The sequence below is a fragment of the Dipodomys spectabilis genome, unplaced genomic scaffold (assembly GCF_019054845.1).
Source record: "Dipodomys spectabilis isolate Male_0828 unplaced genomic scaffold, ASM1905484v1 ptg000032l, whole genome shotgun sequence".
Classification (NCBI taxonomy): Eukaryota; Metazoa; Chordata; class Mammalia; order Rodentia; family Heteromyidae; genus Dipodomys; species Dipodomys spectabilis.
The window spans coordinates 25,587,138-25,731,316 of NW_024870709.1; the positions used below are offsets into that span (position 1 = coordinate 25,587,138).

The following is a 144,179-nucleotide window of genomic DNA, read 5'->3' on the forward strand; positions in this document are numbered from 1 at the left end:
TTGAAAATACCATACAGAGGAGTTACAATTACACGGGCAAGATAATGAGCACATTTCTAATCAAGCATTGTTGCCTCCTCCTTTGTTTCTCCTTTCCATCTCCCACCTCCCAATACCCCCCTCCCCCCCACCAAAGTTGTAAAGTTCGTTTTTTTACATAACAACTTATACATCTGATTGTTGCAATGGTATTTCAACTTTCTTTATAGTCATTATAAATATCTAAAGAAATTATTATATGAATAAATCAAATATTACATTTGTTAGTAGTTACATTTCCTAGTAGTCGATGGTATATATTTAAATACTAATAGGCACCATTGGAAAATGCTGGATTATACTTGAATACTGGAATATTCTGAATTCAGGCAAAGTGAACAGCACTACACACAGCTATGTGACCAAATTGATGCCTAAACATGTTATTTCTTCAGGGAATCATGGTATTTGCTTGCATTTTACTGTGCTTATAAATTTATTTTTGTCAGCCATGGGGCTTGAACTCTGGGCTTGGGTCTGTCCCTGAGTTCTTCAGCTCAAGGCCAGTGCTCTACCACTTGAACTACAGCATCACTTCCATTTTTCTTGTGGTTTATTGGAGATAAGAGTCTCATGGACTTTCCTCCCTGGGCTGGCTTTGAGCCATGATCCTCAGATCTCAGCCTCCTGCATAGCTAGGATTGCAGGCATGAGCCACTGGTTCTTGGCTATTAATAATTATTTTATTTACAATCATTATTCACTCAATAGTAGGCAAGACCACATACTTATACATACTTATAAGGCAATAGCATTATAGAATCATCTTTTATAAAAAATTGTATTATAAGATGATATATAGAGGAGTTACAGTTACATGAGACAGTTAATGAGTACATTTCCTTTATCCCTCCCCCATTCTCTCCCAGTTTTTCCCCTCCCAATTTCCCTCTTCCCAAAATTGTATAGTTCATTTCCAACCAGTGTTTTTCACTGCTGAGTTGGCTTACCCCTTGTCCCATCATTTCTGTGCTTCCCCTTCCCCTTCTCAAATCATATAAAGGGTACAGACATAAAAAACCCCTCAACAGAAGGGAATAAACGAAAGGGGGAAAAAGAAACCACAAACAGCATAATAAAAAAATCTCTAATTTCCATTTCTTAGAGTTTATTTTGATAAGCATCATTTTATATGATCATATGCTCATAGCTATTGAGTCCTTGTGATCCTCTCCTAAGAATATCCTTCTTTGTTCTCACTGTGTGAATGTTTAGATCAGCAGAACTGTTCTTGCAGCAACCTTTCTGGTCTGCTTCCATCTCACTTTAAACCCAAAGGGTATCTATGTTTATTGTTACATTTAATATTTGCAAGAGAATTATTATAATTTTTCTCAGTTTTGCTCTTTTTGGACTGATTTCTTTTTGTATTTTGCCTTGTAGTTTCCTTGTAAAATCCTCTTATACATTTTACAAATGCCAATCAGACATTTGTTCACTAAAATGCTTTCTTCCTATGACCTCAGTATTTTCTTTGCATCCTGTCCTAATGCATAAAATTATTTATATTAGATATTCTTAGGGATTGTCTCCCTAATAGATCTTTTTGTTTCTCTAACAATATAGATGGGCTTTCACCTCAAACCTGTGACCACAAGGCATTCTCTGTTAAGAATAATCCCCCTGGGGCTGGGAAGGTGGCTCTACCAGTGGTAGAGAGCCCTGGGTTTGATTCCTCAGCACCACATAAGCAGAAGAAGCCCAAAGTGGGGCTGAGGCTCAAGTGGTAGAGTGCTAGGCTTCAGCTGAAGAGCTGAGGGACAGCGCCCAGGCCCAGATTTCAGGTCCCATGGCTGACAGAAAAAAAAAAATCCTCCCCCACCACTATTTTGAAGGTGTTACTGTATCATATATAGTGTAGAATTTACTACAGATGATTAAGTGTTTTGTTGTGTTTCCCTTCATTAGTAGGTACACTGTAATCTCCTCAGAAGCTTCTTGTGTTATATTTTATCTTTGACACTTCAAAGTTTTACAACAAAGTGTCTCTCTTTTTGTTTTCTATTCATTATGCTGAACACTCAGCCCACCATTTAGATTCTGAAGTTTGTGTCTGTCAGTTCTGACAAATCCCATCTTAGTTTTCCTTCTGATCTCTGTGGACACACTTTGATGATCTCAACTGCAGTGAGTTAGAGCTTGGACCTCAAGATGATCCACCTGAACATTCTATACATAACTTTTGCTCCTTTTGTTTGGTGGTTTTTCTGTCCTTTTTTCCTACTTCCTGGCGGTGATTTAAATATTTTTTAGATCTGTGTGGCTTTATTCACTTTTCATTTCAGCTATCACTTTCTTTAATTCAAAGACTTACTATTTTCTTTTTCTGACAGGCTCTTTTTCTCTGATTTCTCTGTTTTCATTAGTCTATGTATCTATGTATCTGTGTATATGTATTTATCTATTATCTACCAATAATCAATCCATCAATCATCTGTCTATATATCTATTATTTATCTGTTACATCTAATGATGTTCTTTTCAACATTTTAAAGTTTTCTTTACCTATATAACTTGTATATCTTTCCCTGAGAAAAATATTTTTCTATTTGACAGCAGTGTCTCTATTCCTTGCTCTGTTCCTGGTAGCCTTGCTATGTCTCCTTTACTTTACTGCGTATCCCTACTTGAAATATAATACCAAAGTAAGAGAAGTCTCATTTGTAAAGGTGGATATAAGCTTAAAAAAGCTAATCTCAAGCCGGGTGGTGGTGGCTCATGCCTGTAATCCTAACTACTCAGGAGGCTGAGATCTGAGGATCTCGGTTCAAAACCAGCTGGGCAAGAAAAGTCCAAGAGACTGTAATCTCCAACAAACAGCCTGAAAACCAGAAGGGGAGCTGTGGCTCAAGTGGTAGAGTGCTTGCCTAGAGCTGAAGAGCTGAGATACAACACCCAGACCCAGAGTTCAAGCCCCAAGACTGACAAAAAAAAAAAAGCTAATCTATAGAAGTAGAGCATAGTAGATGAAAATGGTCCAAGTATCTTACATTGAAATACGAAAATGTCATTATAAAATCCATTATTTTGTGCAATTAATGTATTAAAAAAGCAGTATAGAACAGTGGTCACCAGAGATAAAAAGGGCCGTGATAAAAGAGGTGATAAAAGAAAATTGCATAATTGGGGCAAGAATACAATTATGGAGGGGGAATAAGTGCTAGGATTCTATAGCCCAGTATGGTGACCATATTTTAAAATAGTTTATTAAGTATTTAAAAAAGAATTAGAAGCCAGCTAATGGTGGCTTGTCTGTAATCCTAGGTACTCAGGAAGCTGAGATCTGCAGAGATTCAAAGCCAGCCTGGGCAGGAAAGTCTGAGACTTATCTCCAATTACCCACCAGGAAAGCAGAAGTGGAGTTGTTGCTCAAAAGGGTAGGGCACTAACCTTGAGCAAAAGAGCTCAGGGACAGCTAGTTCCTGAGTTCAGGTCCCATGACTGACAACAAAAGAATTAGAGAATCTTGAAACTTCCAACATAAATAAAAATACATATTTGAAGAAATGATAATTTTCCTAATCAGATCTCTGGGCATTGTAATAGATGCACTGAAATATCACATTACATCTCATCAATAGGAACAACTATTATAGAGCAATGAAAAACAAAGAGATAAAAACAGAAATGAAAAAAATAATGTAAGTACATCAGTAGTTCTGTATATAGTGAGGCTTTTGATGACTTCATTTTAGATCAAGAACAGGTTTGTATGTGAATGTTACAACTATTACAAACATCAAAACCAACTAGATATTTTCCCTAGGCACCAGAAAATTGTTTGGATCTCTTTCTCTCTCTTCCCCCTCTCTTTTTCTCTTCCTTTGTCTCTTCTGACGCTGTTTGTCATCTTACCTAAAGGCTGTTACAGTCCAAGTTGGCCTAAGCATACATGTGAAACTCTAATAAAAAATAAAGACAGAACAATGATATAACAAATAACAAAGGTCTGGGAGCAAGGATAAAGAGGTATGTTGCCTCAAGACCCTGAGTTCAACACCCATTATGCCCAAAGGGAGGAAAAAAGAGGAATGTTTTTCTTGGTAGGGTCTTTAAGTCTTATGGCTTGCGGTTTATTACTTGCTGTTTCCAGTTACCTGAAATATATAAATATAAGCTTTAGGTTAAACCATGTCCTTGCTATGCACAAACAACTTCACAAAAAGAAAACATTGTCTTTCTTAGGGAACAAAAAAGCTCTAATGAACGAGGCTCTAAAATCCAAAAGACAATATTCATACCTGGATTTTATAGTACCAGGGCAGCGTGCTTCACCTTTCTTTCTTACTTCAACCCTAGACATAAATTTAAGGGTGGATATTGAGACATAACTCAGTGAAAGTGATTCTGTATGATGTAGGTTAATGTGGTTCATTTATATAGCTTTCTGGTCCTATAACTTCATCCAAAGATGAGTTTGAGTTATAATATATAACCCAAGGATCAGATGAATAGCATATTCTTAGATGGTCACGTTTAATACCATTTTTCTTGCCAAGCCATTAGATATTGCAATGGATTTAATGATTATGTTCTCAGGTAAGTTTCTAGGTGTCATGATTTTCTGATGCTGATTGAAGGAGTAATTACTGAGAGTTATTTGCTTTGGACAGGTAGTGATGGCAGGATATTGAAAAGTGTGCAGAAGGAAAGGCTCTGAAGGTATGCCTTGCAAGCCAGTCAAAAGAATATTTAATTTGTCACATTGTCCTCATGATTTTGGCAAGCTAATCAGATTTATGAGTTAAGAGCAAAGTAGGATTTGGTGGAAGCAGGGAATTAGGTTTCAGGAAGTCCATGGGTCTTCCTCAAAGTACTCCAAATAAATATACAATCTACATTAAAACGATGTGCCTTGTACAGATAGGTTACGTTAAGCCTTAGCAAATAAAAGAATATAGGGGCTGGACATGTTGGCATTTGCTTATAATCTCTGCTGTTTGAGAGGCAGAGGTCAGGTGAGCTTAGGTTAAAATATTTTTTTTAGTGAAACCTATCTCAAAAATCAAGCTGGGCATGATGATTCTTGGTTTAATCCCATGGACTTGGGAGGAAGAAGGAGGATGTGCACAATCAAGGATGACTTGGGCAAGAGCACTAAAATGTACCAAAAACTAAACTAAAACATTAAGGACTATAGCATGTGCCTCAAGTGATAGAGCACTTACCTAGTAAGTGCCAGGCTTTGAGTTCAAACTCCAGTACTAGCAAAATGTGTGTGTGTGTGTGTGTGTGTGTGTGTGTGTGTGGTGTGAGAGAGAGAGGGAGGGGGGAGAAGAAACAAAGAAGAAAGAAACAAAGGAGAGAGAAAAGAGACAAGAGAGAAAGAGGAAAGAAAAGAGGGAGGAGTAAGCGAGCAAGTGAATGAGAGAGAATTTTTATTTTAAGCAGCCTCACAGCACTTTCTCAGCTTCAGTGAGCCACCCCAGTTGAGTTCTACCTCTAACTTTCCCCCAAACATTAGAAAAAATATCATATTATCAATGAATGTATGAAAACAGCATGGAGACACAATTTTCACCCATTCTGCATCAATCTGATGGGGAATAGGACCCAAAGTATCTGGATATTTTGAGCAAAGGGTAAGTTTTAATGTTTGTATCACCCTCATAATTCCTGATGGCATACTCAACCTGTAGCTCCTCCCTTGAGTAACAGAAAATCTGACCAATCAAACTTAACTAAAGAAGTGAAGGACCTCTATGATGAAAACTTTAAAATCTTGAAAAAGGAAATCAACACAGAACTTAAAAAATGGCAAAACCTCCCATGCTCCTGGATTGGAAAGATTAACATCGTGAAAATGGCAATACTTCCCAAGGCTATCTACAAATTCAACGCAATACCTATCCAAATTCCAACCTCATTCTTCAAGGAAATAGAAGAGGCAATCCAAAAATTCATATGGAACAATAAAAGACCCCGAATAGCAAAAACACTCCTCAACGGAAAGAAAACTGCTGGAGGAATAACAATACCAAATTTCAAACTCTACTATAAAGCCATAGTAATCAAAACAGCGTGGTATTGGCATAAGAACAGACCTCAGGACCAATGGAATAGAATTGAAAACCCAGAAATGAACCTACAGACCTATAGCCATCTAATCTTCGATAAAGGACCTAAAAAAATAGAATGGAAGAAAGACAGCCTCTTCAGTAAATGGTGCTGGCAAAATTGGTTAACTACTTGTAGAAAACTAAAGCTAGATCCTTATATATCACCCTGCACCAGAATCAACTCCAAATGGATCAAAGACCTTGAACTCAAAACAGACACTCTGAAAACATTACAGGATGGAATAGGAGAAACCCTAGGTCTCCTTGGCTCAGGCTGAAATTTTCTGAATAGAGACTTGGAAACACAACAAATCAAAGAAAGGTTGGACAAATGGGATTGCATAAAGTTGCAGAGCTTCTGCAGGGCAAATGACGTAGCTAGCAAGATCAATAGAAAGCCCACGGATTGGGAGAAGATCTTTACTAGCCATACAACGGACAAGGGTCTCATATCTAAAATATACTTGGAACTCAAAAAATTAAACCCCCCAACAACAAATCCTCAAAGAAACAACTGCCCAATAAATAAGTGGGCGAAAGACTTAAAGAGAAACTTCTCTGAAGAAGAAAGAAGGATGGCCAATAGACACATGAAGAAATGTTCAACATCCCTAGCCATAAAAGAAATGCAAATCAAAACAACATTGAGATATCACCTCACTCCAGTTAGAACGGCAAAAATCAAGAACTCTAACAACAACAGATGCTGGAGGGGATGTGGACAGAAAGGAACCTTACTTCATTGTTGGTGGGAATGTAAACTTGTTCAACCACTTTGGAAAGCAGTATGGAGGTTCCTCAAAAGACTTCACATAGAACTCCCCTATGACCCAGCAATCCCACTTTTGAGCATTTACCCAAATGTCCACAAACAAGACCACACCAAAGCTACCAGCAAAACTATGTTTATTGCAGCATTATTTACCATAGCTAAGATATGGAACCAACTCAGATGCCCCTCAGTAGATGAATAGATCAAGAAAATGTGGTATATATACACAATGGAATTCTATGCCTCCATCAGAAAGAATGACATTTTCCCATTTGTTAGGAAATGGAAAGGCTTGGAAAAAATTATATTAAGTGAAGTAAGCCAGGCCCAAAGAAACATAGGTCCCATGGTTTCCCTTATTTGCAATATCTAGTATAGGTATGAGTCAAGCGGAAAAGGTCAGATAATGGGATGTTAGGAAAACGAACCCTTAAATATGTATTTTAATCTTTTTGTTTCTTTCATGCATGTGTTTCTAACGCATTTATAAGATTATTTCTTTGTTGCTTTGTATGTCCCTCCCCCACAGTGTAATCCCCGCTTTCACTATATTTGATGTCATTATAACATGTGGAGGAGATGGGGACAAACAAGTCGTTTAAGGATTCAGGTGGACCTGTTGCAACAATGAGAAGTACAAAATGTCATGTCAAAACCAGCTTTACAATGTCGGTGGGGGGGGGAGCGGGGGGGGGGTATGATTGGGTGGGGGGGAGCGGGGAGGCTGGGAAAGGAGGTGAAGGGTAAACAAAGGAGGAGGCTGCAATGCTTGGTAAGAAATGTATGCATTATCCTGCCCATGTAATTGTAACCCCTCTGTACAGTATGTTCTCAAATAAAATAAAATAAAATTAAAAAAAAAAAAAAGAAAATCTGACCAACCAAATCTCAGCACACATGAAGTGTGCAGTTGATTGCTGTGGGTTTTCATGATGGATATAGATCTTTACACATTGATAAAAGTTACATCCTCTGATCGCCAAGATGGGCAGTGCTGCACACCACAGCCAAGCTTTTCCTTGCCACACAGTGCTTAACTGGCCACTCCTAGCCTTGTGGATCGATATCCCCAAATGCAAGAGATTATTGGAATGTTGCAAACTGAAGCAACTTAAAGTAAGGTTTAAGCTGCTGAAATTGCAAAGCCCCTGAACTAAGACATATGTGAGCCCGGAGATAGACTTGACTCTAAAGAAAAAAAATGTCCCAAAGAAATTCCATGGCCTTTTAAAGTTACAGACTAAGCACATTTTTAGTTTCCATTGGAAATCATTTGAAAGATTTCATCATGATTTTTCTTTTGGTAGCTGGTGTCTCTTGCCTTCCGTAACTCATTCTATTTATCCAAACAGCTGAAGGTTTATTTATTTATTTATTTATTTTTTGGTGCCAGAAAATGCAAGTCTAGTTTCCAAACTTATCCTGCATCTAAAACATTAGACCAACAGAAAGTTTAATGAAGTGTTATGATGAATTCTCTAAGGCTAGACTGTAGAGGTTTCTTTTATCTGTTTAACCTTGTGCAACCTTCCTTATTCCAAAAGGGCAGAGAAAATGATTGATCTCCAGGTGCCAAGGGACAAGTATTCCATTTGATTTTTTCCCTTGGGTAACAGATTTTGTTGTCCCCAACAGCCACAAGAGTGTCTTCTGTGTTTATGCTCCTTCTCTGATCTGGGATGTTTGCATTCCCGGGCTTTGCATCCAATGATGGCTGAAACTACAGCAAAAATGCAGTCTGGCTTCTGAGGATGAGCTGTAAAAATGGGGATCTATTTCTGCTTGATTTACTCTTAGAATATAGCCATGTTCAGAATGACTAGTTCTGAGGAAACCTAAGGAAACTCATGATGGAACCACCTGAAAGCAGCCCACTGCCAGAGCCTCTCACCAGCCCCAGGGGCTAGCCAAATTGGAAGCTGATCTAGATAAATGAAATAGTCCAGTTCATGATAGTGTGATCTAGCTGTTAAGATCTGTGAGCAACATGCATGATTGCTCTTTGAAATATTCATAATTGCTCTTTGAGACTTGTGTGTTTGTCAGGCTGCAAAGGTTAATGGTATTAGGGAATCAAACTTGGCTTTGTGAAAATTAAAGTTGGTAGTATCTTCCATCCTTCTGCAATTGGCATAGGTTGAGCAAATTATGGACTATCACAACCATGAGACCTGCTTTCTAGCATTCACATAGATAATACATTTTACCTTTCTAATGATCTATAGAAAAGGAAGAGTCCAAACAAAAAAAGCAAACAATTGTGACCTGTAAAGACTGAAGTATTATTGCCAGACTCTTTTTTAAATAAGTTTTTTATACTGTACAGAGGGGTTACAGTCACATGAGCAAGGTAATGAGTACATTTCTTATCAAGCATTGTTTGTCGGTCATGGGGCTTGAACTCTGGGCCTGTGAGCTGTCCCTCAGCTCTTCAGATCAAGGCAAGCATGCTACCACTTGAACTACAGTGCCACTTCCACTGCAGACTCTTTATAGATAGTGCCAACAGGTAAACTTTACAGCAAATGTTTTCTGATTCCTGTTCTATGCTGCTCTACAAATCCATCTTCTCGTAGGTACTTGGTATGAATTAGTGCCACCAGTTCTGTACTGGAAGAAAAGTTCAACCACAGTGAAAGCTCTAAAGCTTTCTCCCCAGGGTCTCAATGGCAGCTGCCTTTCTATAAACAATCCCAGCTTCAAAATCAAATCCACACTTTTTATTGAGTACTGTCATCTACAAATATGATCATATTCATGTCTCAATTTTAAAGATAATAGACCATAGGTCAAGAAAGTGTATTTGGGGGTGTTTTGTCTTAGGAGCACAAATAGTAGCAGGATTTATTTTGGGTGGAGCATCTATTTGATTTGGGAATATGAGTATTATCTTTTCCTACCTGGTACACATATCTGGTACCATTATAACTTATCTGAGGATGAAAGAACATGAACTAATGGAGCATTTTCTCTCTATGGATACATCTCTTTCTATCTGTATCTATATGTCTCTCTCTCTCTATAATTCAGAATATTGTGATTATGTATAAGACTGAAAAAGAACTAGAGAATGTGAACATGTGACACCAAAATTTTTAGCACTTTTCCCACCTTAAGTAACCGAATTAAATTTAGATTGTGCTGTGAATTCAATAAGTAAAATCAAAATTATATTTTAAGATGCCATGCAAAAGTCAACTACCGGTACAAAAGGGTGTTTTGCAGCTGTTCTGTTCATGGGTTTGCTAGACCAGTAAGATCAGAGGATTATTTTTTAAAAACTCATCTTTCAAGCTTGTCTTTCCATGATGCAGATATTTCCCTCATGTCTGTCTTATCTCTAATTTTATGTCCAATAATTGCTGATACCTAATTTTATTGGCATTATCAATAAGAACAAAGAATAAGAAGTTTTGGCTTTAGACAGGGAAATAATAGGAGTTAGGGGTCTTGAATACTGATTCCTCTTTCCCATTGGATAAGGAGGTGAAGGTGAAGGTGGAGGTAGAGGTGGCTTTCAAGAGGAGTGAGTATAGCAGGAATCTCCTTACCTGTAATGAGACTGGTGCATGCTCATATACTGCCGCCATTTGGTGGATTGTTTTCCATATTTGATAACACTCCTACTTTTGAAAGCTAGACATTTGTGCTTGTAACAATTTCAATTACAAATGTGTTTGGCTCTTAATCTACTATTGCTTTGCTATTTGGCAGTGAAATGTAACAATGGGAAGTCATAAATACCAAGAAAGGAAAGTCTTTGACAATTAGCATGCCTTTAAGTAGTAACTTATTCTCTCCTATACCTGAGGTCTTGATGATTTTTAGAGCAAACAGCATGTTGTAGGCTTGATAGGGATACATTTAAGTCTTTGATATGTTGGAAATTGCTGTGAAGCTTTAATTTTTGAAATAGGTTTTAGCACAAGGTAAAATTGATGTAATGACATGAAGCAAAACAAGTAACAACCTTTCAAAGAGATTCAACGTAATTGTTACAAAGTGAAAAACCTTTTAGAGCTCCCATACATTTCAGTAAGAATCGTGTTGTTTTCCATTAAGGATTTTTATAGAGCTTCTGTAATATTGGTTCATAAAAATGTGTGTCTGCTGAAATTATCTGCGGAAGTTAGAGGTAAGAAAGACCGGCTAGGGCATCCATTTCATTCACAAGCCATCAATAACTAATGTAAGATGCAAAAATAATGTAGCATTCGGGGTACACATTTAAACACAGAAGTCAGGAAATGTGAAAATCCAGGATCACATAATAACATCAAACACACAAAGAACACAGATAAAAATATTTTTGATTGCTAATTACACAGTTAAGTTTATACCTGAAAATGAAACCCATGAAATATGAACAAGTTAATGTTCCCTTGAGATACTTACATTTCCTGGCTTTCATGTTTAAATTGGAAACTTTAATAAGAGTTTCATTGATATAGATTTTCATTTCCTTCCTTTATTTCTGAAGAAAATGAAGAAAAAGTTGTCCATTGATCATTGAAGTTGTTAAGTGATAAGGGTTACCTTTAGCCTCCGTATAACATAATTGCATGGGTAAAATTAGCTAGAATCATATCTCACTATGCTCATCATGCGACTCTCCTAGTCTCTGAATATTGATTAGTGTTGAAGGCTGACCCCTTTACTTTAGTACAGAGATACCTTTTTTTTAAAAAATTGAATTGATTCTCTGACACATTTGTGGATTTCTAAATTTTCCAAGGCTAAATTGAAAGGGAATCTGGAATAATACATACTCACAATGGATGAATTTTTAATTTGAGGAAAGATTTTTCCAAGGATGGATTCTTCCTTTCAAAAGATTCCTCTCAATAAGGATAATTGAAAGGAAGGAAAAACATGCTAGATTCAGAGCACAGAACCACAAAATTCCTGAGCTGTGAGATTAGACACCAAATATATAAATTTATGTTCAAGAATTGAAAATGATAACTATACCAATGGGGTAGAGGCAGGAGAGGCTTAGGCAGTAAATGACAACTTTAATGGACACTTCACTGCTTAAGATAGATATGTCTGATATGGTGGACAAAATCATCTCCACAGCCACCAGTTTAATCACTTGTGGTGAGCAGAACAACAGATCTGCAAAGATGTCCATTTCCTCATTTCTGCAGTTGGTGCCTGTGGTACTTGACAAAAAATATTTTGCTGGTGTGATTAAGGGTTTTGCAAAGGAAAGACTGTCCTACAATATTACAGAGGACCCAATGTAATCACACACTTACAAGGGGGAAGAAAACGGTGAGGCAGAAGAACCAGCATACACTGATATCATCACATATACTGATGGAAGCAGAGATCACAATTGTGTGACTGTAAGACCTGAATATAAGAGACCATCAGCCAAGGAATGCAAATGTCTAGAGTCTGAAAAAGGCTAAGGATAATATTGCTCTTTGGCAATAGTCCATTGTACATATATCTATATCTACCTCTCTCTATCTATATTCCCTCCCTTCCTCCCTTCATTCTTCTCAACCTTCCTCCCTCCCTTCTTTTCTTCCCTTTCTCTCTCTCCTTCCCTCCTTTTTTCCTTCTTTTCCCTTCCTCTATTCCTCTTTCTTTTCCTCCGTTTCCCTTCTTTGGTGTCCCTAACCCCTCCCTAGAGGTAGAACATCTAGCACAAAATTAATTATAGAAAACACTAAAAGTGGGTTCAGCGCACAAATGTTTGTTTTATGAACAGCGTAACAATAGCTTAGGTTGATCAATGCAATAAAATATTTACCTCTCTTTTGAAATTGAAATCAAATTTGAAGTCCAAGTTTCTTTGTCAGAGTCTGATGTCTGATTCTTCTGATATTTTTTAGGGTACTGGAATTTGAAGTTTTACCTTGATACACTTTGTTTTAATAACACATGCTCTTGTGTTGTTTAGGTTTAGACATTTGTAGCTGCTTTGTTTGCATTTTCTACTTTTGTTTGTTGATAGTTCTCTTCTTTCTTTAATTGGAGTACAGGTTGATGGAAGTTTAATATCATCTCTTGAAAACCTAGTGGTAGCATTTGTCAAGCAGATGCCGGTGCCCTGTGATAGCCCTTCACAATGCATGAATCAGCCATGCGATGCTTCACTACCTTTAAAAGTCTTATGATTTATTCTGCAACATTGGCAATGTCTTCTACCTCTAATTGCATTACCTTAATGCTGTAGTCTTCTGTGTATGAAATCTGTCTCATAAGCCTCTCACTGTAATCTTTTTTGAAGTCATTTAAGTGACAATTAGAGATACATATTTCACTGAAAATTAAATTGCATGGGATGCTACCAATGCAAAGAAGTCAAATGAGTTTATGAACAGGAGTCTTCTATGCAGACCAGTTTTCTACATCCTGGAAACAAACAAAAGGGCTGCATCTCACTCTTCTGCCTTTTGGTGGAAAAGATCGTTTGATATTGATGATATAACACATGCTAATTTTTAGGGACACTAAACTGCACACAAATCTTACTGATGAGTATGAAGAGAATATGGTAATATTATGAGCATTAGCTGACTTAGCAGAGTATAGATCAGGACACTGTGATTGGGAAAAGATAAATAACCCCCTGACATCACAGGGTTGAGAATGGCTTTCAGCTGCTGTGGTGCTGGGAACAGCCTGGGCTTCTACTTCTATCCCTGCCCCCTCTTTCTGTTTATAAGACTGAACTACTTGGTGGCATAACATTCTCTTTCCAGCTTCCACATCTAGACCTGGAGATTTCTGGGTGAAGAGTAAGAGAATGGTGCTCTACAGCCAAGTAATCCCGGTCCCATTCCTACTTGACATCTTCACTTTTATGAAGCACATTACTTACTTCTGATCTCATAGGTCCTCAGAGAGGATTATATAAGAAAATAGAGACAAAGAGCAACAATGGGAAGTACACAATGAATTTTTCAGAAGCATCTATCACTCCTTCCAGGAAATTGTCATGCCTTTGAATTTGATGCAGTCAAAAACACTTTCTTGACCATCTTCTTCATGCACATTGAATACTGGCTATACTACCATCAGGGGAATGAATGGAATACAAGATGGAAGAACATTTTCTTGAGGGGAGTTCAAACTGGGGAATCAAGGACAGACTGCCAGTTGGAAGGTTCTTCTTCCTTTCTAAGCCCTCTCTCTCTCCCCCTCACTCTCTCTCCTCTTGCTTTTAAATTTTGAACTAATGTATATTAGTAACACAAGGGAATTCATTGTGATCTTCCCAACATGCCAACAATGTACTTTAAACAAACTCTTATACTTCCTTCCTCCTTCTTCTCCACTTTCCCACACTTTTCTATACACACGCACACACACACACACACACACACATATAAACATAAATGTATATATAATTTCAGTCCTATTCATACCTCATCCTCTCCCTCCTTTCCATTGGACCCATCTAGATAGTCTATCCTCTACACTCATAGTCCATTATTACTATTATTACTATTTGTTGTTTTTGTTGTTGTCATTGTTATCATTATTGATGAGTGAGATCCTGATATCTAGCTTGTGCTAGTGACATTTCATTTTTCTTTATGGCTGGGAAATTTGCCATGGTATATATGTACCATATTTTCCTGATGAACTCATGAACATTTGGGTAACTTGGCTGATTGCACAATTTGCATATTGTGAACAGAGATGCTATAGAGCTTTGACCATATATGTGGGAATTTTTCCTGTATATTGATTTAGCTTCCTTCTTGTCTCAACAGTGGTGAGGTGAAGTCATCCATTCTCTCAGCCATTTAATCTGGTCTCTCCTTACTGTGAATGCGTTAGTTAATATAATATTTGATAAATACTTTCATGGGGGTAGACCTATGTAAGATCCCTTCTTTGTCACTATTTTTTTTCTTTTTTTGGCAAAAATCCTGACTGAAGACTCTCCAATCAATGAATCAGTCTTGTCCTGCAGCTCACAAACAATCCAGGGACCAAACCCAGCTACCAATTGCAATTGAGTAGGAGATTTCTAATGAAGCATTTGAAGAGTTACACTTTCAAAGTTTTTTTGGGGGTCAGTTGTGGGGCTTGAACTCTGGATCTGGGTGCTGTCCTTCAGCTCTTCAGCTCAAGGCGAACACTCTACTACTTGAGCCAAAGTGCCACTTCCAGTTTTCTGGTCATTTATTGGAGATAAGAGTCTCACGGACTTTCCAGCTCAGGCTGCCTTTGAACCGTGACCCTCAGATCTCAGCCTCCTGGGTACCTAGGATTACAGGTGTGAGCCACCTACGCCCAGCCCACTCTCAAGTTTTGAGAGCAGAATTCAGTGATTGTGATAGAGGTCCCTGGTTTTCTCTACCTAAGCATACCCATCCCCCGGGGAGTTTTGTGTATTGCTACTCTTGAGTAAAGTAGAGATGACATTATCTATCTACTGTCTGTTGCACAGTACCACCTCCCCAATAGGAATGCAGACTAGATCTTTAAGAAAGCTCAGCAGACCCTTATGGAAGGATCCTAAGTGTCTGACTTTGTTTTGTTTACATAAGGCAAGCTGATCTCTCTCTTCACTCATTGCCAGGGCTTTTGAATGCTGGCATCACATTTACCGAGGATAATATTTTCTTAAGGAATAAGTGAAAAAAGAAATCTGTACTTGTTCTAAAGATGTAGTATATTAAGTGTTTTGTCTGTAGAAGTGTGTGGTGCACAGTTATGGGAGACATCACACTCATATGAGATAAAGGTGTATTCGAATGTCACCATGTATGTTTCATACACACAGACATGCATGAACTCAGAAGTCTTTTAAATCACAGCTTGATTCTTAGAAAAGTTGGAAAATAGTAGGGACAATTCTCAAAGAAGAGGGAAAAAAATCTTTGAACTTAGGAGAACCACTATTTTCTCTCTTTCCTGACCTTTGGTATATTATTTATCTAGTGGGTTGCAGCAAGTTTAATATTTGAAAAAGGTCATATGAATACCCAGATTCGGGTGCTTTATTTGAATAATGTAGTCAGCAGAGGTCTCGAGAATTAGCGTACTTACACTAGTAAGTGTGATTTCCAGACCAGACTCATTTCTGCTCTTGATTTGTTTTTGACCTGAGGTGAGTCATTCCCTTCTCTGTCTGTCAATAGTGATAATGAGAGCTCTTCTTTCCCTTTCTAATATAGATGTTGTGAAGGATGCAATAATCCCTTATCTGGCCTTTTGCCTTAATATGATGCCTCTAGATACGTAGCTTATTTTATTTATTTTATCTTATTTATTTTATTTTTGAATTGCTAAGCACAGAGTGCCTGTGTATTAAGGCAAGCTCTCTACTATTGAACTGTTCTTTCAGGCCTAGATAATACCTTCCTAAATCATGGCTTTGCACTCTATCCCATAGGGCAAAAATCTCAGGACCATCCAAAGTCCTCCTCATTTTAATCTTGAGGAATTACTGACTTTTTAAATATACTACGCTGACTGTGCACTTTGAATAGTAAATGTTAATCCTCATATTGCCATGAACATACTAACAGTCAAACTCTCTTAAATAAAAAGCAAAATCAAATCCTTAAATTCACAGGTTTGAAGGAAGACCTGCTGAATTCTTGGGTCTTTGCTTCCATATGCATATTTATACTATTGCTATTGAACATGCCTTTATCCATATGCGCACATGCACATACATACATATACACTTTGAAGTATCTATATTTATGCCTTGGTTTAAAGCATACATGATGGCACAACAAAACTCAAAGGGATTTTAATGTTATCCCATTAGAGACAAAGACAAGAGCTAGAGGAAGGAAGAATGCATTTTAGCTCCATACCATTTACTATATAACATTTACACAACCATCACTGGAGACTTGCCTGGCTTGATGCAGGGCATGGCTCTCCAACTCCATGGTGCCTCCCCTGGAGCTAATATTCCACACAAAGGTTTAAAGCACAAATGATCAAATCTGCTCAAAAGACTTGCTTGGCCCCATCGTATTTAGGATATGGGAGCACAGGAATTTGAGGGCTAGGAGATCTGCTCTATCTATGTCCACTTTCCTATTGGTATTTCCTCCCACCATCATCCACTTCACTTCTCTATTGGAAGCTTCCTTCATGTTCCTCCATACATACTGAGGGACACACTGTAAAACCGGATCTAGATTTTGCTCAGTGCTTTTGTTGGTACTCAAGCCTAGTGCGATTTAAGCCTAGGTCTTCATATAGCTGGCCCTGGACCATCATTTCGGTACCAGCTGCTCGTTTGCTAGCTCTAAGTTAGCAATGTAGATCTAGCCCATTGTTTTTTTCATGTTCATATGGCATTTCTTACATGAATGTACCTGATTTCAGTTAACCTGCCCTCTGTCAGTAGGCCTTTAGTTTCTGCTCTTGCAATTACAAAATAGAAAAAAAATACCTTGTGACATAAATGATTATATATACACATTAGTATACTCAAAGGAGATTATTTATAGAAGTAATTTATTGAATAGGCATTACAGGATCAAAAGATGTGGGCTGATTACTTTTGATAGACTTTGCGAAGTCAAAGAATTCAAATGGAAAGAATAATTCAGTGAAGAAAGTTTTTAGAGTCTAAATGAAAGTGGTCATGATACATAATTTAATGGAACTCCTTGATCCAAGGACAGAGCCTAGATATCTCTGAGAAATAGATACTTAAATGACTTTCCTTATTGCACACATTTTGCAGCAAGCTTTTAGGTAGGAACTTTTATTCTGAGTATCGTCTCTCACATTTCCTGTTGCTAACTAAAGGATGAGTCATGAGCTTAGTAGCATTGGAACAAATACAAGATTTGGCTTTTGCTCTGCGCACTGAAAAACCTGATCTAGATTTTGCCTGGATGTAGTGTCCTTCATATCTCATATCTCATAGTGTGCTTCACTATGAGATAAGACAGGGGGCTTTCTTTACAGAATAGCCAGCCTTACCTTCTCCTTGAGCTGAAGGCTGAGCACAAGGACACCTCCTTTGGAAGTTTCTCTTGACTACCCTCAAAAGATGTCATTTTCTTTCCTTTAGTTCTTCCATAATTATTGGCTGTAATATTTATTCAGCTTTATCATTTATGATTTGTCTCTTTTGTTACTGTAAAAGTGATGTACATAGGGGTTATAGTTAGTAAGGAAATGAGTACAATTCTTGTCAATCATTGTTACCTCCTTCCTCGTTTTCTCCCGCTTTCCCTTCCTCTCACTCTCTTCCCTCCTAAATTGTAAAATTTATTTCCAGTGAGTGTCCTGTGAGTATCACTGTTGCATTGGTTCACCCTTTGTCCTTTGTCCCACCGTTTCTGTGATTTCCTGTCCCATCCCCCACATAAGACAAAGGGTACTTAAATAAAAAAAGTGACAACAGAGGGTAAACCAAAGCAACAAATGAAAGAAAAATGAAACAACTGCATACAGTAAACTAAAAAACCCCACAAAACACAGAACCCTATCATTTCCATATCTTGTAGTTCCTTTTGATTAGCTTCATTTTATGTGGTCATATGTACATAGGTATTAAGCTATTGAGACCCTCTACAAGAACTATACTTGGTATAAGATATATTTTTATATAATATATAACCTATAATATATAATATACTTGTTGTAATAACTAGTTACTAGTTGCCACAAATGAGCAAACCCATGCAGGCAATATTTCTTTGGGTCTGGCTTACTTCATTTAATTTTTTCCAAGTCTTTCCATGATTTATCTCTTTCTATGTCTTAATTCTCTTCCTGGGACTGGATGGTGCTCACAAGAGAGCCCTCCTACCTTTTCTTCTTATTTCCAGAAACATACACATATTAATTCAATAAGAGTGTTCATGCTACTGACTGTCCATTCCTGCTGACTGAAGCTATCCTTCTTGTTTCTCGTCAAACCAATCCCTCTTTTGCTCAAGATATTCCAGTATGAAGTGAGTGACCCAAACTTTAGGCGGATGTTAGATGTGGGATATTTTCATTCTGTATGAATTTCATACTCCTCTGAGTCTGTGACCTTGCTTTTATTAGATGTTTTCTAACCAACTGAACTCAAGACTAGAACATTTTCAGGGCAAAATTTCCACTACCATTCATTGTTAAGCTGACTCCTAGAAGAAAACAAACTATAGCCTTGGAGGAAAAGACATCAAAATAGTCAGTGAGAGAAAATTGGGGTTATGTGGTCAGTCTGCATGTTTCCTCTGTAATGAACTGTATGGTGAGATGTAGATGGTTATATAGACAAAGACTGCTGAAATCAAATTCCTAGATACACTATTATTGATGTCTTCCTGCCTTGGCATAGTGACATTTGACAAGCCTGCACAAACTGTATGAAGTCCATACAATGTGGGGAAGCTTTTGCTCTGATAACCTTCTGACTCTTTTGCATATTACAGGCAATCATTCCATTTGATTGACATGTTGCCTACCCAAGACATCTTAGAAGTCTGTGTGGACTTCTTTTCTGTTTCTAGGAAGTGAACATTGAGAGTGTCTAATGATCTCTGCAGTAGGGATTAGAAACAAGGAGTGTCAGGACAGGAGTGAAATCTGCTGATTTTGCCTGAATTTTAATTGGAGTCTGGCTCTGATGTTCATAATTATTGACTTGCTGTTCTTTGTTATGAAAAGCTAGCTGCCATGTCGAGTGCTTAGCACAGATCTGGCAAAACCCCTTGTTGATGAGTGGTGAGGACTGTTTGAGTTCTCATGCTGTTACTATTAAGTAGTAACACAAGCTGTAGAGAGGGGAGCTAAAGAGTAAAGGGGAGATAAAAATAAGGATGAAGCTACTTTAAGATTCACAGTCCCATCTCTTTTTATTTTTGTCTCATTTTACTTTGGAAAGATAGATCTTTTGGAACCATTATTTTATCACAGTTAAAATTAACAAACGAAGGTTATCCCTGCAATAAGTGTGTTGTAAGCCAAGGCAATTTTTTTTACATAGGGATTCAGTTGTGTTTCTTAATGGCTTCTGCTCTTAAGCTAATTGCTCTTTTTCAAGAATATGATATAAAAGTAGTATATGTAATTTTTAAAACCTTCTGAGAGTATTGTGTTTCGTGATCTACAATGACTACAAATGCATTTGCAGTACCAATTTTCTTTGCAGATAATATTTATTGCTTACCCATTTTATTGTCTTTCTTTGAAGTCCATTTGAAAATGAGTGTGTGTGTGTGTATGTGTGTGTGTGTGTGTGTGTGTGTGTGCATGTGTGCACCCAGGTACTGGGGCTTGAATCTCACCTTGCAACATTGTTGCCTTTTTTGTTTAAAGCTAGTACTCTACCAGTTGAGCCACACCCCCACTCTGGCTTTTTGATGGTTAATTAGAGATAAGAGTCTCTGGAATTTTTCTGCTCAGAGTTGATTTTGAGTTGTGATACTCAAGACCCAGACTCCTGAGTAGTTAGTATTACAGCTGTGAGCTACTGGCTCTGGGCTTAGAACATTCTTTTAATGAAGCAATTTTCTATTATTTAACACTGATTCACTGAATATTTGTTGAGCACTGATACTTTCTTATGTAATATGGAAACTAATTATGAAGTAATTTTGTCTTCACTTGGTTCAGTATTATTAAACTTGATCACTATGAAGTGGTTTTAGAAGGACTTCAGCATGGGATTCTGTGTAATAGTAAACTAAGAATGCTTGACCTGGGAATGCTGGAAATAGTAGATTAAACAAAGGCTAAGTCAGCAGTGAAAGAGACATTTATAGATCCAGGTAGGTGCAGCTTATTGAAGGTAGTATAAAAAAGAAATACACACAGCACTGCAGGCTTAAACCAAGAACCTAACTATGGAGTTGCTCATTTGGTATAGCTGGTTATCTAATCAACTGAATAATATTTGAAGACAATGAGCAAGTTTTTTAATGTCTTTCTTTATTCAAGCAAAGACTGAGAGGTTAGAAACGTCAAGCCATTTTCTTCAGGTAGTTCTGTGGAGGGCAATGTCTTCCATCTGCACAATTAGATGTCAAAGACATGAGTGGATTTTAATCCTGATCCTTACATTAAGAGAAATGTGGTTGTATGGGATGACAATAAAAGTACATAACTGGCTCTTTTCTTTTGTACTTTTTTCTCATGGAAAATTTCTAGCCTAGGAGAAATAAATAAAATAGTATAATGAATGTCCCTTACATGTGCCTCATCCAGTTTAAAAATGACCAGCACTCATCCATTTTGGTTTTATCTTTCCTTCCACCTCTTCACCTCTCCTGCTTTTAAAAAATTATTAACTTTTTACATTTATATTTTAAAGCTGCAGTTTAGAGAAAAGCACTAATTTTACCTGTTCAGTTTTCACCTATACATGGGTGATGGGATTTGTATTTGCTGTTTTGTCTGCTGGAATTTCTAGAGTTCCTATTTGCGAGAAAGAAAATTTTCTCAGATGCTCAGGCATCTGGGCCTTATATGTGGTTTTGAAGGGCATTAGATGGATTCATTCTTGCTTGTTTAGTCAATATTAAGCTGAATTATAGGCTCTGAAATATTCCCCAGGTGTCTTTTTAAAGAAAAAGGAAGAGAAAAGAGGTATCAAGAATTGGAGGAAAGGGGAGCAGAGGAAGGATCTTCGAATTCCAAAGCTGGTTCAAATTAAAGTGGGACGATCTAGTTCAGCTTTTACTTAAGGGGGAAAATATTTGTTTAGCCTTTGATTCCAAAAACCCTGCTATTTGAATTTTACTTAGGACCATTTACTAATACCATTTGATTCCTATAACTTCCTAATGAATCAGGAGGAGAAAATTCTAGTTTATCACGCTGTATCTTAGCTTGTGTGTTGGACTGCAGAATCTCTGGTAGCTGTGAGGAGCATATGATGTACTTATACAATAAATGCTCTTCCTATGTTTCCTTCTCCTGTTTTTTTTTTTTTAAATTAAGTTTTTTAGTGTGAAAGTACTGTACAAAGGGGTTGCAGTTACATGAGCAAGGTAATGAGTACATTTCTTATCCAGCATTTTTGCCTCTTCCTTTGCTTTTCCCCTACCATCCCTTCCCTCCCACCTCCTCAGCTACACCCCTCTCCTAGATTGTAAAGTCCTGTTTTTTTTTTTTTTTGCTTTTGTTGGATATATAACATAGATCAGTAATGACAATCAAGACTTTGATTCTATATATAAGATATTCACACTATTTCATTCCAGTGATGGCATGGCAAATTGCAAACCAATGCGCAAGCATTTTAAATATGCACTCAGAAAATTTCACTTATTGTCAGGATAATATTACTGATTCAGAGTCAATGGTAATTTGTGAGGCTGCATTATAATTCTGTAGAAAACTGCCTATATTCTTGTCACTCTTAAATAAGCAAAATTCAGGGCTTCACTAAGGATGTTCCTCATATGAAAGGTTAATTCCTCCAATAACAATGTCAATACACACACACACACACACACACACACACACACACACACACATACACACACATCTTAGATCTGAGAATTTATTGCATAAGGCACAATCTCAGTAGCTCTGAAGTATAAATGCTTATCTAGACTGCCTGAGAGGTGTAAGCATTTCTCTTCTGTTGGGTCAGAAGGGTTAACACAAGAAAATGTAGCATTTGTACTAAGTAGTTAAGCAAAATTGCTTACTTGTGCCTGTTTCATTTGGCATCTTTTAAAGGGTGTACTGCTTGAGTACTACATATTCATTTAGACATTGCAAATTCTGGCCAGGGGACATTGCCAGTGAATATGTGTTAATCTGTTACAGCTCAGGTAAATGTTTCAGGTAAAGGTAAATTGATAGCAAATCTGCTTTTGAATGCCAGGGCTTTGGTTAAGATTCCATGCAACTTGTGATAGAGAATTTCTGCCTGCCAGTATGAATAAAACTCAGTTGATCTAGATCTAAGCCATGATAGCTGTAAGTAGAGGCCAGAGCCAAGACTGGGCAGAACAGAGCAATAACTACTGCTCTTTTGTAGATGGCATATGTTTATGATTATGTACATTATGCTCTGCTAGACGGATGTTGGTCTCTACTTCTTTTCTGCCAAGAGATGGCATTCAGAACTGTAGGGAACCTGGGCTGAATGGAGACACTTGATGCATTTAATGTAACAGAAAAAATACATATCAAAGCTGCTATACCCTGCGGGCTATTTTCCCAAGGGCTGCTTCACTGAGTGCTACATGCATTTCTTAAAATATGAGCAATGAAATTTGTTGTTTGTTCACTTTGGCAGTAGTGAGGTTTGGCCTCAGCGCTTTCTGCTTGCTAATCAAGCATACTGGAATCCTTGGGCCATAGATCTATTGTTCAAGTGATTGAGCAATGAAAATTCTAGATTTAAACTCTGGAAAAAAGCAAATATATTGTTAGATAGATGCTTTTTTCCAAGGGCTAGAGGCTTTGACCTCTTGCCAGTTTATGGAATGTTCTAGAAACACAAGAGCAAATTATGTAATTCTCAACTCAAGATATAATCATAACATGGGATTCTTCATTTTCATTTACCTGGCATCCAGTTCTTCAGAAGGCATTAGTTTCACAGCTTTAAAATAGATGTAGTTTGTTTTGTTTGAATTATATTTAGTTAGGCCTCTTACTACAGGATGCCAGTGTGCATAGTCTTATCTTCAATAGCAATGTATTGGTATATAATTTTTTTAGGATGGACACATCTCTGGATGGTTGATCAAATCTTTTGACAATTGTTAGTTCTGCTTTTTATAAATATGTATTTTGCTTACATTGTCTTCAAATTCCAGGATATTTTTGCTTTTTATGGTAGAATTTAAAAAGTATCTGCTTCATTCAGTGGTTCTTAAACAATAAATGATTTCTTTGCTATCAACATAAAGACATTTATGATTTAAAGGCATGGATATAGAATTCTACCCATTTTCTCATCTACCACTAGAATTTACAGTCCTTCAGAATCGCATTTACCAAATATTGATGGTGTCAACATGTTATCTTTAGTTCTATAATAATCAGCTAGAACACAGTGTACAAATATTGTCATATGTAAGAGCTCAATTCCACGAAAATAAAAAGGCTCAATTTTGAAGATAATTTTCAGTATTCCGGGGGATGGTGCTTAGTACATCCACTCTGAAAGTTGGATGAAGTGCACTTGGGAGTGATGCATCTTTAAAAGACCATTAAGATATGGTCCACCTCAGTATTGTTCCCAGTATTCATATGATAGAGATGGAGAATTACTAAATTATGTTCTTCAAGTTTTCCAGTTAATGTATGAAGCAGAACTCTTGAGAATTTAATTACATTTGTATACGGGTATCAGGGAAGATATAAATATACTCTTTAAAAACTGTTATCATTCTTGCCTGACTCAATTGCTCTGAACCTAGGTAGGCATACCCATAGATTATTCAATATTAACATAAAAATAATTTCAAATTTTACCCACTCCATAGGAAATAACTAGATGATGAAAGAAATTATTTCAGTGAAAGAAGTATTCAGGCCAGTTGTGGTAGCTTCACTTGTAATCCCAGCTACTTAGGAGATGGAGATTGGGAGGATTGTAGTTTGAGACCAGCCTGGGCAAATAGTGAGCAGAAGCCCCATATCAATCAATCAATCAATCAAGTGTATATTTGTGGTGTATATTTGTGGTCCCAGTTATGTGGGAAGCTATAGTTGGGGAAGATTGACACTTGAGGCTTTGCCCCAAGGAAAAATTGAGATCCTCTTTGAAAAATAACTAAAGCAAAATAAAGAGTGAGGGCAGAAGCCTGGGAGCATGGATTAGTGACCAAGGATCTCCTTTAAGCATGTGGCTCTGAGTTCAAACCCCAGCACTGACAAAAAAAGGAAGAGTTATTCATTTTCAGTTATGTATAACAGCTTTAATTTTCAAATATATATTACACCATGCCATTCCTTCAGAATCCATCCGAGAATAAGTAATCATTTTTCTACGGTTTATAATCTTCTTTCTTCTTCAAGCAAAAACTGTTGGAAGCACAAAATTCAGTTGCCCCAAATTAATTTTAAGCATTGATTTATTCATCCAACTTGTATTTATTGATCTATTAGATAAACACTAGGCACTTTTTTTAGACACTAATTATAAATGATTCTGCCTGCCCGGACTGTTATACCTAGTATGAACGGATAATAAGAACTATGAAAAATAAAAAGGTGTTAGCTTTGTAGCGCTATATTACTATCCTAAATGTCATCACATTCTGGAGCAGAGCTGATTTACTAAATACTCTCAGCCAATAGTGCTATGAGGGTTTCCCTGTGCTTCTATGTCTACCTTCTGGAGCGAAGGAGTGAGTCTCAGGTGTGGCCCTGGTGCTGGGTCTGTACGACAGGCTACAGGAAACAAAGAGCATGAGAACCAGACAGGGCCTAAGGAACATGAAGGAGTCTCAGAGTTAAGGTCCTGCTTGGCTTCATGTCACAAAAACAAAGTCATTTTAAAAAATGTACTATATATTGGCTTGTCCTCTGTGTAACTAAACCTGGAGAACAAAGAGTCTGGTACTGTCACAATGATACCTTGACTTTGAGGTCTCAGATTCCTTCTGGTATTCAGTATTGCCATGTTTGGTGCAAAGCTGCTCTTAGTATACTTGTCAAAAAGCTCTTGCTTGAAGGGATTGGTGGGGTTGGGCCAGTTAGAGGAGAAAGTCAGAAGGGATGACATTGATCAAGACACATTATACTCATGAACTGATATCTTAAATTGAAACCTCTTATAAATCTACTTAAAGATAATAATAATAATAATAAAGCTGTTCTTCTATTATATCCTGCTTCTAGGAAGAAGGCATAAGAAAACATAACAATGAAAGACCCCTTGAATAAGGGTGCCCCACTTGTCTGGAAGACAGAAATCTCTAGAAAGCCTCCCCCATAGAATTGCTTTTTATACCTCTTTGCCCAGATCACACATGTGATCATAGGAGTGTGGGACACTAATATATTAAACAGAAGCATTGACTATCCACTTAATTTCTGTCCTATGAAACATGAAAATAAAATGAATAGGTATTTGAAGAGCAATTAAAAATACCTGGTGCAGGGATGACTTGTATAGAAACTGAGAGCCAATATTTGAAAGAAAGAAAAATTCCCAGAATACCATCAAGATATTTACAAGAAAGAAAAAAATTCCCAGCCACTTAACTCTTTCTCTCAATTTCACTGTCTTTTATCTGAGCAATCAGAAGAAACAGCCTGGAAAAGGATGTCTGTGTTCTTTATTTTGATAAGTTGTTATTGGAAGTATTGTTCCTATTTTACTCAATAAATCTTTACAGATTTTGATAGTCAGTCTTTCTCCCACTGACTCATTCTTTAAATTTCTAACAAAACCTCTATGTCTCTATTTCTCTTACCCATAAAATCCCTTAAATCAATTTGCAATGGTCAGTTATCCATAACCCCCTTCAAAAAATCAACAAATGTAATAATATAGTGAAGTTGAGAAAAGAAATGTTTGATCTTTAAAAGACTAATTAGGTTAAATTGTAATGTATAAAAATCAGTATGAAAAACCTTTCTACAATTAATATATCCTAAAAAATGGAAAAAAATGTATGACAAGAAACTAAATAAGCCTATTGGGGGTGGGGAGGTAGCAGAAACCAACCAGCATGATAGAAAGGACTCATGGAGAGGGTGAAGGAGGGTGAATATAGTTGAAATTCTTTATGCATATAGGAAAATAGAATAATAATACCTGTTCAAATTGTTTTAGGCACCTGAAGAAATGTTCAACACCTCTGACCATAACAGAAATATAAATGGCAGCATTGAGATTCCGTCTCCCCTAGTAATAAAGGCCATTATCAAGAAAATGAAAAACAAATGCTGGTGGGGATATGGGGGAAAGGAATCTTATACTGTGGGTAAGATTATAAACTAGTGAACTGCTGTGGAAGGCAGTTTAGTTTTCTACCTTATGATACAGTGGTACCAAATTGGGCACTTAACCACAAGAGTACAAGACAGAATACAATAAAGGATTTGCACAACAATATTCATTGCTGCACTGGTCTCCATAATCAAGTTATGGAAACAGCTCAGATTCCCTACAGTGGATGAATAGATCAAGAAAATATGTATAAACATACATATGTATAAACATACATATATACATATGTACACTGAAATTTTATTCATCTATCAGGAAAGGCATTAAACTGAAACATTTCTTTTAAGTGAAGTAAGTTAGACTCAGAGAAACAAAAGGTATATATTTTCTCTCACATGTGGAAGTTAGATCTAAATTATAAACATCTGAGGACATTAATAAAAATAAATGATTTTAAGGTCCCGGGGTTGGTAGGATGAGGGAGAGCTGTGGTGATGTGATACGATGTGATACATTGTATGCATGTATGATGCTGTTACAATGAACCCCCTCCTGTGCCACTAATATAATAAAAATCTTAAAAAGATTTTTCTTAATCAAACACTCTATACACTGAACTCAATAAACAAAATACACAGCTACTGAAAAAATACACATAGCACTTTAGGAATAATACAAAGGAAAATTTCTAGGATGAATATCAATAAATAGCACTTGCTTAGTTTTCATTTCTTTCTGAAGTAACACCTAGAAAGCTATACTACCAAAGTTGTTTATTCTAGCCATACCCCATCTTCACACCAAGGGAGGAACTCACTGTGGCTTGAAGTCATATGAATTTCACAAAAGAAATTGTGTGATTACCTGGGTCAAATATGGATATCCATCTGACCCAGATGCGTGAGACCAGAACTCATTCTCAGGATTATAGCCACATGGTTTATACAAACCTAACATCATTGATCAGTATTTGTAGAAATTATACTTGGGAGCTCATCATAGCTGTATAAAACTCACTTTTCATACTTCTGATCATACTCCTAAAAGTAATTGTTTTAGTGTTTTCTCCTGTTTTCACTTCATGTCTGACAATTTAGACAGTCTCTCATTTTGTGTGACTCCTATTTCCTTTTTCAGTTTAATTGTACACAGGTCTGATTCAACATGAGTCATGGAGCTATTGTTTCTTTCTGACTATTGGGTCTTTTTATACTAGGTATTTGTAGACAGACTTCCACCCTGAGAACATTTTACTTTTTATACTCAAATAATGAGCAAATACTTCATTAGAGTGGAGTTAGGAATCAGAGTTGGGCACAACCATGCATCCCTTTGCTCTTGCCTTTCTATTCCTATACAGTATTTTAAAATTACTGTAATTTTCATATCATATTTCTCATTAAATCCTGAAATCCTGATATTTCCACCAGAGTGCTGCTTTCAAAAAAGAAGAAAACATGTTCAAAAATTCACATGGGCCTTGAACATAACAGATTGTTAGCTACTCCAACATTTCATACACACACACACACACACACACACACTCACACGCACACACACCAATAGTTACATCACTCACCCAGTTTCTAAAGCCTGCTAGCCTCCTGATGCCACAAATGGATTGATCTTTCAGCAACCTAACACTGGGATTCAGAAATGGTGAAATCAGGAAGCCACTTAAAGTTTAATCCCCTCTCTATTAAGAATTCTTTTGGAGAAACATAAGAGTCACTGTTTGGCACCCATGAGCACATAGGAAACCTGTTGACTGGGAATTGGCCCAGATATCTAAGACCTGAATGGGTTATTTGTTCATAAAAGGCTGGCTCCATATGCCTTTGTTCAGAAAATGAGGAGGGGGGATGGGAAGGTTGCTCTGACAAGAATAGCAAGAGATTATTGCAGTCACATTTCAAATGTACTCATGCTCATCTTCTAAAATTTTTATTGGGCTATACAGAAGCATCATTTTCTCTAATAATGGTTTATGCAAAAGATAAAGGTTATTTAGTTAATAATTGTGAAAAGATCTTTATTCCTAAGGAAGAATTTTGGCTACTTGTAAAACATTCTTTCAATGTCCCTCACAAAGATTTTTGGGTTTCAAATAACAAAAAGTGGTTACAGAACTTTGTTTTACACAGACCAAGTATTTAAGTTAAAAAGATGAGACTTTGAGAAGAATTGGATTCAACTTCTCCAAAGATGCGAGTATGGGAAAGAACGCCTTTGCCAAGAAACATCAGCAGATGGTCCGTGGACTTAACTCAGCACTGATATGGAATTACCTATTCAAAGGGGATGGTCTCTTAGAATTTAATAAGCTGGTTTAAATCTGTTATTCAATTTGAGCATTGTAATTTGTCTAGCATGCTTCAATAATATTTCTGCTTGGAAAAAAGTCCTAACAATACTCACATTCACTCTTGGCTAGTATGGACTCATTTCCTTACAGAGTGAACTAACTCCTACATGGATTTACTTTCCTTTCCTTTTTTTCTTTTTACCAGTTGGGGGCTTGAACTCAGCCTGGGTGCTGTCCTGAGCCTATTTGTACTCAAGGCTAGCATTCTACAACTTGAGCCACAGCACCACTTCTGGCTTTTTCTGAGTAGTTTATTGGAGATAAAAGTCTCTTGGATTTTTCTGTCCTGCTGTCTTTGAACTGTGATCCTCAGATCTCAGTCTCCTGACTAGCTAGGATTAGAGGCATGAGCCGCCATTGCTCAGCTGGATTTACCTTCCAAAACTGTGTATTTGTTATAAATCTGTATGGACAGTGAATACACAAGAGACCAGAGCAAGCCTCCAAAGAATCATTCAGTGGGCAATAATGAACCAATTCAAATCAGATAAAGTTTATTGTGAATAAATATGCTACTCCATTTTGGTTACAGAAAAAAATAACGAGATAAAAATGTCTTTAAAATTACAGGATAGATGAGATAGTCACATTTCTAAAAGTAGCTAACTCTCAGTATTCTCCAGAATAGAATACCAATAGAATACCGTAAAGCCGAATTCAGAAATCCTTACCCAAAAGACCACCAGAGACCGTCACCAATGTAAAAGCAAAGGAGTCTTTATTGCAAGCTTGAGCTTGGTCCTCCGAGCACCAGGTAACTGGTGACGCTAAGAGGCCCCCAGCCCAGGGTTATAGTACTTTTTATACACTTTTTAGGGAAGGCAGGGACTTTGTATACATCATAGCATCTTACAACAAATTATTACACATCGCAGGTAAATCATAATACAATTCTATAGTATGATTGGCGCACTACAAAGCAGGAAAGGACCAGAAACAGGTTGTTGGTTAGATCAGAGGGCTGACGTATGTTAAATTGGTTGGCTTGCACCACAAGGACTCTCAAGGAGATAGGAGCTAAACTGCAGGGTTCCTTTCTTAAACAAACACCACCTGTGGTCTGACTGTGGGGTCACCAAGCCCTCCAGTACCTGCCTGCCTGCGATTTTCCCAAGGATTGTTTATGTTCCTAGTGCCCGAGAATTGCTTCTTCTGTTCATTCTGGGGCTAGGCTCATGGTTAGCTTCATAACTCATACTTCAGAAGATGACCGCTAGCTCAGGATGAAGTCACTCAGGCCTCAGGCTCCTCAGACACCTCTCAAAACCAACCAACCAATCAATCAATCAATGTATCTACCTACCTACCTACCTACCTACTGGCTGTCTATCTATCTATCTATCTATCTATCTATCTATCTATCTATCTATCTATCTATCTATCTATCTATCTATCTATCTATCTATATCTGTATCATTATCATCATCTTCATGATCATCATCTGTCTCTCTTTGTAATTACCTCTCTATCTACTTTGTATCATTAATTATCACAATAATTTTTTAAAGAAATTGTTTATTCATGAGTAAGGGATAAGAAAAACAAAACCTACAGAGCTGACTGGTAGGTAGGCTGGAAATCCAGATAAGATCTGATATATCAGATTGAGTTTAAATCTGCAGGAAAGTTCAGTAAATGGTAACTTCAGCTGGAATTTCTATGTGGAAGAATTGTATTTGCTCTGCTTTTAAAAATACTAATTTTTATTATAAAGTTGATGTACAGAGGGGCTGCAGTTGCATAAATCAGATAATGAGTACATTTCTCTTTGATGAGTGTCACCTCTTCCCTTATTTTCTCCCAGTTTGTTCCCTCTCAGACACCTCCCCACAGGTTGTATAGTTCATTTCCAATGTGGTGTCTAATGAGTATCACTGCTGTAATTTTTCACTCCTTGTTTCACCATTTCTGTGCCTTCCTTTCCCCTCCCCAAATAAGATCAATTCACATATAAAACAAAAGGTACAGAAATAAAAAGACAGGGGAAAAGCAGAAAGAAAAAAAAACCCAAACCTACACCTCCATTTCTTGGAGTTCATTTTGATAAGCATCACTTTATTTGATCAGATGAACGAAGCTAGTGAGCCTTTGTGATCCTCTCCTAAGAATATCCTCCATTGCTCTCATTGTGGGAAGGTTTAGAGTCCTGTTTTAACTTATCATGTCCAGTGTAATATTTTTTTTATCCATTGTGTTTACTTATAGATTTATAGGAACAGTCTAATTTGCACTAATGAGGGCAAACATGCAACCTATATTTGCTCTTGATATCTGTACAATGGATGAAGTCCATCCACACTCTAAAGAGGAATCTTCTTCATCCAAGGTCACATCTATCTTCACAGGACATCTACTCTGGTATTTTACCAAACAATTAGATACTGTAGCCTAGCCAAGTTGACACTTAATAACCATTTCACTTGCTTAACAAAAGTTTGTTTAGAGAGGCATTTGATTTGTAATAAGAAAGTAAAGGTATCTTTTAACTCTGGTGATTAAAAGATACCTTTTAATCACCAGCAGTGAGGGTGATACTGAGGATGATTTAAAATTCAGCACAAGAATAGTTGAAGTAACTAGATTATTTTGTCTGAAAATCCGAACATTTGGAGATGATTTGATCTCTCTGTGTAATAGGCTATGTTGAAGTTATATAGTCCTATCATACATTTATGTTGTTCCAAACACTAAAAACATGAACCTGTGAAAGAATGCTAGTATTGGGGTCAATGTAAGTATATATTCTCTAATACTTAGGGTTATTCTAAAGAGTGTCTTCTGAAGATAGTGAGGTTTCAATGTATGTGCACACACCCATGGTTTGTGTTACAAACTGCACAGACTACCTAGCTTCAATGCACAGATAGATACAACAATATAGATAGCTCTATAGATGGGTGAATGAGATGAGAGTGTAGAGGTAGAGAGGTGGTGTGTGTGTGAGAGAGGAAGAGAGAATGAGAATAAGAGACCATCTATAAGGACAGTTAGGGAAAACTTAAGCATCATATGGAGGATTGGTTTAATTCTATTTTTTTCTCTCTTTATTCAGATGATTTTCCCAGTGATTATATTCTCTTTACAATTGAAGAATTTGAGTCTTATAAAAAGTTCTATTTGTATAGCAAGATGTAGAGCTCAGAGTTGGATTTGGTATGTGTCTTTTGCTAGACCAAAGCTAAATGAATTCTTTCTAGTACTTACTATTCTTAGTTTGGATTAATAAGTGAATGAATATTTATTATGAATTAGATTAAATATCTTTTGTTCTAGAGTTCACATCAAATCATGAAATTTTTTAAAATATATTTTAAGTCAAATTTCCAACAGAATATTTGTTTGTAGGCTTGAGTAGTATGAAAGTTCATAAACTGTGACTCCAAGTAAACTAATTTAAAAAGAATTGTTTCCTTGAAGCTTATTTTACTCATTTAATTTTCTCACTGCTATTTACTGATAGTGTAGTGCCTTATTTTTCATTAATAAATGATTTATTTTCTTTCTTTTTAAAAGAATATAGATTGTTTTTGCTTCTAGTGCAGGTGTAAGCCATTCTAGTTCATTTTTTGAATTACAAAACTATTTTATGGACAACTGCTTCTATAAAATCTTTGAAACAAATTAGTGTGCATACAGAAAAATTATGTAGTACTCTGCTTATATATGTATACACATTACTCTTATTGTTGTATTTAGAGTTGGCTTTATGCACAGAAGTTGAAATGAAGAAGAAAGTTTCAAATGATGTTAGGGAAAATTTGATTAGTATACTACCTTTTATGAAGACAGATTCAAGGAGTGAATACTTTATACTTACAATGAATTCTCATTCATAGTGTGGATGTTTCTGTGGATTGTCATATGTTTGAAAAACCATAAGTGCTAACCTTATTAATTTTGTTCTTCATCTTTATTCTCTGTTCTGCTTGGAAAATGCCACTTGATTGTCTTTCTGAATGTATAAAAGAGTAGCTATAATATTATGGCCAATCTACTTGAAAACTGACTGCTCATTTGGACCTATTTCTTCTTCAAAATGTAATATGTTTTACATGATTAAAATATGTACATGAAAATTTGATGCTCTGTCCATAGACATTTAGAATAATGAGTGGATTAATAGGTTTTACAGATTCACTCTGCAACTCAGCTAGCCACTGCTAGCTAATTGGGCAGTACTGTCATAAAGAACAAGACTTTAGGAGGAAATGATCCCATTTATTTTCTAGGATAAGTCTACTGACCTGTCAGACTTATAGAGAAGATGGCAAACTGGGAGCTCAAAGGTTCATTCTAGTCCAAATAAGTGTAAATCATTTTAAAAAATGTGACAGTGTATAAATTTGGGTGATTTCAAACTTGGAAATTTCTGGAAATGTTGGGTGACATATTTCTACATAGCAACAATCTTCTGCAAATGTAACCATCGCTGAGAAAGCTTTGTGCTCTCCAATTGAACATGGCTCTTTTCATTGGATATATCCATATACTGGTTCACGGTGTGGCTCATATTGCTTTTGTTACTTTCCACCCTAGAAGTCCTTGATGTTAACTTCCTGTTGTAGAGAGGAAGTGGTATTCAGTCTAACTACTGAGTTCAGAACAAACTCCTATAAGCACACAATTCTATAACAGACCCTGCAAGTAGTATAAGAGCCTAGTTCCTAGCTTAAAAGTTGTTGAGACTCCTTGGATTTAAAATGAATAGTTCTGCCTTATTATGACAATAGGGAGATGATTAGAACATTTTCTCTTACCATTATCCAGTTTATGGCTTTCAAAGAAGGTTTTCTGGAAATACAAACCACAATTCCTACGCTTTCATTGACAAATAGAGCAGTATTGGTGAGCAGGTTCAGTAATATCATTTCCAGAGGCCAGCACTCCAGTTTACTATTATTTTAAATTTAGTGCTTTTGATGAGGTGTTTCCAGAAATAAGTGTACTTAAGTAATTCAAGAAACATACATAAATGCCTTACAAATCTAAGGATGATTTAAAAGCTTTCTTAAAAGTTTTTCAATACGTTACCTAGTAAAGCTAGTTCCTGGAATTGGTCATCTATAGATATATAACTGCCAAGAAATTACAGTACTACAAATACTAATCATTATGAATTCTTTGTTGAAATTATCTAGATATATCAATAAATTTTTACGTAAGAAAAGTAAAATATCTACAAAACACACTACTTATAAAGTGTCACGTCATAAAATAACAATAGTATTTCAGTATTATCACTGATGTTTTAAAGTAATGAACATAATATTTTTAAAATAATGGTTTCTTCATTTGTGGTCAACTAATACTTACAATGCAATGAAACAATCTTGTAGCTACTTGAGAACTTAACGAGTAACAATTTATACTGATCAAGAAGTAATTTATTCAGCTTTTAGATTTCCAAGATTAGAAATATTTGGTTAAATTACTGGGAAATTGATTTCACTTACATTTGAAGCTTGTTTATTTTCTCTTTCAAGTGTGTCTGAATCTGTTTTCATAATTTATCTATAATACTATAAAGCCTGAACTTCCTCTAAGACAGAGAGACAATTAATGTTTGTATAAAATGAGTACATGGGCTACAACTAATTTTATAAATATCTGAAAAGCCTATAGCTGTTCTACAAGTGAGCCTGCTAGTAAAAAATAAGTCATTAGGAAATATCTATAGGGTACCCATGACATAGATGAAGTGAAAAATGAAGTCACTTGAGCCCAGATGGGTGTTAGAGATGAGATTTATGATGACCCATTTTTTTCCTGACATGTGGATTAGTGGATTATTTCAATACGAATGGAGAATCATTCATATATATATACATATATATTTCCTTTATATTATTGAACTTGAACCCATTTTAAATTAGAAAGAACTCTGAAAATGAAGCTAAACATTTGGATGGACACAATGAAGACATTTTACCCAGCCTAGAAGTTTAGAGACACAAATTTCTTTTATTTTTCTCTTATTTTCCATAGATTTAAAATAATATAGAAGACATAAATCTTCCTACAAGTAAGATCTGAGTTCTGACATTCTTTTTTTAAATTTTATATTATTATAGTGATGATGTACGTTACAGTTACATGAGTAAGGCAATGAGTACATTTCTTGGCATTCTATGTTTTATTACAGGTTCATGTGATAAAGGAGAGCTCTGAACTTTTATTTTCTAGTTGGAGCCATTCACTCAGTTACATGACTTTTTAAGTATTAACCATTCTATTTTAAGGAAACCATTGCTAGTAAGGATGCCTTCTTAGTCAAAATTCAACATTCTGTAGGATATAAGGCACACTGGTTGCATTTCCTCTGATGATAAATCAGTAAGTTCTTTTTGGACAGGTTAACTGCTCAACTTTCCACTTCTGGTGCTATCAGATACTGATAAATATTTAATATGACTAAAATTATTCCTTGATAGGGGCATAAGCGGCATGTACAACTAATAAAACATTCAGCCAACTAATAGCCTACAAGACAAGAAATCCTTGTAATAAAGGACTTAGAGTATATAAAACAGATAAAGGTATTTTTGGAGTTATATGAATGCATGGCATTGTTGTACACCACATTTTAAAAGTGAAAATCTAATAAATGATGTCAGTGACTTTATCGCAACTGTTTTATCTTTTCCTAGCTGAAAGCCTCTAATGGAATTTGTTGTCTTTTTAGCTGACCAGCTTGTAGAGTATGTGGGTTGTGGTATTCAATATTTATGAAATGTTTGTTTTCTCACAGGACAGAAGCTACTTACTTTATTTTTTTTTTTATTAGTGATAGAATTTATTAATGACTACTTACACCTGTTGCATTTTCATTTTCGGTTTTAAAATTATATTGGGTCTGGTCAATATACATTCAGCATAGAACCTGAAGACATGCTTTGAAAACAACTTGCTTAAAAGCTCCATTGTATTCAGACAGGCACAGGCCCCTGAAGTAGGCCTGAAAGTTTAGTTCCCATCACAATAATGAGGAAGACATCATATAAGGTGTTCTACGATTGTTTCTGTGCTTTCAATAAGAGCGCTTAACTTTAAAAACCAAGGAGAAGTTTATATTCATGTTGCTTGAAAAAGTTTCCTGATTTCCTCATGTTTACTCATGGAGAGGAAGAGTTTCATGCTCTTCTATGGAGATGACCTTTCTTTGAGAAACTGGAATCCAGGTTTGTTTGGTATAGAAAATACCCAAATTCCTTTCTTAACACTAAACAAGATTTAGAAGGCAGTGTGACTAGCCCATGGCTGTTATTTTTCAGTAGTTCATTTAGCTTTCAAATCACATTGTTTTAGGGGAGAGGTGGATTTGGTGGATTGACTAGAAATCTTAAGAGGCTGAACCCTTGGATTGTAATCTCACTTCACAATAGCCACAGACACATTGCCTTTCTCACAGAGATAATTAAGAACGTAAATATTGAGGCATAGAATTCCATTGTGTATATATACCACATTTTCTTGATCCATTCATCTACTGAGGGGCATCTGGGTTGGTTCCAGATCTTAGCTATGGTAAATAATGCTGCAATAAACATAGTTGTGCTGGTAGCTTTAGTGTGGTCTTGCTATGCCTCCATCAGAAAGAATGACATTGTCCCATTTGTTAGGAAATGGAAAGACTTGGAAAAAATTATATTAAGCGAAGTAAGCCGGGCCCAAAGAAACATAGGCCCCATGGTTTCCCTTATTTGCAATATCTAGTATATGTATGAGTCAAGCGGAAAAGGTCAGATAATGTGATGTTAGGAAAATGAACCCTTAGATAGGTATTTTAATGTTTTTTTCTTTCATGCATGTGTTTCTAATGCATTTATAAGATTATTTCTTTGTTGCTTTGTATGTCCCTCCCCCACAGTATAACCCTTGCTTTCACTATATTTGATGTCAGTATAACTTGTGGAAGAGATGGGGAAAAACAAGTCGTTTAAGGATTCAGGTGGACCTGTTGCAACAATGAGAAGTACAAGTTGTCATGTCCAAAACGAGCTTTACAACGTCGGTGCGGGGGGGGGGGGGGGGGGGAGAAGGATTGGGGGGGGGGAGAGTCTGGGAAGGGATGTGAAGGGTAAACAAAGGAGGAGACTGCAATACTTGGTAAGAAATGTACGCATTATCCTGCCCATGTAATTGTAACCCCTCTGTACAGTATGTTCACAAATAAAATAAAATATTTAAAAAAAAGAAATGTACTCATTATCTGACTTGTATAAAAAAAAAGAACGTAAGTATTGTTAATGTACACTGAGTCCATTGAATAAATTAAATGATGTGCTATAACAGTAGAGGCCAGTGGTGTTACTGGTGGAGCAATGTGCTTTTTCAGGTAGCCGTTATTATTAAATAGCAGATTAAATAAAAATCTACAAGTCCTCCTTGAGTACAGTAGTTACATAGGTGTTTTAATGAGGCTTATTATTTTTAATAATATTTTATTTTCTTGCAAAGATGATGTACAGGGGCTTACGGTTACATAAGTAAGGTAGCCAGTACATTTCTTGTGAAACAGTGCTACCCCTCCCTCATTTTCTCCCACCTTCTCTCCACCATGACACCCCTTCCCCTTACAAGTTGTAAAGTTCATTTCTAACATTGTGTCTTGTGAGTATGAGGCATTTTAGAAACATCTTGAAAGAAATGTACCTAAATCCAGCTTCTCACATTTGTTTTTTTTTTTTTCCCAGTGAGAAATGAGATGAGCTATTTGAGAGTGATGTATGATGACTTCGAAACTGGGCCCAAGGCTCCCAAGGTGGGGAGGGAGAGGGTTAGTGGGGTGGGTGGATGAAGTTGTTTGAAAGCCTAAACAAAAGTAGAAATAATTCAGAAGGTTTAGTTTCTAGCTCCTTCTTCACAATAAGAGTCCTGTTGGATTTGTTTGCATTGACAGCATCTCAGTCATTATTGTCTCAACCAACCCAGTTTTCACAACGATATTCCATATCCCATTTTCATCACTATGTGGAGTGTGTTATTGAAAAGGCCAGGCATCTTTCATGAAGCAAAAGAGGACATTGATAACAGTGCAAACGAGCTCCTGATTCAACAACCTCAAGCCTTATTTCTTTATGATATTTTTTTCCTTAGACCTGCAGGCTTTCCCTCATAGGATTGATGAAGGCTCACTTCACACATACCACTCAACATTTCTGTACAGCATAAAATAGAAGATCAAAAGAAGGTAGGGGAAAAAAAGGAGTATGAGAGCGAAATGAAAATTGAAAGAGTCATAGCTGGAAAGAATCGGAGGTCTATAAAAGATGAGCTCAAGTTTCATGTTGGTGATGATTAGTTTTGTAAAACCTTCAGAGATCCTTGGAAACATCCGCTTGTCTAAAATTCAGCGTTTTCTTTCTTTCTTTCTTCTTTCTTCCCTATAAAGACTTTTCATAATGAGAAACTCTTCTCTCATTCGAAGGTTGGAATCTTTTCTGGAAAAGTTTGGTCAGGCCAGGCATTTGAGCACTGTCACAGGCAGTGGACCAGACACATGGAGGCCAGCTGACTCCACAGAGCCGAGGAATCGGGTAAGTGCCCAGGATCAAGGCTACCTAAAGCGACTGCAAAGGCTGCCTTTTAAATTAAGAATGGAAGGTTTATTTTTAACTTAATGTTTTATTTAATTTGAAAGAGTAACACTCTTTTAAATGCTGTGGTTCCAGTAGTGGTGCAAGGGTTGAACTCGTAAAAACAGTCAAAGGATGTGAGAATACCTTCCTGCATTTGGGGTTCAGAAAGGAAGAAACAAAATTTGCTGTTGTGAATTGCAACCTATCCTAATTATCCTGATGAGATTTGGAGAAAAGGATCGGCTCTTTTCACAGATCCTTTACTTTTGAGGTGAAAGCTTGACTCAGAAGTTGTTCATTTCCAATATGAACCCTAGCCACTGTCCTTTGCCAGATAGCATCCAGAAATATTCTATTAATGGAAGCAAACAATTTATACCAATGATTTCTTATTAGGGTTCCACTGCACCAGAACGCTGGCTGGATAGGGGTGGCATCATCTCTGATTACAAAGATGATACGATAATTGAAAATAATGATGGTCTGATTTTCTTTTAAATGAACATAATTTTAGTGATTAGCCTTGCATTGACCTAGAATCTCACATTGCCTGTGAGAAGTCATCCATGAGTGAGAGGAAACGTTGCAATTCCCATCTCTTGGGTGATCTCTATAAGGCTGCTTCCATTCCTGCGTTTCTTTCTCTTCTGTCTTTGATAAAACGAGTTGCTTATTGGTGTTGGAAAGGTGACTTCACCTTTTAGGCTCATGCATTTGCAACAATAATCTTTTTGGTTCTGAGGATTGTGATATTATTTATTTTAGCTTCTCTAAATTGCCTTCTTAAGATTCTCCTTAAGGGTCAAAGAAAAACAACTTTGAACTGTTGGTTAAAATAATTTTTTTAGCAACAATATGTTGACTTTAAACAGTTGGTATTTTTCATAATACACAATTGAAAGTCTCTATTATTTCAGCCTTTCCATTAACTAATGTGACACATTTCAGAGTATTCATTTAAAATATCACTCCTACTATAAAGTTTATGGGTCCTCAAGGGTTTTTTAAAACAATTTTTCTCTACTATTATACTATTTAGGTTAATATAAAAACCTAGAAATATGTCATATGTCCTTTTAGTTTAGAGATGTTCAGAAATGACTTTAAAATGGCATATAGTCATCATTATTCTTCATAGCTTTAGTTAGATCATGTGATAACAGAATCATGGCACATATTGCAACAAAGCTATATCCTTTTAAGACATATAAAACTTTATTTGCTCCCCTTAAAAGAAGCTGGTATTGGTGTAAAAAATAATAGAATTTTCTTGCTACAAAATCATATTTGAAAGGTGTATTTTTACTCAGTTGACTCAAAAGCAAATATTTAGACAATAATCTATTCACCAATAGCCTATTTAGTAATAGCATCGAGCACTGTTATTGAAGACATGTTTTTGTAGCCTTTTGAATAGCTTAAAAAGAAATCACATTTATTAGTAAACAATGACAATCCTTTGTATAACTTAAGCAAGCTATTTGTAATATCAGTTTGCAAGAAATGCAATTTTTTGGCTAATTTATGAAACTTACGCTTTGTTTTGCTATATTTAAACTGGAATGTATGTAAACTAGGTCAAGACTATAAATTAAGCTTGATTTGGTTCCATGTATCTTGCCTTTCTTACAAAATGGTGAGGCTGAAAACCAGACATAGTAACTTTACCAAGCATGGTAAAGTAAAACTGACATTTGAAAACTTCAGAGTACATTACTGGTTATTATTATATAATGTTTTTTTTTAATTTAATTTTTTGTGAACATACTGTACAGAGGGGTTACAATTACATGGGCAGGATTATATAATGTTATCTCAAGTGGGAAATCATAATATTTAAAAACTCTTCAAACATCAATGACGAAGAAAGGTGCAACTTAAAAAAAACAGCCAATTGATTCTACTGGTTGAGTAAACATCAAAGCAACTATTTTATTGTTCATGACTATTGGTATTTCCCAAAGCTTTTAAAAATATACATTAATAAGGTAACAATAAAAAGATGATCCCAAGATGTTATATGTATTTATAATCAAATACTAATCATCAAAACTTTTGGTATTACCAAACTTTCCTCTATAGAGTAGATAGTAAATATTTTATTTGTGGATCTCTGTAACAATCACTCAAATCTACCATCACAGCTCCAAAAGACCCACAGAAAATACATAAACAAGCAACCTCTATTTCAATATTTATTTTTAATTATTGAAATTGGAAATTCATATGATTTTTAGCTTTTTTTTTTTTTTGCTGGTCCCAGGTCTTGAACTCAGGACTTAGGTTTCGTACCTGAGCTCTCTCTGCTCAAGTCACAGCCCACTTCTGGTTTTTTCTGAGTAGTTTATTGGAGAGAAGAGTCATGAACTTTCCTGCTCATGCTGGCTTCGAACCATGATCCTCAGATCTCAGTCTCTTGAGTAGATAGGATTATAGGCATGAGCCACTAGCGCCTGGCTTGATTTTTACTTTAAAAGAAAATGTTACATTTTGTTTGAGTTTTTCCAAGCATTTAAAACATGTGGAAACTACTCAACTTATGGACCATACAAAAAACAGGTGCTGAGCAAGGTTTGATCTATAAGTTGTAATTTACTGATCCTACACGGTTAATATTCTAGAACTCACTATATGGCAACAATAGCATATAGAGAATATAGAAAACATGTAGAAAATACAAAACTACCGAGTTAGATACATAGGTCGTTATGGGTTTTTAATTGAAAAATAACAAAAAGATTTTAAAACTTATAAGACCAAACTATAAACAAAACCCACAAATCAGCTAAGTTAGATTAATATGATAGTTTTGTTATTTCTATTGTTATATGTGAAAATCCAGATTCAAAGTACAAAAGACATTTTTGCTTCAATGAAATCAGAGTTGAGGCAAATGAAAATGTCAGTGGTTTATTTGTTTGTAGTGTTAAGCTTCTCCATAAAATGAGGCTAACGTGAACTTTTCTTCTACGAAATTGCATCATCCAAAAGAGCAAGAACAATTGAAAACTATTTTCATATTTTAAAATTTAGAGCTTGATATTTATTCAAATATGCTCATGTAAAAAATAGAGTTCATATAATGACTGTTCCTCAGTTGAACATATTTTCAGTATATGACGGGATATAACTCCTTCCAATGCATGTGTTGTACTTCCTAATGAGATCATTTCTTTTTTTAAAAGAAGAAAATAGCATATCATGAATCGGAATTAATTCATGCCAACCTTTCTTTTCATTGCAAATGCAAGTTAGCATAAATTGAACATAATAGACTATAAGTGCATAATTTAGAAAATCCTTAATGTTTTATAAATTTGAAATCATTATTCATAAAATAGACACATTTTAAAATCTCAGGTGAGTTTAGGCTCACATACTTGAATTCTGACACATCAACTCTAAATAGAAATTTGTCTTACATAAGCACTTAAAGTAGAATTACAACCCTGTATTTTTTGTTGTTAAAATTATATACTGATCAGTTCTACCAAAATATGCCAGTTTTATTAATAAAGTGAAAGGAGACTTCACAAGAAAATATATGATATGAGTTTGAATTTTTGTAACTGGAGACAACTAAAAATTATAGAACATGATATAAATTATATTACATGATAAAAATTATATTACATGATATAAATTATAGAACATGAATAAATTAAAACTACACAAAAAGCCTGGTGGAATATTTCTTAATAGATAGAGCCTGAATTGGATGCCAGTTAATCAGAAGGCTGAAATCTAAAGATCAGTATTCAATGCCAGGCCAGGCAGACAAATCCATGGAACAATTATCTCCAGTTAATCAGCAGAAAGCTGAACTAGAGATGTTACTCAATGGTAAAGTGCCAGCCATGAGCAAAAAAGCTCCACTAGAGTCCCAAGCCCTGAGTTCAAGCTCCAGTAACAGCATTAAAAAAATGGATAATTCTATTCTCATGAAACTTAACATTTTACCAGGGTGAAGAAAGATGCATATTTAAGCCAACAGGAATGATTTGACTCCTCTGGGAGACATTTGGCAGTAACCCCAGATATTTTTGAGTGTCATGAGTTGCGGGGATGGGGGGGTGGGGAGTGGAAGGGGGGTGGGGAGTGGAGGGGGGGGTGGGGAGTGGAGGGGTGGGGAGTGGAGGGGGAAACGTGCTGCCCACTATGTTGTGAGCAGAAGACAGGATGCTGTTAAGAATATAACGACATGTACTGTATCTTTACAATAAAAAATTGAAAAAAAGGATAAAGCAACAAAGAATTATCTGGTCCGAAATTTCAATTGTGCCAAATTGGAGACATTTTAAATGTAGGATTTTTTGTTGTTAACAACTGTTGTTATAGAAAGCTACCCAGACTCTGTTGGGAATATAGAGGAGGAGGTGGTCAATACTGTAAGCAGTAAGAGTTGTCTCCATGGAGAATGGTCTTAAATAAGGCCTGTTGTAAGTAGGCTCTTGAAAAGCTTGGGGGAGGTGTGTGTGTGTGTGTGGGGGGGGGGGGGATATGTTCCTGTGGAGAGGGTTGGAAAGCTCTATTTTCTAGACTAAGGAAGTGAAGTGAGCAAAAGCACAGATATGTGAAATAACCTTTTATCTCTGTGGACTGTAAAACTTGAAGATGTGTATGGGGGACTAGAAATCTAATTGGGCGGGCAGAAATTGTTTCTTCCAGTTTGGGATTTGTTATTATTTTTTTTTCCTGAAAGATGTGAGAAATAATGTGTGATTCAAACAGGGACATGATGTGATCAGGAATTTATGGGATTTATCAACCTTGTTGTGAACTGTCACATTTATAAAGAAAAACAAAATCCTGCATTTTTATGTAAGAGTAGAGCCAAGGGGGAGGGGCTTAGTGGAAGGAGGGAATGTATCTCCCAGTGGGAAAGAGAATTCCTACTTGTTTTCCTATAAATGCTTTGATTTTGATTCAGTAACTTCCACTTTCTTTGTCATAACTACCTCAAAGGAATAAAACTTATCTATTTTCAGTAGGATCATAAATGAGTTTTTTGTTTTTGTTTGATTGCTTGGATCCTGCAGAATTAAGCTACTCAGTTGTAGCATTGTCTTTTGTTAGAAATTCTTTTTTCAGATTCTAGCCATGATGGGAAAAATAAAATATGTTTAGCAATTTACAAAAATGACAAGAAATGTTTCCTCAGTTACAGCAAAACCTTGTTTCTCTATGTCAGTGATTCTCAGCTCTGAAAACTTTTTAGGCTCACTGTGGGAGATATGTTGGGATCTGTACTTCTGAAAGCTCCTTGGGTAATTTGAATTTGCATTAGGGTGTTGATTCTTACCTCACCTTAGCTCAGGGGATTCTCTCATGGATAGAGAATATTAATCTTCCATTTTATTTGGCTTTGTAATGATTTGTTTTTAGATTTTCTCCAATTAAAAATTAAATCCATTTCCATTAAAAATTAAACTCCATTTGCATTTATTTGAGTATGTACCAATTTTCAGAAAGGTAGGATTTTTTTTTTTTCCTGAGCATTACAGGGAACTCGACTAATTCTTACATCAAATTCACAAGATGATGAGTCTCATTCAGGCAGCCAAGATAACTAGAGATTTAAACATGGAGTTTTTGAATAGAGACATAGTTATGTCTTTAAAAGGGGTCTTACTTTGTTCTTCTGGCTGGTTCAAGTGGCAAGTGAGCATAGTCTAGGGAAGGAAAGACTGGGAGTGTGTCTTCTGAGGGCTCTTTTTGCTCTTTGGCCCAGGTTCCATACCATTCTGGGCAGCTACTTTCCATGGGGGGGATTTCTTGACAAAATGATAGAGAATATGATTGTATTGTCATTTATTCATCCTTCAAAAAGCGATCAAAGATGTCAACCCTCATCTTCTGTTTACTCAAATAGTTGTTAATAATTTGCTCTATTTAAGGCAATGACCTTTTTTTTCACCTATCAAGAAATAGAGCCTGTATTGCTTATGAATTTATCACAATATACTAGCAAACAATTGTTACAAATCATCTTCTTCCTTCTCTCTTGAATACATTTCCCTTTGCATTCGTTCTCTGCCATCAAAGTTTTTTTTTTCTAAAATAATTCTAGACCCATTTTCTCTTTCAGTTCATAAGATGTCATATAGACATGTCATATAGACATAACCTCTAACTCCTTACTGAATATTTATAACAAACCTCCTCCCAGACATGAACAAATAAATAATGAGTCAGATTCTACAATCTAACTGTAAGTTCAAACTTAGAACTTTCTTTTACTATACTTTCCTTAATATTGTCTTATGAGCAGTTCAGTATTAGGATTCTAGCTTTTTGTTGCTTTTTTTTTCCTGCTAGGCCAATGAAAACACATTCCATGTGGAACATTTCTACCCATGGGTACCATGTTTTACAGCAAACTTTTGAACTATAATCTGTACATACATGAAAATTGTATATACCAGACTAATATTTTTCCACACTTACCATTTGTTTCTATACTAGTTCTTCCTATTTTATAGATTGTTTCATGACAATGATGTTCTTGACTGGCTGACCAATACTCTAGCCCAGTAATTATTGCAAAAGATTGTTGTACTCATGATTTCTGGCAAAGCTTTTGGAACATCCTCCTACTAGGATCAATAAAATATTTGGAGCAGTGTGTGGATAATTTGAAAACAACAACAACTGTACTTCATTCTATTTCTTTGATTTTCTTTTTTTTCCTTTCCTTTTCTTTTTTTTTCTTTTCCTTTCTCTTCTTCTTTTTTTGTCAGTTGTGGGACCTGAACTCTGGGTCTGGGCGCTGTCCCTCAGCTCTTCACCTCAAGGCTAGCACTCTACCACTTGAGCCACAGCGCCACTTCTGGCTTTTTTTCTTTTTGCTTATGTGGTGCTGAAGAATCGAACCCAGGGCCTTAGGCATGCAAGGCAAGCGCTCTACCACTGAGCCACCTTCTCAGCCCTTGGTATTCTTGATAGAATATTTACCAAACTATTGGTAAATGGACTTTTTTTTTTATTGAGGTGGAATCTCCATTTCTCTAAGGATTTATGTTTAAATTTGCCAAAGGCCACGAATTACTATTTAATATTCAACTTATATGCAATCTCATGCACAATAAAGGTGTGGCTTGAAGCCATTTCTAGGGCTTACCTATTGCTTTAAAGAACATGGTGGTCAATGAGCTGAAAGTTGCGTTTAGAGTTATATCTTATATGCCCAACTTTGGTTATTGCAAGGGTATGATGTTGTGAGTATTATGATCATCTCAGTTATACTCAAAAGCTCAGATGTTATCTCTTGTATTTACTTACTTATTTAGGTAGTACTGGGGTTTGAACTTGGCCTCATGTTTGCTTAGGCTGCTCTTCTACTTAAGCCATGCCTCTAACCTCGCTTTTTTTTTTTTTATTGGTTATTGTGGAGACAGTTACAAAGACTTTTTTTTCTGTTCAGGTTGGCTTCAAATCATGATCTTGCAGATATCAGCCTCCTGAGTACCTAGGATTCTAAGTCGCTAATATGCTGTCAATAAGCTATTATCATAAGAAGTAATTCCTGTCCTTCAAAACTCTGATTCTCCAAAAACCTTGTCACCATGTTGACTTTGGTCCTGTTAATATTTCTGATTTCTTTTTTCTTTTTTAACTAACTCAACTAGTTAAGGATGAAATGTCTTTTTTGCCAACTTCTACAATCGAGTCAGCCATTAACAAGAAACTTTAAGAAAGGTGAAAGGAGAGTTTGTCACCTACCAATAGATAACCTGTTTTTGAATTTTTGTTATTGATAGGTTTCAAACACAAAATTGAAGTATTTTAACCTTTAGTATTTTGTAGCTTGCCTTTACACAAACTTTTTAATGAGTTATTTTAAAACAGAAGTACTGTTGCCATGTAAAACTCAGAAGTAATGCTTGATTATTTCCTTTGAATTATCTATGTTCTGAGCAAAGATTTGATATAGTAATCATCTCTTCTAAAATGTTATATGACAGAAACAATGTAATGCTAACGAAGGGGCCTAAGTGTGTGGCTTTGAATTTTAGGTTCTCTCTGATTCCAACATTGATTCTAGATAATGCTTCTGTATATGTATGCTACTTGATGCAAATGACTAAAAGTTATCTGGATCTGATTTAGTCATGCTCAAAAAGTACCATATTGTGTGGTTATAATTGTGTTGTTAGCAAACCATTACATTAAAGATAATTAAAATTATCATTTCAGGAACTGTTTTTAGCTATCATCTCTTTTCTTAGTTGTTGCAAGTAATAAACTCATGCAACTATCTAGGAAAAACATCGAACCGCTTGTCTTCGATTTTCACTCCTATGAAACAAAGATGGCTTTGTTTCCTTCAATGCATTATTCTTCAGAGCACTGTCACAAAGATTACTCTTGTATCACCTAAAAAAGATCATCAGTAATTTCAAAATTTCAGACCTTTAATAAAAGTGGGATTAAAACATATTTTAGACAGAATAAAGCATTTGTATAAATTATCAGCAGCTTATTTTATGATTATTGCTTCTTACAGGCCTCTAATGAAAAATATTTTCAAGGAGAAATACAATTGTAAAACCAATAGTCAATGAGTTTTTTCCACATAATTTTAATTTTATTATGTTTTTGTCCATGGAAGGCCGAATCAAATTGTTCCAAATAGAAGAGCTAATGTCTCTCTTTATCAGCGTGAGAATAGGCTATGAAGTCTTTTCTCACTAGTTCTTCTTATAATGGGAAGAGGTCTTGAAAGTGTTGTAGGTTCATTTTTTACCACTTCATCAATTTTCATGATCAGAATAAGAAGACAGTGAAGCTTAACCTCTAATAAGAGAGATAGGTGATTCCTGAAAGAAGAAATTTTCCTTTGAAAATTTACCATTACTTTTTCTTATACCATTGCTAAAGAATCATAATTTCATAGGTTTTTTTTTTTTATAGCTGAACATCATCTTTGTCATTCTGCATTCTGGTGTTTATTTCATGTTCAATAACTGAATGCTAGCCCATCACCTGACTATTCCCAGGCCATGCAGAAAATTAGTGACAGAGTAACAGAACCCAAGCTTCTGTTCTGTAGTACATGTAGTGCATGTAGTATAAATGTCAAATTCTGTGAAATACACAGATATTATGTAAACCTAGAACCTCAGACTCTAGGAGGAAGTCTCAGGCCACAATTTATAATGTTAAGGCAATTATTTTTCCTAGGAATATGTTCAGTACTTGTAGAGAATAAAATAGTCTCCTAAATTCACTTCTAGAAGTTTCTAAGATTGTTCACAAAATTAGCAACATAAAATGAAGCAAAAGTGTTTAAAATATCTATTTAATATTTAAAAATACTCTAGAGGCAGAAACACATACACTTTATTTAATGAGGTCACAGCACACTTGCATTGGCTTTCAACCAACTTAACTGTATTTTCTAGGGGGAGAAAGGAACTACAATCAATACAAACAACATATATAGTAATCCTGTTATTCCAGTCAATGAGTTATATCTCCCTATAAATATGTAGACAATATCAATCTGATTTGATTTCACTGGATCCAATTTTATATAAAAGTGCAAAATTTTTAGTGCAAAATTTTTACTCAGTTAATATTTTAATCAAAATAGAAAAGTAACTTGCTAAATGGTCGTATTTAAACTACTGAAAATATCAACATACATAGATTCTTTAGCACAAAAAATTTCTCTAGCTTTTGATTTACTTAAAAACTTTTACATTTACTTATTTCAGAAGCAAATCCACTGGAAAAGGATTTATCTCCTAAGCTAATTATGATTACTTACTAGGTAAAGAATTTGTCTTAGATAGCCAACATATAAATAATGCTTTTCATAGTCTGCGTAAGGATTTGATATATTAAAGTTGTTTTCACAGTTATATAGTTCACTTAACTCAGATCACATAATCTATATATCCAATCCATATATCATCCCTAAGAGTAAAGTTATATATTACCCACTTTTACCCTCTGAAACACCAAACTTGTAATGCTTAATATTTGATTATAGTTTGCATTTCTTGGTTCTGGAAATATTTGCATGACTTTTATCCAACTTTAAGTCTTTTAAATTTTGATATATTTTTGTATTTACTCATATTCTTTTTGGTCCAAAAAGACTCTAGATTTCTTAAGGATGAAAGTGATATCTGCTATTAGGATTTTTTGGTATTACAAAAGACTAAAGTGATAAAAACACGATTCAAAACTGATATCTTTGCTTCTAGTTGTTTTATAAATTTGTCACCATTTTTTTGATTTTGAAAAAAAGTTATGAAATATCTTTTTTGATGGAGAGTTTTTAATGTGAAATTGATATTGGATATTATCATGAATTAATTATAATTTGCTTGAAATTAGTAATGATATTGTGAGATCTTTATTTGCTTGAAATTAGTAATGATATTGTGAGATCTTTATTCCTATGAGAGGTAAAAGATTAATGATGCAAATGTCTGAAAGTTATTTTCAAGTGATTCAACATCTACCACTACTACCAGAACAAATAGATGGATGGATGGAATTAAAAAAAAATGATTAGAAAAATAATGTCTGATTAGAATTTCCATATCTCAAAGCTTTATTGGATTGATAATTTTAGCTTCCAAAATAATATCATTGAAAATTCTGATCTCCTCTTCAAAAACTGTGATCTCATTGAGGGAAGAAAAACTTTCTGTAAAAATCCCATGAGAATCTGTATGTTTCTGTCTGTTTTAAAATTAGCTAAAGTCTTGAATATACCTAAACAAAGATTGTATTATTTGTGTTTATGTTGTCAATTACACAAGTCTGCTCTATTGCTCCTGGTAGGAAATATTTAATACTGCCTGAATACCTTTGATTTGTGCTTAGTTTCTTTGGGGAAAGCATTAATCAACATTTTTCTCATCCCACTTCTCATCTTCTATGATTCACATGTGGGAAGGGAGGGAAGGGAGAGAGTAGAGGCTGGTTTAGAGACCCAGGCACTGGAACCAAGTTATCTGAGTTCCAATACTGTCTCAACTACTTCCTGGGAAAGTGATCCTGGGAAAATGATCATTCTTTGCTTCAATATCCTGTAATTACCTGTATCCTTCAAGTACCTGTAAAATAAGGATCATTATAATACTTATTTCATGAGTTTTAGTCAGATAGGAAGGGTAGTATTATTAAATCTCTTATAGTAGTGCCTTGTACATAATAATTATTGTATTTAGGAGTTTTTCTAAAAGATACTTTAAAGCATTTTTATTGTCTTTGAGCAGCTGTGCAAGTGAGTCGCCATTTAACGAGCAGTTTATGAATACAATGCGTCTTGGTCAGTGCCACCCCTTTCAGCACGCTCATCAATTCCTTCCCTATCCATTCCTTCCTTACTCCTAATGTTGTAGGATTATAACATTGAATTCTTCTTTTATATAAAAAAACAATAAAAATTAAAGGTAAAAATTTAATAAACACTATTACTGTTTTTTGATTCTCTCATTCATTTGTCATTTTGGTGTCGTAATTGGCCTCTGTGTAGAATTCTTACCTGTGTGTTCAGTGGGTGTCACTTCTACCTTTAGAGTGTGCATAATAGATGACTTAACTTGTGGTTATGATACAGTGATTCATCCCCCCCCCCCCCCCCAGCCACTGATTTACACCTTCTACCAGTGATGACACACGTGATCTCTTTCTGTGATTCAGGGAAACTCACTAGGGTGACTTTCTCCATTTTTCATCAGAATAGCTCCAATCAATCCTTCCATTCTTATCCACTTTGGCATGTCTCAGAACATCTTCCCAGAACCCACCCATCTACATGAGGTTATATCTTAAGGGTTTCTTCAAGCATTCTTTACTTTCACCAAATGTATTTGTAAGTATATTTTATGTGGGATTGTTAATGATCACCTCTTTCTTCAGCCTGTAAACTCTGGGAAGATAAGGATCATGTTTGTGTGCTCAGCTTTGGACCCCCAGCACTTTAAGTCTGGCAGTTAGAAACTGCTCAATAAATGATGTGCAATAAATACATAATGAATGAATTGATATAGAAATTCAGTCTTGAAGTACAATTAAAAAGGGTCTCTTGCATGAGGCACAAGTTGTGTAAGGGGTAAAGAAGCTGTGTTTTTATTATTCATTTTTGTAATCTTGATATTTTTGATTATTGGGAAGTGGATTTATACTCAGCTAGAGTGTATAAGTCTGGTGTGTCCTTTGGTTTGACTGATTTCTGCGTTGTTCCTGTTTGCAAATATTTTGTAAATCATCCTTATTAAAAAGGTTTTCCTTTTGGAATAGGCATACTAATTGTCTGTGTCAAATTAATGAGCGAAAAACAATCCATTAACTAAAGTATCATTTTGTTATATAGTTCATGAAAGGATGAAGAAAGGTAATTTACTTAACATAAGTTTAAAACTATGTCAGAACTGTATAATGTGTAAGTACCTTGAAGAAGGACTTGAATTGTTACAGAAAAGCTCTTAAAGTGACTTAGTTCAATCTGTCAGTTTCAGTACTTCCCTAAAACTAAGGTACCAGAATAAATGTTCTCAGGGATACACCACAGAGCATTTAATCATTAGATTACTTGAAGAACTCTTCAGCAGAGAGACACACGAGGGAGGTGGGCAAAGGGAAATAAATGTACACTCGTTCACTCTATGTCAGAGACAATTAGAGTAGGGTTTCTCTGAGGAGTAGCCATTGGCATTCATATTTCCTTATGGTATACATCAGCATCTTTAGAGATATAAAATTTCCAAATGCCTCCTTGATAACTAAGTATATTTCCTTCTTTGAGGCATTATTCTGAAATTGCGTGGTGTGTTTTATTCTTTGTTTAGTAAGACAAGGACACTCTACATTAAAGAAAATATATGTACATAATAATGGATATTTCAGATGAAGGCTTGTATTTTCATTTGCCTTTTAATATATAGGGTGCCTCTAATGTTCCAAGAGCAACATAAAGAATATAGAGCTCTAGTCTAGACATTCCATCAAAAACCATGTTTCCTTATTAAAGAATTATGATCTCCAGCACTTAAAAAAGCAATGATTTCAGAGGGTGAGCCAATATATTCTTTTTTTTTCCTAGGAGGAAAAGTAGCTCTGAGCTTCACAGGACAATGAGTTTTCCATTGTGCTAGTACCTCTTTACCTTCTCTCCTGTTGTTTGCTTCTAAAGCAGGAGAAGACCTTCTTTCTTAGACTTTGATCTCTTGAAATACACATATGTCTTCTTCTCTCTTTTCCTGGGAAGGTTTAAAAGTGTCTGGGCAGTGACTGATCCTTTCTGAAGTACAGGCATGAATGGCTGCTACGGAATGAGGCTGCGTCCTATGCCTGAACTGCACATCCAGGCAATGTAGCTCTGAGGAGGACAGGGAATGAAGAGACCGAGGCATCACTGACACCAGAGAACCACATCGTGTTTGTGAGAATCCATATAATTATGAGCCTGTTTTAAATTCTCATAAAATCTGCTTGAGTTTAGTAAAACGAATGGTAAACCTTAGATTGATGATTGTATTTTCAAAGAAGTGATGGGTGCTTTGAATTTCCTGTTTTTCCTCTTCTCAGTAAGGATATCATTGGCCTATAGGAAGGCCAATACAATTAAGGAAGTATAAAGCTTTGATACATGGTGTGAATCCATCTGCAGAAGTTCTTCTTAAGAGCAGATAAAGGCACTTTTAAAGGTGTCCACGTTTTTTGGTCTGGTCACGGGATACTATTTAATAAATTACTTTTGTCAGGCCCTAAGTGGTCACCTTTGTACACCTGAAAATGCAAGTTTAATGCAGATTTTCAAAGTGCCTAAGTTATTCTGAAAGGATAATTTATACATGGAAAAATAGTTTTTTTAAAAAAAAAAAGTTAGAAAGTGGCTACAATGAAAAAGAAGTGTTAATTAAAGACAGATAGACGTGCTTATTTATAACAAAAGTTTTTTTTAACCTCCAGGATTTACTTCTATGGATTAATTATACGTCTTGGGCTGTATGATGGAAAATTTAAAGGATTTTTTCCTTTTCAACTCAGAATGTCTATTTTCCATAGCACTGATCACAAATAATTTGCAGTTTGCTCTTGTATGTTAGTTCTTTCTGATTTCTTCCACTAGGATATATATGCTGTATCTCCATTTCCCACTAATTTTTGTTTTTCAGACCCTTCCCATAAAACCAAGCACATGCAAACATTCATTAATTATTTGATAGATGAATGAAGAATAAATCTGTCTTGATCAAATTTTTTAAATAACTGACATATTTCCCTTTGATGGGGTGAAATATACATCATTTGCTGGAAAGTGCTATCACATGATGGTTGGGTGATTTTCTTGAACCCATCTGCTTGGGTGCAAATCCTGATTCTCAAACAATGGCTGGCTGTTTAGCATTTAATGGCCTTTGTTTCTTTTCTCAGGAATCAGGAGAATAAATTACTTGACAGCTTTGACATGCTTAGGAAATATATATAATAGAGTTATGCCATTCTGGCACACAATCAGCCCTTAAAACTCTGTAGTAATACTGTTATTAAATCAGTTTGTAAAAAGAATTCTTTTTTAGGCACTCATTGCTAAATGAAACAGAGTTATGGCAATTATGTGGATATTAAGAAATATTTTGCCCCAATCATCTGAATCATGTAGTTCAAGGCATATTTTAAGCATACGTTATTAACATAATTTACTTTCTGGAAATTAGGACATTAATTTTATTTATTTAACAAACTCTAATGAAGTCAAACAGAGTGGTGTAATAATTGCAAAGGTCGAGCTCAGCTTTGGATTCTGCATTGCTATTTTCTAGGTCTGTGACCCTGGACAAGTCAATTTAAAACTTGTAAGCTTCAGCCTAAAAATTGTTTTATAATAAAATAGAGAGAGCTGTAGTTCTGGAAGAAGTGAAAGAATTGAGTGTGAATTGAAGGAATTTTTTTTTCTAATTTATTCAATCCTAAGCAAACAAATTAAAATTTTCTATCTCAGAAGAGCTTATCATTTTAAAAGGAAATTGTATTATGACAAATATTGACAAATTTGACCCAAATCATTTAGCATTCAACTTCTTTTGTGCTGCTAATTATCAAGCTAAAACACGTGAGTGTTTAAGAGCTGAGAGTTTTTTTAAATGAATATTTCTGAGTTCTTTAAAATTCATCATTCTACATACAACCCTGTTTTCCCTCGCCTTTCCTCATCAATTTAAATTTATGAAGGCACTAAGTAAGGAGTACAAATCTCTTGAGTAAGGTTATTATTAAAATTTCTATTAATATTTATACTGTTGACTATGTTCAGCCACCTTGTAAGTCACTATTCAAATCCAAGCAGAAGTGTGGGTTGCTGAACTTAGATCTCCTGGAAAAGATGGGAAATGCTTCTGCTGAGATTATCTAGGAAGTACTTCCTGGAGCCCCAGTGTGACAAGAAAAATCTCAGCTCATTCTAGAGTAGACTTCACAAATCAATCTATTCCAAGTGTTTTACTCAGCTCATGACTGGAATAAAGATGTATCAATCTGCATATATCCAAAAGCTACTAAGGCCAGAACATCATGTTTTGATGAATGCATAGAATGTTCAGAGTCCCCAAATCCAGAGCAATGTATTTTATTTTAGAAAAAATTAGGAACTGTGATAAGGTAGGATTTCCCTGCTTGTTACTATCAGCAAATGTTTACTGTTTTATGTGGAGAGGAACCGATGAAGACAGGCTTGGATGGGCGGTTTGTCCGTTAATAGTTCTCTGTTTTGTTTTAACTTGTGGGTATTTAATAGTCTCTAGAAGTCTTGGCATTATAATAAGCACTGCTGATATTGCAGGGATTCAAAACAGGAATACCATCTGTAAAAGAGGTGTTGGTGTATTTCCAAAATTCCATTTTCTGGACCCTAACATGAAAGCATACATCAGTCACTATAAATCAAATACTGTGATTTAACTAATCAGGGTTAGCATTAACTCAGGATTCTTTTGTTTCTCGTGAAACTAAGTTCTGGAGTACAGTGTTGGCCTGTGGAACTCAGGCCTAAACACTGTCCCCTCCCTTGCATGTTCTTATAAAGGACATGACTTACACAAGAATATATGGTTCCTTAAACTTAGGAATTTTATGTCTTCTGTGTACTTAGACTATCAATCTTTAAGCAGTTGTACAAAGAAGTTGCCATTTAACAAAGCCATTTATGAATATGATTCATCTTGATCGATGTCATCCCTTTTACCATTTCTCCCCTGCCCACCCTTTCCCTCACTCTTCATAATTTTGTAGAAGGAACAGTGGATTCTTGTCTGCATTTCCCCTACTTCATTCACCTACCTCTTTCCCTTAGACACCACTCTATCTCTTGCAATTATCCGCTTGCTGATATTTATTTTGTTGAGTTTGGACTTTCCATTCTAAGGAATTACACTATTTGAGTTCTCCCTTGAAGCTACCCTATTTCAGTTAATGCATTTGTACATACTTGCATACCACCAAGCATATTTAATCATAAAGTTATTAGCCCTCACATATAAAGGAAAGATGCATCCCTTCACTCTCTGGACCTTACGTGTCTGATTTGCTTCACTTTACATAATTTCCCTAGGTCGTTCCATGTCTTTCAAATGGTATAGCATCAGTTTTTCTGTTGCATAAGTAAAATTCCATTGTCTGTATACACAATATTTTTTTGATTAGTTTGTCCATTGTGGGGCATCTGGTCTGATTCCATACATTGGCTCTGGTGAGCAAGTAGTGCTGCAGTAGTGCTTTACTATATTCTGGTTTGTAGTCTTTTTTGCTTCTGTATATATTTTTTATTATAAAAATACTGTACAGAAGGGTTACAGTTACATGAGTAAGATAATGAGTACATTTCCTATCGATCATTTTTAACTCCTCCTTTGTTTTTCTCCTACCATCCCTTCCTTCCCCTCCCCTCCAAGTTATAAAGTAAGTTTTCAACATAGTGTCTGTTTTTTTTTTTGGTTGGGCTGAACTCTTGGCCTGGGCGCTGTCCCTCAGCTCTTTAGCTCAAGGCTTGAGCCACAGCACCACTTCCAGCTTTTTTCTGCGTATGTGGTGCTGAGGAATTGAACCCAGGGCCTCAAGCATGCGAGGCAAGCACTCTATCACTGAGCCAACTTCCCAGCCCAACATAGTGTCTTGTACATCTCATTGTTACAATAGGTCATCCTGTATCCTTATTTCAGCATTTTGTTATTTTCCTTTTCCTCCCCAAATCAGATAAGGTGATGTTAGGGAAATGAACCCTAAGATACGTATTCAAATGTTCTTTTTTCTTTCATGTGATTGTTTCTAACACATTTGTAAGATGATTTTTTTGTTGCTTTGTATGTCCCTCCCCCACAGTATAACCCCTGCTTTCACTGTATTTGATGTCGGTATAATTTGTGGAGGGGAAGGGGAAAAACAAATTGTTTAAATAGGGATACAGGTGGACCCATTGCAACAATGAGATGTACAAGTCGTTATGTTGAAAACGAACTTCACAAATTTGGTGATGGGGGAGGAGGATTGGGTGGGAGGACGGGGGGAGGATAGGAAGGGATGGGAAGGGGAAACAAAGGAGGAGACTACAATGCTTGATAAGAAATGTACTCATTACCTTGCCCATGTAATTGTAACCTCTCTGTACAGTATTTTCACAATAAAAAAGAAAAGAAAAACGTATACACAAGATGCAGGGCACCAGAATCAAATACAGTGAAAACGGGAGTTATACCATGGGGGAAGAACATACAAAAGAAATAAAAAAATCACATGGTACATTATGAATACATTAAAAACAACAGCAAGAAATGCTCAGGAGTAGAATGACTGGATCATAGGGTAGTTCTATATTTCATTTTTTGAGGAACTTCTATACTGTTTTCCAGAATGGTTGAGCTCATTCACACTCCTACCAACAGTGTAGTAGCTTTCTCATTTGGCCACATCCTCACCGGCATCTGTTATTATTAGTTTTCTTGATAGTGGAAATTCTAACTGGGATGAGGTGGAATAGCAATGTTGTTTTAATTTGCATTTCCTTTATGGCCAGAGGTGTTGAATGTTTCCTCATGTGTCTATTGGCCATTTTTACTTTTTCTTCTGATAAGATTCTCTTTAGCGCATTAGCTCATTTTTCAATTAGGTTATTAGTTTTCTGAGGGTTTAATTTTTAAGTTCCTTTTATATTACAGATATTAGGCCATTGTCTGGTGTGTAGCTGCAAAAGTTCTTCCCCCATTCTGTTGTAGGCTGTCTTTGATTTGCTGTATTTCTGGGTGTTTGTCAATGAGTTCTTTCCTGTACCAAGGAATCCTAGTGGTTTTCCCACTCTTTCCTGTAATAGTTTAATGGTTTCAGGTCTTTCACTGAGGTCTTTGATACCTTTTTTTTTTTTTTTTTTTCGGTTGTGGGGCCTGAACTCTGGGCCTTGACGCTGTTCCTTAGCTCTTCAGCTCAAGGCTAGCACTCTACCACTTGAGCCACAGCGCCACTTCTGGCTTTTTCTGCTTATGTGGTGCAGAGGAATCGAACCCAGGACCTCATGCATAAAGCTACGTTCCCAGCCCCTTTGATATTTTTTTTTTGTGAATTTAGAGTTTATACAGTTTATAAGGTCTTATGATCATCATTTAATTTTCAATAGCTGAGAAAGAATTTGAATTCATATCTGAGATAAAATTCATACAATTGAGTAGGTTAAGCTTTGTTCTACCTCTTTGTCATCAAAGTATTTAATAACTGTTTAATCTCCATGCTAGTGCTGAAGCTTTTGTTCTCAGTATGAAAGAAATTGGCATATCTTTTTTTGCCATCTTAGATTTGATCAAATGCAGTAAAAAATTCGACATATATCCTACAAAGTTACAAAAGGTGAGGGAAGAGCCGATAGGAGAGGGAAGGTGAGACTGTCCAAGGGTGACTTTGGTCAAGATGCATTGTATTTATAAACTAAGATGCATTGTATTTATAAACTAAGATGCTTTGCATTTATAAACTCTTTTGTTAAACGGCAACTCCTTTGTACAAATACTTAAAGATAGTAATAAAAAAGTAAAATTACAAAGCAAAGATTCTACTACTGCTCTCAGTTGTTGCAATTAGCATGACTTTTCATTCACTTTGCCATACAGATATGTCCATCTGATACCTTTCACTGCTTTCACAATGAGAAAGGAAAGCTTGTCTTTTAAATGAATTATTTTTCTTCCCCATAATGCCCATATTCTAAACTGTAGCTATTTAAAATTTTTATTAATGACATAAAAATGTACTTTTTAATAAGATGAAATGAGATTTTAAAGGAGACACAATTTCAAAATTAAGCGTGGTAGTGTGTGTGTGTAATCCCACCAATTGGAAGGCTGAGGCAGAAGGAGTACAGTTGTAGGGACAATCTGAGCTATGTAGCTGGACCTGTCTCAAAAAAGAAATAACAAAAAAATGGAAGTATAATGAAACAGTTAAGGACTGGTGGTGTGGTTTAGTTGGGTAGAGCACTAGCCAGCGAGCCAAAGTGTCAGGTATTGAATTCAAGTCCCGGTCTTGGTCCAAAAAAAAATAAAAGAAAATAATTGATTATGATAAATATTAAGCAAAAGAATCACACAATTCTTTTTACTAGCAGATGGCATTTAGGTAGTTTGTACACCAAACTTCACTAACAGCAATATTTGTGGTTGCATTTTGCTTCTCTCACTTGTTTTCTATGTTACTAAAATGTGATGAGACTAAGTTTTCCCTCTGGACGTGGAGTAATAATTCCAATATCACATAATCATTGTAAGAAATATAAATGGAAGATTAAAAGTCAGGGACCTGACCTATCTCTGTGCAGTAAATGCACTGGATAAATGTTTTCCTATTGTGAAGAAATATTGAAGCCAGAAAGTGTCTCCACAAATAAAAACAACTCACTGAGTACCCTGACTCCAAGTCTTTAGAGCACACACCTGTGTTGGGATGCACTAGTGTAGATCTAGAGTCTCCAATACCTTCTAGAATTTAATACCACTCATCCTAAGAAGGTAGTGGCAGAGTAAAGAATAAATGTGTGTGTGTGTGTGTGTGTGTGTGTGTGTGTGTGTGTGTGTTTAAAGAGTGAATGTATTGGTAATGGAACTCTATCACTGTGCACTGTGTTGTTCTCTTTCCTAACAATCTTCCAAGATCTTCAAAGTAGAACTGTCTTGTCCTATTTTAAGCCTTCTGACAGCTAGCTAGCAATGAGGAAGTATGACAAACAGAACTCAGGGTATGAGTCAGACATTTGTGTGAACCTTTTGTTTATGGATTGTCTCAAAGGATCGGATCCAACCAGATGAAAAGCTGTTATTTCCCCAAGTAATGAGGTTTGTGACCAATAATGTGTAAGAATACCAAAGGAAGGAAGTCTATGTAGAACAAGTTGTTTTCAGTCTATTTTGGAGAGTAAGCTCATGTCTTCCTTTCCCACATCCTCTCCACAGCAAGTTTGTTGGCCATAAACTTGTAATTCTAAAACGATCATTTTAAAAGCAAAGTGTATTTCCTTCCTTTTGCTCAAGACTTGACTAGTTATCCAGGGAGGGGTCTTTAAGATCAGCTAAAACACCATGGCATGCCAAACCCCAAGCTTTTAGAATGCACTAAGGTATCTGAGTGAACCTTTACAGTTTTTTTTTTCTTCTTGCTTTTGATTCATAGGCCCAAACCAACAACCTGAAAGAATGTTTTTCCATGCTGTGAGAGTTAACTTGATGCTTCTATAAGGTGTTTTATGATGTTTATTAGGCCAATCAAAGGACACACAGGAAAATGCATTGAAATTCGGTCTGACAGGTATTCAAGTATTAAAGTCAATTTTCATTTATCTGTCCACCCACATAAGAATCTGAAGAATCAACTTCTATTAGCTTCTCCTCAGCATTCATCGTGCTCACACACCTGTACTGGCCTCACATCTCATCAAGAGCTCAATCAGCACGCATTCATTGGAAAATCTACAATACTGTTCACATTACATAGTATTTTTTCTTTGTGTTATCCCCGTGGTTCTGAGGAAATGATGCACAAACCACTGAGAACTAACAATGTTAAGAATTACATTTCTGAGAATTTTTTTCCCTTGACATCACTTGGTCATTCAGAGTATTGAAAATTTGCTCAAAATTGAGTATTGAATGATGACTCCAAAGTGACTTCACATATGTTGATACTCTATGTGTTCAGAAATCTCATCTGCCACATAGTTGGTTTGAGCTCTTTTTTAATAATATTTTTCCCCTTTGAAAACCATATGAGTTATACCTCACCTGTTCTTTTCAAAACCTGGCTTTCTCACCATTAACAAACGGAAATCAAACAATAAAAATAACAGTAAAGCATTGTTATAGAAATCTCTGACTTCATTTTTTGGTGATTTTTTAAAATAATCCTTGGCCTTTATGGAGCTTTGACAACATGCATAGATTGTGTTTCCCACAGCAAGTTGAGATCAGCCTCAGTCTTTCTAGCAAGTAGGAGTGATGGCTGGTGATATCCACCTAATTCTTTTATAGGTTTTGCAATGGAAGGAATATGGTTGTTGATGCTTCTAATAAGAGTACTTCCGGGCTCTGCTCAGTTCAATGGTTACAACTGTGATGCCAACCTCCACAGCAGATTTCCTGGTAAGTCTAGAACTAACCTACCTGCATTGTTTCTGGAAGGAATGGTTATGTTTGAATAGTAAATAATTAAGAGTCTTATGGGAATGGGGGTCTGCCCCTTTATGTAAGTGTGTCTAATGAGGAGACATTTTCTGGAGTTGTCATTAATATCAATATTTACACACAAAGTATTTATCAAAGTTAATATTGTTATAATGACTGTTCACAAATGTGAAAATATTGACCAGTGGCTAATGAACTTTGGAGAGGTTAGTTTCATTTAACATTTATCTAATGGATGATGTGTTTAAGTCACACATTAATTCAGACTTAAAAGTATGCTTATGTGTTAATGGATTTAAGAATAAATGCCTCAGAAAAATAATTGTGAATTGTTATGTGATATCCCTAAAATACTATTTCAAAGAAATATTAGTCACTATCTAAGTACACAGATCAGCTTCAGAGTAAATTTTACAGAAAGCTATCAATATTGTGACTATTGATGGGCATAGCTCATCATAGATTTCTAAAATCTACACTCAGTGCAGAGGTATTCTACATTTCATATAAGTATTTGTCATTTTGCAGTAGGTGAAACTACAGAACCTTAGACAAAGAAAATAATGTTTACCAAATACAATGAGTGAATTGGAAGCATTCGTGGGGTGTAAACTCAGGCCTGGGCTCTATCCTTGACCTTTTTCCGTCAAGGCTAGTGCTCTACTGCATTGAGCCACTGCTCCACTTCTGGTTTTCTGGTGGTTAATTAGAGATAATAGTCTCATGGACTTTGCTGCCCATGCTAACTTTGAACCACAATTTTCAGAGCTTAGACTTCTGCGTAGCCAGGTACACAGACATGAGCCGCCACCATCAAGCAGAAACTATTTTTTTTTAAGTCTGCTTTGCTGAATATATACCTTCAGAGTTTTCTAAACCTGTCAAAGATTCCTATAATGGAGCATGCTAAGGCAACCACATACCTGCATAGACAGAGCAATCAGTAGATAGTTCCATAGTAGAATTGAGTTTTCTATGTCAGGATAAAGACTAGAGTATATTTTAGTGACCCCCTTGAACCAGACAATGTCCAACTTCTTGGCATGCTGGGTAAACTCTAGAGGTCATGTAGGAAATTCTGCCATGGTGGAGAAAGGTAAGTCTTCTAAAGATGGGTTATTAATGATTTTGAGTGCCATACATGATTGTTTTTCTTATTTTTTATTATGAAAAATTACAGATATGTAAAAAAGAAGATAGTAAAATGTACATTCATCTTAATACTGTAACTTTCTCATTATCAACATTTTAAATTTCTATTTAATCTCTCTCCTATCACTCTTATCTCTGGAATATTTTAATATAAACTTATGTTCAATCTCCAGCATATATGTGATATATATGATGTTCTATTTATCTAAATATATAAAAAAGAATTTGAAGCATCTTTACATTTCATGTATTGCTGAAATAACACTTTTAATTTTAATTAACAACACTATTTTCAGACAAATTGCTTTTAATTTGATCATCTGTCTTGTAGATTTTTGAGTGTCTGGATTTGGTTAAATGCAAGAGTATTATTTGACATGCTCCTCTTTGCTTGTATGTCCCGTGAACTAATTAGATCTAGAAGTTTGAGTAAATTCAAATTCAATTGTTTTTTTTTGGCTTTATCTATTATATTGTGTAATGAAAGTGCCTGTCTTTATTTTGCCAGTAACGAAGAGCCATTGAATCTTTTTAAACATATTTTTGAAAGGCTTGATATGGTAATATTTCATTTTATAAAACCGACTTTGGGAAAAATGAAAGACAGAATCAAGTTAGACAGAGACAGAGGCAGAGAGAGATGTTATGAAGTCACCAATAGTGAGAGCAATAGAAGAAGACAAATTTAAGAGATTTTTGTGTTGGAGTCAGTAGAACTTGATTTGGCAGGCACAAGGAAAAAAAAAAACCAGAGGATGTTTTTAACTTGGAAAAGTGAATGTTGACATCATAACACAGAAAATACAGGATGCTTGCATTTTTTAGTAAAGAACTTTGAGTTTGGAAATAACAGGTTAAAAGCATTTTTAAAATAAGGTATAGTGGAAGCTTCTACCCAATAATAGGAAATATATACCTAGGTTTGAGAAAGGATATCAACTTATAGCTATCGGAAAGTTGAATTCTTATGTAGTGTGAGAGCAATATGGAAATAGGAATATGACAGGTTTCACAAACACTGTTATTTAGATAACTTTTGCATTGAATGAAAAAGAAGAGTAAAGTTAATTTACAACATAGCGTCTTGTGAGTGTGTCATTGTTGCAATGGGTCATCCTGTGTCCTTGTTTCAGCATTTTGTTTTTTCCCTTCCCCTCCGCAAATTAGATAAATGTATACACAAGATGCAGGGCACTGGAATCAAATACAGTGACAACAGGGGATACACCACAGGGGCAAGATAATACAAAGAAACAAAAAAAAATCACATAGTACATTAAAAACAACAAGGGCAGGGGAGGAATGGGGGGGGGTGTTGGTAGTGGGGGGGGAGGGAAGGGATAGGAAGAGAAAAACAAAGGAGAGGGTAACAATGATGAACAGGAAATGTACTCCTTACCTATTCATGTAACTCTAATCCTTCTGTACAGCATCTTTACAATAAAATAAAAATTTTAAAAATACTGGTAGTTTCCCCCACCCCCAAAAGAGAAAAAGAAGAGTAAGATGGACTAGAAATTGAAATAAGAAAGCAGTAGTTTTGAACTAGAGTCCTGAGATCTCAGAAAGGAAAAGTATTCAGAGACTGGAAATACTAATCAGGAAAGAATTGATGCTATGAGGAAGAAATCAGTGGTATGGACAGAAGAGTCAACTTTGGGGACATAGTAGCTCTTTCTCTGATTTAAAAGAGAAGGAGTAATAAAGACTCAGAGAAAGAAAGTGTGAGATACTATGTTTCCTTTCTCCTGGTAGTGGGATGTGATGAGTAATTTTTATGAGACATCCCACCCACTGGTAGCAAAGACATGGCATTATTATGGGTAGATGAAAAGGCTGATTTGGAAAAGAAAATACTGTTCAGCTGAGATCATTGGGCTGATGTTGTATCTATATATACTGTGTAGGCATTAATAAAACATGCTGATCAACAACAGCAAAAGCAAGTATTTATCATACAATAAAACTGAAATAGGTTAAGGCACATATTTATGATGGTTTCTATAAACCACTGTCACAAAATCATCTTGGGTAGTGTGTGGACTCCACTATTTCACCTCAAATGTAAGGTTGGAACATTTGAATATGGTGATGATAATCTGTATGAAATTCTACAGATTGACCCAATGTACACTTATGGTTAAGAACAAGTGATGATGTTATTCTATTATTTTCTGTAGGGCATTAGTTGCCATTAGAAGCACAACCATGTGTTAGGTAAATGTAATTGCACACAAAACCTTCTGCCAGTCTAAAATCCGCTCCCCCAATGTAATAAAGAGAGAAGACACTCTTAGTGTTGAATACAAATTACACTCAGAATGTGATACACGTCTTAGGCTTCAGAGAAGGAAAAAACTAAGAACATTTATACAGCCAAGCAGATGTGGCACATTACATACAACATGTTTTTAAGACACACAATAACTGCTCCTCAAGTAAGAGGACTTGACAGCAACATTTGTCACGTTTTCTGACTCCACCTGGTAATTGGAGTGACCATCTGTATCACCTTTATCGCTAGGAAAAATTAACTTTTTATGTGTCAGGATAGGAGGTAGTTTAGTGATTTGAAGGAAGTCTTACACAAAGTCTCTTCCTCAGAGACTGGGAGATACAGATGTTGCAACCCTCCATGTTTACATTTCAAAGTGATAGCTTCCAGATTCTAGACACAGACATACCCACATTATAAAGTTTACAAAAGTCTCATCTAGTTTTCCAACAGATTTATATACATTTCAATGAGAGGAGAAAGTACTCACAATTTCTAGTTCTGTCTTTCTTTTTTGGGGGGAGGGGGGTCGGTCATGGGGCTTGAACTCAGAACCAGGGCACTCTCCCTGAGCTTTTTTGCTAGTGCTCTAGCATTTTGATCCACAGTACCATTTCCACCATTGGCACCATTCTGGTGGCCAATTGAATATAAGAGTCTCATGGACATGTCTAGTTCTTTAAAGTAAACTCTTTTTTTGTCAGTTGTGGGGCTTAAACTCTGGGCCTGGGCACTGTCCCTCAGCTCTTCAGCTCAAGGCTAGCACTCTACCACTTGAGCCACAGAGCCACTGTGCTGAGTGGTTAATTGGAGATAAGAGTCTCACTGATTTTTCTTGCCCAGGCTGGCTTTGAACAATAATCTTCAGATCTCAGCCTCCTGAGTAGCTAGGATTACATGTGTGAGCCACCAGTGTACCACCTTTTTTTTTTTGTGCCAGTCCTGGGGTTTGAACTCAAGTTTGAACACTGTCTCTAAGCTTCTTTTGCTCAAAGCTAGCACTCTACCACTTGAGCCCAGCGCCACTTCCATTTTTTCTGTTTATATGGTACAGAAGAATTGAACCCAGGGCTTCATGCATGCTAGGCAAGCACTCTACCACTAAGCCACATTCCCAGCCCTAAAATAAAATCTTTTAAGGAAAGAGAGAGAGGAAAAATCTCTTGGACCAGGAGCATTGATTAAGGATCTTTTAATTTGCATTTCCCTTAAGATGTTAGTATATTTGGAATTGACTTACTTAGGTAACAAATATTGAAATTTACTCGTGCATGTATGCACACAAACATACACATTTATACATTCATACACACACTGTAATACTTTAAAATTTATATAAAAATCCTCAAATCCAAATGAAGGGGAAGTACCAGGAACTTTACCTTTGTGGGTATTACTTAATATTCATTTTTTTGCATGTTTGTAGAAAGAACGGAATGAACCACTAAAGCCTAAAGGTTAATTGCTCATTTCCCTCTTGACTTCTGGCTTGTTTCCACATCAGGATCAGCCTTGGCGTCATTAGGAGCTGCAAGAGCTGCTCAGATTCTAAGCAGTGAGATAGAATGACAATGAGTCTGGCAAAGAAGAGGGGCTATCTAAATGGAAAGCAATGTTAATAATGATGAGAGTAATCATCTCACCCTATCTGACCTTTGCTGTTTCATGACATTAGAACTATATTCTTTAATTTCCATAGCATTTATTTTTGGGCCAAGAGAACTACCATGTTCAGAGTCATTAACATTTAAAGCGATATCATCTCATTTAACTTTGCTATATAAGCTAAGGAGCAGCAGACTGATGTAGCACTGGAGCAGTAGTCCTGTTCTTCCTGGAGTAAAATTCAATTCACAATTGACTTTTAAATTCCGAGGAGCTGTGCTTGGGACACAAATGGATAGATGTATATGCCTCTGTAATTCAGGAGTTCCTTCTGGATCTAGTCTTTGGTTTGGAAAGGGAGTAGAGTTAGGCTGAACTTTTAGTTCTCTGAAGTAGTCTAGAATAATAAAAGGACAGGGAAGGAGATAAGTGAGCACCAGAAAGTTAATGGCCTGATGCTGTCTTGTGGTGACCTGAACAGTTTTTGGGAAGTTTAATGTAAGTCAGTCTTTCAGACTTTGCAATTTGATGTTCAATTTAAAATATCACTAACAGGGAAGGCAATAACATGTTTCATATAAAGAATTCTAGGTACCTCAGAGAAATTTCTCTTTCACTTTTCACAATAAACAGACCAAGTATTTCTGAAACATCACATTCCAATTGGAACACCGTGTAAGAACTTGTGTAATATTGCAAGTTTGTAGTCTATCAAATACCATAGCCAAAAAATAAATAATAAGTTCAATAAATGTTGTAGGAAGGGATAATCACAGAAGTATATGCCACAATAAAGATTCCAAAAAGGCAAATGTATTTGTTTAGCTAGTTCAAAACCTGGTTGACTAAAGAAATCTTTTTCTTCCTCTGCCAATGCCTATTAACATTTGAATGAAAACAAGTATACTCCAGAAAACAAAATTGAGAATCCTCGATTTAATTGATAGAACTGACTTGTGAATTAAACAAAACAAAGTAACTTTATGTTAAGATTTGCTTAATTATTACACTGTTAAGTGCTAAAAGACAAAGGAAGAGTGGATAATAGAATAATAATCCCAAGGGCTATGTTCTAGTCCTCCCTGGAGATGAAAGGTGGATTCTCTCACCTTCCTACTTAGTATTCATGTTTTGGTCCCAGGACATCACTGCACTTGGGGCAGCAGTGACTGACCAGATGTGGGAGAACTTATTGACACAGCAATGACTGATCAATCCAAATTAATCTACAATGAAAAAGTGCAGTGGAAAACAAATAAATCAGCTAATATGTTCAGGGAGTGGAAAATGCAGAGTCCATACCCTTATTCAACAACAACAAAAAATTATGGTATGAATTTTGCACTTCCTCTGAACAAGTAAAATCTACGTTTTCTGCCTGTGGAAAAAAACTCTTCTGGTTTCAAAGAATGTGGAGCACAAAGTGTAGTTATAATTCTGCAAAGTTTGCTTCAGACTGCATACAAATGTCCTACAGCACTGGAAACAACAGCTTGTATTTGCTAACGAGAAGCAGATGTGCTGGGAAACCAAGGTGACAAGAAACCTGTTCAAAATAGAGAGGAAACTTGATCCACTTGAAATTCTTATCAGCTGTTGCTATTTGGTGTAGATGAAATATCAATATCCCTTAAGGATTTCTTGCTGTTTTAGTGCCCAAACCCATTCTGGAATAAAAACTTTGTGGGAGGAAATATAACTTTAAAAATGAGTTAAAACGACATACATAGCATCTGTTCTCTAGGCAATTTCTATAGTACCAAATACCATCACTCTAAGTTTAGAAAGAGAAACAAATGACAGACAAATTACTCTTGGAACTTACTAAGATGGTATAAATTTATATTAGAATATTTTCTAGAACCCAGAAAGTAAGTCATTTTCAGAAAAATTCTATTGCACTCCAAAACACTCTTCAGCATACCGAATGCCTTACCTCCACCATCTTAACAGATTTTTATTGATACTCTGAGTTTTATCCCAGGATTTCTTTTACAAGTATACACGTGACATTGTGTTTGCATGATCCTTTTATCTGAACTGTACAGATTTTCCACTTATGCTCATTGTGGACCAACCATCCAACCCCAGTATTCTCCATTTGTGCTGGAGTCTCCCAGGTGTGTCTCACAGATAGTCAGAAAGTATCTGCTTCCACTAGATTCCCTGACCGCCGTGCCACAGATACTGCCTTTGATAGTAGCATTTTTTTATTGAATACATCACCCCGCTTATCATAGCTGCATTTTGGAGTGGGCTGTTCTGCTATGCTTTGTGGAATGGGGTAGAGATAGGAGTTAGAGGAACCGATCCTTTTCTCATTTGGCTCTCGCATGTGATCATCTGAGCATTAAAGTAAACTCAGGCTCAGCCTCACAGGGATTTTCATGAGATTTATTTGAGATTCAAAGCCAGGTATTTCTTTAGCTAAAGAAGAGAAAGGACAATTTCTCTTCTCTATCTCTCTCCGCCCCTTTTTCTTTCTTTCCCCTATCACTTTTACATTTGAACTTTCCCCTCTTCTAGTCATGTACACCATTCAAACACATATTTGGTGGGAGTGTTTAACACCTCCCAAGGAGTTTATAATTTAGTGGGAAAGCAATTGTCCACCCTAGCTATAAGATAAATGATATAGTAGGTTCATAGGAAAAGGGAAAAGTAATGCGTGGAATAGGTTACAAGAGGATGATCACACTTCTTTGGATAACTAGGGAATGTCTCATCCAAGTACAACTTTAACACAATTTTTTTCTGTCCTCACCTTGTTTGACTACCTTTTTAAAAATTTTTGCTGATCCTGGGGCTTAAACTCAGGGCCTGAGAAGTGTCCCTGACCTTTGGCTCAAGGCTAATACTCTACCACGTGAGCCACAGCAGCACTTCTAGCTTTCTCTGAAAGTTTATTGGAGATAAGAGTCTCATAGACTTTCCTGCCTGGGATGGTTTGGAAGAACAATCTGCAGATCTCAGCCTCCTGAATAGCTAGGATTACAGGCGAGAGCCACTGGGGCCTGACTTGTTTCTCTTCTTAACTGAATGGTGTCATGATTAGTTTCAGCTATTAGTATAGCTAACTATTAATATGCTGGGTATCTGATGAATCTCAAATATATATATTTTTCTCTTTTCTATCATAATTATGATATTTCTACTAGCATGCTATACATTTTTGTATAAAGATTTCATGTCCCATTTAGAACTCAGCCTCTCAAACCATGGGCATTTTCTTTCTTCTTTCTGAATTCTGTATCTCAGGGAATAATCCATTAAAACTAGAAACCTGATCATTAGTGACACCCATTTCTTATTGTACCATAACCTAATCAATTTCTTATAAAACTTAGCCCATTGGAAATATTTCATTTCTTCCTAACAATTCCTTCCCAGACATTTTCTTCTACCAAGATAAAGGTGTATGTAATATTTACAAAGCTCCTTGTACCATCAGGCTGTATTGTACCTGGCTACTTTTCATCTGTCTCATCTTTCAACCACAAGCTCTGGGAAGTAACAGAGTAACTTATCAATGTTTTTAGTTTTTGGTTAAATACAGAGATTGACAGCTACTATACATTTAATAAAATTTAGGGCAATTTGCTGACATACAGTGGCATGCAGTGTAGCTTTTGAAAGCAAACAGGACTAACAAGGTGACAATTGTCAAGATAAATTCTATTCATAAACTACTTTGCTTTTTTTCCCACGAGAACTATTTTTATTTATTTTTTAAAATTTAATTTTCAAGGTGATGTACAGATAGGTTACAGTTGCATAGTATGATAATGAGTACATTTCTTGTCAAACATTGTTACCCACATTCTCATTTTTCTCCCAATTTCCCTTGTCCCTAGCCTCTCCCCCACCAAGTTGTAAAGTTCATTTCTAACATATTGTCTTGTGAGTATCGCTATTACATTGGTTCAACCTTCATCCCTGTCTCAACATTTTGTTGTTCCTTTCCCTTTCCCAAATCAGATAAATATATATACAATATACAGGGTACCAAAATCAAATACAAGGACAGCAGGAGATAAAACCAAAGGGGAAAAGAGAAAGAAAAAAGAAATAACTTCACACAGTTCATTAAAAACAAACACCACCAAGAAAAACCTCTTGTTTCCATATCTTGGAGTTCATTTCGATTAGCATCATCTTATATGGTCATATGTACATAAGTAGCTATTCTGATCGTCTGCTAGGACTATCCTAGACATATACTAATTATTACAAATGAGGGAAACCATGGAGCTTATGTTTCTTTGTGTCTTGTTTACTTTGTTAAATGGCAACTCTTTTGTACAACTACTTAAAGATAATAAAAATAATACAAAAAAACCAAACCAACTCTAAATAGCCTCTAGAGTAGGACCATACTGATGGCACTGACTTTCTATGTCCAGTTCTTATAAACTCCACTTTCTTTTAGTAATAAAGACAAGCCTCTAGAATTGTCTTTCATATATATCCTTACTTTTTCAGATCAATAGTGAAAACATTTTTAACCACAGCACCGCAGGCTGACTACCAGCTTGCAGCCAAATAGTTCATCATTGCTGTCTTTGTAGTAAAAGATACAAGTAGGTACATTGTTAAATTAATTGTTTTGATCCGTGTCCTTATTATTTCATAACATAATTAGAAAATGTTTAACCATCTTACACCACTGAAAGGGAATGTAGGTCTCCAAGTGAATAGTACCCAAATGAGAAGAGAAAGGTTCATAAGTCGGTCTTTAGCTTCACCTAGATGCTTCTGGGCTTACAAAAGTTGACTAGGAATTGTTGAAGGAAGAAAGTTAGACATTCTTATTAGGTGTATGTATGAGTGCTACAAATGTATTGTCAGCCATTGTTTCTAAACACATGTGCAATTAGGTTTTCTAGGAATAGGATTTCACAAGGAGTAAAGGTTGTGTACTATCTCTCTTTCTATATATATATATATATATATATATATATATATATGAGGCTTTAATATATATAATATATATAACTTTAACATATATACATATATAAAAGAGGGTTTAACACTCATATATATATATATAATTTGATCTAGCCATTTAAGCCTATTTATATGATAAATATAAGCTATGAACTCCAGATTTTTATACATGATAAGCTGGAGAGTTGGCACTGTGGAAGCTTATTTAACGTTTGCATAATTTTAGAAAACCTGTGAGAAACAAACCCATTGCCGGTGTGATACCCTAAATATTTATTGTCCCTTCATGTTTTTTCCATTAGCTTCTAGAAGGTGTAGTACAGAGAAGTTTTGCAATTTAGGTCAGCCAAGGACAGTAAGAGGCTAAAAACTTTGTTGAAAGAGTTATCAGTAGCTGAAAAAAAATCTCTACTTTTGTCAGAGACTGTCTTTTTGTGACTTGAAGTATCTTTTTATTTTTCCTCAAAGCCTCCCAAATGGTAAAATTGAGCTGAATGGATGCCTTTAGTATCTACAACCAGGGGGGGAAATATGTTTCTCTGAAAGATAGTGAAAAGTCTTTAGAAAGCTGGGTCAGAATGGATTTGAACATATCTCTTTTCTTACACTGCAAAAGCCTTTAATTTGTTATCATATCTTCAAGTGGGATCAGCTTGTAGCAAATTCAGCTTCACCGCAGGGGTTACATGCCTTTGGTTGTAAAGCAGAAAACAGAAGAGAGCTTTACATCTAAACACAGCAATTGCTTCTATTGGTTCAGGTAGTCTAAACATCAGTGCATGTCCGCAAACAGCTGAGGAAGTAAAGTCTTAAGTTTAAGTTAAGGACAATGACATCTCTCCTTTGTGACATATTTATTGATTATTTATTTTGGTGCGTTTGGAACATACCAACTAATACAATTAGGCTTGTTCACTGAGCACAAATCCAAGTGTTAGTGGACTTATTAATAGGGGAGAGTTTAACATGCAGATAGACATTTTAACATTTTAACATTCAGAAAGACCATTTTTCTCTGTAAAACTATCTTATAAATTCATCTGTATCTTCCACTGGATTAATACATTACCATTTTTTTCTTCTTTAAATCCTAATAAAAAGAGACCTGTCTGGCTCTCAAGAAACCTGAATGTATTTTATCATTCACCTAGTCCCTACTGTGTTATTAATTTCTGTTTCTTAACATAGCTAACTCTTATTGACACTTTGAAATTAAAGTCAATGCCATCTTTTGCAAGCTGTGTCTAACCAACTTATCTGGTCTAGGTTGACTTTCTCTTCCACTTCACAGATCTCTGCACAATCTTTCTGTCAATACAATCCATCCTCTAATAACAGATTGTAATACATATGAGAACAGGTCACTACTATTGGAATCCTCAATGTAGACTACTGCTCCAGTACTTTATAGAATTGATTAAACAATCACAGGAATGCATCAGTGAATAGAGTAGGTTTTCTGCCCTGGGGATTTTCAGTTCATTAGATAAATATACAAATGCATGTATGAACTTAAAGCCACGGACAGCATAAAAACAAAGTTGTTTTCTTTATATTTGGGATCAGGGAGATCTTGGATAAGAAGAAGTTGGAGACCTGGAGGATGAGGGAGTGATTGCTCAGTTAAAGCTTCGGGACTAAAGGAACATTCTAAGCTGAAGAAAGCACTATCTTGTAGATAAGGTGTTTAATGATTTTTTAAATGATACATTGTTGAGGTGTAATTTCTATGTAATAAGATAGACAAATCATAAGAATGGAACTTGACATTTTAACATTTTTACAATTATGTAACCCTGTCAGAACAAAGCATGGAACATTTTTTTTTAAATCTCTCTACTAACTTTTCTTGTGCCACTATTGTAAAAAATCCCAACATGACAGGATGGAATCCTCATTCTGACATCCATCACTAAGTGTGCTTCTTTCAAACAATGAAATACATCCAGAGTCACAATGTAGACAAAGGAGAGAGATGAGAATGTAGTGGTAGGAATGTGGTATATCAAGAAGAGTTTTCAGTGCCTGATCAACACACAGATTTTGGTCTAAGTAACACAAAGAACTGATGATCTAAGAAGCTGAAATGAATAGATGAATATATTAACAAGTATATTAATTGAAAGGGGTGAGAGGGAAAAGGAAAGAGTGGTTAATGCGCTATCCCAGAGGAAAAATGACAGTGGTGTTGGCCAAGAAATAGCATTTAGAGGGAGAAAAATATTTTCAAATTTAAGATGTATTTTGAAGTTGATAAATAGTCAGTAACCATATTTTAACAAACTATGCTACTTTAGCAAAGAGGATCATTTAAGATTTAGCTTTCCACTTAGACAATTAATCTTGCCAAATACTGCTATTCACATTTCTCAGATTTACATGATATTTAGTGTTTTCTCTGGTAGTGAGGCATATCTTTGTGTTATTTTTCTATCTTCACAAGAATAGTGCTTAAAATTTTCTGTAAAACTGATGCTAGTGTTTCCTTTTTTATAGGTACTTCTAGTGAGTTTAAAATTACTACCATATGTATATGTATATATATTTCTATATCCATACTGATATATTCACAATCTCAAAACTATAACTCATTTTTACTAGCAAAAACTGGTAGAGAATAAACATCCTAAGGAGAGATGCTATTGAACAATTTCTACTCTTAAAGTAAGGCTGAGTTATTAGGTAAATTAATTCAATGATGAACATTTTAATTGACATTTACATACTTCATAGGTGAACGTCCTATCATTTGCAAAAATATATTTTATTTTGTTTCATTTTCTTTTGGTGAACAACCAAAGTAGTTTTTCTAATCAGTTCTTGTTTGTTGGTTTCCACATTTGACACATCTGATGCCTGTTTCTTATTCTTTTTGTTGGAATGATGTTAGATGTGGAAAGGTCAGTGTATTAGTTTTCCAGTACTTGTTACCTAAGTCCCACTATGAAGGGAATCTAGAACAATTGAAAGTATTATTTCTTGGTATTATTTAAAACAGTGGAGATACATTGTTTCACACTTCTGAAAACCATACAATCAAATCAAGGCAGAACCATGCTCTTTCTCTTTCTCTCTCTCTCTCTCTCTCTCTCTCTCTCTCTCTCTCAATCTAGGGAGGATTCTTGTCTCCTCTTAGCTTTTGGATACTTCTGAATGTACCTTGACTCCTAGATGAATCATTTAACTCTTCTGTCTTCACTAGGAACTCTCGCTATGTCTTTTTTCTTTTTAGAGTATATTCCTTTCATAAGAACATCAGTTCATGTTTGATTGGTGCCCCATTCTACTCCAGAATCACCACAACTCATTAAATAAATAAATAATAAATAAATCCTGGAATAGAAGAGTTTAGGATTTCATGTCCTTTTGGGGGTAGGATTCAACTCAATTCGTAGACGTTACCCAAATTAGTAACAGTTAAGTCTGAAATTATTCAGAAGCCAAAGTTTCCATTCTCTATGCTTATTTTCTTCTCTATATGTAGAAAACCTAAATAGAGCTATGAAATGCTTGTCTATGTATATGTATGTGAGTGTGCTCACTCTCAAGACCAAGACCTAGGGTAGCTCTTATTGTTGATAAGTCATGAAATCAAGGAGAACCATGAAAATTGTGTTTTGCATTTCATGTTTAGTACATACTCTTCTTTTCTGCATACATAGCCATTGGAAAATTGTTTTTTGAGTAGCCTACACATCTTTGGTTATCATACCATTATACTTGTATTCTCTATTGCAATTTAGGTTTAATTTATATAGGTTAAATTTACTTAAAATTTTTATTAATTAAATTTAATTAATATAGGTTAAATAAAATGAAATTCTTTTGGAAGGCTTTAGTTGTACATCCAGGGTAAGTTACTAAACACCAAGGTGTTTAACAATTTGGACTTGGACAAATGTAATTGCTTCATCTTTATACCTGGGAGAATGTATAATCTGCACTGAAGTTCACAACATTTAGGGAATTTAAATAATTTGCTCTAGTTTGGAATGTTCTAAGAAATCTGTTTTCTTTTCTTTCTTTTTTTTTCCATACTCAATTTTCTTGTAATTCAACAGCCTTCAATCGGTAGTCAGTGCATACCTACTGAACTGCAGACACAAAGAAATGGAGGTAAACTCTAATGTCCATATGCAATACCTCTTCTGTTTTTCCTTGAAGAGCAAAATCAAGTTCTTTCTTAATAACCTTGAAATAAAGTGTGCAGATTAGAAAGAGTTAGATGATAGTGCAAACATCTCAGAAGCAAAAGAGTTGTTCATCTATGCTCTACTGCACCTTTCTGACAATTGTTTATTTTTAAATCCATTTATGTTTTAGCTGAAAGAGACATCAATGTGTACTGTGGGGTGCAGACCATTACAATGAAGATTAATTTTTGCACGGTCCTCTTCTCGGGTTATTCTGAAACAGACCTGGCGCTGAATGGAAGGCACGGGGATTCCCATTGCAGGGGCTTCATCAATAACAACACCTTTCCAGCCGTGGTCATTTTCATCATCAATCTCAGCACCTTGGAGGGCTGTGGAAACAACTTAGTGGTAAGATACGAGTGTGATATTATGTGCTAGGTATGAAGTCATAAATAAAAAGCTACCTATTTTCAGGAAATAATCAGAAACTCAATCTATCTTTCCAAAAAAAATTCCAAGAAAACTAAACACATCTTTTTCTTCCCCCTTTGCCTGCTGGAGGCTTGCACTCCCAAACACACAATTTTGTCTTCCAGTAATGGTTTTGTTTATAGTAGCTGAGAAGTCGAAAGGGCCTGATGGCGGCTTAGCTGCTCTAAGCAACATTCTTTTGGGTAAGTGACATAGATGGAAATTTCTTTGCAGTTTATCATTAGCCATCGGCTTTATGCTTTCACTGCAGTACCTGATCATACAGTGTTTATGCCAGTGAATTTGACTTGAATCACTTGGCCTTTTGCTTCGGTGATCTCATTCAGGAAGAAAGAATACAGGTAAAATGGGATTATTATTATCTTCTGTTAATCTTGCCATTGAACGATCAGCATTAATCCTTTGTATAAGAAAGCTGTTGGTGTTTCTTGGGTGAATTCTTCATTGTGTGGGCCTACACTTCCAATTCAAAATGTTTAGCAGAGTTAAGTCTTACTCATAAAATTCCAGTGAACACTTTTTCAGTCATTTTGAAGGTCAAAGCAGTGCTTTGCAAATTTTCACCCTGAGTGAGAACTAATAGCCTGTTTTATTTTAAAATTTTAAGTTATTGTCAAGGTGATGTACAGAGGGGTTACAGTTGCACATGTAAGGTAGTGAGTATATTCCTTGTCTAACTTGTTACCCTCTCCCTCATTTTTCTACCTCTCTCTCTCTCTCTCCCCCAAAACCCCTCTCTCAGGTTGTACAGATCATTTCCAACATATTGTCTTGTGAGTGTCACTGTTGCATTGGTTCACCCTTTGTCTTTTGTCTCAACATTCTGTTGTTCCCCTTCCCTTTTCTAATTGAGATAAACATATATATATATATATATATATAATACCCAGGGCACCAAAATCAAATACAGTGACAACAGGAGATAAACAATAGGGGAAAAACACAAAAGAACAAAATCACATAGTACATTGAGAACAAAAACGACAAAGGAAAACCTCTTGTGTTTATGTCGGAGTTCGTTTTGCTTAGCGTTATCTTATATGGTCATATGTACATAGCTATTGAGTTATTCTGCTCAGCTGCTAAGATTATCCTAGATGTATACTAATTATTGCATATAAGGGAAACCATGGGACCTATGCTTCTTTGGGTCTGGCTTAATTCACTTAATATGATTTTTTCCAACTCTTTTCATTTCCTTACAAATGGGGTGGTGTCATTCTTTCTGATGGAAGCATAGAATTCCATTGTATATATATATATTTTTTTTCTTGATCCATTCATCTACTGATATGGGTTGGTTACATAGCTCTGGTGGATAATGCTGCAATAAACATAGTTGTGCAGGTAGCTTTAGTATGGCTTTTTAAAAAATTTTATCGTAAAGATGCTGTACAGGGGGGTTACAATTACACAAGTAAGGTAATAAGTACATTTCTTATCGAACATTATTACCCCCTCCTTTGTTTTTCTCCTACTTTGTGATCATTTGGGTAAATGTCCAGAAGTGGGATTGCTGGGTCATAGGAGAGCTCTATGTTTAGTCTTTTGAGGAAACTCCATACTGCTTTCAGAGTGTTGGAACAAGTTTACAATCTCATCAGCAATGCAGTCGGGTTTCCTTTTAGCCACATCCCCTCCAGCATCTGTTATTCTATTTCTTGATTATAGCCATTCTATCTGGGATGAGATAGAATCTCAATGTTATTTTAATTTGTATTTCTTTTATGTCAGAGAGGTTGAGCATTTCTTCCTGTGTCTATTGGCCATTCTTTTTTCCTCTTCAGACAAGTCTTTCTTTAAGTCTTTAGCCCACTTGTTGATGGGGCGGTTGTTTCTTTGAGGATTTGGTTTTGGGGAATTTAAATTTTTGAGTTCCAAATATAGTTTAGATGTGAGGCTCTTGTCTCTTCTATGGCAGAGAAGATCTTCTTCCAATCTATGGACTTTCTATTGTTCTTGCTATTGCCCTTTGCTATGCAGAAGCTCTGAAGTTTCATGCAATCCCATTTGTCCAACCTTTCTTTGATTGTTGTGTTTCTAGGTCTCTATTAAGAAAATTTCAGCCTGTGCCAAGGAGCCCTAGAGTTTCTCCTATTCCATCCTGTAATGTTTTCAGGGTGTCTGCTTTGACCTCGAGTCTTTGATCCATTTGGAGTTGATTCTGGTGCAGGATGATATATAAGGATCTAACTTTAGTTTTCTACAGGTGGTAAACCAATTTTGCCAGCACTGTTTATGAAGAGGCTGTCTTTCTTCCATCCTAATTTTTTGTCTCCTTTATTGAAGATTAGGTGGATATAGGTCCTTGGGTTCATTTCTGGCTCTTCAGTTCTATTCCAGTGGTCCTTAGATATGTTCTTGTGCCAGTACTAAGCTGTTTTGATTATTATAACTTTGGCATTGAAGTCTGGTATTGATATTCCTCTGGCACTGTTCTTTCTGCTAAGGATTGTTTTGCTATTCAGGGTCTTTATTTTTGGGGGGGTCCGGTTGTGGGGCCTGAACTCTGGGCGCTGTCCCTCAGCTCTTCAGCTCAAGGCTAGCGCTCTACCACTGGAGCCACAACGCCACTTCCGGCTTTTTTCTTTTTGCTTATGTGGTGCTGAGGAATCGAACCCAGGGCCTCATGCATGCACTCTACCACTGAGCCAGCCCTATTCAGGGTCTTTTATTGTTCCATATAATTGTTCCATAATTTTTGGATTGATTCTTCTAGTCCATTGAAGAACGGGGTTAGGATATTGATGGGTACTACATTGAATTTGTAGGTAGCCTTTGGCAGTATTGCCATTTTCATGATGTTAATCATCCCAATCCAGGAGCATGGGAGGTTTTTCCACTTTAATTTTCTTTTTCAGCTTTTTAAAGTTTCCATCATAGAGGTTCTTCACTTTTTTGGTTAATTCCTTGGTATTTTATTTTTTTTGTGGGGCTACTACAAAAGGAGTTGCTTTCTTGATTTCAGCCTCGCTTTTCTCATTGTTGACATACAGAAAAGTCATTGAGTTTTGAGGGTTAACTTTCTACCCTGCTACTTTGCCAAAGTTTTGGATCTGCTTGAGTAACTTGGGAGTGGAATCTACGGGGTTCTTTAAATACAGGATCATGTCATCTCCAAAGAGGGTGAGTTTTACTTCATCTTTTCCTATTTGGATCCCATTTATGTCTGCATCATGCTTTATTGTTCTAGTTAGGCTTTCTAATACTATATTGAAGAGGAGTGGAGAGAGCAGACATCCTTGTGTTTTTTTTTAAATTAATTCATTGAACACACACACACACACACACACACACACACACACACACACACACACAAAGAATCAAAGAAGGAATTGACTCTCCAGGGAATTAAAATTAATTGGAATTAATATATATATATTTTTTTTATTGTAAAGCTACTATACAGAGGGTTACAGTTACATGAGTGAGGTTATGAGTACACTTCCTCTTGAACATTGTTACCCCCTCCATTGTTTTCCCCCTACCATCCCCTCCCTCCCTCCCTTCCCCGAGGTTCTTTTTTTTTTTTTTTTTTGATTGTGATTAAATGATTACATAATTTCAAAGTCACAAGTTCATTCTAACTTCCCTGGAGCAAATTGTGTACCACAGTCTGTAATATATAACAGTGTTCACATGTTATATACCATATTTGTGATCAGCAGCATGAGGATATTTAGTAGTGGTTCAACCAGATGAGCGGGAGTTCTTTGTTTCTTAAGTCCTGTTAGTTTTGTCGTATCACCTAACCTTTTGGATTTAGCATCCACTTATGAGGGAGACCATGTACCATTTGTCTCTTCGTTCTTGGCTTACCTCGCTCAACATGATTCCTTCTAGCTCCATCCATTTCCCTGCAAATGCCATTATTTTGTCATTTCTAATGGCTGCATAATATTCCATTGTGTATAGATACCACAATTTTTGGATCCATTCATCTGTGGTGGGGCACCTAGGTTGTTTCCATATCCTAGCTATTGCGAACAGTGCTGCAATAAACATGGAGGTGCACGTGTCCTTGTATATTGGTTCCTGTTGTTCAGGGTAGATGCCTAGAAGTGGTATGACTGGGTCGTAAGGGAGGTCAATCTTTAGCTTTCTAAGGACCCTCCAGACTGCTTTCCAAAGTGGTTGTATAAGTGTACATTCCCACCAGCAGTGTAATAGGGTTCCTCTTTCTCCACATCCCCTCCAGCATTTGTCGTTGGCTGATTTGTGGATGTGGGACATTCTGACTGGGGTAAGGTGGTATCTCAGGGTTGTCTTTATTTGCATTTCCTTCACCACCAGGGATGATGAACATTTCCTCATGTGTTTCTTTGCCATTTTTATTTCTTCATTTGAGAAGTCCCTCTTTAGTTCCCTTGCCCATTTAGTAATTGGTTTGTTAGGTTTGGGAGGGATTAGTTTCTTGAGTTCCCTGTATATACAGGATGTTAACCCCTTGTCTGATATATTGCTGGTAAATATTTTTTCCCAATTAGTTGGTTGTCTTTCTAGCTTAGTTGCGATAGATTTAGCTGTGCAGAAGCTTTTTATTTTAAGGTAGTCCCATTTGTCGAGTCTCTCTCCAACTTGTTGTGACCCTGGGACTCTGTTCAGGAAGTTCCTTCCTGTGCCTATTAGTTCAAGTGTCTCTCCTACTCTGTCCTGCAGTAGTTTCAGAGATTCAGGTTTAATGTTAAGGTCTTTAATCCATTTTGAGTTGATGTTGGTGCATGGTGATAGGCTGGGGTCCACTTTTAGTTTTCTGCATGTGGCTGCCCAGTTTTCCCAGCACCAGCAGTTGAAGAGGCTGTGTTTCTTCCATTGTATGTCTTTGGCTCCTTTGTCGAATATCAGCTGGCTGTAGGCCTGTGGATTTATATCTGGATCTTCTATTCTGTTCCATTGGTCTTCGGGTCTGTTTTTGTGCCAGTACCATGCTGTCTTTGTGATTATAGCTCTGTAGTAGAGTTTGAAGTTCGGCATGGATAGCCCTCCCATATTGTCTTTATCCCCTAGAATTGTTTTGGCTATTCTAGGTCTTTTGTTGTTCCATATGAATTTTTGGACTGTTTTCTGTATTTCAGTGATGTACGTCATTGGGATTTTAATAGGAATTGCATTGAATTTGTATATTAGTTTTGGAAGTATCACCATCTTTACTATATTAAGTCTGCCTATCCAGGAGCATGGGAGGTCTTTCCATTTCCTAGTGTCTTCTGCAATTTCTTTCTTTAACTTTTTATAGTTCTCATTAAATAGTTCTTTTACATCTTTGGTTAGGTTAATTCCTAAATATTTTATTTTTTGGGAGGTTATTGTGAATGGGGTTGCTCCCTTTATTTCCCTCTCTTCCTGTGCGTTATCAGTGTATAGGAAGGCAACTGATTTTTGTGGGTTTATTTTGTATCCTGCTATTTTGCCGAAGTGACTTATGATTTCTAAAAGTTTGGGGATGGAGTTTTTGGGATCGTGGAGGTATAGTATCATGTCGTCTGCAAAAAGGGATAGTTTCACTTCTTCTTTCCCTATGCGGATCCCTTTAATGTCTTTTTCTTGCCTTATTGCCCTGGCTAAGGGTTCTAGGACTATGTTGAAGAGGAGTGGAGACAGTGGACATCCTTGCCTTGTTCCTGTTTTTAGGAGGATTGGTTGTAGCTTTTCCCCATTAAGTATAATATTGGCTATTGGTCTGTCATAAATGGCTTTTATTGTTTTTAGAAATGTTCCTTCTATTCCTATTTTCTCCAGAGCTTTTAGCATGAATGAATGTTGAATTTTATCAAAGGCCTTTTCTGCATCTGTGGCGATAATCATGTGATTCTTGACCTTGGCTCTGTTGATATGCTGGATTACATTTATTGACTTACGTATGTTAAACCATCCCTGTGTCTCTGGGATGAAGCCTACCTGATCATAGTGTATTATTTTTTTTATGTGTTTCTGGATTCTGTTAGCTAGAATCTTGTTAAGGATCTTTGCATCTGTGTTCATCAAGGAGATTGGCCTGTAATTCTCCTTTTTGGTTGGGTCTTTGCCTGGTTTGGGGATGAGTGTGATATTGGCTTCGTAGAATGAGTTTGGGATAGCTCCCTCCTTCTCTGTTTCTCTGAAGAGCTTGAGGAGTATGGGTATTAGTTCTTCTTTAAAGGTCTTATAGAATTCTGCTGTGAATCCATCTGGTCCTGGGCTTTTTTTTGTTGGAAGACTTTTGATAGCTTCCTGTATCTCATTATAGGATATTGGCTTATTTAATTGGTTAACTTCTTCTTTGCTCAGTTTGGGTAACTTGTATTTCTCTAAAAATGCATCCATTTCTGCCAGATTTTCTTCCTTTAGAGAGTACAGCTTTTGAAAGTAGTCTGTTAGAATTGTTTGGATATCTTGGGTACGTGTTGTGATGTTTCCCGTGGCATCCCTAATCCTATTAATATGGGTTTCCTCTCTTCTTTTTTTAATTAATCTTGCCAACGGGCCATTTTTGATGAGTATTAATTGCAAAGAAATTTACTTAGGACTGGTTTTTATTTTGCTTGTTAAAATGCAATCTTGGTGATATAGCCTAGCAAAGTAAAGAAGGAGAAATTGACATTCACTTTTTTCTAAATAATTTTTATTGTATTGTAAAGGTGATGACAGATGGATTACAGTTATGTAAGTCAGTAACGAGTACATTTCATTTTTTTCTTTTCAAATTATTGTTTAGAATTAAAAGAGAAGGCTTTATTATTCTAAGAGCCTGGTGTCTAAATTTGGTAGGGACTGGAAGACAGGCAAAGAGATTTATTTGAATCTTCTTACTTATCTTTTCCCAAAGGACAGTTAGAATATTGTGCTTGTGACCGTTACAAGTTTGCAGGTCTGTATTGTTGACTCTTTTGATTAAAAACATTTGTTTATCTCTCTGAGTTGTGTGCAGAGAGGTTATAAAGTGGGCCTAAGGGAGCGTGAGGCATGTTGGTCATTGCTGGCCTTGTTCCTTTTTGGAGTAGACGGTGGGAGGCTCAGCCTCCTCCTATCATACCCTAAAGCCCTTCTTTCGTGGATTTAAGTTACCCTGTCTTCCTGGTTAGGAAATGATACAAAATTAAAGTCAGGAAAATGTGTCTTTTTTTATATATGCACCATGTTTTCAAGAGCAGAAATAACTCTAATATAAAACTATTCTGTGTGTGTGTATGCCGTGTGAATTTTTCACAGAACTATTATCTTTAGTAAGTTGGGAAGTGAAGAAGATTTGCTCATTTTTCATATTTTGCCTTGAATATTTCCAGATTTGGAATCTGCTGTGAAAACATTCCTTATGAGTAAAATTAAATTACTAAATTATTGGTTTAGAATAAAAATGTTTTTATTCATAAAGATTGTTTCCACAATTATGGATTGGCTAGAGTTTTAACTTTGCCTATATGCTGTTAGATTCATGTATAAAATTTATCCCCTAGTTGAAAATTAGGATTTAAAGGATTTAGTAATATCTGTTAAAATATTTGTTGGATGCCATATTACATCTTTGATTTTATAAAAATTAGAAACATATTTACTGTATTCTTAAAATGATAGCTTTTCAATTATAGTATTGTTTGAGAGTCCAATAAAAAAATAAGCAAACCCAAGAAAATACATACATAAGATAGCCATGACTTGTGGGAGTTCACGGTGGTCTGAAAGGTATCTATAAACTGTGACAACTGGAAGAGAATGAGCATCTCCATGAATAACAGAAGACCAATCCTGAGCACATTTGTGACTTCAACGTTGTCCAGAAATTATTTGTGAGGCCCATGCTGCTGGAGCTGTAGATATGACCTGGCTGGCCCCTGCTCAGAAAGAGCTTTGAGTATGAAGGGGTAAACTCCCAGCTCTGTGATCAAGCTGCTCCTCTACTGAACCTACTGTGATGACAGAGATAAATACAGAGTTGGCTTTTTCCCAGGGAAGAAAAACACCTAAAAAGGAAAGACCTATATCTTACTGCCTGAAGTAGAAAGCAGTATGAGCAAGACGAAAGCAAGAAGGGTCTTGGGGCTAGAACATTCCTATCAAGAACAGAAGCTTAAAGATTAGAAGCTAATGTGGAAAATACTGTTAGATTAATTGGAATCTTAAACCATGCCTGAGAAGTTGGACCTTTTATGGGGCTTCCTATGAACTTGTAGCCTTATGGGCTCTTTTCTTCCTTACTCCCTTTCCTTTCTTATGTAGGAAATATGAGTAAAGTGTCTTGGATAAATATAAACTTTCATTTACTTAAAAGATGTAATTAATGATTTATAAACAACATTCTTTGTGCATAATTTCATTACCACAGCATGTAACCATTGAACAGAAACCTAGAAAAGATCTAATACAATGCTTATTTGCATAGGAATTGCCTGTATATGTAAATATGTATATGTGTGTATACACATACACACATGCATGAAAATTTAATCATTAAATATGATCTGCTTTTCTGACAGGTCTCCACAATTCCTGGTGTCACTGGTTATGGAAATTCAACTTCAGTACAAATAGGAAATATTTCAGGATATATTGATACTCCAGACCCACCAACAATCATCAGCTATCTACCTGGGCTTCTTTATAAATTTAGTTGTACTTACCCTTTGGAATACCTGGTTAATAACACTCAACTTGCTTCGTAAGTTTATGTTTTATTCTTGCTTTCTCCTATTGTTTTTATATTAGAGTTATTTCTTATATTTGAGGTATCTAGAAAGATAGAAGTCAGACTCAGACAATTTAATAGGAGCCATTTGTTTTATTTTTTTCTGTGTTTATTGTCTCTCCTCTGTCTCCTCTGTTGCTGTCTGTCTGCTTATCTTTCTCTCTTTCTTTCTCCTCCCATGAATTCTCTTTTGTTTTGCCTAAGAACCATGCTTACTTAAGCAGTTCTGGAGACCTGGTGGTATTTCCAGGGTTTAAGTGTAAACACTTGCTTTGGTCACTACATTTTTGGATCTTTTTGCTTGAAAAAGGGGACAGGCATGTTGGATTCTGCTGCCGTGAGTTCTGAGGAGTTTCTGTGATTCTCTAGGAGAGGTGGCATGGCCTAGATCCAAGGAACTCTACTCATGGACTGAGGCTATAGTTTGTAACCATGTGTTCATTTGTTCTTTCTTTTTTTTTTGTAGACCAATATATCCAGTGTTTATTAAATGATTCATATTTTTTCTTTTTTCTTTTTTTTATTAATATTTTATTTTATTTGTGAACATACTGTACAGAGGGGTTACAATTACATGGGCAGGATAATGCGTACATTTCTTACCAAGTATTGCAGCCTCCTCCTTTGTTTACCCTTCACATCCCTTCCCAGCCTCCCCCCTCCCCCGCCAGTCCCAATCATTTGTTATTTCTAAAGTACACACTCCAAAACACAATTATGTTCATATTGTAATACCATCACTTGGATTTGTCAAATATTTTTCATCAGATATGGTGATGGAAAGATAACTTTCCTTTTCCAGTATTATGGGGTTTGTTATTATGAAATCAAAATTATAGTTTGTCATAATTACAAGAGAATATGGAGGCTACATGGTGACTCAGTTTAAAATAAATACCCATACTTAACTTTAACAACAGAATGATGATGATCCACATTTTAGTCAAAAGCAAACTGATGAGGAAAATGGGAACACAAGACTTTGGTCCAAAGACTACAGATGTAAAGAGAAGCAACTCTCTTTTATCCTCTACCGCCAACATTAAATGAATTTCTCAGCTTTAATTGCTGTAGGAATTCATTCACTCATCCAATCAATATTTATCATGCTTACTTTACAATGTTCTAGCAATTAACAAAGTAAAACAAAATCCTGGATCTCATGAAACTTCTCTTTCAATGGGACTGAAGAAAGTGTATGTGCACGAGATTCAGTTCTTACAAAATGATAATATTTTTCAAAATGTCTTACACACGCAATGCAAAACACAGAAGGGATTTTTTTGATAAATGAAAAGTATATAAAGGACAGTTATCTTTATTTCATCTCCCTTGCTTTTTCATTATTTGTCTCGTGATTCAAATGGTATCGCCTACTCTAGGAGCTTAAGAGTTTTGGTGCCTGAAATCTACCTAAACATTCCAAGTAGACCTAAAACTTTTAATTTAAAATCTCACCAGTGTTCTCCCTCTTCTAAATCTGTTTTAGGTCCTCAGCTGCTATCTCTGTGCGAGAAAACAATGGAACATTTGTCAGCACTTTGAGCCTACTCCTTTATAACGTATGTTGACGGGTGAAAGATGTTATTTTCCCTTTCGCTGTTGTGAGGAGCCATTTAGGCGAATAGCTTTTCTATAAAAATCTACTGAAAGTCACATGAACCCTGCTGTTCTTGGGTAACATTTATTCATCTTAGCTTCCAACTTCATATTGCTTAGTCAGAAAGTATGGTATAAGCTCCATTCACATTTCTACAAATTGATAGATGATTGAGAATTTAAACGATAAGTGTGATTTGATAATAGTAATGGCAAGTATCAAGTTAAGTACGTGTGCACATATATGAGTGTGCATTTTAGCAATAATCAGGGTCAAGAGTTTGAAAATCAAATTTTTGTGATAGAAAGGTGCAGGAATTCCAAAGGATTCTTCTCTAGGAGACATCTTGGTGATGAATGTGTTAATATTTTCAGTCTGGATTTTGGATAAGGACAATTGTGTCATATCTGAAATAATTTGGATTGACAACAGACCATTGTCTAAAGTTTTGTCATGTAAATATTGAGAGTGGCAGCAAAACGTGAAAAAAATACACGGGTTCTATTTATAACCATACCATTAATCCCCCAAATGATATTTTCATGTTGATTAAAAATTTTTATTCATACATTTTAAATGCCTGATTTAAATATCAATTTTTCAATCTATCAGCCAACATTTTTGTAAATTATGAATCTGATTTTTTGCATTATTATTCATGTCATCATGGCACGGAGTTATAATTCATGCAACTGATTTAAAAGCCAGTGCTTTATACTTGGAATATAATGAGCTATAAATATTGTAGTAGGACTTTTTTCCAAAGGCATTTAAAAAATCATGTTTGTAAGTTTGTAGTGTGACATCTCTGAGTTCTAAACAACAAATTAAAATGTATTGGAATGAAGATTGCTTTTCTGTCATCTGGCAACTTTCTTCTGCAAATAGAGATGCCTGTTAACTTGGTTCTGTAATGCCCATGGCAATATTTGTTTTCAATATGGCTAGACATTTATTTATTTATTTTGCTTTAAGCAATTTTTATATTTAATTGAAAGGTTTCTATCCAATGAGTTATATATGTAAGCTCTTGTGGTAGCATTGAGGTGACTGGTTTGATTCAGGGATATATATTATAATTGAGTGAGATAAATAGGAGGTTTTCCAAGCTAAAAAATGAAAAATATATCCACATTCCATTTAATTATACATTTGTTTTCTGTGAAATTAAATGATTGTTTCATGGGAAAAGCAGAAAATCAAAATGTACAAATGTGGTTTTGAAGACAGTTTTCTTGTGAAGTTCTTCTTTACAATTCGAAATGGTACTGTAAGCCTGTTGCCAGCATGACATAATCTTTCAGTCTCTACATGTTTTCCCTTTTATTTTATTTAGTGGTACTGTGGTTTGAACCCAGGACTTTGTGCTTGCTAGTTAGATGCTTTACCACTTAGGCCAAGTGCCCAGACTGTTTTGGTTTTAGGTTCTGAGTTCCACCTTCTCCCTCCACTCACCTGTACCATCCACTTACCTGCAAACCCTAGGCTGAAATCCTTCTACACCTATGTAGCTCCACTACATACTTCCTGTGTACACTCCACTAACACTCAGCATTATTGTTGAAATGGGTCTTGCTAATTTTCCTTTGCTGGTCTTGAACTACAATCCTCCCCTTGAGCCACTATGCCTGGTTCTGTAATCTTTATACTGAATAAGTATAATGTAAAAATGACTTTTATATTTTGGTTCTGTGGGAAAACCTAACCCATTTTATGTCACAACATTAATGAAAGAGGTAGTGCCAAAGGTATTTTACTTTTCAGTAAAGGTATTATTAGTGGTTGAACTTTAAAAAATAGGGATTTTAACAGTTCCTTATTAATCACACATGTAGTAAAATTCAATCATGTCCTCCAAACTAGTGGTAAATCTTCTTAAAATTAACAATTGTTTTAGAGAATTATAGGTGTAAATAACCCCCTCTTGCCTCTGGACAGAATTTCTTCTATTATCATATATTGTGATATTACTGTGACAAATAATAAAGTAGGATAGCTTATAAATGGTCACTAGTAAGACACCATAGTTCACATTTAGTTGACTTCCCCTCTTGAACATTGTGTGAATTTGTGTGTGTGTGTGTGTGTGTGTGTGTGTGTGTGCGTGTGCGTGCCAGTCCTGGAGCTGGAACTCTGGGTCTGGATGCTATCCCTAAGCTTTTTAGTTCAAGACTAGCACTCTACCACTTGTGCCACAGCTCTACTTCTAGCTTCTTGGTAGTTAATTGGAGATTTGAGTCATATGGACTTATATTAAACTATAACTGGGTCATCTTTCATTTTCAAATGACTTAGCTGTAGTGTATATTTGAGAAGAACTTTTTGCATTCTTGGCAACAATATTGCTGAAACATGAGATGAAAAACCAGTAATGTTAATCAATTGTACTTTACTTGGAGACATTGGAAAAGGAAGTCAGAAAAATTATTAAAGAAAACCATCACCTATCAGATATGGCTAGAAGAGCTAGTACCATTTATCAGAGATATAGAAAATAATTAGAAATATAGAAAGGAATATAAGCACAATTTCCAAGTGCAGCATATAATCACAAACACACACACGTGTGTGTGTGTGTGTGTGTGTGAGTGAGTGTGTGTGTGGTTTTATTTGAGAATGAAATATTCCACATGGCGGCAATTTTTAAGTAAAACATCTAACTCTTATTATTTCATTTTAAAAGTTCAAAAGATGTTATTTCTTCAAATTACAAATTTTTTTTTGCTACAAAACCCCACTATATTTTGCTACTAAACTTGGAGGAAAACATTTTTTTTTGTAAGCTATAGGATCTGACTTCTCAAAATATGAAGGGTTGTCTGTGTTTCAAATTTTTTATTTCCAGTCTTTTTCTTCACTATCAAATTTTACATTTCTGATTAGCTTTTATCTACTATAGATGAGGGATAAATAAACTGTAGAATAGTCTAAAATAAGACTGAAGACTTTAAAAGAAACCCATGAGAGTCTTGTATTGGTACTCACAAAAACTTTTGGTATAAGACTTGTATGATGTACATTTTGGAATTCAGAAAATGTGTGGTTCTTTTTATTTTACTTTTTGGTTTTTAGTGAAATTTGGTAATTTTAAATCACAAGATAAAGGATATCAGATAAATTAAAGATACCAAAAATTTAAGTCCTGATACTGCAACAGTAAGAGCTTGAATTGAATCTGATACAGTTTAAATAAATTGAATACTAGTCAGTGATGTAATTTGAATAAGCTGAATGCTCACTTAAGTAAACTAAACATTGGCCATTGGATATTTCACAAACTGAGTAATAACCACTGACTAATGAATATAATTAATATGGTGAACATTAACCACAACATATGGATAGACGATAGAAAGAAAATGATTTTTGCATGGTAATCCAACTTGTTGTAAGAATATGATTTAAGAGAAATTCTGTCAGAAATTAGGATTTCATGCATTGTTTTTGGAGTTAGTTATGTAGATTTATCTTAATTTACTTCCCCCTTTTTAACCCCTCTAATGATGTTCTAAGTGGTAAACATGATGTTGTCAGAGAAGTAAGAGAGATGTTTATTATTTCATCATTAGGATTCAACCTACAGTCAGCAGTTAATTATCCCGAGTATAGGATTGCCTTTGAAAACCAAAGTGTTTGCATCTGTGCAAGCTACAAATCTGGATGGCAGGTATTTTCAAATGCTTCTATTTTGTTTGCTCAGACACTTAAGTCTTCTGCATCCTAAAGTCACCTCTTTCACTTTCACATTTGACTCAAAAATACTATCATTGCCACACTATTTAGTCATGTCAATAAAAAGAGATAACCAGTCGCAAAGTTTAAGGGGTAACACTAGTTTAATGTCATTGATTGGAAAATAACAACTGTTTCCACAGATTAGGAGGGGGAGTGAGTTGAAGGGCCCTGGAGAGACCTTCTGGAATACTGGAATGTTTTATTTCTTTGTCAGAAAGATGATTAACTATAGGTAGTAATTTTGTGAACACTTGTCATTTGTGTGTATATGCATAAACTCATACATAACTATTAGATAACAAAAGATGTTTCATAAAAGTCAGGGACAGAATCACTTAAAATTTTTTCAGAAAAATTACTGCAAAATTAGTTTTTTATATAACACTTAAGAGATTTGGAATGATTAAAATAGAAAAGGATCCCAGTTCTTCAGAAAAATGATGAATTTGAAGCCAATCTGGGTTAAGTAGCGAGACCCTGTCTCCAAAAAAGAGAGAGAGATTACAAAAAACAAACCAGAAAAATATCCCCAAAAAAGAAACTCAAAAACTAAAGATCTAATACTGCCATAAAAGTAAAAAAATAAAAATAAAAATACAAAGATGTTAATGAATTATTTGGGACATCTGTATTACTCCTTAAACTTTGCAGCTGGTATTCTGATACTCTAGCAATTTCGTACTTCTTTATCTTCTCTCTTTTTATTTTATTTTATTTTTACCTATCTAAGTTTTTAACCATGGCTTGAGCTCCATGTGACTACATACAAGATTTTTTTTTTTTTTTGCGGGGGGCGGGGAAAGGGGAGTCTGGTCATGGGGCCTGAACTCTGGGCCTGGGCGCTATCCCTCAGCTCTTCAGCTCAAGGCTAGTGCTCTACCATTTGAGCCACAGTGCCACTTCTGGCTTTTTTATTTTTTCTGCTTATGTGGTGCTGAGGAATCAAACCCAGGACCTCATGCATGCAAGGCAAGCGCTCTACCACTGAGCCACCTTACAAGCCCAAGATTTTCTTTTTACATTTTATTGACATTTCCTTTCTGGTAGACTATTTACTTACTTATTGACTTATGATTTTTTACACTGTATATAAATCTTGATTCAATCTGTTCTGGTGGAGAAAAACTGCATGTGCCTCATGGCTTTCTTCTATTTGTTGAAGTGTCATGAATGCCACTCCCATCTCCCTGACTCTGTCATATAAACTGCATCAAACCTTGACTGTATTTGTTGTCATAATATTTTCAATCTTATGTTTCTGAAGATGAAAGACAATTACATAGTGAAGCTCAGAAGCATCTGTCTGTGAAGCTTACCTGGAGTTTCTTCTTCTCCAGACCTTGACCACTCATTTGCCTTTAACCCATTTGGGGTGTACTATTAGCTTTTACATAGGATTAAAAGTTTGTTGTAGATTTTTAAACAGTTTGAATTTAGTAGAAAATCTGAATAGACAAGAAGTTTTTGTTTAAAAAAAATTAGCAATACAAAATGATCTGCCATGGGATAAGAAGTTTGTCAATATTTACTTTTTTTTGGATTAACTATCAATTCCCCAATGAGGATTCTGACTGTATATTATGTTTGTTTCTACAGATGGAATGTCTTGATGGATTCTTGCTACACAACACCATCAGGGAATCCAAATGATGATATTCGATATGACCTCTTTCTTAGGTAAGTGTCAGAGATCTGTATTGATACCAAAGACCAATTTGTAGATAATGAAAATGGGAAATCTAGATCAGATGCACAAATTATGGAATTCATATTATAGAAGCACAGCAGTCTAGAAGAATTTTAAACACAAAATACTGATAAGGCTATTGTGTGAAAGTTGCAAGTAAAGTCCAGAAAAGACAGGACTATTTCATTGTCTTAGGAAAAGCATGGGTAGGAAAGTATTCAGTGTAGAAAGACAGTAGGAGGGTTTTAATTACCTATAACCATTTCATCTCATCAGATATCAAAAGGAGAGTTAAAGCAAACTAATGGTCTGAATAATTTAGGCCCCAACATGCAACATTCTTTTGCTCATTTATCAGTATTTAATAGAAAAGTAATATAGCCAATACTCCTTTTTCCCCCCCTTGGTCAATAACTGCAGCTACACGTCTCAGTCGACAATGATAGAGTGAATGTAATCTACATCTGGGAAAAAGGGACATTGATCATAAAACATTTCATCATGCTAGTTCCCTTCCAGCATTTTTATCTGACAGCAGAACAGACTTGAGTATTATGTAATGTCTTCTAAGCATGCTTATAAAATGCACTCAGCTCAGATCATTGCAGCTTATTGACACATGATGAGAGTAATATGTGGGAAACCAAAAGAATATATTTTATTGGCTAATCATGGCTAAGATGATGCTCAGAGGGTATGGTCACTGCCACTCATATATCCTATTACTGGAAGTATTCATCTGCACAAGAATTTTGGGAGAACATGCCAGTATGCATCAAAACCCTTAAAAGATTTCATCTCATTTGATTATATGTTTAAAATTTGATAGGTTTTATAGTGTTAAGATATTCTCATCTATTGGTGTTATTGAAGATGGTGAAACATAGAGATATTTAGACAAGGGTTCAGACCGGAGAAGAGACTTTTCACCACATATATTTCTAGCTATATTTTATATTATTTGGATTTTTGAATTCTCTGAATGTACAATCCTCCTAAAACCTGACAGTGATATTGTGATCAGAAACTGACCTCTTTAGCTTTTTTTTTAATTGTGAAAATACTGTATAGAGGACTTACAATTACATGGGCAAGATAATGAGTACATTGTTGTCTCCTCCTTTGTTTCCTCTTCCTATCCCTTCCCATCTCCCCCTATCTCCCCCAACAACCCCCCCCAACAGAGTTGTAAAGTTCGTTTTTCAACATAACGACTTGTACATCTCATTGTTGCAATGGGTCCACCTGTATCCCTACTTAAACGATTTGTTTCTCTCCCTTCCCCTCCTCAAATTATACCAACATCAAATACAGTGAAAGCAGGGGTTATATCATGGGGGAGGGACATACAAAGCAACAAAGAAATCATCTTATAAATATGTTAGAAACAATCACATGAAAGAAAAAAACATTTGAATGCTTATCTTGGGGTTCATTTCGCCTAACATCAACTTATCTGACCTTTTCTGCTTGTCTCAGACATACACTAGATATTGCAAATAAGAGAAACCATGGGGCCTATGTTTCTTTGGGCCGGGCTTACTTCACTTAATAAAATTTTTTCTAAGTCTTTCCATTTCCTAACAAATGGGGCAATGTCATTCTTTCTGATGCAGGGATAGAATACCATTGTGTATATATACCACATTTTCTTTACTCTTGCAATAATTATTAAATTAGCTTATACTCTTTGTAAGTATCTGTAACATAGCAAGTTTCTCTTGGCTGATACTGTAATTAGACTCCCTCCAATACTGTACAAATCAATCAACAAATCTCAATACATTGGTACTTTTCAACAATATCCTGTTTTCACATTCCTTGTCGTATAGCTGTGACAAAGACCCTCAGACTACCGTCATTGAAAATGGCAGGAGCCAACGGGGCCGGTTTTCATTTGAAGTGTTCCGTTTTGTGAAGCACAAGAATCAGAAAATGTCCACCGTCTTCCTGCACTGTGCTACCAAGCTCTGCAGAGCTGATGACTGCCCCTTCCTGATGCCGGTATGTGTTAAATTAAGTTTTATTCTAAATGATTGCATTAATCTGTGTTGAAAGGTTAGCAGATGTCAGCATCTAATTTCTGTGAGCAAAATTATGGGTTGGACAGTGGGAATTAGAACTCAAATCACTCATTTAGTAAGAATCTATTGAATGCTTACTTTGTGCCAAGCTGGGAACACAGAAATGATCCATTAATGAATTCTGGATTCAATGGGCTTGTGTTTCAGAATCATGCAATGATCATAAAAAGAAGCAGGATTAAAAAATATCTTATGGTGTAAATGATGACAAATACATGAATACTACAAGAAAGATGGAGGGGAGGAGAAGCAGAGGGGCTGAAGCTATAATATGAAGACAAATGATGTCCAAGGAAGCAGAGAGTACAAGAGACACTCCATATAAGAAAGGATGCTCAAACTTGTAGACATCCATTACAGGATGGGCAGAGTGTAGGCAGATGAGAAGACTTGGGAACGGGGCTAGGCTCATGCTAAAACATTAGTTGAGGATCAAATGGATCAAAAATTAAATGCTCTAAAAGATGTAGGTTGAATTGTATGCAGACACCAAGTATAAATAGTATTGATCTTTTTAATTCTAAAATTTGGATCTGACAGGTTGAATTAATATTAACCTAAGAAAAATGCAAGCAACATTAAAAATCAGAAGTAGCACTAATGGTATTTATAATCAGTTCATTCTTATTCTTCCTGATCATTGCTCGCTTTTGTCCTAACTAGCCCTATCAGATGGAAGTTAATGCAAAGTTCATATTACCTTGGGTCGGTGCTGACCAATATTGTGGAGAATTTATTGAAGACTTGGGGGAAATAAAAGTAGAGAAGTTTGATAAACACAGCTCTTTTCAGGAGAGTCACTGAGCCATGTGAATTAATGAGGCGATGCACTATTATAGGGAGGAAATAAGAAATGTGGCCCAAGCCAGGATAAGAAACACTGTAGCTGTTATATGCCAAGTAATTAAATAAATGCACAGAAGGAAATGAATAAAATTAAACATGTGGTATCTCTTTCAAAAGAATCTGTTTTCCAAATGGCCATAAAGAAACAATTTTGTGCTGGTGTGGAATTTCATTTGCTTTCATTAACACCTCAGATTTGTGGCAACAGAGAAAAGAGAGATGCTGCAAGCAGGACCACTTGGAGTCCCCAGAGTACTTCCGGAAGCGCCATCCTCTCTGCCGGCCCCATCATCACTAGAAGTGGTATGAGTGCTCCTCCTTGTGTCTTCAGCAATAGATTTTTCTTTAAACTTTTTTTTTTATTGTAAAGATGCTGTACAGAAGGGTCACACTTACATGATAAGGTAATGAGTACATTTCCTATCGAGTATTGTTACCCCTTTTTTGTTTTTCCCCTACCATCCCTTCTCGCCCCACCTACCCAACTCCTCCCTCCCCGCTCCCCAGGTTGTAATGTTCTTTTTCAACATAGTATCTTTTACTTCTCATTGTTACAATGGGTTGTCCTGTATCCTTATTTCAGCATTTTGTAATTTCCCTTCCCCTCCCCAAATCAGAAAAATGTATATACAAGATGCGAGGCACTGGAATCAAATACAGTGACAACAGGGGTTATACCATAGAGGGGAGAAAAAATCAAAACAAAAAAATCACATAGTACATTAAAAACAACAGCGATAAGGAAAAAACCTCATGTCCATATCTTTGGGGTTCATTTCGCTTAGCATCATCTTATATGGTCATATGTACATAGCTTTTGACCTTTTCTGATTGTCTGGTAAGATAATCCATGAGCCATTTTAGAAAAATGTATAACTAGTATATGTCTAGCAATAGATTTTTCTAAGATGGCTTATGGCTTGGCTTTTAATAAAGTCTCAAAATAGTTCGTAAATATTAAACTGCTAAGAAACTTAAATTTCACTGCTTCTGTTTCAGCTTTTCTCTCTAGCTCTCTCTCTCTCTCTCTCTCTCTCTCTCTCTCTCTCTCTCACACACACACACACACACACACACACACACACACCATGCACTGCAGATATTTCATTACCCTTCCACTTTACCTTTCCTGTTCTACCCTCTCAGCCCCTGACATGAGTCACCTATACAGACTTCATCCATTTGTACACTCCGTTGCCTACTAATTTCTGACTTGGCCAGTAGGTGGTGCTGTCAAAAGCCTGGCCTTAGTCAGAAATGTGAAGTCATTATTCCCATTAGACACTTGCCATAAAACTATTCTCTCTGGGTTCCTGAAACCTACTCTTAAACTCATTGCCTAGGAAAGTCAACTTTCTTTTGTGAATTTACTATTTCTTTGTAAATAGTCCTATTAAATATGCATTACACCTGTCAGTTTGAGTACTGTTTCCTTGCGGAATCTTGAATTATACACCACATACAGGGTACTCATTCCTGCACATAGGTTAACATGAACATATAGACATAACTGTTAATATATTTATGTACCCATATATAGAAACATCTGTGCATATATGAATACACACATATCCATACAGGCTCTGCAATGGAATATAGATTTAAATCACTGTTGTTTGAGAAAATACCATGGGGCTGAAGCTGGCAAAAGCTGGTTCTAGGTCTAGTTTTGGTTTTAACAAGATACGTGACTTGAGGTTTTACCTCATTTATTTAAGAACATTATTCTTTGTTTAAGCTGGGTGCCGGTGACTCATGCCTATAATCCTAACTACTTAGAAGCTGAGATCTGAGGATCGTGGTTCAAAGCCAGCCCAGGCAGGAAAGTCCATGAAACTCTTATCTTCAATAAACGACCACAAAACTGGAAGTGGTACTGTGGCTCAGGTGGCAGAGTGCTAGACTTGAGCTGAAGAGCTGAGAGACAGTGCCCAGGCGCAGAGTTCAAGCCTCATGACCGACAAAAATAAAAAATAAAAAAATAAAAAATTTCTTTATGTTTAAAATAAAGGCTTTTTTTCCCTTCAAAGTATGCTTCAAGATTCTCAAACTAGGGCTGGGAAGGTGGCTCAGTGGTAGAGCACTTGCCTTGCATGCTCGAGGCCCTGGGTTCGATTCCTCAGCACCACATAAGCAAAAAGAAAAAAGCCGGAAGTGGCGCTGTGGCTCAAGTGGTAGAGCACTAGCCTTGAGCTGAAGAGCTGAGGGACAGTGCCCAGGCCCAGAGTTCAGACCCCACGACCAGACCCAAAAAAAAAAAAAAAAGATTCTCAAGCTATAGTTGCAGACTTATCTAACAAAAGAATGATTCTGGTTTAGATTATATATTAATTATGTTTTCTCGATCTATATTTAAGTGCAAGATTATTGCTCTGTCTCAGTTATATTGCCTTTCTGCTCATCTCATAGTTAAAGTAAGTTGGCCAGAAATAGCTGTATAATTAAGCAAAAAGTGGCTTTGGCTAACAAAATACAGCTGATTGCTTTAATTATTCACTTCTCTGTGTTTGTATAAGCATACCATTATTGGAATGGACACTAATAGACTTTTTAAATAATGCAAAAATTTATTAAATATGAAATTTCAAAATCAGTCTTTACTCTCTATGGTCTTGGTATATGTTATGACTGGCTAGAAGATGACTAGTGTTTGTGAAAGACCCAATTCTTATATCTATGTAAGTATAAGAAATTGCTAATAGAATTACATTGGAAGGAAATTCACAGTTGGTTGCCAATAATTAGGAATGCTTCAGCATTGTAAAGATGATGTATACAGAGGGGCTGCAGTTACATAAGTAAGGTAATGAGTACATTTCTTGTCGAATATTGTTACCCCCTTCTTTGTTTTTCTATAGAGCATGTCTGAAGACAGTTTGCTTTAGGAAAAGTACCTTAATGGAGACATTTGTATCTTTCTGTTTATTTGGGAATTTTTAGTGTTTCTGGGGTTTTAACACAAGAGCCCACACTTGCTAGCCAGGCATACCACCACATACCCACTCATCCAGCTGTTCATTTTGGGTAAATGCTTTTTGTTTTCTTAATAATCTCATTTCTGTCTTACCTGGGTCAAATAAAATTTGGATATTAACATTTTTTAATAATTTGCTACTGTAAGATAATTATAAAAGTATAATTTTGTGAGCTGGAAAGGTGGCTCAGTGGTAGAGTGCTTGCCTTGCATGCATGAGGCCCTGGGTTCGATTCCTCAGCACTACATAAGCAGAAAAAGTTGGAAGTGGTGCTCAAGTGGTAGAGCTCTAGCCTTGAGCTGAAAAGCTGAGGGACAGTGCCCAGGCCCAGAGTTCAAGCCACACAACATATATATATATATATATATATATATATATATATATATAATTTTATTGTTATTATTAAAGTATTGTACAAAGGGTTACCATTTCATAATCAGGTAATGAGTACATTTGTTTTTCTTTGCTTTCCTCCACGAGTTGCATAGTTCATTTTCCACATAGTGTCTACTGAGTACTCTCACAATGCAAGGTAATTTTTAAAGAAGCCAAAACAATTTTCTAAGATCTTCAACTTTCAGTGAGGATTCACAAGTAAACCCAATTCTAGCATAGCTAACCAGCTATTCTAGTTGTAAATTTCATACATCCAGTGTCCAGTTGCGTGGAATGTCTAAGCTAAGACTTCAGTGAGCTGTTTTGACACTCAGATTTCTTGCTTTCCAGTTTCTGACCTGTTTCTACCCTTTTCGTCAGCACATTAGAGCGTTCTAAGTCCCCTTGGATTTGTCCACAACAAAAGCTACTACCAAACCATGTTCATATCTCCAGGATACCTTAATTTCTCTCTTATATGCTCTAGTTTTATTTTATTTATTATTTTGATAGTTAACAGAAGTCTTTATTTTTCTGGTTTGCATGATGGCCTCACTGTTTCAGTGTCAATGTTTAGCAATGTTTGCACTGAACTACTTTAATATTCATGTAAATTTAAAAATTCTACATGAACGTTGAGTTTGGAACATAAGCCATTTCCTTCTGCAGGCAAATGCTATGCAAACTTAATATTCAGCTTTATGACCAAGGCTACGGCTTTGTTTGTTTGTTTCACTTTATTTTTTGCTTACATCTGGTAGAATCTATTTTCCCAGTCCTATGACCAAGTTGGTATAGACAAGTCCAATTTCGGGCTTGATTTGCCCTCTTAAAAGCTCTGATAGTTGGAAGTTTTGCTCTATTTATTCATTGAACCACTCTTTTCCCCTAGATGTCTGGCTTACGCCAAGTTAAATAAGTTGTAAATCCTTACGACTCTTGTTTTGTCATGCTTTTTTTATGAAATCAAATTGACTTTGGTTATTTTTATCCAACAATGTTAATCTTTTAGCTAATTATACTTTAATTTTTCAGAATGAAAACCTTCAACATGACTGAAGTGTTCTTATATGCAGCTCACAAATCTGAAGACATCTTAGGTGGAAAAATGCCTATGGGGTACAATTTTAGCACAAACACAAGAAACAGAAATTCCTGTTTCACTAAATTAACTTTTTATGGAGAAAGCCCACGCCAAATTCTTGTCCATTTGATATCAGTGAGTTTAATGAGTCAATAATAACTCACATAACTCATATAGGCATATTTATTTAACTCCTTCATGAGACATGCACTTTTCTAGGATCTGAACCTTAAACTTGATCCCAGGGATCTTGGAGTTCAGAAGAAACAGGCATTTTATATAGAAGAAAAAATTTTAAAGTATAGAGGTTTTTGAATTGATAGTTATGATTCATTTTACTAGCGAGAGATAAAAGATAATTTAAAAATAGTTCAATAGATATGGAAAAATATTTATCCTGCATATATCTTTGTAATGATGTCTACATTTCCAATTTTTCCACCTTTTTATGTGAGAGGCAGTACATAATGACAGGATCTCTGCCATTTCTGGCTTTCCAACAGCTGTGGTACTGCTACAAATATCTTTTTTTTCCTATGGATCCTCAGATAGCAATATATTCTTTGAAAATCCTACCAAGTTTACTATTCCACTTTATTTTAATTCCAGACATCTTGGTGTGTTTCTTTTAGCACATGTGTGTATGATAAGACCGACTGGATCTGAGGATGACAAAAGGCTCCTGGGAATATCTGACTTCCCTTTCTTGGTTAGATAGTGCTTTTTATCACAATGATACAAAAGTATGTAATTGCATGAACACCCACCGGAAAAAGCAATCCTTTCTACCTTTATCTACCTTCAAACACCATGTCAAATGGTCCACCAACTCTCTTTGTTTTGCTTTCAGCAGTCTTCCAATGGCAGGAGTTGTTGCTGTTGTTTTTCATTTCTGCAACCTAGATCTGGCCTCATCTGGGTGGACAATTTATTCAAGACACAGAGAAATTTACTTTTTTTTTCTACAGCCAAGTCCTCACAGGCTATTATTACTAGGATTATTAGGATATTATTCCCACAGAGGTTCATGGTAAATTGGGAAATAGAGATTTCCTGGTTTCAGAATGCAGAATTCATGGGGACTCCAGTCACATGGAGCTTATTATTATTTAACACAAACTTTTTTTGGGGGGGGGGTTAGTACTAGAGTTGAACCCAAGTTCTCACATTTCTTATACAGGTGCTAAACTACCAAATTATACTTCTAGACCCTTTTTGCGATAGTCGTTTTGAGACGGGGCCTCACTTCCTTTATGGGTGTGTGTCTAGACTATGTTCTATTGATTTTAGACTTCCTGTTGTAAAGTCAGGTACTTTTCTGCTTGTATTGGCTTAAAATCTCTATTTTCCACAGGCTCCAAAGTAGTTAGGATTACATGTGTTATCTACCAGAGGCTATAATAGGGGGAAAAAAGTTTTTAAAGCTGTTATGTGTGATTTCTTAATAAAAAAAAGAAGTCTAAATAGAGCATAATATGGTGATATATGCTCCTCTCATGTTCCAGTGAGGCAGCTTATTTTGGAAAAAGAACACAGGATATCTGGATGAATTGAACACAGTTCACTCATCCCATTAATTTCCATGTGGAGGTATATTTATAAAGTAGGTTGATTGGAAGTTAGGATTTCCATTAGTTTTCTTTATTTTTCCTGTTGCAATGTACCAAATCCTTCTTCTTCTTCTCTTCTTCTTCTTCTTCTTCTTTCCTCCTCCTCCTCCTCCTCCTCCTCCTCCTCCTCCTCCTCCTCCTCCTCCTCCTCCTCCTCCTCCTCCTCCTCCTCCTCCTCCTCCTCCTCCTCCTCCTCCTCCTCCTCCTCCTCCTCCTCCTTCTTTCTTCTTCTTCTTTGGTCTATTGTGGGGCTTGAACTCTAGGCCTGGGTGCTGTCCCTCAGCTCTTCAGTTCAAGGCTAGAGCTCTACCACTTGAGCCACAGTGCCTCCTCTGGTTTTCTGATGGTTTATTGGAGATTAGAGTCTCAGGAACTTTCCTGCCTGGGCTGGCTTCGATCCTCAAATCTCAGCCTCCTGAGTAGCGAGGATTACAGGCATGAGCCACTAGCGCCCAGCTACCAAATCATTCGTAAGAATCCTGCAAATGAATGTTGTATTCACTTTGAGCACTGTACTTGAGGGTCAGATAGCAAAATTATCACTACTGCCAAGATTCATGTATCTGAAAAGAAATGCCATCAGATACCTCATAAATTTCTATAAGGTTCTCCCACTATTTATTTCAAATTCATTTCATTACACTATTGCCCACATTTGACTAGTTTATATTATTTTAGAAAAAGGATTATGAAGAGGAACTTAGCATATGTTTACTTTACCACAGAGTCTGAGACAGATGGAAGCTTCTTCATCTGAAAAATGGGGGTAGCAATATTATCTAGACCACATGGCTACTGTAGGCATTAAATGTGCTAGCATATGAAATAGCTCTTTATAAACTGCATGGAATACATTTATTGTAATAATATTTATTCTCCAGCAATGAATAGTCAATGGCACACGTTATGGATACAAAAATAATCAAAAACAAATTCGCACCCACATGTTAACACGGACATGAGCTGCACAAGTTCCAGAGCTCAAAAATTAATAGTGATAGGATTACAAATTGGCAACAAAAATTGGAAAAGCAAGTAATCATCCATTTCATCTATTGTGTTTGCTAAAGAAAGTGAAAAATCAACAGCTTCCGTCTTTCACTTAATAGATGCAAATAAAACAACAGCTCAGGCTCAGGAGTCATGTTTTCCTTTCATTTAGTTATTAAGTGTGAATTTGTCTTCTTGGGATGTAAATGATGTTTGTGTAGATTATGTTTGTGACACTTGAGATGCAGTGACTAAATATGAATATTTCTCTATACCAGAATAACAAAAGGTAGGTTACAGGCCCATAAAAGATGTAATAGCTGTTAACAATTACTGGCCCCACTAACCTGCATGTAGAGATAATAATGAAAGCTGGCAGGAAAGAATATAACGCAGCACAGGTAGTAGTTGTATTTGCATATTCAAGGCATTGGCAGTAAGTGGGCTTGGGGAACAGGTAGATGGTTAAATGCAGCATAGGGAGGAGAAAATGGGAGATTGCATCTATTCCTTCTCCCTGACACTTGTGGTGGAAGGAAGTAAATAGAAATGAAGACTAAAAGTTACTATGAAGTCATAAATTTATAAAGTAAATAATTGAAGAAAATATTGTCACTTCCCTTTTTCTGTTTTGTTCCTTCAGATGAAACTCCAACCAACAATTCCCAGCATGGTAAGATAATTAACATGTATTGCAAATAAACAGGCTATGTTTTAAAAATATTTGATTACAGTTAGTGTAATAAGATCTATTTTCACAGTTTAAAAAATTCATTTTATTTATTATATATTTATTATTTGTTTTAATAGTTATTTATTTATTTATGCCAATCCTGAGGCTTGACCATAGTGCCTGGGCTCTGTCCCTGAGCTTCTTTTGCTCAAGGTTATAGTCCTCTACCTCTTGAGCCAAAGCCCCAATTATGGCTATTTATTTATTTATTTATTAATTTATTTTTTGGGTCCGGTTGTGGGGCCTGAACTCTGGGCCTGGGCACTGTCCCTCAGCTCTTCAGCTCAAGGCTAGCACTCTACCACTTGAGCCACAGCGCCACTTCCGGCTTTTTTCTTTTTGCTTATGTGGTGCTGAGAAATCAAACCCAGAGCCTCAGGCATGCAAGGCAAGCGCTCTACCACTGAGCCACCTTCCCAGCCCCTGGCTATTTATTTTTTAAAATTTTATTTTATTGTAAAGATACAGAGGGGTTACCGTTACATGAGTAAGGCAATGAGTACATTTCTTGTCGAGCGTTGTTAGTTTATTGGATATAAGAGTCTCATGGACTTTAAGCTTGTCTGGGCTGGTTTTGAACTGTGATCCTCTGATCTCAGCCTCCTGAGTAGCTAAGATTACAGGCGTGAGCCACCAGAGCTTGGCTTGTTTTTTATTTTAAGTGACAGTTTACTGAGGATTTTTGATGTTATGATCAATTTTTATAATATTTTATAGCTTTGGCAGTTTCTTTTCTTCTTCTTATTTGTTTTGGTTTTAGTTTTGATTTGGGTGCCTATAGGATTCCAGACTTCTCACAAAGATCATCACTTCTGAGTACTGTTTTTGAATTGCTGTCAAATAGGTTAGAGCAGAATTCCATAGCATACTGTTGTTTGTAAGATCTTGCTGAGAGATGTTTTTGGGAAGCCTAAGTTGGAAGAAGGTGAGCTAAACATGGTTTGAAGCCTCTCTGACTATGCCTCTGTCATTTCCTGCAGGTTCTCTGGGTGAGCCTCGTTTCCAGCTAAATGCCATCACCAGTGCTCTGATATCAGGAATGGTTATTCTGGGTGTTCTGAGCTTTGCTCTTCTCCTGTGCTCACTAGCCCTTCTCCACAGGAAGGGACCCACCAGTCTGGTGTTGAATGGCATAAGAAATCCAGTCTTTGAGTGACTGCATCAGGTTCTGCTCTCCAGAGAAGGTGTTATTGACTATACTATGAGTGACTGTATTCAGTGTACAATCTATACTGAATGTCAGCCACATTTAGTATTTGTAGTCTGATAGGTTTCATGGTATAGTTCATTAGCACGAGGATAGTGAAAGGATTTTGATAGCATGCTTATTTTCATCTGTACATGTGGCCGACCCTAATTTTATAGCACCAGTGGACCTTTTGAAATAACAACAAAAAATCCAGGCCTTCAATATTACACAATAAGTCACACCTTATTTTATTTCAATATTCTTTTCTTTTTCTTTTGTGGTGCTGGGTGTTGAACCTAGGACCTTGTGCATGTTAGGCAAGCACTCTCATATTTAACTACAACCCCAGTCCTAAATTTTCTTTTGATTGTTGTTTTAAGACATAGCATGTAAACATAGAAACAAATGCATTTGATGCATTCTTCCCCCCCACTATGCATAAAGGCACAATGCAAAGACATTAAAATTGTGTATGTGGCCCTAACATGCCAATTGTTTTTTGTTTTATTATAGATAAGTCCAGCTTAAGGTATTGTATTGGACAATTTGCATACCTTAAATTTAAGTATTTATTCTATGACTCCCTGTATTTGGGGTTGTGTTTCATGTCTGATGACATTCATTGGAAAAAAAATGCCCTAGAAAAATTCCTGGGAAATGTATTCTATAATGTGGGGCCTGTGGTGTCCACTTGCGTGGTACACAGTAAGAATAGCTTTGAAATGGTACTAAGTGTTCCTGCATCATTATTCCTCTGGATAGGAATGCAGTGATGGTTTTCTCCTTCCTGTTTTTGGGAGAGCATCAGCACAGGGTTATCTCTCCTCCCAAGACCACAGTTCAACGGCTGTTGGCCTTGTCTCTCTCATGGAGGCAACGGTGCAGTGATTATTCTTAATTCTCATATCACCACATCAAAAAACAATGTTTGGTTGTGGGGTGAGGACATCATCCCCACCTAAAAATGGTATTTCAAAACAGGGTTAAAAAAAAGAGATTTAGGTTTTCTCTACCCTCCAGCAACCTCCAGCCAAGAATAAGGAGGTCAGTTGGACTAAGGATAGTTTACAGAAACTTACTGTAATCTCTGTGGGAAAAAATTTGTTCATTTTTCCCTTAAATTGTTGATGTCAAGAGGAAGAAATAGTGTAATGAAGCCTTTTTTTTCAGGTTAGGGTTTGTTATCATCATGGAACAAACAACATTTTCCCCTAAGAGTAAACTCTGAGAGTATTTGATCCCCTATAGGTCTTACAAACTTATTTTAAAAGGCCAAAATTTATGCAACCTCGTTCTTACAAAAAATTTGAAAAGGAAAATAAAACCAAATCCTTCTTTTTGTTTAGTATGTTGACAAATTTGAACAAGTAAAACAAGTTCCAGAACAAACAACAACATTGCTTGAACAGTTCCTAGGAATGCTGCACTAACTGTTAACACCTTGCTTGTGACCCATTTTTGGGGCTTACTTTATTATATGCAAATCATTGCAAAATTTCAGATTTGTTTCAAGTGGAGTATCTACACTGTGAGTTAATAATTAAATTAATCATCAAATTGAAAAAAAGCTAACATTCTCCTCAAGTTGCTGGAAGATTTCATGAACAAATGTTTATACATATAAAAGAATTGTAATTACTTTTCTGTTTCAAGATACAGATACAAAGTGAATTGGGTCTGAAAAGTCTCTAATTTTTCAATGTTAAAAATGTTTAATTTAGTAAAAAAAAAGTTTTTTCTTTGTGTAATATCAAATAACTTTGAATTGACCCTGTTGAACTTAGTCTGTGTTACCAATATTAACCATGTTACTAATGTGAGTGTGTATGTACATGGATGATACTGAAGTATTTCAGTAAACTTGCTCCAGATAACTTAAAAGAATTGCCTTTGATCTGAAGATAAAGTTCTGTGAATAGGACAGTATATCATTGAAGCTGGTTTGATAGTTTGATTTTCTGTTTTGGGGATAGCTACTCTTTCAACTGTTGACCTTTTAAATTCCATACTCCATTTTACAGAGCTGAACCATGGACGTATATCATTTTGGAAGCAACTTAAGTCTCATATTTTTTTCTACCCTTTCATCATAAATGAAAGAATCAGTTATTCTGAGAAAACCAGGCTTGTTACATACAGTTTGCAGCTTATGAGGCTGTAGTTTTAGGTAGTATTTAGTAATGCTCAAGTGTATGATTATCATAGCATGAAAACCTTACAAATATGTGCAAATATCCCTCAGTTTTAATACCTCAAACTGTGTTTTTTTGGCACTTCAGGGGTAAGGTCTGATGATATGTAAAAGATGATTGTTTAATAAAATAATTATGATTAAATATCATGAAAATGCTGATCTTTTTATTTGCAAAAATGTATTTCTTATTCCTACTTAATATTCCTACTTTACATGAATATTGAGAAAGATTTAGCTTGATAATAAGCTACAAGGGGTAAGGTTGTGATTTCTGCAGGTGGATATCTCTCTTCTCAGTACTGAATTTCCTGTTAAAGGTCCTATGTTGGGGATATATCAACTACCCTATTCCTTGAGCTTGACTTCTGGATAAAACGGAGCCTACAATTTTAAAACATGGTAGATACAGTAAAACATGGAAAGACAAAGAATTCAGCTTCTTCCCAGAGTTTCAGTCAGTCATTAAAGTCCCAGCACATCCTGGCTTTCATTCTTTATCTGAGGGGAAGGTGGATTGAAAGTGAGCAGTATTGAACTGACCTAGGGAGAATCTGGTCCAACAAAGTGGGCTTTCCATGATGTTTCCAAGATCATCCATGAGCTTGGGGAATATCACAGACACAAGCATTCAGGATGAGCCTTGCCAGCAAACTGTGATTTATGCATTTGGGATCAGGGACTGTAGGAGCCTATCAGTTCATGTATTAAGTCCAGTGGTGGTGGGATGTGGTATATTTGGATGGGTCCCTGTCAGACTTCGTGCTTGACAGCTTTCAGCATAAAGTGACACAGGCAGTGAAATGGGACCTGGCCAGATGTTAGGGCCCTGTGGTAGGTTCCCAGCAGTGGAGTATGGCCTATATATTTTGGCCTGCTGGTGGATCCTCAGCCTGGATTCAGGCCTGGATGCAGGTTCCTGCAAGGCAGGATTCAGAGGTCTAGTGTCCAGGCCTTGGTTCTGGCTGGTGGTGGGTTCTTGCAGGACACAGCACAGCCATTTGCCTTCCTAACCCTTGTCTGGGTTCTGATGTGAGCTCACAAAAGGCAGGGTGGGGAGGACTTGAGTCCTGGACTGAGTTCTAGCCCAGGGGAGGTTCCTGCAAGGTATGGAACACTATTCTAACATCCTGTCCCAGATCCAGGCTCAGAGACTGCTGGACCTTGTAGGTCTTTGGCATGGGAGAAGGGTTGTCTCCAGTGATCTTTAGCAAGTAACTGAAGAAGGGATGTGAAAAAGGCTTTAGCTTCTTTGCCATCTTCTAGTATGGTATCCCTCTTGGGTGTAAGGGTGAAGGGGGGCTCCAGGTTAAGCATTCTGGGACACCACTGGCACTGATCTTCCAAGGAAGGGGTCCCCTGTGGGATAGTCATGTTTCCTGACATTGGTTCTGGGGTGACTAGCAGCATGAGGTAAGAGTTTGGATATGACTGTCTCATGTTCCCGTTTTGGCAATTCTGGAGCTTCAGGTATGTTGCTGTCTTTGCTGGTCAGGATTGCAACATGGCCAAGACCACAGTTTAGCTGTGCTTCAGGTGTGTGTGGGGGGGTACTTTGCAGATTTCTGTCCTCTTGTGTACGAGATATAAATACTTCTTTGTTCTGGAGATTCTCTTTTACTTATATTTTTCTCTTGTTACTCTCTTGAGCTGAAGTGTAGGCTTGGGCCCTAAATCTGTTTGACTAGAAAGAAGTAGGGTGGTTCCCTGTCACTACTCTGTTATCTTGCTAATTTAATTAAACAATATTTAGAGTTAATTTAATAATTAGAATTTGTAGCTTCTTTAAAAAAAACTCCTATTTTATATTCACTGAATAAATGGAAGTAAGGCATGGCCATGTGTGGGGGAGTTGTTGTGCTCTGAGTCATGTCAAATTACCCTACATCACAAAGAAAAACAGTACAGGAGGTATGGCTTGGAAATACTCAATGAACCGATGTGATATTTGGTTGGCATTCAAAGTGCTGGTGGCCGAGGAGAGAGGAAGAATGACATCAATGTTGACTTCAGGTCAGAGAAGTGAAGAGCTTACAAAAGGGTCGCAGAAATATCAATGGAGAAGTACTGGATTCTAGGAGCTAAGTCCATTGACTGAAAGGAACTTCACTGGTAGGAGACAGAAGAGTCATTATATTTGTTATTTACGGTTCCATAATGACAACCCATCTCCTCCAGAATTCAAGGAAAGTGGAAACGGGATAAAGAGTTTCATATTCATGTTTATGAGAATATCTTACCTGACAGCTTATTGGCAAAAATCACCATCCTCTGCAAACTTGAATAACACAGGAAACCTGAGCCAGCCTTCATGAATGGTGCATTTTGCTGAGACAGCAAGGAAAGAATTGATTTGAGTGGCTTCTGCTCATTTACACTCAACATAATATTTAGACATTTCTGCTCAGTAATCTTCAGCTATGCGATACTTTGCATTGTTGGCAAAAGGAAATTGAATATTCAGATTTTTATCTGCCTAGTTCAAACCTCCAATTCCATTTTGCTTCTAGTGTGTGGATATTTTCTTCTCATATTGCCAACATAGTTACCTCAAATTCCCTTCTTATTTTCTATGTAGAGAAGAGTAGTGCTATTATGAACTAGAGTTTCAGCCAATGATAATGTGGACTAAGTTTTGAGATCATATTTTGTCAGGATCTTAACTGTGTTCGCATTGCCCAAAGCAGAATCCATTATTGAATAATCCTGATCATTTGGCTAATCAGCAGAACACTGAAAAATCTTGAGAGAGCTTTAGCTTGACAATTTAATGCAACTCCAACTCAAAGTTATGCATACAGGTCCTGAAGCTTTATCTGCTTTTGTTCATAGATTTGCAACTTATTTTTAACAGTTGTGAACAATTAGCTAACATGAAAAATTACCTAACAGACAATATAGTTGGTTTTAATAATTATTTAGAAGTTATTTACTATTTAATAGTTTTCATTTTGCTACCATGTACATATATGGTAGATTCTGAAAGCTGATCACAGAAAATGATATAGAGAGTACATTGTGGAAGAAATGGAGCCCATAACCCTTCACATTGTGGAAGAAAGTGACCCAATAATCCCTTTTGGATCTTCCATACATGAATCATGAATGGATTTTGGTATCTTCCCTCCTATTGATGCAATTTGGAAAATTTACTATCACTGGTTAAAAGATTATTTTTTGGTTATGGTTAAAAGATTATTAAAATGTTATTTCTAGTTTGTTAATGGATTTATACCCAGAGACTCCAGGATTTTGCCAATTAATCATTAAAATGTTTGCACCATTGTGTCAAAGTTGATTTATGCCACTAGGACTGGATCTCATTTAAAGGTACAATGAATATTATAACTAAGCCAATGGAAGAGTGTGGCCATTTAATTAACTAATGTTTCAGAGAATGCGTACACATATTTAGCTTCAAATTTATAGTTATAAAGAAATTTTCCTAGCCAGGCCCCTACCCCAATGTCTTCTAAATCTAGGAGCTTATTGCCCTAGGATGAATACTTCCATTGACCAACAGGAATCTTCTGCAAACTTGTTTTCATTTCTGTATAAAATATTCAACATGCTGGAAAGTTTATGTAACATTTTGTGTGTACATAATTTGTGTTAGAAAAAATGAAATTGGATTTTGAGAATACAAAAGAGAGGCTAAGTACACATCAAGAAAAATAAGAGAAGTTAAGGTTACTATCATCTCCCTCTTTTAATTCCTTAAACTTTTTAATTTATAGAAAAATGCATCAAGCAACACAACAAGTCACAGACATTATATATATATATATATATATATATATATATATATATATATATATATATATATTTGGTCATGGGGCTTGAACTCTGGGCTTGGGTGCTGTCCCTCAGCTCTTCAGCTCAAGGTGAGTGCTCTACCACTTGAGCCACTGAGCCACTTCTGGTTTTCTGAGTGGTTTATTGGAGAGAAGAGCCTCATGGACTTTCCTGCCCAGACTGGCTTTGAACCATGATCCTCAGATCTCAGCCTCCTGAGTAGTTAGGATTACAGGCATGAGTCACTGGCACCCGGCCATATTTTGTTTTTTAATTGCTTCCGGCCATATTTTGTTTTTTAATTGCTTCAAATATATAAAAAGAAATTTGTATATAAGTTGAAGTCTATTTTGTTTCCCTTTTCTAATCTTAGTTTGTTGTTTTCTTTAATCCCCAACCCTAGAAGCAATCACTGCCATAAAGTTGGTGTTTTCTTTCCAGCTACTTCGTGCTTTGCTCTGCAAATTGTGTTCAGAAGTGGACAACATGTTCTTAAAATTTCTTCATCCTGATAGATATTTGTTTCATCCTTAGAAGGGGCAGATGATTACCATATGACCCTGCTCTGACTGCAGGTTGTTAAGGTACAGGGAAATACAGGCTGGCTGCCTTAATGAATTTCTATTCAAAAGAATCATTCACTAATCATTCACTCTTTGTTCACATTGAAAAATAAATTTTGTGACTTGTTAAAACATATGCTGCTTTTCCTATACGTTGTCAAAAGAATGCTTACATTACATACAATATCTTATTTCCTGACCTCCTGTTCTTTAGAGATAAAGGGACTATAAATGACACCAAATTCTTCTCAGAAGCTCTGTGTTTGTGAACAGCAACATTTTCTAGAAGGCTGGGATTAATAAAATCTCCAGTATAATGGAAGTATCTTTACTTGTCTGCTAGAAGATTATGTATTTCAAAATTTTTAATTTTTTTGTTCTTCTGCTTAAGAGAAATCCGAAGTTTCAGTTTATTTTTATATATTTTTATCATAAGTCAGTGACAGAGGAAATAGCTTCAAAAAGCTCAAATATGATGTCATAATATTTTAATTTTTGATTGTCAGGAAAAATGAATTATATGAGTCATAATCACTTAACATTAAAAGGCTTATTTTTATAGATATTATGCCATTAATAGATAGCAATCAAACTACTAGAAATTTGATTTAGTATTTAATACAATTCAAATTATTATGGACAGTATTAAGATGTGCTAGATTTATTTCGCTGAAAAAGAAGCACTGCTTGTATTATCTAGAATTATATTCTATTGAAATAAGAGATAATATCGCAGTAGCTTAAGTGAAATAGAAACTTCATGTACTATTTCAGGACAGGTATAGCTGCTTGACACCATGCAGTCTTCAGAGACTGGGACTCCTTTGATATGACTGCTATTTGCCTGTAGTCTTTGTTCTGTGGTCTAAAATAGAGAAAGAAATACAAAAGTAGAATCACAGGGCACACACATCATCAATAACTTCAGGAAGCTGCAGAGCTACTGCAGAGCTATTGCAGCTTGCTTTCATTAAGTGAAGTGTAAGTCCTACAGGCAGTGTACCTGCAAGGCCCTCTGGGAAATGTAGTCTTTATTGTAGGCATCCCTAAGTCCCATTAAGGTCAGACCTACCTTGGACTATTATTCAAATAGCCTCATCATTTACTCACAGATTTAAAACAGTAGTGCATTGTTTTGTGTACAAGTTTACCAGTATTATTTTTAATAGCAAAACTAGTACATGATACAAATTCTTAAGTAGAAAATTTGTGCATAAAGTACTTTTTGGGGGTACAACATACATATATATATATATATACACACATACACACTAAAATCAGTTATTAAAACCTTTAGTGAATTAGTAAATGATTGTGTTATAATATGAAAAGAAGAAAATCTGGACATACACATATACATACATGTACATACTTAACATGTATTTTATGTAGAAAAACAGACCAGTCAGACATTGATAGAAATAACTGTGATCGATAAGGAAAAAAAATCATTGGTTTTATTATGAGTTTTCTTTTTGCCTTCTAGAACATTTCCTCTTGAGAAAGTATCTAAATAATTAAAACTGGAAAGCATTTAGTGGTCTGATAATAGAGGAGCTAAAGAAAGAGTTTAGTCAATATTATTGAAGTAATTATACCAACTCTCAACTTTGTTTTGTTTTATCTGATGACAGAAAAATCCTTTGTACCTAATCTGATAAGTACATGAACCAAGAAATAAGATTTTAAGCTTTTTCTGAGAGAGTCAAAATTCGGTTTCTTTGCTTATTCCTAAACAATGCTGACATTTGACTTAACAAGCAGATCATCTTCAGTGTCTTTCAGATGGCAGGTCTGGGGAACTTTGTCTAGCATTTGCTTTCTGACTGACTCCTCGTTGGTGCATTTGTTTTTCCACACCACTGGCATGCATTAGAATCCCACAGCCAGTTCAGGCAACAGGAATTGATGCTCTGAGAGATAGCTGAAAAGCATCATCATCTTTGTTTTGTCAACAATGAAAATGAGGCTTGTAAGTGCTCACTGGACTGTAATGTTTGCAAACAACATCCAAGCATTTCCCTTTCACCAAGAGAAAGAAAATACCCATATACCATGATAGATTTTCTGTTATTATTTTTTTTTCTTTTACAAATTATCTGTGTTCCTCTTGGCCCATGGAGCTGGGAAAAACTGCATGTAATGAATGCTATTTGTACATAAAGGCAATATCTAGAATGAATACAACACTACTGCCTGCTGATTCTTGAGTGAAATGGCATGTGTAAAAGACACACAAACTCTCCAAATTACTCCTTCAGTGGAACATTACCCATTCCTTGAAGCAAATAGATAACTGTTTCCCGTGTAGTTTCATCTTACTTCTTCCTGTCAAAACAGGATGATAATTGGTTTGTGAACTCTCCCGATTCCCTCCATTACCTATGAGGTCTTGCTTAGAAGGAAAGGCCAAGACTACTGTAAATATAATTACCATGTAACTCCAATAAATTGTGACCCTCATTCCAGTAGTCTGAAGAGAAAGGTACTAACAACTTCTTCCATTAACTGTTTGTATTGAGATCTTTTCTTAAAATGGCTACTAATGAAAACAACTTTATAGGTACCTGTGGAGGAACAGAATTAGGGGAGGCATTGAAATAAAACTCCAAAGCTTGGTTTTCTTTTATTTTTTTTTCAATTTTTTAATTTTAATACACTTTTATTGTAAAAATACTGTACAGAGGGGTTACAGTTACACAAGCAAAGTAATGAGTACATTTCCTATCAAACATTGTTGCTTCTTCCTTTGTTTTTCCCCTACCTTCCCTTCCTTCCCACCTCTACTCCCCAACCCCTCCACACCCCAACCCCCTGCCTCCCACCTAAATTGTAAAGTTCATTTTCAACCTACTGTCTTGTACATCTCATTGTTACAATGGGTCAAACAGTATCCCAATTCAAGCTTTTTTTTCCCTTCCTCTCCCCAAATTAGAGAATTGTATATGCAAGATGCAGGGCACCAACATCAAATACAGTGAAAACAAGGGTTATACCATGGAAGAGGAACATATAAAGCAACAAAAAATCACATGGTACATTATAAATATGTTGGAAACAATAGCAAGAAAGAAAAAACCACTTGTGTCCCTATCTTGGGGTTCATTTTACTTAACATCATCTTATCTGGTCATATGTGCATAGCTTTTGACCTTTTCTACTTGTCCCAGACATATACTAGTAATTGCATATAAGGGAAACCATGGGACCTATGTTTCTTACTTCACTTAATACAATTTTTTTCCGTCTTTCCATTTCCTAACAAATAGGATGATGTCATTCTTTCAGATGGAGGCATAGAATTCCATTTTGTGTGTGTGTGTGTGTGTGTGTGTGTGTGTTTGTGTGCGTGTGTGTGTATCACATGTTCTTGATCTATTCATCTACTGAGGGGCATCTGGGTTGCTTCCATATAGCTATGGTAAATAATGCTGCAATAAATATAGTTGTGTTGGTAGCTTTAGTGTGGTCTTGTTTGTAAACATTTGGGTAAATGTCCAAAAGTGGGATTGCTGGGTCATAAGGGAGCTCCATGTAGAGTCTTTTGAGGAACCTCCATACTGCTTTCCAAAGTGGTTGAACAAGTTTACACTCCCACCAACAATGCAGTAGGGTTCCCTTCTGTCCACATCCCCTCCAGCATCTGTTGTTATTAGAGTTCTTGATTATAGCCATTCTAACTGGTATGAGGTGGAATCTCAATGTTGTTTTGATTTGCATTTCTTTTATGGCTAGGGAGGTTGAGCATTTCTTAATGTGTCTATTAGCCATTCTTATTTCCTCTTCAGAGAAGTTTCTCTTGAAGTCTTTAGCCCACTTATTTTTTGGGCAGTTTTGGGGGATGATTTAATTTTTTGAGTTCCAAGTGTATTTTAGATATGAGACCCTTGTCTGTTGTATCGCTAGTGAAGATCTCCCAATCTGTGGGCTTTCTATTGATCTTGCTAACTATGTCCTTTGCCATGCAGAAGCCCTGAAGCTTCATGAAATCCCATTTGTCCAGCCTTTCTTTGATTTGTTGTGTTTCTGGGACTCTATTAAGAAAATTTTGGCCTGTGCCAAAGAGACCTAGGGTTTCTCATATTCTTTCCAGTAATATTTTCAGGGTAAGACTGGTTTTCTTAATTGTCCACTGTTTGCTTTCATTTTAAAGTCAACATTTTTTCCCCTTCAGATGGGATAAAAACAACGGAGCCTAGTTTAACATATCAATGTGTTCATCTTTTCTGTTTAGTCAAAAATTACTTTTTCTAATATAGAAGCTCTCTATTCACTGCCAATGGGAGGCAGGAAGCAAAGACTGATGGGCTGCTTCAAATGCAGATAGAAGATAAGATGTTGAGACTAGATTTTTAAAAACCACACTGAAGATTATTCATTTCTCCCTCACATTTAAATAATGCTCACATTGAATAATTGTTCCAACCGAACTGTCAGAACAAACAGTCAGAGCTTCCCCTACTCAGCTTTGACAACTATGAAAGTTCCAAGCTCACGGGGAAGCTCTGAAAATTATTTTTTTTTAAATTCATTTGCAAAACATGAGCAAAACCTTATTTCTCTCTGGTTATGAGCAGGAACGTGAACACAGTTACAATATTGAACAGGTGAAACTTTCTCGATTACATTGATTATGGAGAGTGAGCCCAAGGATGTTGAATTTTGCATAAACTGCAACATTATGGACATTATTGTTTATAACTTTTATTTACTTGTCATCAAGGAATTGAGCACTTGTATAAAAAGCTTGTTGTATATTCTGGATAGCTGGTAGCATATAATGATTGGCATTGGTCAGGAATAAAGAGAAATAAATTAGAAGCTTGTAATAATTAAAGTACTAGAGACTTCAGAGTATGGATTCATGTACAGCATCATCAGAAGTACCCAGGAAGTGTTCAGCAATGTAACTTCTGAGAACAGAGGTCAGTTTTATCCAATCAGAAACTTTTGGGGGAAAATTTCGTGTTTTCCCCCTTAATAAGCTATCCGTTTCTGTTAGCCTCTGAGCACGGCAGGCTCTTTAGGGGAAAACTCTCTTATCAATGTAGCCTCAAAGTATCCTTTGCTTTTTTATTCGGCTGAAACTTTTAAAAAAAGATGAACATACCTAGTACAGTTCCTATCCACCATCTTTATGATAGGAAGCTGAGCATGCCCTCTCTGCCATTTTTCTTTTAAACATGCGCTCCATTACTTTGAACTTAAAAAAAAATAAAATGCCTCCAAAGACACTTGCCATCTCTCTTCTTGAATTATATGACCATAAACTTAATATGCCCAGAAATGTATTCCTTTTAGAAAAATCTGTTTTCCTGTTTTTGGCAGTTCTGAGGTTTAAACGCAGGGCTTATCATTTGCTAGGCAAGTATTCTACAGCTTGATCTTTTTTATTTATTTTTCAGATTGAGAGTCATACTTTTTTTTTTAAACCTGGGATAGCGTCAGTCCATATGCTATTCTTATCTCTTATATAACTGGGATCATAGGTCCATACCATGCTTGCCTTGTTTGCTGAGAGGTTTGTTAAGGGGTTTGTGTTGTATGTGCTATCTCTGCCTCTTAAGTAGCTGAAATTATGGCCATGGGATATGCATCTGGCCTAGGAATACATTCACCTATGCCCACTCAGGAATATGCCTACCCATAAAGTATTTTTCTATGCAAGTATGTATAGACTTACCAATTTAAAACTTCACTTTCTTTGTTAGAGGAAGGCATTGTTTTGGAAGTAACTCTTGCTTCAGGTAATAAATCTTTCCCCATTCTCCTATTTTTTGGTCATGTTTATAATTGGCTTTGTACTGGCCAAGATGAGAATTTACTGCATCTGGTTACAGTTCTATTGCGTGTTAGATTTTGAGAATTGTTGCTCTAACATAAAGCTGAAGTCAACTCCAGGAAGTTCAAGGGAGATCATAGACATGTGGCACCATCTGTAAATCCACTAGACACTCCCTGATGTCTAGAACTTGAGATGTACCTCCATAATAAAAATCAATGTACTCCCTTCTGCACAACATTTTAATCTTATTGATTGCACTTACCTGTGACCTATTGAACAAAGGATGCTTGCAGCAGACCCGGCAGGGCAAAAGTGTGCATTTTTTTTTTGTTTTGTTTTTTTTTCCCACAAACCACCTTGGTATTTTTGGCGGCAATGGATGCATGCTTAATTAGAAGATATAAACTTTTTAGAGTGCGAAAGGCCTTCCATGTCCACTCTGTCTGAGGTCTCCTCAGTTTTACATCTGCTCTTTACCCTTTTGTGCCTTCTGACTTATTGTTTCTATTGAAAATTGTGGGAATTTAAGAGCATAGAGTATTGTCAGACTGCTTTAGTTTCCATTCCAGCATGAGATATATTCTGTGTTTTCTTTGTGTGCACAAAGTGAAAAATGCCACTGTTGAACTTAGCAAGTTTTTCTAAGGAATAATTTAGTGTAAGATATTATCCACTGACTCTCACACAGTACGCATGCTCTCAGTATTAGATGCGACAACTATCTTCATTTTTCAGCTCTGTCCTGACTTTCTCTTCCTTAACCTCTTCATATCCAAAAACATAGCACTTCAGCTGGGCTCCACTGGCTCATGCCTGTAATCCTAGCTACACAAGAGGCTAAGAACGGAGGGCTGTCATTCAAAGCTAGCCCAGGCAGGAAAGTCCATGAGACTCTTATCTCCAACTAACTACCAGAGAAAAAACCAGAAGCTGCACTGTGGCTCATAGTGGTAGAGTGCTAGCCTTGAGCAAAAAAGCTCAGGGACAGCACCCAGGCTCTGAGTTTAAGCCCCAACTGACAACAAACAAACAAAGCACTTGCATAGAAAACACACCATCCATCAAACATTCATTCAGCACCTGGTTTGTGAGGATCTTGCACACGAGGCAACTTGAGCATGGATAGATCCTTTGCCTTCTGCTTTAGAAGCACAGATGTGCATTTACTACTTCCTCTTTCCCTCAAGTTGGTTTCCTAACCCGTGAAATGGGGGTAATAATGCCTTTAGTGTGTGTGTGTGTCTGTTAGTATTCTGTAAATAAAACGAGTTTATGAAAATGAGGTTACTTTGAAAGAGGAAATGAAAAGCTTCCAGGCTCCATGAGGACCCCTCCAGACCACAGAGCCACAGGGTGGAAGAAGAAACTTCCAGATGTTCACCCCAGACTCCTACTTGCATTAGCACAATGAGATAAAGGGAAAAGAACAAGTGGTTTCACAAAAGGCACAAGTACTCACAAGGCTTTCCTCTTCTTTAACAGTGTAGACTGAAGCTTTACATCCTACTTTCAGTAGATTCCCTATTACCAGGTAATTTGTTGCAAGGGACATTTATGTACCATCAAGATTGTTATGTTTGAATGTTTGCCTCTTCTTAAGAATCTGTATGTTGGAATTTAATCTTGGACTCAATAGTGTTAATTTTGAGATGTATAGGAGGTGTTTAGACCAACTGTCGCCAATATTGGTGACACTTTGAGCCTGTCAAATGGTAGCCTAAAAAAGAGAAGAGCTTGCTTGCTTCTCCCACATGGTGAGGCTATAGATAGAAGACACTGTATATGAGCAAATGACCTGCACCAGACACTCAATCAGCAGGTTCCTTGATCTTAGAATTCTAAGCTTCCGGAATTGTGAGAAATAGATATACTTGTGGTGCTTGAATTGAACTCAGGGCCTCATGCTTGCTCGGCAAGTACTGTACCACTTGAGCGATGTCCCCAATCTTTTTACTCTTACTTTATTGCTAAGATAGGGTCTCAAGCTTTTGCACAGGCTGGCCATGGTTGTGATCCCCTAACTTCTACCTTTAACAGGCATGTGTTACCATTTATAGCCTTTTTTTTTTGTTTATTTTTTTCAAGCCATTCAGTTTACAGCATTTTTTTCTATAGCAGTCCAAACAAGCAAAAATAAAGATCATACTTCAAAAATAAGGATTCAGTTTTTGAGCATCAAGTTACCACATGTAAACCCCTATCTATTTGAGTCTACCTCTGCTGCAGGCTGTTAAACTGTAGGTTTCTGTAGAACGAGTGGCCATAGACAAATCTGCCTGTGTGTTACAGGCACAATCCCTTTCTCCATCAGGGGGTTTCATGAACTTAAGTTTGTCTTGCTGACTCTTCTGAGAACTCACCCCTCTGTGTCAATCAGACTGTACCCTTTCTCATTGCTGCCCCTTTTCAGAACTGGACATCAGAAATGGACTTCCATGATTTGGTCAATTTTTGTTCAACTCACTCTTTTGTCTTTTCTGTATTTCTGTCCATTACTACCCAGACCTTAATGTGAAATAGAACCATAAAATGCAGTGTTTCTTGACCCAAAATGTTAGAAACATTAGAAACGTTAGAAAATTCCCTTTTTGGATCATGTATTACTTCCTTCTTTTGGAATTTTATGATAATATATATCATGTCTAAGTCTGAATGAGGTTCAATTTTGAATTTTAAATGGTTGGTTACTTCCAAAGGGCTCAGTGCATGTGATTCTTATCCATACTTATTCTCAGCTCATTTCTCCTAGGGGAAGCAGTCTCAGGGCCTCTAACAGCCTTGGTTATTGTAAGTTAAGAATGGGAATCTTTTGAAGAGAAAGAAGTCACTTCAAACATCCCTAGACAGCAATTTCAGAGACTCTGGCCATCCAAAAGTAACATTTCTAAGATGGCATGAAAAAACATTGTTAATGTTTAATCTTTATTATAGCTAGCATATTAATTTTAAGTGGCTTTAATTTATAGGATAGCATAATTTTATTTATATGCAGCAAGTATACTTTATAGCATAGAGTGCCCTCTTGTATAATCAATGTGCATAAGATATTTATGTTCATTTTATTGGGCTCTGAGCATATTTTTTCCTATTAAAAATATGGAAGAATTTTATGGCTATTTTTATGATATCATTGGCCTAAGCTAGGCATTCTTTCATGCCAAGTCTCTTGTCAAGAACAGAACTCTCATTTTAACATCATTCCTTCAGGGAAATACATAAATACCTTGTTTTTCATGAACATCTGCATGTCTATAGTTCCAAGGAAGCTAATAGACAGAGACCAAGGTTTCTTCTTCTTAGAATTTTTATCTTGTCAGTTTTTTGAATAATGATATTATTTACCATTCCAGGGTTGTAGCTGGAGACTTTTCTATGAGTTAAACACATATTTCTTTGAAATACATATGAAGTTTCCCAGAAAACTAGATTTCACACAGAAGTTACCAAAGTACAACAACAAGGACTCTAATGGAAGTTTAGAGAGATTATGGCATCGTTGAAATATTAATATATTAATGAGTTTCAAGCATAAAGAAGAAATATTTAAACGGAATAATGTAATTGCATATAGGAACATATGTATTACAACTTTTCAGATTTCTACTTCTGGAAAGAGAATAACTGACTTAATCATGTGTCCTTATATGAATAAATATAATTTGATCATTTACCTCTCCTCTGCAGACTTACCTCATTGACTACACACGCTACAATAGGAAGACCTCATAAAGAGAAAATATCTAATTATTTTTGTTCACTATTGGAAGCTTTTAATTTTCTGCCAGTTGTTCTTTGCCATTAGCTATTGTAAGACACAAATCTTTACAAGTATCTTTTCATTACAAATGAAAAAGTTATATGCGTTTTGAAACCACTTCATTTCATCTATGCAATGTTAATTTTAACTCATAGTAAGCAAAAATTTCACCAGCACACAATGAATCTCTTACAAGTCCCATTTTAAGATCATAAGTAGTCTGGGTTCAATCCTATTTGACCAATTTAAATTGCAATTTAAATGGTTAGATCCTACCATTAGATTTTAATTACTTTCAATTCTATCAGAGTGGGGTTCCACAACACTTTGTAGTAAATTCATTTTCTGCTTAGCCAAGGAGATAATACTCTTTAAATAGACTTTTCTTCTGTTTTCCCTGGAAAGAACTAGTTTAAGCATGATCTGTTGTTTATTTTCTCTCTTATTCTCAGATAAATTTATGATTAAAATAAAGTGGCATTAATATGATGGAAAGGTGAGATGGGAAATATGATTATGGTTACTCTGTGGAAAAACAAAACCACTTATCATTAATGTTTGTTACTAAGTGGCTTTATCATTTGAACAAGGGACCTACATTCTCATAATAACATGAATTTTTCACCTTTAAATCTGTCTTTTCACAGATAAGTCCAAATACAACTTTTCTGGAGAACATGTAATTGTGTAATTAAGTGAAGTACACAAGAGAAAAGAACGTTTACTACTAGCACCATTATTTCAGTTAATATGTAGATAGTAATCATAGAAATGTGGCTATTTACATGTACATAAAATACATCTTAGAAAAGGCAGCAAATTTGAACTTCATTCATATGCTTGATTTACCAGGCATTTTTGGACAAGTCATTAATTACTTCATACCACCAGGGGCCCACTTAGTGCATTGAAGCAATGACCTTCTAAGTGGTCCCAAAGCTGAGCTCCAAAAGAAATATACTCTGGTTTATGCAGAAATGCTTAACATCAAGTGTGTTGGAAATTACTTTTTTGATGACATGTGTTAACTTTGAGAATGCAAATATTGTCATATGTGAGAGAATACTGAGGAGAAATGGTTTTGTCTCTTAAGTCTTGATAGTTTTTGATGTAACTTTATCAAGATGCCCTAGCATCTTGGCAGAAAAGCTTCCCATTACCCACATACCATCATGATTAAAATCTAATGTGGCAAGAGTTTGCCAGCTTTCTTTAGTGTGATCTGTTGCTATTATAATCAAATCTGACACCTCCTGGCTCATAATTTAAGCTCAAGTGCTGTCTATATTGAACCAAATAATGAATAATCTAAAAAAAAGTTAGATTTTTTTAAAAGAAAGAATGCAATACCTCATATAAGAACATGAAGATATTAACAAAGACCTGCATATCTTAAACAAAAATGTAAATCTCTAAACAGAAGAGACCACTACTAAGAAGCATTATGTAAGGCAGGGCATGCTCAAGTGGTCAACAGCTTCAGATTCTTTCACTGGCCAGCTATGTGATCTTCAACAAACTTCTTCATGTCTCCAAAGCCTCAGTTTCTCCATTAATAATACAAGAGGGGGCTCACACAGTTAATGTCATGATGAAATGACATCATTGAATATAAATTCTCATTCCAGGATCTAACACAGTGTGTCCTTAGGAAGTCCTTAGGATGATGACAAGTAGTTCTCTTCTAAAGCTGAAACCATGTTCAGCATCCTTAGTATTTGTTTCTAAACAGTAGACAGACCTCAGGTTAGTTTTACAGTGTCTCCCATCTGTGCTTATTTTCAGTCCTCCCCTTCTTATTTTATTTTGCTTTAAAAATTGTCTGTTAAAAAACGTAAATGAGGTTGAGAGGGGAGGGGAGGAAAAGTAGGAGAAAATGAGGGAGGGGGTAACACTATTTGAAAAGAAAGGTATTCATTACCTTACTTATGTAACTGTAATCCCTCTCTATATCACTTTTACTACAAAAAATATATAAATAAAAATAAGTAAATGAGGGAGAAAAGAAGTGGTATAAAGGGGTTTCAACTTATAAGTACAATGCAGCTTGATCATTTTCACCCTTTTATCATTCCCTCCGCTGTCTATGTCAACCCTACCTGTCTCCTCAAGTTACTCAGTCCTGTGCTTCTGCCCTAAATCAGACCCGATTCAAGTTTTTGAAAGTGAGAGACAGTTTTGTAAATTCTAAAATTTCTATTGAATTGTTAGTCATAATAATTCACTGGTTTTAGTCATAACAATCCATTGTTACTGTCTGAAAAGCAACAGTGTAATTAGTTTTTACCGCTAGTCATTACACACCCCAATCAATCCATTTTTTCTTTTTTTGCCCATATGTTTATTAGCATCAATTAGTTATCCGAGGGGGTTCCACTTTGACCTATCCATACAATGCATCTTAATCAAACTCATTGCTCCTCCTTCTTCCCAAACTAATCTCAAAAAAGTTTGATGTTCCATTTTCACAAGTGTACACACAGTATTTTAATCATATTGACTCTCTTTTAATCTCTTTAATGCATTCTTAACAGAGCTGCCTAAGAAATCACTCTCTCTTGCTGTAAAACATTCTCTGATACCTCGGCATGACTGATAACATCTCTTTATAACTCTGCCTTTTAATATTTCTTTCACATCTCACCAACATCGCCAACATGAGAGAAAGATACTCTCATTTAATTTGTTCTAACTTTTATTGCCTTATAGGAGAGGTTGACTCTTTAGTAGAAAGCTATTGACAGATTTTTTTTCACATGCCTCCTCTTTCCACCATTCCTACTCTCTAGAGCCCTGCCTCAAATTGTGTTTTGTTTTTCTATTACACCTTCTCCTATCTTCTTCATTTGCTTCCTACTTTTTGGAATATATCAATACTCACCCTTTTCTTTATTTTCTTCTTATCAACAGAACCTAAGAATGGTAGAGGACCAGCTTGTGTTGTTTGCTTTCCCTTAGTCCTCCATGTTTTCTAATAATATATGCATTGTCCACAAGGAAGATGCTAACTCGGGGGGTGGGGGGGATGAAAGCTTTTCCCTCTAGAGATTCACTGCTACAACTAAGCAAAGATGTATGAAGTAGAAGAAACAGAGGAACAAAAGACGGAAAGTAACTGGATTAAAAAGTTTCCTCAGGAAGTGGCGCTGTAGCTCAAGTGGTAGAGCACTCGCCTTGAGCTGAAGAGCTGAGGGACAGCGCCCAGGCCCAGCGTTCAAGCCCCACGACCGACAAAAAAAAAAAAAAAAAGTTTCCTCAATCCAGATGGGGACCATTGTTGGCTTTGATGTTCCTCTCTCTTCTTTTTTAATGCTCTTCTCTTAGGCTATGCATTCTTTTGATATTTATTTTAAACAGAATTTCCCAAGATAAATGTGTTAAGTAGAGATAGAGGAAGAAATATTTTTTCCCCTGTGGATTAAAATCTTTGTTCTGAAGTGTTTTTTGAACACCTATGACAGATACCCACTGTCATTCAGCAACCAACACCACATATAACACTAATTCCTTAAGTTCTTAAGATTTGTTTACTTATTGGTCGTACCAGGGTTTGACTGTACGACTCATATTTGCTAGGCTGGCACTCTACTACTTGAGCCATTCCTTGAGCTGTTTTTCCAGTGGTTATTTTCAAGATTGGGTCTCACGTCTCACCATGGCATATGCCTGAGCTGTGGTCCACTTGCTTTAGGTTTGCTGTTGTCATGCATCTGCCGCTGTGTCTAGCTTCAGAGATGGAATTGTGCAGAGTTTTCTGCACAGGCAGACACTACAGTCTTCCCCAATTCAGGCTCCCATATAGCTTGGAATGATAGGCATATACCACTGAACCCAGCTTTGTTATTATTTGTGCCACTGAGGAAAACCTGTATTCACTTGACCTGGCCAGTTTGATAGGAAGAGTAGGGCTACAATTCATCACAGAACAAAATGGCATCTGGTCATTCTTGTTTCTGCATTCCATTTTTTCCCACAGTATTTTATGGCCTTCATTAGCCTTAAATTGCTTTTCTGGGTGAGCTGTTGAAAAATGAACTTCAGAATTAAAAAATTCCTTTTTTTGGCCATCAACATCATCAAGGTTATTAATGTTATCCATCAGACATCATGGGAAAGTTGGCTTTAGATGTCTTACATTTTTCTTTTATTCACTATGGAAATCACAGGGCATTACTATGAGCTTTGCTAGGTGTATAGTTAGGAGTACCATTCAGGGACTATGATGGCAGTGTTTGTTGATGGATGTAAACCAGATAATATTATAAGGTTTATCACCGATTTAACAGAGCTATTAAGTGGATAAACATGATTGTCCCTTTAAAAATTTCAAAATTCGACCAGAGTTGTGTTTTTCAAATAAATAAATGAAAATGGCCACCTGAAATTGCATCTCATGTAGACCTATAAACAATAAATATATCCATCTTACTGTGAGAAGTGTATGGTCTTTTTTGTTTTGTATCCTGATTTAATCATTAAAATGTAGATGAATCAAAAAGAAAGTATATTCATCCTCAAAATTTGTAATTACTCTGGGCAAAACAAGTGCATTTGTTCTTGGCTGATTGCCTGGCTGACAAACTAAATCAGAGTAAAGCCATTTGAGGAACCCAAAAGACCAGAATAATGTTTTGAAACATTCTTTGGTCTGGTCATTTTGGTTCCTGAAATGACCCTGCAATGATGCTTTCAATTCTTTTGCCATCACATGAATCTTACTCTTCCTCAGATCAAGGAGAGGAAGGTATTGAGTGCTTTTGTCTCTGTGATCACCTCTTCTATTTTTTTTAAAGGTGCATCGAACACGATTTTCAAGGATATTCAAATTACCTTGATTTTCCTCTTAAAGTTTTCCACTTGATAGCACAGAGCCACCATATCATGGCTACTTTGCTCTTTGTACCGTACCCACTGTTTCAGACAGATACTGCCTGAAAAACTGCTGCTAGCTATAAAATGAATAAAATATCAGTGCTGAGCTACAACATGCACACCAGATGTAACGATGCTTTTCTGGAAATATGGAGCTGTGTGAGAAATTGGCCCTGAGCTTTTCAGCCTCATAAACAGGGCTCTAATTAGCTCACTGATAAATACTTCAACAACTAGCAGACAGAGTAAGCATTCTGTTGTCTAATTTATACAATTCTTCTGACATTCTCTCGAAGGGCATGATAAACCTTTCTGCTGATACCAGGGATTCATGAAAGCAATAATAACATTAAGGAAACTTTATTTACTAAACAAACTCATTACACTTCCATCTTGATTACTCCTGCCAATGATGAATAGGGTTAGGGCGGATGGATGTAATTTATATTCATCTCACGTAAACTTTTAGTTTCAGGTTGCTTGACCACTGATCCTTTTACTAAAATCTGAAGTATGAAAGATTGATATATCTGAACTTTACTATTTCTCCCTTAGGCCTCTCCTGCTGAGATCCACTAGAATCTTTGTCCATTTTGGACAAAGGTAGATTTTACTTTATACAGTTCTGTCTTAAGTTCTCTTGGGATGCAAAAAAATGCTTAGGCATACAGGTTACTTCAGACAATGTAAGTTTTGGGACACAATTCACACATATAGGCAGGAAGTATTTTTAAAAGTCTAAGCAAATATGCACATCATGTTCATGAAAAACTGGAACTAAGAATTTACACTTCATATATGGCTCAGTAACCATTTTACTAACAAATATTCAGCCTAACTCAGTTTCCTTGTCTCCCTGTAGTGGTTTTTTTTTTTCTCTCCTCATTTCTACCTGGGCTACCTGGCTTCTGTTTGCTCCTTGGTGAAGGCTCCTGCTTAATGCTAATTCTCTAATCTCTTGGTTTGCTAGTATATCTGCTGGGTCTCTCTGTACATTGTATGCAAGTCTCCCAGGAATAAAAGACTGATAACCACACACTACCATGGAATGGCTATACCAGATAAATGTGTGACACTAGGACATACCTCACAGGATGTGTAGATCATTGAAGGCTTGAGAATCTTTAAGTGGCTCCACCATAACAAAGGTGTTGAGGTGACATGTTTCTGAAGAATGATGACATATGCTTTAGAATGGAGGGTTTTAATTGTTTATAATCTGCTCATTTTGTTGACAAACATTGAGTAGGGAGTGGATAATTTTCAAAAAGTGATGATGTAAAGACAGATAACGATTAAGACAAGAAGGAAGAAAGTGGCTTAGAAAAGTTTATAGAAGTCATTTTAGTATTCTTTTTGTGTTTTATTCAAAATTGATATTAAGATGATTTTCTAGAAAGAACTCCTTTTTGACTCTTAAGGACATTGAGATGTCAGCCAAATACTTAGTGTATAATTGCCAAAATTAAAAATGTGCTTGCATGAGATCGAGAATCAATTTCAGCTTGTTTGGCTGTCTTGCCACTCCAAAAGCAGAAATATTCTAGTGGGGCATGGGTTGTTCACACCTGTAATCCTAGCTACTCAGCCTCCTGGCTGAGATCTGAGGATCGTGGTTCAAAGTGAGCTCAGGAAGAAACATCCATGAGACTTCTTTGTCTAATTTATCACACAAAAAAAGCCAGCAATGGAGCTGTGGCTCAAGTGATAGAGTGGAAGCCTTGAGCAAAAGAAACTCAGGGATAGTGCCCAGGCCCCGACTTCCCAGGACTGGCATTAAATAGAGGGGAAGAGAGAGAGAGAGAGAGAGAGAGAGAGAGAGAGAGAGAGAGAGAGAGAGAGAGAGACAGACAGACAGACAGACAGACAGACAGACAGACAGACAGACAGACAGACAGAGACAGACAGAGACAGACAGAGACAGAGAGAGAGAGCCTAAAATCTTACTTTTTGATAGTTGTAAGAAAATATAAGATTATTTAGTCCAAACTTTATATTTAGGATTGAAGAATTCAGCCTCCTGAGTGGCCCAAGTCTCACTGTACTTATCTGGTACTAAGTGTACAAGATTCCATGCTATGTCTAGAACACTCTGAGCAGCACTAGTTTGTGTACCTAAGAGAATCCCATCAGTTTTTAGTGATATTTCCCATCACTAAAACCCTCCAATCAACTAATCAAGGGAAGGTCACAGAATTCACTCAAGATTTTGGTGCATGAGCGAAATGACCATTTCCTCTGGATATGAGTACTAAAGTCAATTATTTTTCCACATTGTTTATGTAGCACTGAAGGCTCTTTAATATAGTAAAGCTGTCTTACATTTCTCAAAAGATTTGATCTAGTGTTAATCATAGCAGTGATTCCTTTCATATTCTATTTTTTTATAATTACTCTGTGTTTGCTGGCTGGCTTCAAGGGCTGCATTTGAATCTTTTCAAATGCACGTAACAATGTCTTGAGCCAGGAATTGGTCCATGGACTGAGTTGTCACATCTTATTACCCTTTATTACAGGTATTTTTTATTCATATGCTGCCAATTACAATAATAAAGTTTCATCTTCTATAGGGAATGTATCCATTACATCACACTAAGCTAGCTGTTTGTAGCATAAGAAATTGTCAGGTTGAGAAATACTGTGGTGTAATGTATGCCATTGAGATATTTTACAGGTGGTGTCTGCTATAAGTGGCAGATGTCACTTATACATATATATATACTTATACATGTCAGGTGCACAATTCTTTCATTTCTATGACAGTCTGGTTTTCTATTAGATTCTTGTTCCTTCATAAGACAAAACCAGCATTTCTACCTCAGTTTAGGGTTACAGTAGTAAAGATGAAATTGCTTTAAATATCCCTTCCTAACACCTCAAGCTGGACAGAGAGTAGGGCTTCAGAGTTTGAAAGTAGCAAGAGTATAATCTTATTGCCAAGGAAAGAAAAATAAGATTTAAACCTGTTAGAAAATAAAACAAAACCTCTCACCCATCAAACAGCCACTCCAACCAGCAATAGCCTTTTAAGTACATCTTAGATCATATGAAGCTGGCAACAGTAAAATTACTGGGTTCATGTGTATGGCTGTTCAGAGTATGATCCTCTGATCTCAGCTTTGCTTCACTTATGCTCATATTTTCTATAAGTTATGGCTAACAACCACCTAATATGTTTTGACTGTCAAACTTTTATGCAACTGTTAATGATCCTTCCAAAATGGTTTCTGTGGCCAATGAAGCTTTCACCCATAAACTGTAGACTCAGGAAGGAAACAGGGAATGGCCAAGGCATTTTGCGTTTGCATTTGTGTTCATTTGTATACAGACCTATAATTCCTAATGGTGCATCCTTTTGTTCCCTAACTGTTACCCTTAGATGCTACAGTAATGCACATGGTTCTGGATAATACTAAGGTATTTTTAAAACCATCTTGTCTTGTCATATCTGGGAATATGATTATATTATCTATAGGTAGTTGTTGAGAACAAAGACATTGGATTATGAAACATAAAACCTAGGGGTTCACTCTATCTCTCTACCCTTAATCTTACTGCTATGCATGAAGACTGTACTATTCAGTGTGTGTTGCACTGCGTAGTAGTGAGGATGTCAGTAAAACAATGCCTAGCAGGGAAGCACAGATGTGGCAAATGTAGGTGAGGCTAAACTGTGGTGTACCTGGAAGGCAAAATGGCAAGATTTCAGTTGGATCATTTGGATTGGCAGGTAAGAAGGCACCACTCTCAGATCAGAGTTCATTACCAGAAAGTCGGTCTCAGGAATCTAGTATTTAGGTACAGTATCTTTCAAAGTGAGTATATGCCAAAAAAAAAAAAAACCAAATTGGAGTAGTTGTTTTACTACTATTACTACTACTACTACTACTAGTAATAATAATAATAATGCTAGCCACAATGAAGGCTGACATGTTTAAAACTTTTTTACTGTTATTTTTTTATTGTAAAGCTACTGTACAGAGGGGTCACAATTACATAGGGTAATGAATACATTTCCTATCAAGGATTGTTACCCCCTCCTTTGTTTATCCTCTACTATCCCTTTCCCTCCCACCTCCCTAACTCCTTCCCCCCCAAGTTGTAAAGTTCGTTTTCAACATAGTGTCTTGTACGCCTCATTGTTACAATAGGTCAACCTGTATCCTTGTTTCAGCATTTTGTTATTTCCCTTACCCTCCCTAAATTAGAAAAGTGTATATACAAGATGCAGAGCACCAGAATCAAATATAGTGACAACAGGGGTTATACTATAGGAGGAAGAACATACAAAAGAAAAAAAATCACATAGTACATTAAAAACAACAGCAACAAAGAAAAAACCCACTTGTGTCCATATCTTGGGGTTCATTTCACTTAGATGACTGGTGCTTTGCTAAACAGATTTACATGAGCTGGTTCACTTAATTATTACAGCAATTCTGTACCCACACAAAGGGACTTTACTTGGAAACTCAAAGTGTGGAGAAAGAACTCTTATATCTCCTTTGTATTAAGTACGTAATGGAGATTTCATGGGTAAGCTGGTTCCTAGGGAAGACAGTCTCATACTGCAGGTAGAAGGAAGTGCAATCAACCACAGGACTAGCAGACATCCTGGACCCAGTGAAGACTCACTTGCAATTATGTTTCTGTTGACATTGTGAGAGTTTGACTTTGTACCCAATAGAGTTCTCTGGGAAACATTTTTTTCTTCGATTAATTGTTTTGTTATCTAATTGCTGCTATGACATGGTGATACAATGGGACTTCTCCTAGGGATTTTCAGATGAGAAACATTTAATTGCCCTCTCTTCTCTGAAATTAAAAGTTAAAGTCAATATTGTTGAGATGAGCACAAAATTGGCAAAGAAGCAGAGATAATTCCTAAGGCTGCAAGACTTAATTGTAACTCTATGACATTTTTTTTTAAAAAAAGCAACCTGAAAAACAAATGAGTCTATCAAAAATATCAGTACTGACCTTGAGAAAACAGACCAAGGGAAAATAGGGAAGAACATGTGGAATGAACCCATGTGTGGACAATCCTGTGAGTGGAGAGCAGAGACCAGTGACAACTCTTCCTGCCTCTTGGTCAACACAATCATTCCAGGGAGATAGTGATTTCATTTGAATATAAAGATTTTTTTATCTGTATTTTCCTTCAGCAATCTTTCAGTTAGAATTGGACTTATATATTGCAACTTTGGAGAGCCAATATGCTGACTAGCATTGAGGACATTGAATAAAGTAGATTTGACACTAAAATTAGTCAGTTGTGACTAGGGTTTTATTTGCACCTGTTGTGAGTTTTGTTGATGTCAGTCTGCATCTGCGGACCACATCATGCTCTGTGTTGCTCTTCCAGCTCAGGTCTAGGCACTGTGGACAAATTGAAACCAAAATGTCTTCCTGTCACATATCCTAGGAAGAGAACAAACTGGCTGCCTGTCACAGGGAACGTGGTCACTTCCTTTCCAGAGTGCTCAACTTTCTGGATTCTTATTTTCAAAACAAGGTAAGTATCCCCAAGTAGTCTGTTACTTTGCTTTGTACTGGGATCATACAGTTTGTCAAGATGTGGGTCTGGTTCTCCAAGAGCCTAGAGTCTTCAAATAATGAATGACTTTCCTGACTTAACTTCTATCTGATGGAAACGCACACATGCATGGAGACTATGTTCTGTGTAGAGAAGTTGCTAAAATGAGAGACATTATTTCTTGGTTCATATGGGAAAACCTGGTTAACACAAATTTGTGTTGCAACTAGAGTACATAGGGACAAGATTTGGGATATACTTCTGCCTGCTCCTTTGATTTGAATTACTAGAGCTTGTCAGGTTACTTGGACTAAAGTTCTCCTGGAACTGGGACTTCATTTCCACTCTGTTCTTTGCCAGAGCTCAGTGTTATCTTTCTCTTCTTTTATACTCAGGCTAGAATAGAGCCCAAGATTTCTTTTTTCTCTGTAGAGGAGATAATATTCTTTGTTAATTTTTAATTTATTTTTATTTTTAATATATTGTAAAGGTGGTGAGCAGGGTGGTTATAGTTACATAAGTAAGATAGAGTACATTTCTTTTTTATTGTTTAATACTGTAGTATTTGCTTTTAGTTTTTTTATTGTAAAGATACTGTACAGAGGGGTAACAGTTACATGAGTAAGATAACGAGTATATTTCCTTTGGAGCACCACTGCTACCCCCTACTTTGTTTTCCCCCTACTATCCCTTCCCTTGCCACCTCCTCAACTCCTCCCTCCCCCCACTCCTGCAAGTTGTAAAGTTCATTTTCAACATAGTGCCTTGTACATCTCATTGTTACAACTTGTATCCTTGTTTCAGCATTTTGCTATTTCCCCTCCTCTCCCCAAATTAGGAAAATGTATATACAAGATACAGGGCACTGGAATCAAATACAGTGAAAACAGAGTTTATACCATAGGGGGAAGAACATAGAAAAGAATAAAAAAATCACATAGTACATTAAAAACAACAGCGATAAAGAAAAAAAATCTTTTGTCCCTATCTTGGGGTTCATTTTGCTTAGCATCATCTTACCTGGTTATGGTCATATGTACATAGCTTTTGACCTTTGCAGCTTGTCAGGTAAGATTATCCCAGACGTATACTAGTTATTGCAAATAAGGGAAAGCATGGGACCTATATTTCTTGGGGTCTGGTTTATTTCACTTAATATAATTTTTTCCAAGACTTTCTACTTCCTAACAAATAGGGTGGTGGCACTCTTTCTGATGGAAGCATAGAATTCCATTGTGTGTGTGAGTGTGTGTGTGTGTGTGTGTGTGTGTGTGTGTGTGTATCACATTTTCTTGATCCATTCATCTACTGAGGGGCATCTAGATTGGTTCTATATCTTAGCTATGGTGAATAATGCTGTGACTAGCCATACAACAGACAAGGGATTCATATCTAAAAATATATTTAGAATTCAAAAAAATCCCCAACAACAAATCCTCAAAGAAACAACTGCCTGATAAACAAGTGGGCTAAAGACTTAAAGAGAGACTTCTCTGAAGAGGAAGCAAGAATAGCCAATAGACATATGAAGAAATGCTAAACTTCTCTAGTCATAAAAGAAGTGCAAATCAAAACAATATTGAAATTCCACCTCACCCCAGTTAGAATGAATATAATCAAGAAATCTAAACAGCAGATGCAGAGGGGATGTGGCCAAAAGGGAACCCTACTGCATTGTTGGTGGGAATGTAAACTTGTTCAACCACTTTGGAAAGCAGTATGGAGGTTCCTAAAAAGACTACACAAAGAGCTCCCCTATGACCCAGCATTCCTATGTTTGGGCATTTACCCAAACAAGACCATACTAAAGCTGCCAACACAACTATGTTTATCGCAGCATTTTCACCATAGCTAAGATATGGAACCAACCCAGATGCCCCTCAGTAGATGAATGGATCAAGAAAATGTGATACACACACACACACACACACACACACACACACACACACACACACACACACACAATGGAATTCTATGCTTCCATCAGAAAGAATTGCACTGACCCATTTGTTAGGAAATGGAAAGACTTGGAAAAACATTGTATTAAGTGAAGTAAGCCAGGCCCAAAGAAACATAAATCCCATGTTTTCCCTTATTGGCAATAAAGAGTACATTTCTTTTTCAACACTCTTACCCCTACCTCATTTTCTCCCTCTTACCACTCCCCACACGTCTCCCCCACCCAGTTGTAACATTCATTTCCAGCATAGTGTATTGTGTCATTGTTGCATTAATTCATCCTTTGACTTGCTGTTTCTGTGATTCCCTTTCCTGCCCACGGATCAGATATATACACAATGGAGTTCTATGCTTCCATCAGAAAGAGAGGAGATAATATTCTAAAAGTGCTATCAATTGTTATCACGTGACTGTTGTTATATGAAAATACATTATATGTTATATGTAATGTTATATGAAAATAAAAAGATCCTCTTAGTTAATTATTCTATTCTTTGAACAATTGTTGTGGTCAAGGTAACTAGTTTTTTCCTTCTACTGCTTTATCCTGGAAAAATAGATTATAAAGGCATGCAACATGTTATAAAGGCATGCAAGACATCCTTGTGGGGACACTAGGATAACAGATTCTCTGTGTACCAGGTGGTGTTGAATCAGATCTTGGAGAATAAAATATGCTTTTTACTGGCAGGCCTAGAAAAGATCCAGGAAAAGTCAAATTGTAGCGATAGGGAAGAGGAAAGCAAGACTTTTTTAAAGCTCTCTTGTAGCTTTGTCGATTATCTCCTATATTACTTTGGAAAGGTCTGTTTAACTCCTTAAAGCTCCCATTTTCATCACCAGCAAAGCAGGATAAAAAATATACCTATCTTTACAGGATTATAAGGATTATGTGTAATAATACCTGCTAAAGTTCTCTGTTAACTTTAAGTGCTATGTAAGTGCTATGTAATGATGGGATTTTATTTACACACAATGAAAGGAGAGCAAAGCTTGGGGAAGTTATCAGAGGTGCTTAGGACTTGCCAGTGTTTAGGCTGTGAATTCCATTTGGGCATTTATGACCTTTCTTATCAAGTGACCTTAGAAAAATGACAAAATGAGTGACCTTTTTATTTCTTTTTTTCTGCAATTACTCAGCTGGAAAATGGGAATGTTATTTTCCACTTACCAATGTTACAGAGATACCGTGATTACTAAAATTAGGTTATATTGTAAAATGCAGAGAGCTTTTGAAAGTAAAGAGCTCTTGTAAATAAGCACAGGGAAGTACATGCTGCAACAAAGGAATATCATAGTAGAAATAATTTATTTTCTCTCTCTCAATGTGCTACTGTTCTGTTACTTCAAAAATAATGTTTGGCAAGGCTCTTTGAGTGGTAGCAGGCTAAGAAAGTGCATTAAACTTTTATCCATATTAAGTGATGGTCTGTTTTTAAAAATTAATTGTCAGCTTAGTTTTTAAAACATTATAGTATTCCAGTCCTTGATTCTAGATAATTACCATCAGACCCATTTGGGGGCCTAGGAGTGAATTTAATTTTAATAAGCAAAATAGGCCTAATGTGAGAATGACTTTTTAGTTCAAAAGTGAATTCTTAATGCCAGTGTTTGAAAGAAGCCTGTATTAAAACCCAACTGCATACATAGGAGTTATGGCTTCTTAATGTAAATGCCGCCTAATGTTGCAGGGAAGATATAAGCAGCAGTTTTAGAACAGTCATTTTGAATGATCACAGAATTCCTAGTGCATCATTCTTTTTTTTTCCAAAAGCTGGCTTTTTATTCTACTTAATTTGTTTTGATGACAGTATGAGGTAGTCTGTATTTCCATTATGAGTAATATCTTGTTATAGAAAAGATGCCATGATCAATGCTAATTTGAAAGACTTTGGAACCAGCATCAACCTTGCTGACATTGTGGCATTCTATGTACAGGTCTAATCACTCCAGCAATGAGATGGCTCAATAAATCTGTGAACATGCACGTACAGGAACAGCAACTTAGCACTGCCGTGTGCCATAGTAGATCATCACCAGAGCCTGGTGATGGAGGAACAGAACACGTCAAGAAGACCCATGAAGGGGGGTAAGCCATCAAGAGATTTGAATTATCCTTTCTTCTTCAGTCTTCAATGGTTTAAATGAATACTTCAAAATCAAAAGTATCCATTTTGAAAGAAATGATTTGCCTCATCCCATAAGATATCTACCTTTACTTCAGAAAATGTTATGAATCAAATTCCAATTATCGATTGAAGTATTTAGGTGACAATTATATTCGTTCAGTGTTTGTTACCTAGAGGAGTTAGTTTCATCAAAGAAATCCCCAGGGGATTCAAAGTTCTTTTTGGGGTGTATCTGACCTAAGATTTATATGACACTGTTGAAAAACATGAAAACCTTTGCACTAGGAATCTTCTAACTGGTCTGACATCAATAAATGGCAAGTAAAACATCCACATGCAGTTTCTTCAAATATGAAAGAATTCGCCTTTGTTTCCTTTGCTGAAGCTGTCAGTGGGTGAGAAGACAGACATGTCCTAGTATGGAAACAGATACCTCTAATGGAACCAACGATTGATAACTTACAATTACAGTGTTGTCAAAGGACTCACTGTTGCTCTGGTGTGTGGACCAAAGGGAAAACATATAAAAACAAATTGTGAACACATTTTTTAACATTTGACAACATTTTTTGAAGAATCTCGTAGAATAGCCTCCATGGAATGTATGTTTGAGAGAAAGTTATCTTTTAAGGGATTTGTCTGCTGTATGTTATAACTGTCAGCAGATACAAGAAAGTCAATATTGCTCTGGTGTTAAAACATTTGTACTTCAGGACCTTTCTGACTGTTTGGGGGATAATCAGTGTTTCTGTTATCATTGAAAATGTAGGAATGAATAAATCTTTTTTCTTTTTTTTGGAGAGTCAAGTCCTGAAATGAAATTATCTTGAGCATTCCTGATCTAGTTCTCTAGCTCACATGAGACACTTCTCTCTTGAGGGAAGCTCTTCTGAAAAGAATATGTGGTGCAGTATAAAGGAGAGGGCATGAAGGCTGAGTCTAGGCTGCCTGGAATGCACAGCGTTAGGGTCTTAGTGGTCTCTTTTTCTTCTCCTAGTGAGAAGGGCAGAATTATATCCATGCGCTCCTTTCCTTGGGAATAATGACTTTTTTACTCTGCCAGATCCTTTGTGCTGTAAGTCATCCAGATGTGGGCCAGTCTGCTTTCCCAGTCAGCTTCAGCAAGCAGCTGATACTCAGATCTCAACTCTTGCTATATGAAGCTGTGCATTCCTTCTCTAGCTACTTTCTTGTTCCTGGCATATACAAAGGAAGACCCAGGCCAGGTGCTGTTTGTTCATGTCTGTAATCCTAACTACCTGGAGGAATATTGTCTGAAGCCAGTTTGAACAGACAAATCCAAGAGACTACATCTCCAAGTAATCAGCAAAAAGATGTGGTGGATGTGTGGATCAAGTGGTAGAGGGTCAACCAAGCAAACATCAATGCACACGTAAGGCCATGATTCAAATATCAGTACCAGACCAAAAACATGGCTTACCTTTTTCACTCTTAATGAATAATAAAGGATAGGTTAAAACATTTGTTCCAGCATCATGCACAAAAAATTGGAGTCCTAAAGCAAACTCCCTAGGTATACTATGATACATTTGGTAAAGTCCCTAGGTATTTATAAAACATTTAAAGCATAAAAATTCTCTGGATTCCCAGAGCACTTGACTATGTTATAAAATAAAAGAAAAACTACTATAATGTATTTATCACCGAGTACACAACTTTGGTGATTAAGTTCTGGAAGAGAAGAAATCTGTTTCACCACAAGCAATCTATAATTCAGTGATGTCATATTCAGGCTAGTAGTAGAGAAGTTTTTATGAGAAGGAAAAATTGAAGATAAGAAGGACTTTCAGACACAGCGAGTCCACTGTAGCCATGGTATGATTCAGTTTTACTGGCCAGCAAAACCCAGAGACAGATGGACGGACAGAAGACATCTATAGGGTATGGTGCTTGAAAAGACTGTCTCCACAGTTCAGAAGAACACGCCAGCATTTGCACACAGCCGTTTGAGCAGTTTTGCAAAGGCTGGATTCCAGACTGTTCGTTTGTCTTCTTGAAAGTCAATGGGGCAGAATTTTTTTCTGTTCAAATATGTATATGGTAGTCTATTACAATGGCTTCCCTCTTGTTAGGGAATCATTTTAAGTCATATCAAGTATAATCTAGTTATGGAGATATTAAGAACTGCTGTGTGATGTGAGCATTAATATGCGATTGTATGTTTGCACTATTCAGTATTTGGAATTCAAATCCTCCAGGAATTGAATCTTTTTCTGGATGTGTCATGAGTCCTACTCTTAGCATTGAACGGTTAAGTTAATGATGACTCATCCTCTTCAAGTAATAATGACAGAGATAGAGGTTACAGGAAACACAATCTAAAGATTGCTTGCTTTCAACATTATGCAAATAGCTTTATAGGGACTGCCTATGTACTGTACTTCTCCCCACTATTCCATGGTATACTGTCCATTTATAAATAAAAAGTTAATAAGGTGAACAGTGAGTATGAATCTAATGTAATCATTACAAAATTAAATTTCCTAAAGAGAAAAATAAAGATAAAAAGTCCAAAGTTTCTGTCTACCTATTTAGTAAAGTAATGTAAATAAAACAGAGGATTCCTGCCTGATCTATGGGGGATGAGTTATTATAAGTGTCTCCCCAATGTCTTTATAGATGATTGGAATAGTTCACTCTAAAGCATCTACCTTTGTCTTTCATGGATGATAAAGGCTAAATGATCCAAGGTCCAGATTGGATTTTTTTCACAATCCAAATTCACTGAAATACTTAATTAACAAAACTCCACTTAATTTGTGCTAGGAGGAGGCAGGAAGGGAGATGAAGCTCTTCAGAACAAAAAAAAATCCATCTGCCACCAGTAAAGGCCTTTGTGTTTCAAAAGCTCTCAGTAACAACATGACTTCCCTTCTCTGTCCTAGTTCTTGGGGAAAAAGAGTATTTTTAAAAAATTGACACATTATCAAAAATGATAAAATGGAAATTAAATTGAATGGACTTTGCATGGAGATAAAAAGAAAATGTAATAGAGAGAAGATGTAAGAAGTGAAATATAGGGCCCCTCAACCTTAACTATATCCAATGTGTCAAACTGGAATGAATAGATTTGGGTGATATTTAGCTCTGTAGTAATAATGACTGAAAATGTTAACATCAATAACTTATTGCTGCACATACCACACTTGGAAAAAATCTCTTTGTGGCAATATTGCCTTGGCTGTAATTCAAATGAGCAGGAACAAATGAGGCATTTATGTAGTCATTTTTTTTCTTATTCAAATAGAGCTAAATCTCATTAAGAAATGATTTTACCAAAATAAGCTTCTGCAATTAAAAATAACTTAGATTAAAGATAATATATTTGACAAAAATTATATGTTTTATTTGTACTTATTGTAAGAAGCAAAAGTCACTTTTTCCTTTTAAGAGTATATATGGGGGCTGGGAATATGGCTTACTGGTAGAATGCTTTGCTAGCCTGCATGAAGCCCTGGGTTCCATTCCTCAGTAAACACATAAACAGAAAAAGCCGTAAGTGGTGTTGTTGTTTAAGTGGTAGAGTGCTAGCCTTGAGCAAAAGAAGCTCAGGGACAGTGCCTAGGCCCTGAGTTCAAACCTCAGGACTGCGGGGGAAAAAAAGTATCTATATGTAACAGGTTAGTTCTTATTAATAGGCATACTATTCTTTTTTTCTGCCAAGAACTTTATTATCAAACACAGGAGTACATAAGTGAAACCCAGACCCATTTGATGAATACAAAATGAATTTCCTTACTTCCTTATTCACAGTTTAGCTGACAATTATCTTCAAATACAGTAATTGAACTTTCATATGATATTTTAAATCAACAATTGTCTTAGTGGATTAAATCAAGGGCAGAAAACGGAGTAATTACAGTAATAACTTTAAATTTGCTTAATTATCTGTGGCCTTTTGACAGTTAAATTGGACCTTATGGTAGAACCTTAGGGTTTTTGAAAGGTACTCATCTACCTTCTACCTTTAGCTTATGCTGCTTGGCAAACAATGCATATCCTTTTGCCAAATGACACTTTATTTTCATTAATTAGGAAGCTATCTCTGTTGAGATCGAATGACTTTACATGGATATGTCTATTTTTGTATGCTGTATTCTTTCCCCATTGTTTTCCATTGTTATTATACTATTGCCTTTTTGTTATAGTTAAAAAGCCTACTAGATTACCCAACTTTGTCTTATTTCTGAGAATTGTCTTGCCTATTTTCAGTTTTTGAGAACAGCTATAATAGGTGTTATTATGACCTCTTCTATTGTATTTACTTTTTACTAGTCTGATGACAAAATACTCTTTGTATTTGTTGTATTTGACATTCACGGAGCTTATGGAACTCTTGAAACTGGGAAACATTAGCTATTATTTGAGATATACTTTTCTTTCTTTGAGAAAGACTCATTTTGTAGCCCTTCTTGGCCCATAATTGTGATCCTCTGTGTGCCACAGAGTCCTGAGTATGAAATTATAGGTATATGCCACTAACTGAAAATTCTTTGATGAATTCACAATATCCTCTAATTCCAAGTTTTAAATCACAAATATATTCGAATATTTTACCATCCACTGGGTCACCATCAGTCTATTCAGTTCTCTTTAATGATTGTTCTTACTGCTTTTCAAATAATGTGTATTGTACTATTATAAAATTAACTGATTACCTCATCATGATTGGTAAGCATTTCTTTAGAATTATTTTTCTATTTCATTTAATTTTCCCGTTGGTCCATTAATTTTTTTCCTCTTTCTATTTTTCTGCTCAAGTCCTTTTGTCTTTACTCATCAAATGCCATATTTTTTTCCTAACACTTTGCATACTTAGAACTTAAGAATAGTTTCTGTAGTATTTTTGTCAAGATCAACATCAAACCTTTCATAGGCCTAGTTTCTACTATTTTATTGCAGGACTATTATATTTTAATATTTCTTTGGTCATCTTACAATTTTCTTGTACATTAGGCATTTTGGATTACACACTGTAAAGAATCCGTATTCTGCTACCTTTCTCTAAGTGTCTTGATGTTTGTCCAAACAAGAAATTTAATTGTTCGTCCAATAGAGTTTGTGTTAGAATGGTCTTTATTTGGGTATTTGCAAATTTGAAAACAGCATTAATATTTTTCCTCAGGCATTCATTTGCTAGGACAAAAATTCTTCGTATATCCCTTGAGGCTTTTATGATAGGCTTTATTTTTGTTTGATCAGGTAATCTGATTTCAGCCAATGTTTTGAAATTAAAATCAAACAATCTGATTTTAATCTCTTGGTGAAGGCCTCAATAGGATCCTCTGGTGTCGCTAAGCAGAGCAGAGGTTTCTCTTCCATCATTGTTCATCCTCTAACACTGAGCTCTGTGGATCTTGTAGCACTTGTTTTCTGGTCAGTCTGATGAAGTTTCACCTGCCCCATGCACAGCCCACTCATACCAAAGAATTTTCCTGGAACCCTTAAGCAGACTTCCCTTTCCCAGTTTCTTTCTGTCAGATATCATGGGCTTCAAATTTGGGCTGCTTCAGTGATAGCAAAATATTGTTCCCACTGCCTTAGCTCAGTTTCTTTGGACTCCAGTTTATCATGCTACTTTGAGGACATTTTCCCCATAGAGAAAATCTGGGTGATCATGGGGCTTGTCTCACTGCCTTGCTCTTCCCATGAAATTCCCTGGGTCGTATTTTCTGGTCTCAAAATCCTATAAACAGTGGATTGGTATGTTCTGCCTAGGTTTAGAATGATTTGTGTCTGAAGGGATTGATTTGTATTGTTACATCATCATATCTAGAGGCGTGTTTCCTTCTGAATTAAAACTAAAATTGGTATTATTGCAAAAAAACACCTTCTAGGGTGTTTTTTAGAAATCTTGTTTGCAGTTTCCATTTACTTGGGTTTAGGTTATTCTCTTTGTTGAATTTGCTATTTTTCATGCACATGGTGAAGTTTGATTGCATGCATACAACCAGCCACATCCCCAAAGTCATACTCCAGCTTAGCCAAAGTAGGATACTTGGTGGAGGGTTAGTTTACAAAAATACAGGAATACAAAAACAAAGTCAATTTTTGTAACAGTACTTGCATGGTATCAAACAGGAAAATCTGCCTATATTTTCTTCCAGGTGTGATAAAGAAAACTTTAGGCTGTATTCATAGACATGGAGAGGGTGGAGGGGACAGAGACAAAGAAAGACAGAGACAGAAAATGAGACTGAAAGTTTTTTTCTAGCTTTAATTGTCCTCTTTATAAATGTCTTGCCATGCGTTGGTTCAGTGCCATTGCTATGTTCTCTCTTGTCACTATGGCTTGAGAACTGTTGCCTGATTCATGGAAAGCATATTCTTGTGTCACTTGCCATCAGAATTTAACCTTTCAATGCTCAAAGGCAATGAATATTGACTTAAAAGAATTCATTCCATGTGAATAGCAAAACTCAAATTTTACTAATTAGATTTTCTTCCCCCCTACCCCAGGAATTTAGGCTTGGTATTTATTTAATCTTACTAAAATTAAAATGCGTGTCTTTAAAATGTCTTTTTGCTCCATTTACACACACTCTTCTAAAGAGAAATGGTGTTTCAACATTTGTACAATACAGGCCTCCCTTTTTTTCTTTCTTTTAGAGTTCTCATATTTAGTTGATCAACTATAATTGTTCCCTTTCTGTAGTGGGGAACACATTACAAGACCCCCTTAGTGGATGCTTAAAGTAGAAGATGGTACTGAATCTACACTGACTTTCCCCCTTATTAACAATCTTAGTGTATATTATTTTATTTCCTTAAAAAGTTGGAAACTTTTACCTTCTCCCTTTTTATTTTTGTCGGTCGTGGGGCTTGAACTCTGGTCCCAGGCGCTGTTTCTCAGCTCTTCAGCTCAAGGCTAGAGCTCTACCACTTGAGCCACAGCACCACTTCCGGTTTTCTAGTGGTTTATTGGAGATAAACCTGCCCAGGCTGGTTTTGAACTGTGATCCTCAGATCTCAGCCTCCTGAGTAGCTAGGATTACAGGAGTGAGCCACCGGCACCTGGCTTACCTTCTCACTTTTAAGTGAAAAAGAAACATATTACGTGTTTCTCTTTGACATATCTGAGATGCTAGCATCACCACTCCTAAATGTTGAGATATTATTATGCACAGTAGAGGTTACTCGATCATTAGCGCTGCTATAATGGTCATGATTGCTAGGATAAACAAGATGGCTACTAAGTGAAGTTATACAGATAGGATACGCTGAACAGAAGGATGATCTATCCACATCTTGGGCATTTTAAACCCTGGTTATTAGAAAAGCACTTAATTTAAAGTTTATAAATTTTTTATCTCTGGGATTTTCCACTTGACATTTTTAGACTTTGGCTAGGTATGAGTAATTGAAAAAACAATATGAAATTGCAATTGTGGGGGATAATTATATATAGAAATGAAAGGTATCAATTACAACTACTGGAACTTTTTATTCTCATTTCAGATATGTTGTTTTGTTTCTTTTTTTTTCCTATCAACTATATTGTATTTTGTGTATTTGGTTTCATTAGGATCTTTAAATGTTTTATGCACTCTGGAAGCTTATTCTAAAGAAATTTACACATAATCTTAGAAAAATTGTTGTTGTCTCAGCTATTTAAAGAGTATAAATTTTATCAGCACTTATGGAACAAAAGAGTTAAGGTGGTTAATGACTACCAAATTCATCACAACTAATAGAACAAAGGACTTGCTATTTCCTGTACAGCACTTGAAGGTAGTTAATGATAACATGACCCATCTCCATAAAAATAATTACAACTTGAGGTAGAAGCTGCCATATAAACTATTTAAATGCTTGCAGTGAGTTTTAAAGGGAGGTATGTTTTTTCTTAACACAAGGAAGGCATAGAATATCCAAGTTTATCATTTATTAATTAGCTCTGTTTAAATAAAGACTTATACAAGTGAAAGCTAGGAGTGTAATTCTTCCTTCTTTTTAAATTTTATTTATATTGTTTATATGAACAGGATATGGTAATGAGATGAGGAGATGCATTAAACAAGACAGAATCAAATTTTATGGCTCGGTTAGGGAAAGGAAAACACTAGAGGTTTTAAAATAAGACTCACAATGGATGTTTATAGAACTGGATTCAGGCAAAGCTGTTAAGAAACAATGCCTTGAATGCACCAGAGGTAAATAAATAATTTCATCCATCATGATGAAAAACTAGCAGGCTCAGATGTATATTCAAACTATTTATTACTTGTGAATTTAATAAGAAAATTAGTATATATTGAGGCTCCTTGTGTCTAATTTGTGTCTCTGTGTGGTGGATAAGCAGGGAATTGGAGATAATCTATCAGGAGAAAAGAAAGTATGGAATCTGCTGAAGATTATGTAAGATGTGCAACGGATCTGCCCACGTTTTCTGGCACTATGTCCTCTATTTCTAAGCCATTTTTATCTCTTCCTATTTTCTCTCCATTATTGAATAAATGAAATTAAAAGCATCTGTCAGAAAAATACATATTCAAGAAAAGTATACGTAGGGCAAGTTTATCCAAGCATACCGTGTGATTTGTTCCTAAAACATTTTTCTCTGCTTTGTTTTGATTATCTGTCCTAGCTTGCTGTATGCCTCAGCGTTAAATTTCTAGTTGTCTTGTGCAGACTTTTGGGGAGTGTGTATGTGTGTGTGTGTGTGTGTGTGTGTGTGAGTGAGAGAGAGAGAGAGAGAGGCTGAGAGAGAGAGAGAGAAAGAGAGAGAAAGAGAGAGAGAGGGACAGAGACAGAGACAAAGGAAAAGAGAGACAGAGACAGAGAGCATGACATAGCTTTATGTCAAGTTGAAAAGGGCTGATTTCAGGATGAAATAGTAGTTATTGAGGAAATATGTAATGGGAAACTCTGGGATGGTTCTACAGTTACTAGCACCTTCCCCATCAGGTCATGCCTTACCAAAGGAACTTTTCCTCTTGAGCACATGCTATGTCAAAATCACATGAATTTGATCTCTACCATTCAGCCTAATCCTTGGTTCTTAAACCTCATTGCTAATTACCTGGATTTGGATGGGCTAAAGCTGCCAAACAACCTTTTACAGTTGCTTTATACGTTTTTTTTTTAGGACCACCTTTTTAACCCTAAGAATACCATGGTGTACACCAGATATAAGCAGATTCTACATCTCTAGATTTCCTTTGTTGTTAGAGAACTTGGCTTCCACAGTTTTCTAACATAAATCTCATAAGTGTGTTAGGGAGCAGAGAATTAATTTGTGAAATAGTACACTGTAGGGGTGATGAAACTTTAACTGATTACTATTTCTTTATAGTGTTCCTATAAATAACACTGAATGGATTCTAACCCTTCCAGAATTGAGAAGAAATGAATGAATCAGTCATTAAGTGACTTAATGGATCATTTGGCCCTGAGCTCAAATGGCTAGACTATGACTTTTGTAGGGAACAAAGGAGGTAGAACCCAAGCTTAGAACAACAGGTAAAGCTTCAGACAATAATACCATGACAAGGAGGGAAGGAGTCCTGAAACAGGAAAATGTTCCAAATGTTTAAGCCATATTACTGAGCAATATTAATAACATTAATATTCCTTAATATTGCTTGTACAGAAAGAGCATCTACTGTCTGTGCACTTCTCTGGTATAAATGTATGATGGTACTTTATTATGTGGAGGGTGTACAGTGACTATTTCTTTCCCTTTACTTTCCTTCTAGTCATTCCAGCAATCAATGGCTGAACCTGTCAACTTTTGTTTATGTTCACAAGTCATCCATAGATGTGGGTTACACTAATAACATAAGGCTCCGTAACATAAGATCTGAATAGCCACTTTTCTTTGGGCACTGTGGTCTGTTCATCAGGAAGGTCTTGATTGAACCTCAGTTTACCATCCTGTCTCTCCCTGAAACTTATGCTATTTATAATCATGGAATATACTATTTCTTTTTTTAGTGGTTTGTGTATGATTACCCTTCACTTATGACATGGAAACATATCAGAAGATATTGGAGCTGGTCAGACCTGACCCTTGAACATAGCTTGCTTCTCCACCACCTAAAGCCAACAAATTCTGAACATTCACAAAGTCCCATTACTCTCTTCTATCTATCATCCTGTTCCTCCAGGCTCTCATCTCTTTGACTCATGAAAGCTCGGCTTGTATATTTGGTTTAATATCCATGACTGGAAACTCATTTTTGGTCAACACCCCTCTACTTCCTCTTTTTCCTTCTCAGCCTTGCTCTTGATACTTGCTTTACTGGTAATTTATAGTTAAAATGATCTTCAGAAGTCTTCTCTGCAGAGGAGCAAGGTGAAGAGTGATGCTAGTCAATTATAAGTTAGGTATAGCATTACTCTTATGTCTTCTACTGACTGCTCTTGCTGTCTTTCTGTCCATTCTATGTGCAGCAGCCAGAGAGTACAACCTCTCAATGCTTTCCCATTTCACTGAGATTTTCCAGTCCTTTTTTGGGAATATAGAAATTTAGAGCTGTCCTGTCTTTTTAGAAACATTATTGCTACTCCTTACTCATTCACAGCACTCCAACCATATTGGCTTCCTGGATTCCTGCAATTACCAAGGGCTTTTCAGCTTGGGAGATTTTACACATGTGCTATCCAGAAGTCTCTGCCATCCCCCAAGCCCTCCCTAAAAGGAATGAATGTGCTTTTGAAGTGGAACTTGTGCATCAGGCTGATTACCAGATTGGAAGCTTTTCAAACAAGTCCTGTTCATCAAGTGCAAGAAATTCTTATCTGACAACCTGGCTCAGTGAGCAATCTCATTTCCTAAATGCTTATTTGTTAGATTGAGTCTTTCTGTATCATGAGAAACATTAGCAAGTGAAAAGGTTGAGTTTATTTAGGAGGTAGGTTTGCTTATTGTGGTATTGGAATTAGTCTTAGCTTACCATTGGTTTATTCACACCTGAAAAGGCTTCCTTATTCAGTGTGTATAAGAGATCAGTGGGTAGGCACCTGTGGATTTAGCACATTTTGTGTAATTGTTAACTGTTATCAAAGAAAGAAACATTGACTTAATCACATTTACCTAACAGAAACTAATATAGGGCTGTGCCTCTCTGTTTTTTTTTCCCTTAATGTGAATATTAG

At 36.1% G+C, this 144,179-nt stretch overlaps 1 protein-coding gene across 1 annotated transcript; it reads left to right on the top strand.

Moving 5' to 3' along the window:
- Window positions 1-38,190: 38,190 nt before the first annotated feature.
- Zpld1 (zona pellucida like domain containing 1) lies at window positions 38,191-102,438 on the top strand. Its single transcript, XM_042676981.1, has 12 exons — window positions 38,191-38,238; window positions 38,476-38,584; window positions 60,145-60,255; window positions 74,600-74,820; window positions 83,355-83,536; window positions 85,053-85,125; window positions 88,733-88,830; window positions 90,495-90,575; window positions 92,418-92,589; window positions 93,710-93,818; window positions 101,193-101,222; window positions 102,263-102,438. The coding sequence occupies exons 3-12, from the start codon at window positions 60,153-60,155 to the stop codon at window positions 102,436-102,438; spliced, it is 1,245 nt and encodes a 414-aa protein (XP_042532915.1). The 5' UTR covers window positions 38,191-38,238; window positions 38,476-38,584; window positions 60,145-60,152.
- The last annotated feature ends 41,741 nt before the right edge of the window (window positions 102,439-144,179 follow it).

Bases quoted from the DNA above. Each gene is read 5' to 3' on its own strand.
- Zpld1 (XM_042676981.1), top strand. From the start codon at position 60,153: ATGGAAGGAATATGGTTGTTGATGCTTCTAATAAGAGTACTTCCGGGC. The intron at 85,126-88,732 runs GTATGTTGACGG...TTTCATCATTAG, and splicing joins TGAGCCTACTCCTTTATAAC to GATTCAACCTACAGTCAGCA. The intron at 88,831-90,494 runs GTATTTTCAAAT...TTGTTTCTACAG, and splicing joins GCTACAAATCTGGATGGCAG to ATGGAATGTCTTGATGGATT.